Source organism: Astyanax mexicanus, chromosome 2 (genome assembly GCF_023375975.1).
Source record: "Astyanax mexicanus isolate ESR-SI-001 chromosome 2, AstMex3_surface, whole genome shotgun sequence".
In the NCBI taxonomy this organism is placed as follows: Eukaryota; Metazoa; Chordata; class Actinopteri; order Characiformes; family Acestrorhamphidae; genus Astyanax; species Astyanax mexicanus.
In genome coordinates this window covers 58016774-58159515 of record NC_064409.1, presented here as the reverse complement: position 1 = coordinate 58159515, position 142742 = coordinate 58016774, and the positions used below count along the sequence as shown (strand labels likewise).

The following is a 142742-nucleotide window of genomic DNA, read 5'->3' as shown; positions in this document are numbered from 1 at the left end:
ACAGTGTCTAAAAAACATATTTATATTCATTAGCTTCATCTAGCTATTCATTACGAAATTAGGCAAACATATAGAAGTCCACTTCATGCCTTTCAGATGAAACTTAATGCTATTAAAAGCTGTTACAGAGCATTCATCATCGGGTTTTATTATTTTATTATTTTTATGTGTAAAATGTCTAGTAGTGGTAAGAATTTTGGGATTTTATATTTGAGTAATGATTCTAGTCTTTATTTATATTTTGTACAAAGATTTACTTTATATGTAGGGCTTCTATACCGGCTATTTTGAAGCAATACTCCAGAGTTTATTTGGTTGAGGAACATATGGATACAGTTCTTTTTGAATATTCTGATTGGATAATTTTGGGAGGTGGACAATTCATTTTCCCAGGCAGCCATATGATACAATGAAACTGTTCTGGAGAGGCGGAGCAAACAGATTGATCTTGATTTGTCTCAATATTATTTTATCTCTTTAAAAATGCTATTATGTGGCTTTGAAGTTGTTACTGGTACAATGTTGCAATTAGGCAATGAAAATGTGAAACAGGCATGGGGAAAAAACATCAATATTATACCATTCACAAACAATTGTAAAGAAAATGTTTATTTCTAGTAAAAACACAATTAAATTAATTAAATACAAAGTACTGTTGCAATTATTCCATTTGCTGTTTTTCAGTACTATCTTGTTCATTAAGAGAAATGTAGTGTTTTGGGCTTACACAAGTGCAGTAAAATCTGGTTCAGTTTCTGAGGTGGATATGAGAAGGACCAGGTATGGAAGGGCAAAGGGCCATATTATGGTCTGTACAATGCCTGGTCTTGTCTGCAGCTAAGCTCCATACTTTAAATACTAACAGTAACTGGACAGATACTGTGTGGTTTGTGAAGCATTAAGCAATATATTTTTAAAAGAATGGGATACGTTCATTGTTTATACTCACAGGTATGATATGATTAAACGTGAAATTAAACATTTCTTTATTTAATGCAGCTCTCCTTTACAATAAACACTTACCCATGTCATTCTTGTCCCTGGCATGACGAGACAGGTTCCTGAGGAAGCCAGTGAGGGATCGCAGCTCTAGATCACTGTTTGTCCTGAGGTGATCTAGAACCACAGGCAGCATGCGCTCCTGTTCTAAGGCCACACGGCTCAGGATGGACGCCCACTGTGTGTGTGAGAAGGGTGCATGGGTTAACTATAAGCTGCCAGAAATGCTAAATACAAGACAATCTACATGCCCATAATGCCAGTCTATGTCATGTCTGCTTTTTTGAGTCTATGACACATGTCTGCATAGCAAACGCCCCCACAAGACACAATAAAGATAGGGAAGTGAACTTACCCGTTTGTCCCCAGCTGTAATGTTCTGCAGGGCTCCGGCAGCTGCCTCTCGGGTGATGGTGTTCACTTCACACCGCTGCAGGACTTTGTTATACAGCTCTACCACCTTCGGATGCCACAGCCACTCAATGCCCTTTGGTACTCGAGCCACCTCCGTAAACGTTGTCAGGTCCTTATCTTGTCTCTGAGGTTCAGGAAGGAAAGCAATTAATCAAGCAGCACATCATAGGCAAATCTAAAATAAGAAAAGTGAGTATTCCAGTGTAAGGGAAAAGAGTGAGGTGCTCCTTACGTCTTTGGCTTTCTTGCTCTGAGGAGTGAAGCAGCCGATAGCCTCTCCTTTGGATGAAGCCTGGGCTCGTGTGGGACCCTCCAAACGCATGAGTGCTGAGGGGGGAATCTCGCTGTACAGCTGATAAGACAGGTTTCGCAATACACACACACAATTCTCCACTCCCTGCCACAGGAACAGAGAGAGAAAGAGACGATTAATGTTTATTCATTCATACAGTGAATATCCTCTGGCAATTTTAAACATATTAATGATTTATTTGGAAATGGCCAATTTAAGAATTAAATACTTTTTTTATAATTTACTGTTCAAGTATTTAAGGATTCAAGGATATTGTATTGAATTCTTCAATCCTTGATAGGTAAATTTTAACAACAGTTAAATTATAAATTGGCCATTTCCAAATAAATAATTAATATCATTATTTGTTAACCTGATTGAATATTTTTTTTAGAGAAGGAGATATGATTTATTGCATTAAAATGAGAACATTTCAAAAAGCAGGCAGGTAATCATTATTTACCATTTTTGAAACTTGGAACAGTAACTCTTCTGCTCAACCCACACAGGATAAAATAGCCTTCTGCCCTTAAAACTGACTGAACATTTTGAAAAACAATTCTTACAGATTAGCTGTTAATAAAAAACTAGATAGTGTAGAGTGTCAGGCCTTTTACATATATTTTAGTATTTTTAGCAATACTAATACTAATATTTTTTTCTTCTACTTTTCCATTGATTTAATGATTATGTTTTAGAGATCAGTATTGTAAAACAAGGATTATGCAGAAAAAAATACATTTTCATTATTAAACTAATTTATTTGGTAGCACACAATAAAACATCACATTAACACAACATATATTAATATTATTATTTTGCCTCTTTTGGCAAGAACAGCATGGATTAATAATTAATCATTCTTATTCAAAGCACAGTTTCTCTTTTTTAGCTCAGTGTTATTACGTTCTACACAAAGTAATATGTAATGTTTTAAACTGCCTCCAGCTCCAGATAACAAATAAAAAAACAACACCTACATGCTGCACTGAAACCTTGGTGAGCTTGTGGGAATGTATTTGGTGAAGATAGGCAGGATATAGAGAGTTGGTTACATGTTTGTAGAACTGACCTTGTCCTCTACACTGCTTTCATCCAGAGACCTCTGAATGTATCCCACCAGAGCATCCACCAGACCATGAGTCTCTCTCATCTGCTGTCGGGTTTTCTCATTTATTGAGCTCAGATTCCTGTAAAAAAAAAAAAAGGTTAACACAACTCTACACATGTCCATTTTTATGCAATCCTGACTTTTATTGCTATAAGTATACTCATCGGTATAAATAGATGTTACAGAGAAGAACAAAATTATAAACATTGTAGGAAATGATACTATTTATTTAAATGTTAAAAAGCCTTAAAATGTTGCATTTGCCAAAGTAATTGCACATTTAATTATTATTTATTTTAATGTTACATACGTAAATTTAGAAAATATACAGGAATTGTGTCCAAAATGTACAGATTTACTTATTCCTTATTTAAATGAACAAAAGGTACTGTTTCTTTAAAAGAATGAGTCCATATTTGCACCTCTTGTCAGAGGGTGAGAATAACACCTTGGTAAATGTCACAAGGTTTCATGAACTTTTATTATCCGTTATTATCATTTTATAGCCAAGAATTTTTTTACATATGAGAATGTGGGAATGCACCTGAGGCATCCAGTGGTGTTGAAGAAGATATCTGCCTCTGAAGGAGTGTGTTCAATGATCTCTCTCTCTCCTGTGCCAGAGAGAGGAATGAGTACCTCCTCAGTCAGTTTAGGAAGGGTCTCCCTCGCCAACTTTTCCTTCAGGTTATCCTTAGAGGAGAGATTCCACAGAATTCCTATTGTAAAAAGAAACAAACAAAATATTTAATTAAACCAATTTGTTTACGTTTTTTCGTCCAAATTAAATACACATGTTGAAAGCATTTTTAAGAGAGTAATAGGAAACTGAAAAGTTTGAAAATAAATAAATCTACATTTCTAACAACAATTAGAGCTGGGCAACATAGCATAAGTATTGTTATAACTATTTTATACTACAAAAAAAACATATTTGTAAAATTACACATGCTACACAGATTTCCAAGTGTGCAATGTAGGAAGTAGCATAACACCTTTAATAACACAATCCAGTGCAGTTTACTACAATTCTACATAACTTAGATAGTCTTTCTGCTGTGATTTCTTCTGTACAAATATTTCTCACAAGCATATCAAGATAAGATGAGTTTTATTTGAATCATATCATCCTGCCAATGTGTAAATATCTTTAAACATCTTCAAAATCTTGTTTACAAACCTAACACCTGGAAGGACCACTACCTGCAATCTCTGTATACACTCACTAAAATCTGTTGTGTGAGATCATTCTTTATCACACACAACTGTCTATTCTGCTCACTCGCAGAGAAACTCAAGTCTATGGCCTGACTGACTCATTGCGTGCTGTGAGTTCAGCGCGCAAGTCAAGACAACTCAACAGTCAACACTCCTTTACTGAAAGAGCACAGCCAACGCCCCAGAGAACACACACACACACATACACACCTGCATCGATTTTTTTTACTATTTAACTAAAAAAGAAAAAAAAAAAACATCATACATCAAGTTCTGACTTGTGTGGGGAAGTAACAGTAGCAGTGTGTATGAACTACAGCCTGAAACCTCAAGCCTTCCAGTCATGCCACTTCAAGCCTAAAGTCACTCACACAAAATCATAACCAGCCATGGCTACACGGACTGGACTATGATATCTAATCATGTGCCACTCCCTTGTAGGCTACGCTAGATTACAAAGTGCTTTTGTGTTGAGAACAATTTTAAAGGTTTTATAGCTGTTATCACACTGTCTTGTTCACCACACCCACTGCAGAGGTCCAGCCTCTGCAAACGCTGCTCAGATAGTGGGCCAAGCTCAAGGCCGGTTGTGTAATAGCAGTGCTTTATGGGACAGGTTGACAAACAAGAGACAGTACTATTCACATGTTCACACAGCGGCTGACTGATTTCTGCCCAATTTGCAAGTCTAAAATGAGCCGTATTTATTTTAATAATTTTGTTTACATGTAAAGATTGGTATCAGACAGTGGTTAATTTTGTGTTGTGTTTATACCCAGCCCATCAGATAATAGTGTTGTACTCTGTCATAAGTGTGTTTTTATATTAGAAGAGTTTTCCTTTAAAAAAAAATTAAGCAATCCCAATATTTTACATTGCTTAAAGTATAGAAATATGTTACAAAATATTGAATCATAACCCCTGTATCATGATTTGTATCATATCGCCAAGCCCTTTCCAATACACAGCCCTAGTTATGATAGTGGTGCTCACCAGTGATGTTCTTGTGGAGCTCATCATCTGGTTCTTTCAGGGCAACCATGAGCTGAGGAATTCCTCCAGCCTCAATGAGAGCCACTTTGTTTTCCATGTTCTCATAGATGAGATTCCTGGCTGCTCCGGTGGCGTAGCGCTGCACTTCCTCGCTCTCGCTGGTAAACAAGTGAACCAGAGGAACTATACCTTTCAGCTGATTCACCTAAAAGACAGAAAGGAAAGGACGATTAGAAGGGATTCACTTCAAGTAAATGTGTGCCATTGTATTTTAAATTGACCCATAACAAAAAAAACATGTATTTAATCATTTATAATGTAGACCAAAAAAGGCTAGTGTTGAAGCTTCATCACACCAACATTAGATCTTACCAGCTTCTTAGAATCGTTGTTGTGGTAGCACTCATGCTGGATATAGGCAGCTCCCAGAACCTGCGTTTCTACATCAGGGGAATCCAGATAGGAAACAGCAGTTGGCATGTCCAGAGTATTGATTCTGTACAATACAGAAAAAGAGACAGCAAAGGTTTAAACACTCCACATACACCTGCCACATACCAAATATATACATATATATGTGTAATTGATCAAGTATGAACTAGCACATACTATGACAACTCTTTCAAGTAACAGTTTCTTCAGGTTTCATTTTTCAAAAATAAAAGGACCAATTCAGACCCTTCTCTTTTCTCTTTTTCATTGTTTTATTGTTTGATTGCTAAGCTTTGTGAGAAGTGCATGTTTCCCCCAGGGTGTGTCAACTGTGAATCGGCTGGACTGGTTTGGGTGTGTTTCTCTCTTCACTTTTCACACACAGATACACACCAAGCACAGGGTTGGGCAACATCAAATAACTCCCTTATACAGCAGCTAGTCAAGGGAAAGTGATTTTGTAAAATGTATGACAAATGCATAAATAACCTGTTCAACAGATTTAAAGGTCAGTCATCCACTCACTGTGTTCTCACTGTCTTTTTGACCACAGCCTTCTTGTCACTATGCTATTTTTATTTATATATTCTTTTGGTTTAAAAAAATGCTGTTTTGATCTGAGATTCTGCGTTTTCATTTCGTCCAGAGAAAGCTTTAGGCTATATAAAAGTAGGGTGGTGGCCCTCTTTGAAGCATGCAGGGAAATTATATTTAAGTAGTAGAGACTGTTCTTTTCATTTGCTTTCATTCATTCAGTCATTTAGCTGAATGGTTTGCACAACTACAGTAGGATTACTTAAATAAACAAAGGCAATTTCTTTTTGGGACATTGTTTACAAACAGGGTTAGACATTCAAAATGTTTGACTCACATATATTATATTATATTATATTATATTATATCAACAACAGTTTAATTATAGTTTTGAATATTACTATTCTAATTTCGTATTTTTATTAATGTAAAAACAGTATACCCATTTGAGAAATAGGATTAAAGCCTTTCATATTTCAGTGTGTTTACTGATTTTATGCTCTGGTAACATTATCTTTGTATGCCACAATACCTTGTTTTATTTTTGGTTTAGTTTAGGCTTTTTCTTTGTGCAATTTTCACGTGAGTACATTCTGCATGGAACATAAAATTAAATACTGCAATTTTAAATCTGCAGATTTAAAAATAACTGCTTTTTCTATATTGTGAACACCAATAAAATATGTTAAACATGTAATGTCCTGGGATTAAATCTTGCATACCATATTACATTACAAGTTGAACAGTAATAATAATATGTGTATTAGTAAATATTAGGTTTTTCATAGGCTTTATCAGGATCTTGATATTCACATTCTTAAAGTCTTCTTAATAATTTGCTTTCCACCCATTTCCCAACATATCAAACCACTGAATAAATGTATGCATTGAAGGTGTTTCTGTTCAGTGTGTTGGGTGTCTCACCCGCTCAGGTTGCCCATGCTACCAGCCATATCCATGCCATCGAAGACATCCTTGCCTTTTCCAACACTGACAACACTCCTCATGGAGGCGGCGCGGGACAGCCTGCCCTGCTGCATCATGGCCAGGTTACCCTGAGAACTTCCACCAATCATAAAGCCCCCTCCTCCACCTCCTCCTTGGACACTCCCTGCGGACATGGAGTTGCGAACCTGGCGCTGGGTGATTCTGTTGATGGTGCGCTGCGAGGGGCCTTTGAAGGACTGGCGGACGTAGGAATCCTCTTCCACTGCTGCTCCTCCACCTCCACTGCGGGCCAGAGTGCCACTCAGGGAGCGTCTCATGGGGGGCAGCGTCATGGAGGTCTGAACAGCCCCAGAGCTGAAGCCATTGCTGGCTGCTGAATACACGGCTGGCCTTGGGTACGTAGATGCGTAGCCATTGCTCATGCCGTAGGATGCCTCCTGACGCATGTAGGCGGCATCGTGATCAGACACCAGGCTTCCCTCACTGCCGTCTTGTGTCATCCACGTCGTCACAGACTGCTGCTGAGGCAAAGACTGAATGCGAAAGGAGCGCAGAGAGGCAACATCAGGCTCTGGGCCTGCAGATCGACTTACAGGGCGATTTATCGTGGTAATCTGTTGGTGTTGAGACTGTCCGCCCTGGCTTGCGCCCTGGAATCCACCTTGGTATCCACCCTGGTATCCACCCTGGTATCCAGCTTGGTATCCAGCCTGGTACCCGCCGGAGCCCATGCCCATCATCATGCCATCGTCATGGCTATACATCATTCCTGCACCAGCCCCTCTGCTCATCTGAGATCTGCCGCCAAAATCCACAGCTGAGCGAGACGAGTAGCCACTGCTGGAGTTTGCAGGCATACGCTGAGCCTGGCCAAAAGTAAGAGTGAGTCAGGTCAAGCATACTGAAGTGGTAATACTAAAAATGCATCAGAACTCATTACAAACTAAAAGAACTTGACAACCGTACAATTTTTAATTGATAAAGTGCCTTTATTCTTATTCATACTAGTACACTGCAATCAATGTCTTAGTCAGAGCACAGGCTCAGCTATGCTATGTGACCCTGGAGTTGACAAGCTAAGGGCCTTGGTCAATGGCCCAACAGTGGCAGCTTACTGGTCCTGGATATTCAACCCACAACTTGGCCTCTGATCACTAACCCTGTGCTCTAACAACTATGCCTACTTTTTATAGCTGACACAGAATACCACATAGTAATTAATCACTAATAGTTGTATAATGATATATTTTTAGCTAAGATAAGATTTTCAACTATAAAACCTTTATTAAAGTCAAGAGGTCTAATCATTATGATCTGTTAAACAGAACTTTTCCCAAAGCCCCTCCCATCATTTAAGGAAAGCTGTGTGTATCGCATAACAAAAGCCCCACCCCTCCCACTACATTGTGACACAATACAGCTAGATGTGTAGTTTCGATCACTGATTGTTTGATCATTGTCATTGCCACAACAGATGCCAAATCAGAAACTGAAGAATATGATGACAATACAGTTTAAAATTCAGATTCTGAACATTTTTACACTGTGCTCAATTTACAGTCTGTTACCAGGTTAATAAGCCTTAAAACTTATAACTGCATATGTATAAGCTAATAAGTCTGGGGTTAAAAGGGTGGAACATACTGAACATGACTAATTTTACAAACACAGACGTTGCACTCAATCAAGACATAATTACTGAATGACTTACTGAATGCTCAGCAGTATGCTGGTATGTCATTTTGCCTAGAGCTGTCAAGCACTTGTGAAATATCACACTTGAACCACACACTATCATTCCTCTCCCACTGCTAACCTGTCTAGCTCATGAAGAGTTACATTACGTTTCCTTCTGAGAAAACAACTGTTATTTCAGAATTTCAGGAGGGTTTATGAGTTTAATTTACATAAAGTCATGTTTCTATTAGGACAATATCTCAGGTACAAACTACAAAGGCAAAAAAGTTCATAAATATTATCATCACAGTTCTCACCATCATTGGTCTGCTGGAGGTGGAATACATGTAGGACGACTTTGAGCTGAAGCCTGGATTGTAGGTCTGGTACTTTGTCATTGTAGAAGAACCACCAAATTCTACAAGTTAAGGAAACATACAAAGACATTAGTTATTACCATAATCTGGCCAGTTAGCTTAAAACACTTTAAATAATGCTATTATCACTCATTATGACATTGTTGCTATTATATTGTTTTATACTTATATTCTATTGTTTTCCCCCCTATTTCAATCAAAGAACTGGTCTGATGGGATTAAAACCATTAAAAAGCTTCATACCACATGAAGTACCATTATTTTAGTCTGAAAAGAGAATATGTTTTACAGTGTAGAAATCACCACAAGATTTACTTAATTAATGCCAAGTAGTAATCAAATTCTCAGCACATACAACAATTACGGCATACTAAACATGATACAAGGAATCATCCTCTTAGACAAGCCTGTCTGATCCAATTTGAGCATCAATTTTTTTTTCCCGCTGACAGTCAAATAAGCTTGATGTGAAAGTGGCCCATGTTCTCTCATATTGGCCTCAGCAGGGTTCATCACTTTGGTGATTTTAATTATATACTGCCGTTGGCTGATCTCCCCGCTAAACCAGTCCTGTCCAAGCGTTCCCACAGAAGCTACTGCAGGTTTTCACATGCAAGCGTTAGATCTAGAATATCTCAAGAGAGCATTTGGACTGCCATGAAATGTGAAACTGCTGTAGAGCAAGACAAAGGACTGTGTAATGTTTAATGGCAAATGATTATAGAAAAATCAGGACTGAGTTTAGATAAGTTAGATGGGCTCCTTTTTGATTTGTAGAGTGAGCAAATTTACAGAACTGATAAAAAAGACTACCAGAACCAAACCTGAACAAATACTGTTCAAATATGGCTGTCTGTTTCTAATGTAGCTGCTAAAAACTAAAAAGTGTAGTTGCAGATATTACTAAATAGGGCTTTATATGAAGGAAAGTTTAGAATAAGCAGGCAATATCACACAGTTTTCACTATAATGAAACATTTTTAAATGTTGGACAGTTAGCATAGACAGTTTATAGCAGAGCCAAACCACTGCATGCTAGCACATGATAGCTGTCTTGCTAAGCTAACATGAGCCCAAAATAAGTTTAGAATTCAGAAAATACATGATATAAAGCTTCACCATTCATTTTATGTGCGTGTGTAAGTGAATGTGTGTTTTATGTAGGGTGAGGTACAGGCTGGGTTGCTAATAACAGAGTGACAGACAGCAGCCGAGGGGAGAGGGGCAGAAAACCGGTCTGGTAGCTGCGAGACACTCCTACTGTCCCTGCCCAAAACACGTAGAAACAACTACACCCAACACACAAAGTTCCACCCCTATACCGCGCCTTCCTTTTCCCATGTCTTTTAAACAGAAATATATGCTGCTATTAGGACAATGCTAGTAATATTTTAGCATGTAGCATGTATCACAGTCAATTTGCAAAATGCTGGATTTATTTTAATTATCTACTTCCATTTTCACCTGCACAACCCATCTAGCTAGCTAAATGGTTTTCACACAGACAGTTTTCCTTCATTTCAAACACACGCATGGTATTTCACCTATGCGAGGCTCTCAAAGCTTTAAAAAAAACAACCACAATTTCAACATGACATGAGCTATGGGTTTTTTTTTCTGATGCAGGCTTTAAGCCAAGAAATGCGAGGCTGTTCTGACTTGTCAAGCTGAGCTCAGGAAGCCTGCAGGTCACAGCCTCTGCTCACCTCCTGCGACGGCTGAGGCTAGAGGAGGTTTAACCCTAACCCTAACCTGGAGTAGTTGCAGCAGCCTTTCATAAAAGAAGGAATTCCAGAGGTAACCATGTATGCTATTCACACACCTTGAACCATATTGTGCCTGAGGAGAACTGAACATCGCTTAGTGACAGAGAATAGCAAACACCATAAACTCTTTAAAGAAACTTTTTGTGCCATAGTAGAAACACTTTTTGTTCCTTTAAGAACATCCTTTAAGGCCCTTACCAACTCTTCTTAAGAAGAAGATTTTTCTTAAACCCATCTTAGCAGTTTTCTGATGACATTTACCAATATTCAGTGTCCACTTTTTTATTTAGATCTTGTTTCTGTTGTTTAAAAACACATAATTAGGATCAAGAATAAATGAAAGAAAAAGTCTTATGTTGATACTGATGAATGATTCCCAGTCGTTGTAAAAGAGATAAGTGTGAAGAAAGTTTAATTGCTGTAACAGTTCTTTACCAACTTAAAGGTTCTTCACACTTTCTATTACAAGCATGATACTTTATGGGACTAGAATTATTTGAACTATGCATAGCTTAGAAAGGACCTTTTGGGTATTGTATATACATTTTGTGGGTGTGGCCTTTGTTGGTAATGTGGCTGGAGGCGAAAGGTGTTGTGGATTGACAAACAGAATTACACATCAATTGTATATTCTTATAGAACAAGTTTACCATCCCGTGTGTTCAATGTTACATACTATTGTTGTTACTGTATTATGTAGTGAAACACTCTAATTACTGTTTGTTTACCTTGCATAAAACAAATCAATGATTATTGGACCAACAGTTCAACATTACTTAGAAAAGAATCCTGCATCAAACGTTGTGAAGGTTTAGCCCTTATTTCTGTAGCACGCTTACTCTGACACTGATTTATTCCACCTTTATTACTTTACCACCCAAATTACAGAGATATTTGAATGTGAAAGGTATTCTAAAATGAGGTTTGATTATAGTGGGATGTATACATTACACTAAGCGAACCTACAGAAGAAAACCCTACTTTGCTTAAGAGGTGCCTCAGAAATTGTAAATGACAGAGTTCTTCTGTCTGCCCTTCTATTGTGCTTCGCTAAGCACTTTGTCCGGCTCTCTCTCACAGTAGTTTTGTGTGGGTTGGGTCCTTTGAGAGTTTACAAAGAAACGTAACCCAATCACATGCAGTCAGAGAGCTTTCACTCACTTCCCTGCTCTCTCACTCTCTCTTTCTATACTTAAAATCACTAGTTCTAAAGCACCTAAGGGTAGAGAAGAACTCTGCCTGTTGCAACCTGTTAAACATTAATGCAGTATGTTTATTGTGTGAATGTGTGTGTGTGCACATGGAACACTACAGACAGACGGGTGTTCTTTGTAATTAAAGGGAGTGTATCAGTGTGTTCTTTTCAGCAAGTGACTGAAAGTGAAAGAAAATGATTATATAAATTTTGTAAAAATAGATAAGCTACCAGTTTCAAATTACACCAACAGCTTTCCATTGCATTGCAGATTAGATCTGGCTTTTCGGGAATTTGGGAAATACCCTGTTCCAGTAAAATATTGTTCAATAATGATGTTTCAATAAAGATGTTTTAGACATAGTCAGACATTTCGATATACATTACATGTAAAATTTGTCACTTAATGTTGTCTGACTACAAATCTGAATTTTGTGGAGAGAAATAAGAAATATATTGTGATATAAATGTTGGCCAGCCCTACCTCTAGTTAAAAGACACATTAATTGGAGGTGTCAATCACAATTTCATAGCTGTGTAACACCACTGCAGGTCTTTTAGTCACTATAAGACTATAGGACAGTCATTGGTTCAAACCAGTGTAGCCCAGTTAAGACTGTATGTATCCTAGTCAAACACAAATCACATAGTACTGCACTTCTCAAAAATAAATACCAATACACATAGCAGCCAATATGTTCACTGTCACACAAAAACTTTGCATCTTCATTTTTGGTCTCTTGTGACTTTCTGACATAAAATGAATCTGCCTGGTGTTCTTTACATTAAAAAAAAATACAATTTTATGATGAATAGACCAATACAACTGCTCCAAAATTACTTGGATTACAGGAGTTCAGGAGTTCTTCTCCTGAACACTTGCCATTTTGGAGATGCAGAAGTTTTGCCTGACATCTATGATATTGTAATAACACGCTTTAGGACTACAGACAACAGATTAACACATAGAATGCCTACAGCAGACTTCACCATATATGCACTACAGAACTAGACTTTTTAAATTACTCAAACACTATAAAACAGCACAGCCTACACACAGTGAGTGACTCAGACGAGTCCCTGCCAGGACGGATCCCTCACACAAAGAGAAATCTGAGCTGCCAACTGGCTGATAAACTACAAAGCACCATTTAAACCATGTAAACTAACGTGGTCTTAATGGAAAGAAGCAGCAGCACTAACATTGTCTTACTGGAAAACACTGGATTTTACACACCTCAGACACACACTCACACACTCAAACACACACACACACCTGAGGCCGCGTACTGCTGCGTGCCGCCGTTCTGCCGCGAGATCGTGTTGGTTCTCTCCGCGAGCTTCAGGGCCACCTGCTGCTGCACGCGCTTGGCTCGAGCCGCCTCATCCGAGAAAACACCGCCGCCGCCGCCGCCGCCGCCGCCGTTCCCCAGCTGGCTCTCGGGCGGCAGGGCGTACGTGCTCACGGTGGAGTTGGGCTGAAGAGCCGTGAAGAAGAGGCCCTCGGAAGCCGAGCTCATGGCCTGCATGTACAGTCAACAGCGAAAGGGACGAAACTGGACGCGCGCGGTCCGGACGGGCACGCTCGAGCTGGGAGTGTGGGGAGGATAAGGCGACGCGCGCGATCAGATGAAAGTTTGAGCTGAAAGCCTTAAAGAATCCAGCCACGGGTTCCTCAGGTTGAGGCGGTGGGAATGGGCGGGGCCTGGGTGAGTCATCACCTGTTACCTGAGACAGGTGAGCTCAGCACAGAACCAGACGGATTTCTGCCTGTGACTTTACGAAATAAACAATGATAAGCTGGTATGAATAACTGCTGTATAACACTGATTACTGCTATAGTCTGTGGAGCCATGTCTGAGGCAGTACTTCAAGTAGAAGTGGCATAAAATGTGACTCAAGAACAGTGACATACTCAAGTACGTCTATATATGGGGCTTTAAATCTGACATACAGGTTTGGAAAAAATAAGAGACCACTTCCATTTCTGAATAAGTTTATCTGATTTTGAACATTTATGTTTTATACAATAAACTACGGACAACATTTTCCCCAAATTTCAAATAAAAATATTAACATTTAGAACATTTATTTGCAGAAAATGAGAAATGGTCAAATTAACAAAAAGATGCAGAGCTTTCAGACCTCAAATAATGCAAAGAAAACAAGTTCTCATGCATCTGGGCATGTTCTCCACCAGTCTTACACACTGCTTTTGGATAATTTTATGCCACTCTTGTTGCAAAAAAATCGAGCAGTTCAGCTTGGTTGGATGGATTGTGATCACCCATTTTCCTCTTGATTATATTTCAGAGGTTTTTAATTGGGTAAAACCGAAGAAACTCATCGTTTTCAAGTGTATATTTTAATTCAATTTACTTTAAATAAAAAAAAACTTGAAATATTTCATACATAAAAAATTGACAAGTTTTTTTTTGTTTTAATCATGTAAGGTGATGAAATTTACTGGCAAAATAACTTACAATTTTAATATTTTAAAAATTAATATCCATACATTTTCAGAAAAAAAAATCTGATTCATAAAGTCAAATCTATCTGATTCAAAACGTAGAAATACAAATTTGTGAGATGATGTCTCTCTTTGATAGATTATATGGTGTGTCAGAGGTTACTCTGTCAGAGGAAAGTCTGGGAAGTCATGTTTCACATGTGGATTTGTATTTATGAGTTTTGCATCAAATAGATTTGAATTAATTCCAATATGATATCATTTTGTTATCTTAAAAATCTTATGTAATTATTTTGAAATGTATTATTTTTTCAACAGCAGATTACACCACCTCAAAAGTCTGGTAAAGTTTATTAAAATATTTAAAAAATAGAGATTCAAAGACTAGTTAATTGTAGATCTACAAGATTTGCTTGTCTGTTTACATTAACTTTTTTAGCCAGATGCCACTGTGCGTAATAATTGAAACTGGCTTCAATCAGCTTTTTATTTTAACCTCTGACATAATATTATTCTGGCAGTATTTTTTATATAATGCTTCAAAATGAGGAATGGTCAGTAGAAATGGTTTACATTGTTTGAAATAAAATCTTTTGCCATTGACTTCTATGAAAAGTGAAGAAAAAACATTCTACTGTGAAATGACCATTTTGGAATTACAAGGTTTTTGCGAGACAATGAAAGTGACATTTCACAATTGAATCTTTAACTAAATATATATCGGTCAAGCCCAAGTAACTATTATATTTTCATGTGAATAGTGAGTGCAGGAAATACGAGTGGCACATTGTCTAAACCATAATCATTTTAAAATCTCTGTGATCTATCAGGAAAGATACAAGGAAGAAAGAGACAGAAAGAGAAAGGATAGAAGAGGTGCATCATTCTTTAGTCATGGTGGGTGTGGCAGAATGTCTTTTCTGTCTCAGTTTACAGTGGTTGTTGTAGCTCCTGTTCCTAGTAACGGAAGTGTATTTAAATGAAGGATTCACATCTGTTCCAAGCTTGTTGCCTAATCATGTGCATGCTTGCAGTAGACATGTTTTCTGTACCATGGTAACCCAGTGATACCTATGTAACTCTAATGTATTCAAATCAAATCTGTATGCTTAGATTTAAATGCAGAAGTAAATCTGTGTGATAAATTGAATTTACATGTTAAATTCAGTAAATTCTTAGAATATTAGATCCATAACCCTATTGCAACGTATTGATAGGTCTAGATATGTATAATAATTCTGTCAAATGAGGATGATCTGGGATACTTATTTGCTAATGCAAGAAGATGCACAACAGTGTTTTAGAATTCTTAGAGTGAATCTAACAAAAATAAAATCCAGCAAATAATAATAAAGAATATTTGATGTAGTCTTTGTTCTCACCATGAAGTTGCAGTATTGAATCCGATGAAAATTAAGATCCACTCTTTGTCTGTGTTACGAGAAGGTCCTCTTCTAAAAGTTAGTTGATCTGAGAAAGATCTCAGGAGTGACCAAGTTATAAGCTATATCCAGCCCAGGCAACGCCCTGCTGGAGACAAAATGTCTTCATTTTAATTGTGAGTTAGAGAGAGAGAGATAAAGTGAGAGAAAGAAAGAGAGGGAGTAAGAGACAAGAGAGTGATGAGTCAAATGGGTGTGAAGTGAAAGGAGTGACAGTTACTAGGAGTGGCTGAGTGGTACCACCTGTTAAAATCAGCATCAGACATCACCTCTTCTTTTCCCTGGCACCATTTTAATGACAGTATCAAATCAGGTCTAATCAAACAGGTGTTAAAGGTGTGGGTAGCCACCACCTGCTGAGGAGTCAGATAAAAAGATGATTGATAGTGAATTTACATTTAAAGTGAGTGAGGTTCTGTTGTGCTTATTTAGCTGATGTTTTTCTGTATGAATGAACCATGGGGAAAAAGATGTTTTAGACATTTTACAATGAAAAGAATGAGCAGGATCATAGATATCAGGGACCTGTGTGTCAGTCTAAACTATGCCTGCAGGGAAAGAAGGGCCCTGCCTGCAAGGGAGTAGCCTATTTCGTATGGAACAGTGCACCACCCTAATCCACCTTAAGTCTTAGTCACATAAATTGACATTTCAATGAATATAACAGAAGTCTTCTCAAAAAAAGCCTGCTGAAGATTTTCAGTCCTGAAATATAGATGTAGGTTTGTTTGTTTGTGCAGTACAGATATGATTCTCCAGTGTATATTATGATGGCATTAGTTACCACATTATATCTATTTTTTTATATTTTCAATTATATAGATGATATATGTTTTTCTACCTTAAAATATATGATGAGGATTGTATTAACTTGTGGTCTATCCACATATAGCACACTGAAGTTCATCACAGCTGGTTTTATCATCATAATGGCAAATCTAAGCAAAATATGTATGGTAAGATCTCAGGTTGTTATGGTTAGCATTGTCTCAGATTAGCAAAGTTAGCAGCAGCAGTTGACAATAAGGCATTCTAAGCAGTATTTTGCACATTCAAATATCATGAAAGCATGTCCATTGATAGAAGTTGTACAGTACTGTGTGTTTAAAACACACCATTAGTTGATGAGTAGACTTGACAAATTTGTGTATTTTTTTTGTTCATTTTTATTAATTATTACAAACACTCTTGATAAGTAATTCTCTTATGCTTTTGTCAGCAAATTGTTCAGAAGCTGCCGTGTAGTATGAGCCCTAAACATTGATTAGGGTCTTTTAGGACAAGTTTTTTTTCTGTCATTCCAAGAACTGTACTGTACTCGATGATGAATTGCGTGAATAGGGTAGGAACCAAACCAGTTAGAAGTGTTTTTACAGGTTCAATGGGTGTGGTTAAGTCCTGTGATAACAGTGACAACTCAACATACTGCTTTATAAGTGGTTTTATTTTTCACTCTGAAAGAAGAGGTTGGCTTTTACTTAATTTAACTTTATTTTTTTCATGGGAAAGTTGAGCCCACAACTGCTACTCTCTCATAAGGAATGCAGTGTGAGATGTCGTAGGTAGGAGCCAAAATGCATTTTGGGATGTGTCACTTGCACTTGTCAGAGTGAATCACTTCTCTAATAAATGAAAAGATAATGAGTCATATTATCTTTTTGTAGCAAAGCTTACACAGTGGAAAAGCTACAGTGGTTTACGTATATATCATGTAAGAAGACGTTTGAATAATAGAGAATAATAGTGAGATTAGGTGATGGGTGTAGAATAAAGCTGCAATAGCATTTTTCTCATTTGAGCCCAATCATAGCAATTGTGTGCAGTTGTGTAAACAAATTAGCCATTAAGAAGCCAGCTGAAAATAAGTGAAAAAAGGTAATCAAAAAAGTTGATAACCTCTATTTATAAAAATAAATCACTCACAGAATGGGGACTTATGGAGGCCCAGTTATAAATATGAACCAAGAAATTACTTCTTAATTTTTAAATGGCTTCTTTTTAGCCTCTCCTTACTAGAACTGAAATGCATTTTTTGTTACTGTGCCTTTAAGAAATGTATAGCTAAACAGTCTCTGCTTCTGATTGGCTGCCTTATTTTGTGCTTTATTCAAATGCAGGTTGGGCAGGAACACCTCTGACACCTTAAGGTGTAGAATATTATTATTTCAACCCAATTACTCTTGCTTTCAACCAATAAAGAATGTGTGGACCTCAAATTCTGGATCTATACAAAGGCCTTAGTTGCCATGGTGTCACAAAAACAATAATAATGCAAAATGTGATGTTTTTACAGTTTGAATTCTGTTTATGGACCACATGGTCATGTGTGAGCATTATGTATTGAAACTCCTACAAGTGTTTACATTCAACATTAACTTAAATGAGGGCACTTAAGAGCACAACCATAGAACCAGTGATCAGATAACCAGGGGAATTTAACCTTTGGTCTTAGTGACATGAATGCTACTAAGTTCAGGATGTTGGTTCATCCTAAATGTATTAGATGGATAACAATCATTCCAGAGAACACAGCTGAAGTGTCTGAGTAGTGTTGACACATCCTATTGGAAATGTGATTCTTCTGACATTTTTGAATTTACACTGGTGATATTACTAAATAAGGTCTGAACATTGTAACACTTATGAAATAAGTTAGGTGTGATTTTTTTTCATTGACTTCCCTTCAAAGTTACGAACATTGTTAAAATATTTTTGTATTCCATTTTCCATATGCAACACAGAACATCCAAGGACATTACATGAACATATAAGATAAGTAATGACACAAGAAAAAAGTATGAAAACACTTAATAACACACAAAGTAAATAAAAAGAGAGCAATACTAAATAAAAATGGCACAGAATATAATTTTATAGTAAATAACAGAACAAAAACAAGCTAGGCCAATTTGGGAATCCAGTGTATTAAGGAAGATGACAGCATAGAGTCTGTATGATGTTTGTAGGGGTTGGTATGGAGAATTAAAATAGATAAAAGTGAAATGTATTCATTAGGGATACACTCTGTAATAAGATTAAGCCATTGAACACCATATTTAATGCGAAGGATAAATGTTTTTACTGGCCTTTAAGGTCAACTAACTGAAAAGTCTCTTGTGGCAGAATATAAAGAAAAATGTGCATTCTCCCCCTCTGCCCTGCTAACCTTGAAAGTAAAAGGATGTTGAATCAACTTTAATGTTTACATTTCTAATGCATTGAAACAATGTAGTTCTCAGACATGAATTGATTTATTTGTGCACATCAATTTTATGTTGTTTAAATTTTATAATTGTATATATATATATATTGTTTGTATTAAACTTTACTTACATTAAATATGTTTATATTGCTTATATTGTGTGTAGAAAGGGATGTTAAAATAATAATTGACACTATTCATATTTATTTCAGGGGTGCAACTATGCCTATAAACTTTGTGAGGTGGAACAGCCCCAACCAATCAAAATCTTTCATTAGTGTTGATTCAGTGATGGAATTTTAAGACTAACTGATTCCTATGATGCAATGTCAAATAAGGGTTGGTTAATGGTTGCTTTTCCATCACCACCCATAAAAGATATGCTTCTGATTGATATTAACTCTATATGTTAGCTATCTATGTCTTTGTTGAGACTCCACCCTGTACTTTGGAGGCTGTTGATGCCACCGACTGTTCTTTGTTTTTTTTTTTCTTCTTCACAATGTTTCTGTCATCAACCTCTGATATTTTCCTTGGCTAACCTGTTTCATCTCTAATTACCTGCACACCAGAGGTTGTTCTTTTTCAGGACATTCCAAATCTGCACTGTCTTTGGCCAGCACATTGCTATTGCTATTGTTTGATCAATGTTTATTTTATTTTCAGCTTTATTATATGCTGTTTCTCATATTGGCAGCTGTCTGATCTTCATTTTGCTTATCCTGTTCTAAACAAATGCAGTCTGCAGTGAAGCTCCTGACTCAAACAAAGAGAAACATTCAGAGCAATTAAAACCAACAACAATGTAAAGGAGCACAAGTGTGAAAATACTTGCCCAAAGGGACTAAAGAAGCTGTCAGCAATGCATTCATTAGAAGGTTGTCCATCTGTGTCAATGTTTAAAACAACTATAGATACACATGCATTATATTGAAGTCTCTTAAGATGAGTAGAAAAGTTTAAAGCCCCTTAAGTTAAGTAGAAAAGTAATCTATGTGACCTAATTACCGTAATCACTCAAGTAAATAACTCATTCCCACATTTTAGAGTCTAGACTTTAGTTTAGCTGAGGTAACAATTTATTAAATCGAGGGAATGCTTAATTGAATTAAGAATTAATTATTCAATAAAAAATGAAGCAAATTATTTATTATATTTATTATTTATTAAGCCAAGAGAATAAATAAATAAATCAATTAAACTGAGGAATTTATTTATTAATTGATAGAATGATTTATTAAATCATGGAACACTGATTACTTAAATACAATGATGATTAAACTGAGGGAACAACACTGATTAATGAAATTCAATAATTTATTAAATTGAGGGAACATCACTGATTAAAGAAATTCAATGATTCATTAAATTGACAGACTGATTTGTTGAAAGTATAGATTTATTAAATTAAGGGAACAACACTGATTAATGAAATCCAATGTTTTTATTAAATTGAGGGAACAACACTGATTAATGTAATTAAATAATATATTAAATTTATATACGAGTATCGTATATAAATGTTTTGTTAAATGTTGTTAAGGTTTAACTGAGAGTACTGCAGGTGTTACTGTATTGGTTTTGTACATCAGGTGCTCTAATGGAAAGCACTAAAAACCCTACTACCTCACTGGACTCTATTGCACACTGTGTAATAGAGGTAATTACTACCTCACTGGTCTTTTTTGCACACTTTTTGCACACTGCATAATTTGCACACTGTCTTGTTATTTATTATTCTTTGTCTGTATTGTGTTGTATTGTCTGTCTGCACTTTTGTACTGTTGCACTATTGTTCTGTCTACACTGTGTTTATGTGCACCATGGTCCCTGGAGGAACGTTGTTTCGTTTCACTGTGTACTCTTTAAATAGCTGAAATGACAATAAAAAACACTTTGACTTTGACTTAATGTTATAAATGTCTGGTGTGTGGCGGTGTGTGGTGCCCTCTAGTGGCTTTATCTCAGGAAACAGTTGAACGGTTTCAGCTGGTTTGTGTATTAGACTGGTGAAACTCCCGCTTTAATGATTAATAGTTTATTGTACTGATGTAATAACACGGTCAGGACTCTGGGTGACCCGCTGTATCTCTGTGTTTCAGCTTCAGTCTCTCCGCTACAGCGGGAGCATCATTTACTGTGAGAATAATAAAACCCGGGAGCGAATGAATGGAGCTGCTGCGGGTCAGCTGACTGCTTTTCACCGCTGGGTCACATGACCTGTTTTCCGCTCTTCAGCATTTTTACTTTCCCCTAAACCTTACAGTCACAGTGTTCTCTCAGAGCGCTGAGCTGTGGGGGTTTGTAGGGAGTTTATAGGGGGTTTGTAACGCGGTTATTCTATATTAAAGCTGTATCATGTTTCAGACTGAGAGGAGGTTTCTCCGGCTGCTGTTCCTGCTCTGTATTCTCCACTATGAAGCAGGACAAGTGTTTGGAGTGTGGCCAATGCCCCAGCAGATCACCCAGTCTACAGACAGGTACCTCCTGAGTCCTCAGAGCTTCTCCTTCAGCTACTCCAAAGACTCAGCTGCTCAGAGCGGCTGCTCCGTCCTGGACTCTGCCTTCAAAAGATACTACAGCCTGATCTTCCCAGACGCTGCTGATGGAGCACGTAAGACTGAGTTTTCTATCAATACACTGTCATAAGTGGAGCATACACCTGTTAACCCACATAACATGTCCATGTGGGGTCTGTAGGGGCAGCCCAAACGAGGCAGGGTACCAGCAGATAGATCCTTAACCCATAAGAACCCCCCTATTTCTGAATATTGATGCTAAATTCAAAATTAAATCAGATAAACTGATGTTTACAGCTCATTCATGTTTTCCTTATTGTGGGAACTCGACTGTTAATGTTTTAAGGTTAAATGACAACAAAATGTACTATTTTATGATTTAGTTTACAAGGAACATGAAACATTTTATTAAATCGCTTACGTTGTTAAAACAGTTCGAACAGACATGTAGAAGCAGAAATACATGTTTAAAAGGAGCTAGTTTAATCTTCAGCACTAACCCAGCACTCCTACATCCTGTAAATAAGGTTAGATGAAGGAACACACATTCACACACTGTCCTGTGGTGATGCTCTCAGGATGTTCAGGATATGTCACTTAGAAAGAACAGTTTTAGTGCTGTAAGGAGCTTTCTAAATATTTTAAAGGGCCTGTGACGTCACCAAGCTCTTTTTGGTTAAAATGTCTTAAACATCTTAGGTTTTTCATATTCAAGATCTAAAATGTCTAAAATTGTAGGAGGGCGACACTAAAATCAATCTGGCACAGAATGAATATTAAGGCTTTGTTAAGTAAATAAGGTAAATGAAATTGTACACATTCTTGTGTCACTATTTAAGCACAGTAGTTCATATAAAGTGTATCAGATACTGTGCATTAACAAGATTTAAGCTTCTTTTTCATTGCCAAGATCTATTTTTGCAACATGTCACTACAAACATGAGCAGGAAGAAGAAAGAGAAACAACTGAACACTCTGTGGTTTAATAGTTACATTAATTCTAAAAATGTCACATAGATCTACAGTACCAATCAAATATTAGGGCACTCCTTGAATTCAGTAGTTTTTTTTGCATTGTAGATTAATATTACAGTCGGCCAAACTAAAGCATATGTAATTATTTAATAAATAAAAATGTGCTAAACAAACCAGAATATGTTTAATATTTTAGATTCTTCAAAGTGGCACCTCTTGTTTAGATGACAGCTTTGCAAATCATGTTATTTTATCTATCAGAGTCCAACAGCTGTGCTGAACTTGTCAAGAGTTAACTACTTGAATGTCTTTTCTCTTACTGTGTTTGAGAGCATCAGTTGTAAATACAGTGAATAGCCCTATTTGAGTAATATTCTAATCCATATAAAAAATTAAAGAAAAAAATATTTTAAGAAATGAAGGTCCATCAATCTGAAAAAATTCAAGAACTTTGAAAGTATCCTCAAGTGCAATTGCAACAACTATAAAAATATTATGATAAAATGTCCCTCATCAGGACAGCCCCAGGAAAGGAAGACGAAGAGTTACCACTCTTTCACAGGATAAGTTCATCAAAGTTACCACCCTAAGAAACCCGTTATGTACAAAAAATGTATTAAAGGGTTAAAAGTGTTTTAACAAGGGTTTACACATGAGTCCCATAAGAATTGTACACTGAAATGGGACACATGGGCTGTAAGGAGGACACTCTTTTGGGAAGCCCAACTCGGTTTCAGTAAAACTTCATGAACAAACCCACTTTAAAGCCCAAGAGAATGTTGGCTAGGAAGCTATAATGACCTTACTGCATATTTCTGCATATTGTGATTTAAAATATCCCACAAATGTCTCTTTAAACACTTCATTACAAGACGAGTTGATGATAATGTATTGCTATTCTATATACTAATACATTCATTGCCTAATAACATACAAATTTATTTATTAGATCTTTGTTCAATTTTTTTTTTTACTTTATCATTTCTCTTCATCAGGATTCAGCAACATTTGGATGGATCCAACGCCCTTTACAGTGTCAGTCAGTGTCAAAAGCGGAGAGTGTGATGGATATCCCGATGAAGGGTCAGATGAAAGCTGTGAGTATTTATTGTTTATATTTGCTTATTATAAATGAGCACATCTCACTATAGGCGACTGTTAATGACACATGGGTCTTTTCTGTCTACAGATAACCTGAGCGTGGCTGCAGGTGCAGCTGCATTGAAGGCACAGTCAGTATGGGGAGCACTGAGAGGTAGAGTCTACTCATTAATCTACAGTCTACACTGTATATATGTGTATACATAATTCCACTCGTATCAGTTATGTTGTAACATATAGAAATGTGTTTGATTCTTTGAGTTACAGTAAAGAAAACATAACAGATTTTGGGTGCGATTGTGTGATATTGACAAGATAATATCAGAAAATAAACAAAATGGTTGACTTGCAATGAATAAAATATAAATATCACTTTTCAGTTTATTCAATTCACAAAATCTTAAAAAAAATACAGGTCTGGAGTCCTTCAGTCAGCTGGTATACCAGGATAAATACAACATGGTAAGTGCAATAAATAATTATCTAAGAGTGAAATCAGTATTGGGCACTTTAGTAAAAGTGCCTTCTTTACAGTCAGGACTTTTAAAATGGACCAAAGCATCTGTTTTTTTACTTAACCTATACTTAACTCCGGTGATGCTTATTTTTCTCTTTCTCTAACTGTTACAGTATTTTGTTAATAAGACTGAAATTCAGGACTTCCCACGCTTCGAGTTTAGAGGGCTTTTGCTGGACACTTCAAGGCATTATTTACCTCTGAACGCCATTCTGAAAACTCTGGTAACCAATCATTTTAGTAAAGACTCTTACTAACCATGTAATAGAATATCAAATTACAGAAATGCTGTATACAGTATGTTTTCTTTTGGAAAAGCAGTATTCAGAATATTTTGGCTAAATAGTTTTAGAATAGTTTATGACTAAATGAAAAACTGTAATTTGTATATTGTTAACACAGAACTTTCTGCCATAGCAGTTCTGCTACTGTACTCTGTTTGTCCAACAAATTTAGCATCAGTGTCGTATGTGAATATTCAGTGCACTTTGTGGCATATAGCTACATGCCATTAAGAGATTACATACCAACCCATATCAGATTTTATAATTCCTGTATGGCCAAATGTTTGCTGCAAAGGTTTGATGAGACAATCAGCAGAGATTGTGGGGCAGAAGTCTGAAGCAGCCATGCAGCCACATTAAGATGTACTATAAAAGTGTTCTGGATGTGGTGGTTTTTAATGTACTGCTTTTTAAGGTATTCTGCATTTCATACTATTGTGTACTTTTCCCCCCCTTTAGGATGCCATGGCCTATAGTAAATTCAATGTGTTTCACTGGCACATTGTGGATGACCCTTCATTCCCATACCAGAGCTACAGTTATCCGGACCTTAGCAGCAAGGTAGCCAATACAACTCCTTAATCTTTAATATGATATAATATAATCTAATCACAGATTCTTGGGTTTACATTTTCATTTCTTCTTTCTTTATTTTTTACCAGGTAAATATTAAGCAACAGTTTGCATGCCTCATTCATTTCTGTGTTGTGGTCGTGTGTGTGTTGTTACAATATAAAAATAGGACCTTGTGTTTGCTTCAGGGAGCTTTTCACCCGATGACCCATATTTACACACAGTCAGATGTAAAGAGGGTAATTTCTCATGCCAGAATGAGAGGAATCAGGGTGATACCAGAGTTCGACACTCCAGGACACACCCAGTCATGGGGTAAAGGTATGGAAAAACACTCACACATGCTGTTGGTGGTAGCATTTCTGATAGCTGACAGAGCTTGTAACTGAGAACACATACACATGATTATCAATAAAAAATATCACCACCATGTGTATCAATCTGTGTATTGACACTGTGTGCAATACTAGTATTTATTTGCTGTTAATTGCAATATCCGTTGTTTGCAATATCTATTTACTTAGAAAGTTAGTTAGTTAGTATATTGACATTTTGTTCAATTTCTTTCCACAGTCATAATATTACAGATTTCCTCCCTGTGGAATTAGTAAAGGACTCAAAGAGTAACTTGACTCAAAGAGTTAATCATAGTCGTAGGCTATATTTTCCTTTTAATGTAAAATCTCTATTCGAAATACTGTGTAGTCCATGGCTAGGCTTAATCACTATCTAGAAACCTGTCCCATACTATTTAAAAGTGCATTTAAACCTTCAACTTGATGTTGCCTTACCCAATGTATTCTTTTCAGGGCAGCCAAACCTGCTAACTCCCTGCTATAAAGGAGACGTTCCGTCTGGAACATTTGGTCCCGTCAATCCAATTTTGGATTCGACCTACCAGTTCATGAGTGGCCTTTTTAAAGAGATGAAATCAGTCTTTCCCGATTCCTATGTGCATTTGGGTGGAGATGAGGTTAATTTTGCTTGCTGGTAAGTTACACTGATTTTATTTTACATGATTATTACATATTTGAGTGCTTGATTCTAGACTACTGGACACTATATTTCATTGTATATAATTGTACATTTTAATAGGAAGTCCAATCCTAACGTGCGGGCGTTCATGACAAAGATGGGCTTTGGACATGATTACACCAAACTGGAATCATACTACATAGAAAAGTAAGACAGGAATGTTGTGAATACAACCTTATCTTTGCCTTTTTTTCTCCATCTACTGATAAAACAGATTGTATGTAGCTAAGCTAGTTTTTCTAGCTATAAAATATTTACACTTATTGTCATATTTTATAGTTGCACACTGAAGGAAGTATTTGGATGTAAGATAAAGGTTACCAGGAAAAATAAAACAAAAAACAAAAGCAAGACTTGAAGATGAGCTGCTGCTATTCTGTGTCCCACACATGTCCACCAAGCCTTATACCTCTTGGTTGATTCTTTCTGGGTGCAACTTGTGTTTTAACCACGAGTGTTTGATTGACACCAGAGGATATAAACTAAAGAACCAGATTTATTTGTTTAACTTAAAGCTTCCATAAAATAGTGTTAACGCATGCTGTTAATTTGGAATCAGTAACACGTTACTATTTTTAACGCAAGTTAATTAAGGCACCAAGTTTGACCCCTACTTCCACCGTAATCTGCCCCACCCTCGCCCAACGCACTGATCTGTTGTCTGGCTGAACGATTGAATGGCACGCTCTGAACTTCGAGCTCAGACCCGGTCAGAGAGCATTGTTTTTCTCTCTCTCTCTCTCTTTCTCTCTCTGAGGATACCTTTTTATTCTCATCAAATTAAGTTCGAATTCAGAAATCCTCATAACCAAGCTGAGACATTTACAGTCAAATTAGTCATGCATTCTTTATTCCAGCACCCTACATTGATTTTATCTCCCCTCAAACATACAAGTATATACTTTTATTTTAATTGACACCACTAATATTAATATAATTTCATTTTACATTTCTTACATTCATTATTTCATTTACATTTAAATATCCATTTTAAAAGAAAGAAATAACAAATGCAGTTAATTGCAGTTACACATTCACAAAATTATGATTTGGCCATATTGTAATAAAACAGGCTGTTTTTCTTTTTTGGGGGCGGGTTTGATGAACTCTGAGCTGATTGTCTAGTTTACAGCAAAACATTGTATGTCTTTGCTAATAATTCCTATAGCACATATACCTCCTCAGTTTTACTTTTTACTTCCTTGTGTACTGTTCACCTTCCCTAACTAGTGTCATAAGTCAAAACCACAGTCACAAGGGCTTGTTTGTGTAGCAAAGGTCACACTGCATTATCTTTTACTGCAGGTAAAGACAATAACAATCCAGTATCTTGCATCAGCTTGGCGGTGGTATGATTGTATGTACCATTGTTGCTGATGCACCACCTGGGAATGATTGTTTCAGAAAACTGACTTCAAATTTAATTGTCAATTCTGATTTAAAATTTTGAGTGTTGATGATCATGGTATGTTGCCAGTTTCTTACATTCTAAATTCATGTCAGAATGTTTGTGGACTTCTTTTCTAATAGATGCATTCAGCTATTGTAAGTTGCATCCATTGGTGACACAGATGAACACACACACATACACTCAGCTGGTCTAGTTCCTGTAGAGAAGTATTGCCAATAGAATAGGTCTCTCTGGACCATGACATGCGCCTCCAGCATTAAGATCTGTTTTCTATGGAAAGATGCTGCTTCATCCAATACTGTTAGGATGAATTAGGGAGTTTCGGATGAGGTGGGAAGGTGAACTAAATTGTCACTAAATGCAATCAAAGTTTCAAAGCATTGCTCTAAAATATAGTGTAATGGCTTTCCCTGGACAGCAGCTTCTCCAACAAAGCAGGATAAACTCAGTTTAATACCATGGATTTCAGATCCATGTGAATGAGCAGTTGGAGCGGGAATCACAGAGAATTTACCGATACAATATTATCATGATATGTTTCCCATGATAACCATTATATAACAATACTGTGAATACGAGGTACTCAATATATTGCAGGACAATTGTCTCGATACTCAACAACAACTGTGCTACTGAAGAAGATAAAATACTCCTTAATAACCAAATAACAGGAATTATAGATTTATTGGTGTCAGTTTTACAAAATATAAAATATAATAATATCCTTTATATTCTATACCCTATTCATTTGATTAGCTCCACCGTGTGAAGTAATTAATCAGTAAAATTAGCAAGTCAAATGTTTAGGGAGTTTAGAGTGGCTAATACTGATATTTGATGCCACATATCAATACAATTAAAACAATTCGATACATCACAATATTAATATGATATGATATGATGTATGATATGATATTAAAAAAGCAGGTGTCCCAGTACTTTTGTCTTTACATAGTAAGTAGGATATTCAAGTAAAAATAAAAGGGTCCTTACTGTATTTTACTCCCAGTCTTAAGAGACCCACAGTATCCATGTTCAAATATAAATTGATTTCTGTCTTCTCAGTTAGTTCAATACATAAAGAAAGCACATAACATTTAACAAGCATGTTGACTTTGTACTGATCTATTCATTTATTCATCTATTTATATATCATCAATATCTTTTTTCTTTTTTAAGCATTGTAAACATCAGTTCTGCACTCAACAAGACCCCCATTGTTTGGCAGGATGTGTTTGACTACCGTGAAAGGGTAAGTGTAATTATAAGCTATTATCTGATTACTTCTTTAAAGCTTTTGCAATGTCTTTCCATTTCCTGCCTGCATACATACACTGCAAGCTCGCCCTCATGTTTAAGATGCTGTCTAACTGGAATAAGTGACGTGTGTTCTAGCACAGGCCTCAGTATGTGGTGGAGGTGTGGAAAGGGGGCTGTTACCTGTGTGAAGTGCGCAGGGTGACTAAAGCAGGGCTGAAAGTCATTCTGGCAGCGCCCTTCTACCTGGACTTGCCTGGACCTACACACAACTGGGCCCGGTACTACAACGTGCGGCCTCTCGCCTTTAAGGGTCAGACACTAACTGGGGAGTGATGTGATTGGTTGTAGTGGTGTGATGTGTTGTTGTGCAATGACTTGCAGTTCAGTGTCTTCTTTTTACATCAAGTATATGCTTTGCATACCGATATTTATGGCTGCAACTAATGATTATTTTGTTAGTCGACTAATCTGATGATTATTTTTTTCGATTAGTCGATTAGTTAACTTAGATTATTTCTTCCATGTTCTCCATCTATAAAAATGATAGAAACAGCTAAACATGAGATTTAAAAGGCATTTAAATGTCAGGATGTTGATTAAACGTGGAGAGTACTAATATTTAGTGTGTAAATATATAATCTGTTGTGTTTGAGCACTTCTGAAGACACACAATAAGTTAAGTGTAACCTGTGTGAGTGCACCATTTACACATCTCCCATTACGCTTCTGTCCCCAGCCTTTTGTGTAAGGTGGTACTTTTACAAATTAACGATTAGTCAACAAATTTAAATAATCAACATTGTCGATTATATTGATTAATCATTGCAGTCCTACCAGTATTTCAACCAGGTTATATTATCTGTCAGTTCTGTGTTAAAACTCAGTACTTTGTGAATGTAGGGCGTTGGCAATATGGCATGAAATGTATTATGGTATTTATTGTTTAGCTTTTTCTTTCAACAACTCGCAGTACATTGATTTTTATTTAATATATCAAATATTGCCCGGCACTAAATACAGTTTTAACGTATTTTCATTCATTTTAATGAAGTTTACGGTTAGAGAAGAGCAGAAGAGTGCAGAAGAGCTCAGAAGAGCATAGTGTTAGAACATGCATGCTGATAATGATAAAGGGAAAACCAACAGTTGAGATTCAAATCAGACCCATAAACTATTATGCACAGGTGACTGGTATGGCATTACTGGAATTCTTAACATGAGCAGATAAGAAGCTTTTTTTTTCATATTTTTATCAAATCTTCCGCCCACAGTTGCATTCCTCATTATCTAGTTTAATATAAATAACAAGATAATTCCAATTGTTCAGCTTTACAGAGACCAACGTGGATGGGGTGGCACTTGAGTGCCTCCAAAAAGGGATAGACATGCTGAGTCAGGTGCTGGTGTTGGATCATTTCTGGATCACACAGCTCATAAAATTTATAACAAACAAAAGGCATTAGATGAAACTCCATCAGCCAACAAAACCACAGTTCTGCTGCTCCACAGGCCACAATGCCTGTAAGAACCTTTGATGATTTTTTTGTTAGCAGTTCCGTCCTATTGAGGTTTTTAAAAACTGTATGCATATGATTGGTTTAGTCATCTTAACATAGCTTAGTATACTTACAAGAAGGAGTACCTCTGTACAGTCTCATTAAACTGGTAACTTTTCCTGGAATATTTTATATTAATGTCTAATACCACCAGATGTCAGCAAAGAGTCACTGTGTGTATTATCCTTCTATAAATTGATTTTACAATAGTCTCAACAATGGTCAAGCTGTCATCCTCAAGCTGATATCAGAGTTGCTGTATCAAGACTAGGAATTAGGATTAATCATTTGGTAATTAAAGGTAAATCATTTATAAACTAAGTCATAATCTCCTTAGTCTGTAGAGCTGGGGAGTCAGACTGCAGTCCTGGAGGACCACTGCACTCTATAGAGTTTTGGAGGAGGGTAAACACTAAACTCTGTAGCCCTCAAGTACCTGAGTGTGACACCCCTGCTGTAGAGATATGGTGGGGGATGATGGGGGGGAGAGAAGCATTACCCTTCTGTGTGTACTCTCTCAGATCCCTAAGGACACAGTGCTGGAGATCTGGAAAGGAGTTCCTGCAGATTACCGAACTGAGCTGGCCAAAATCACTCACGCTGGGTACAGGGTACTGCTTTCGGCCCCTTGGTACATCAACCATATCAGCTACGGGCAGGACTGGCGCAATTCCTACACTGTGCAGCCCCAGAACTTCTCCGGTGTGTGGAGCTGCATGTGGGGCATGGGGTTGGAGTTAAAGGAGAAATTCAGTGTGAAATGGGCGTGGGGTTTTAGTGAAACATGATAACAAGTACAAATTTTTGTTAAATAGCTCACCTCCGTTTGCCCCCAGCATTTAGAAATATAGCACTTATAGCCAATGCTCCCATTTAGGTTTACAATGCTAGCATTATGCTAGGGGCATAGCATTGATCATGCAATTCCATGGAAATGCATAAATGTTATAGATATATGTTCAGCAACACCTGGAATTCATGCATTTCCACAGAATTAATTTTACAATCTGTTCCTCTATCCCATCTATTTGTTTGTCTACTTTATGATGGTGCCATCCAGAGAACTACCATTTTAATACTGTGTGTATAGAAAAAAAAGTTTTTTTTAAACTACATGTGCACTTTTAAGGTTCATTAAACCAATGAAGTGTGGAACTACTGTGAGCTTGTTAAAGTTAAAAAAACAAAACAAAACAAAAAACGATTTCTTAGCGATTTCTATGCCCCTATCCCTAACATAACCTAAGTCTCTTGGTTGGTTATTTTACAAAAGTTAGCACTTATTATCATTTTTCACTACACCCCAAGTCCATTTCACCTAGGAGTTCTCCTTTAATGCCGTCACGGTGGAGTAGTTTCATATGGAGAATGTCATGAGCTAGATTTGTGTTTTATTATACTTTCTAGCATTAATCTTTTAATTAAATTCATTCTAAATTCACAGACAATTGTTATTCCTTGTGATCTCAAGTTATATGTAACTTTAGTCGTGGATGGCCACATAACTGTTAAATTGATCAGTTTGCCTATTGTAACCCACTAAGGCCTAAAACATACTTCACATAAGCACACAAATCCAAATTCAAATGCCGGGCCAATGCTCAAACTAATGCCCACACAAACTCAGCATGCATTTCTGGCAGCTAAAACACTCAAATTGTGGTGTTGTGGTGGCCTTTGCAGTGCTTGTGCTTTTGTTGCATTCTGAAATGCATTGTGACATTTTCAAATGCAACCTCACAAAAAGCTCAATCTACATAGCTTGAAGAGTCTTCTTTCTCATTCTAGTGTGAAGTATGTTTTAGGACTAATTATGAAGCTTTTAGAAGTCAGATGTAGTGACATTTCAATGTTTGTGAGTCTACTGTATCTTTATGTTTAAGCTAAATGCATGACTTGCTGTTGAGTGTTCCAGCTTGTAGTGTTTGATGTTTCACATGCAGTCACTGTCTGCTCATTCGGTGCTCGTCCGTTATGTTCAGGCACAGACCAGCAGAAGGCGCTGGTGATTGGTGGTGAGGTCTGCATGTGGGGAGAGTATGTGGATGCAACCAATCTCCATCCACGCCTATGGTGAGAAACAATATAATATAAAAGGCTTTCTTTTCTTGTCAGTATGATAAAAAAAATGGACATGATTAAAATGACTGTGTGTATATAGGCCCAGAGCATGTGCCGCTGCAGAAAGGCTGTGGAGTAATGAGGAGATGACCTCTAATGTGGATCAGGCTTTCCCTCGCCTAGAGAAATTTCGCTGTTCTCTGATCAGGTACTGAGAATTGATGTACATATCTATTATTTATATTCTGTTGTTGCCGGTTGTTGTATGTATTAAGCAAAAGTTAATTTAACTTTTTTTAATTCTCTCATAGGCGTGGTATCCAAGCAGAACCTCTGTTTGTAGGCTACTGCAAAGATGAGTATAGGGGTGTGTAAAGTATAGGAATGGACTGAGGCAGGAGTGAAATTTTATGTTGCACTTGGATTGCACTTGATTTTTAAATATTTTGTTAATAATATTAAATCAGAGTTGAAATTATCTAAAATGCTAAGTTAAGAAAGCAGCGTTTCTTACATTTAAGTACAATTTTATTTAATTTCAGACAGTAAAAACCCAAAATATTTTATCTGTTCATCTTCAGTTTCATTTGTTAATATGCACACACTTCAGGAATTTAAGCCTGAAACACATTTCAAATAAGTTGCAACAGTAAAGCATTTACCATACAAGCATTGTTATTTTATCTAATTTATCCTGCAAACATGTCTTGAGGTGTGTAATAGTATGAGCTTGTCATTTTTCATTTAAAATTTCTCTACACATTCTTTATTGGAGACAGGTCAGAACTGTAACCAGGACTTTCTAGTACACCTACCTCTTCTTTCCCAGCCAATGCATTGTTATTGCGTGCAACATGTGGTTTTGCACTGTCTTGTTGAAAAACTAATTGATGGAATAAAATGGTGTCTTAATTAATGCTGCATTATAAAAGTAACCTGACAAAATCCCATACCAAGACAAACCCCAGCTTTTGGACTTATCTATGCTGCATTTTTTTTAAATATGCCTTTATTGACGAGCTTTGTTCCCTAAAGATATTAACCTTTGTGCTTATGGTACTTTTTGTACCTGTTGACATCGCCTATTTAAATTCATATCTAAATGTAGTATCTCATAAGTAGCTTTAAATCTCCCTATTCCTATCCTTTTTGGAATGTGTTGCAGGAATGAATGTATAGTAACAAATGAAATGAAGCTAGCCAGAAGAAACACGAAATATTGTGGTTTCAAACAGTTTGCAATGAAATAAGCCTGAATGTTAGAATAGTGTTTTCCTCAATGGGCTGTATAATGTTTTTTGTATTTTCTATAATGATGTACATGATTTCTAAAATAATTAAACTGTGACTTTCAACTTTTAACGTCTGATGTGGTTTTGTCCATCATATGATTTAACATAATTTATTACTAAAATAAGAGATATCTGTTTCTCAGATTTGTCTGTGGTTCATTGAGTAAAAAAATGGATAGAATTATCTATGTTGTACATTCAAAATGTGTATATTCCAAGATCTTGATTTTATTTGGCCATTTTTTTTATTTGTATTTCAGGAACCATTTAATCAGACAAAACACTTTTAAAGTGTTAAAATAATTCTTTTGAGTTGTCATGCTCTATAGAAACTTACTTTATTAAATAACCCCTAATACTTTTTTAAGAACGCAGACATGGGTCAGTGGTGTCAGCATTTCCTAAACAATTGAGGTAAAACACACAAACACACATATACACACACACACGCACGCATAATAAATAAATAATTAAATCGCCTCATTCTGTTGCTAAACCTCCTCATCTCACTAGCTGTGCAGTAGTCTAAAGGAATTTACACCCAAAGCAACGTAGGACTGCAAGGTGTAAGACAGGGCTGTGCTTTATGATTCGTATAACTATACAGGGTTGCAAAGCTTTTAGCTATTTTATACTCTTTTTTTTTTTTACATCACATTTAAAGAAAACAATTGCATAATAAAAATTGTACTACTACATAATTGCATAATACAGTATTGCATAATACTAATTGTACTACAAAAAATTGAGAAACATATAAAAGAACATTTTTTAATGATGAGAGCAGTAGAATTTGAAGACACGATTGCTATCTAGCAGTCTGGGTTTAAACCCAATACATCCTGTCTTTACATTAAGACTATTGATTAAACATTTGTACAGTATTTTAGGAATCAATACAGCATTGCAAAACAATGTTGTGACATGTTGTGCAAAGTTGATCAATATTTATTAACACCCCTAATGTGAAAGCACTGAAAACAAAGTATTTAGAAACAGTATTTAGACAAATGATATGATATTAAAACTAAATCTACACCCTGCACTATTTTATTATTTTATTCCTCTTCATTCCCGCTTTGTTTATGCTGTAAGCTGTGATGCTGATCCTTTTTGTGACAATTCAGCAACAAGTGTGGTTACTCATAATAAGCTTGCCTAGCCCTTGTTCAGCAGTAACATGGTCTTTTAACGTAAGTCCCCCTAATGTTTAATTTACTTGCCAAATGAGCTTACATGTCTTTGATATTTACTTAGACGATTGATTTTCTCATTGCTTGGATTATGCTGCTGACAGCAGATGGCAGGGACTGGCTAATCCTGCAAGGCTGTGGTGTAAGGCCTAACGCTCCCTGGACCACTGTCAGACCCCCAACCCCCAATACCTCCTTTCAGCTTCCGCTCGAGGGGCACCGCACACTCCATACAGTGTACACAAGAGCAGAGCTACAGCTAGCTCTACCAAGCAGTCAGAATGAACCTGTGCAGGGAACTGACCTCTGTATGAACTCTGTTCTGTTTATATTTCTATATATGTGCTTTTTGGGAGGGGCTTAAAGTGGGAACACATTGCACAGGCAATAATGAAGGGAATGCCTGAAATTATATGTGAACCTATTTTCATTTAGATGTATGACAATACAAATAAGTTGATCAGGAGTGTCCAAACTTTTGCAGAGAATGTTTTCACATAATTTTTTAAGTATAACAATATTTTCTACATGTAGCAAGTGCTTTTATTTGTGTTTCTTATGTTCGTTCACTAATCCTAAATCTGAAAATGCTCCGAGTCATCGATTTCACATTAATCACGTATCCCCTACCAAATTTCTCCGTTGATCAACTGGAAAGGTGCAATCTATTTCATGATCTAATTAGTGTCTAAGCCTGCAGTGTTGTTTTTGCCAAGTAGAGTTTTTTCAGTATCCCCATTCATGCAAGCTGAGGATAAAGTAAGACAGCATATGGCAGCTTGAGTGCTTTAATGTGTTTAATCCTAAACTGATATATGAATCACAATGAGTCATACAGAGCTATAAAGCTGTGGGCTCCCGCTTTTTCTGTTAAATTTCATGAATGGGTTTAATTAGACACTAGAGCTTAACTTTATGATGAAATCCACACAGAATACAACTCATGTCTTGTTAGATGTTCATATCAATTGTTCTGAAAGAACAAGGAGAAACCGTTACTTTCATCTGGCCTGCCATCCAAACTTAAAATATTACAGATTAAATGATAGTGTTTAAAGAAGGGAAAATATAATACATAGATAGACATCATATGCTGATTTTAATCTGTTATAATTTTAATTAGTATAAAAAAGGTCAGAGTCACCTGTGTGTAAATATTCATAGAGTTCTTTGGGTGTGTGATTATTCAGAATGAATTTAAATGATAACTTTTACATGAAAATTTTATCATCAAACCAGCAACTTAATAGAAGAAAAACACTTTAAATTACTTTAAATGGAAGTCATTGTAAAAAGATTTTATTCCAAGACATTTGGGGACATATTTATTGGCCTATACATCAGGAATTTGTCAGGTACCAGACAGTATGGCAAAAAGCGAAAAATGTCAAAAATTAAGAATTAGACACTTAAAAAGACTTCCTTGCCATTTCAACCATACTCAGGTACATAGTGCAGTAAAATAACAGTCCACCATGACTGTATGTTTGGTAACACTAAAAAAAATGCACACAACACACTTAATATTACATTAAGAGCAAATGTGCAATCAAAAAGCAAAATATATAATAAACACTCAACACAGTGTGTGTAAAATCATATAATATTAATTTTTTATATATTATATTAATATATAAACATTTCCTCATTTATCAAGATTAATAAATAGCCTAAAAGTTTATATCGCAAAATCAGCTACTTTCATTTGAACTTGTCTGTATTAGAATATTTGCTCCACTTGGTTTCACCAAACCAAAACCAAAGAATTTACTTCTCCATCTCTTTCAGGTGTATTTGATCAATTCTGGAAAGAAGTATGTTTTAGAACCCGAAAAGAGAATTCTGGGAAATTTCAACTCTGGTGAATTTAATGCTTAAGAGTTAGAGAATGCTAGCTAATAATGAAGGATACATAAAATATTGGCAATTTTTGGTCCCAATTAAAGCTCACGTGTTGCCACCTATTTAGACATTAATTGCTGTGTGTTTAGTTATTTTTGAAAGACAGTAAATCTACACTATTATACAGACTTTACACAGACTAATCTAAGATCTTTCCATTTTTTATTTCTACAGTGTTGTCCTATTAAAAGATATTAAAAGATCAAATAATCACAGAAATGTGACGGGTATGCCCACTGCTGTCAGATACTGTATGGTTATCCTTCCAGTAGAAATCTATAGCAATCAATACTAATCACATTTACAAAAAAAAACATTTTTAACCATTTTAATTTACACCGCATGAATAAAACACATTAATATTCAGTGATTGAATTAGTACGACAGCTGACGAGAACGGTTTAGTTCTTTCAATGGTAGAACTAATAAGTTAAATCAAGCTGAAGCTATTGGGTGTATTTCTTAAAGTTACCTGTTTATTTGTTTACATAAGCTAAGACTCATACACACTAAAAAGTTAATCTCACTCTTTGACAAGAGCTGACATTCAAACAGCTTATACACAAAGCTGCTTAGAGTGATGCACGGAGATGTGAACTTATGGCAATGTGCTTTCAAGGACACCTTGTTCACCTGACACGTCTGTCACAACAAAGAGCCATTTGCTTTGAGAAATTTTCATTTTTCTTTACTAATTCCAAAACAATATAGTGAATTTATTGAAAAAATTTTATTATATTGTATTATATCTAAAATTTTAGGTGTGCCTTAAAGGGATGCTCATTAAAATCGAGGAGATTAAGAGAAATGGTGGCTCACTGACAGATAATCACACATTGTGTGGCCCCCAGGCAGCACGTGGCTGGTGTGCGGCAAGTCAGCTGCCACGGAAAATATTTGTCCAGTGTGTAGCGGTTAGCAGTGCTAATCACGCAGGCTGGCGGCTTGGGCCGGCTGCTCTGTTTAAGTGCCTCTGGATCTCCTAAACAGTCTGAGGGCCGCTGAGCCCCATCAGGAGGCTCAGGAGAGGAGCAATCTGACACTGATCCGCTCTCAGGCCGGGCCCCTGCGCACCATTCTGCTGATGGCAGCAGCACCTCGGGCCGGGCAGCAGCTGTTTACTGTCAGAGATCTAGGTCAGGCCATGCTTGGGGAAGGGTTGCGGCTGCGCACACGATGCAGGCGGACCTGGGCCTCTCTTGTTTGGGAGACGGGCTTCTCTAGAATGTTCTGCAAGCTGCGTTTTTATAAAAAAATCCTGACAAAGGCACTTTTAGTGATGTTAACTTCTTACACTAGTTCTTAAATCTAGCCATTCAAAAACTACTACTATTTAATTGATAATGGTTATTTAATATGTAAGTTCTGCAGTTTTGAGAAACACAACTTAAATATTAGACTCATATGTGGATCCTTTAAAGTCATGTAAAGAGGGTCTCTCAAAAATCAAGCACTCTGATACCTCAGTTTTCAGTGCATGACTGCATGATACAGCTACCATCTGATGATGGGAAAACGACCACCTCATGCGCATACTTTACATAGCTTAAAAATTCCCTCATTCAACTCCAATGTAATAAAAAATATATAAAAACAATTTTATGTAAATGCATTCCAATCATTTAAGATCTTTTATCTCTTCTTTAAAAGTGACTGACATCAACAGCTTTCTCCTGACGTGTTGGGAGTGAGTGTAAGAGGCTAATCTCCAGAGCTCATGGCCCTGCCGCAGACAGACTGAGGTACAAGGCTTTAACACATGGTTATGTAACACAGGCTACAGAGTTACACTGTCAGCACTGCACAGATCAGATCCTTAACACCTTACCTGACCCATGTGTGCTTGGAAAGAGTTTATCGAAAATGAAATTGAAATGGCGTTTGGCTTCTATTAACAGTAAAACTGAGGCTAAATGGCAATCCATTAAGATTTTCCTTGGTATAATTTGTTGGTTGAGGGATTTTAAGATAAAGTTATGCTTCTTCTCTAAAATGATTATGTTAAAAGAAAAGTATATGCAATAAATAAAATCCATACACAGAATATGTTGCAGCTTTATAGGTCTGGGTGTTTTTATGCTTTTCAGAAATTCCTGTTAGATGTTTTTAGGTGTTTTAATTCAATTCAATTCAATTCAATTTTATTTATATAGCGCTTTTTACAACAAAGATTGTCACAAAGCCGCTTTACAGGAAAAACAGGTCCACGCCTATTATGAGCAGCACCACAGAGATGCCAATTTTATGGTGACACAGTGGCAAGGAAAAACTCCCTTTAAGAGGAAGAAACCTTGGAAGGAACCAAGACTCAGTCCGAGGAACCCATCCTACTCGGGTTGACCCGCTCAGTACAAACAAACAACAAACAAATAACAGAACAAAAACAGTACAGAGAATTTATGTGAACTATGGCTAATATAACAGGTACTAATTTATGAATATAAGAATGTGATGGGCACAAACTATAGAGCTATGGCTAATACAGAAACAGATACTGAGTGTGTTAATGTAAATCAGTGCAGGGTTGCAGAGCCGGAGAACAACACAGCGGGCAGTGGAGAGCCAGGCTGGGAACATCAGGAACAGGGCATCTCCATACATGTAAAAGAGATAGATAGAGAAAACAGAAAGGAAAGGAAGAGAGAAAAAAAGCAGGAGTTAGAAGGGTTGTGAAATAATTCTGATGAGTAGAAGGACAGGGCTGATTCCTGAAAGCTGGAACCACAGACGGACACATCCAGGAAGACCGGCCGGCCAGGCGTCTCAGCACATGTGAGAAAGATAGAGGGAGAGAACAGAGAGGGGAGGGAAGAAAAAGGGGTTAGAATGGTTTTATAAAACTCTGCTGGAGTGGGATGGGCACTGGTAGCAGCAGCTCAGGACATGGGGAGAGAAAGAGAAAGCAGATGATTAGGACAGGGTTTATATTTGCTGGATAAACTGTAAGAGGAAGAAAATTGTAATGAGACATTACTCAAAAGCTTGAGCAAATAGAAATGTTTTGAGTCTAGATTTAAAGATTGAGAGTGTGTCCGAGTCCCGTATATTAATAGGGAGGCTATTCCAAAGTTGGGGAGCTTTATAAAAGAACGCTCTTCCTCCTGCATAGTTTTTTCTAATACGCGGGACTAATAACAGTAGTTTTAGTAGTTTTAGATCACCAAAATCAATGTATATTCTAGGAACCCTACCCTAGGAATAATCTCATAGATTGTACTGATACCCACCAATTCTAATATAGCTTCTCTTATTAATAATCAATACAGTAAATACTGCACATATACCAGGTCCCTGACCCATGTATGCTGGAAAGAAAAAATAAACTGCATTGTGGCTTATTTTAATAGTAAAATTCAACTAAAATACATTCAATATATCAATATTTGTGGGTATTTGTCGTTGTTGATGTGAAAAGGGAAAAAAAAGAGAAAGACATATCTGGGAGAAAGAGAATGTATGGAATCATACTTTTGGCGATACTGATACCCATCAATACCTATGTAGCATCTCTTATAAATAATAAAAAATAAATACTGCACATGTAGCAGATCCCTGACACATGATCTGACCCACGTATGCTTAAAACATTAAATTGCATCTGGGCTTCTGTTCACAGTAAAGATTTGATATATTAAGGTATATGTTGGTGGTTGGGGGGTTTCAAGGTGAAGGCATGCTTCAAGATATTTTAAGATTATGTTAAAAGAAAAATAAATAAAATATGAAATTATAAATTAAATCCACCTTCAGAAGCCTGAGCTTTATTTGTGCATTTTAGAAATCCTTGAAAACAAGACATATCAGAGAAAAAGAGAATGTAAAACCCCCCTACACTACGAATTAACTTTTTGCTCATACTTACATTTACATTAAATCCCATATGGCATCTCTTATTAACAATCAGTCCCAGCAAAATGATAGTTTGACAGTAAATACCACACATGTACCAGATCCAAAACACCATATCTAACACGTGTGCTGGAAAGAATTCATTGGTTAATATAAAATGACATGAAATATGGCTTCTATTCACAGTAAAATTGTAATATATCAAATTTGTTGGTATTTGTTAATGGTTAAGGAGTTTAAAGTAAAGGTGTACAAATTATGAGTATGTAAAAATCTAAAAATATAAATAAAGCAATAAATACAATCCATAGACAGAATGTGTGGCACATTTTTGTGCATTTTAGAAATTCCACATGCATTTTTAACATCCTAATGAGAAGACATATGTTCACCCTAACCTAGGAATCATCTTTTTGGTGATACTGATACTCATAATTACCAATGAGGGGTCTAATTAATAATCAATGTCAACAAAAAATGACAGTCAGTGAAAATAAACTGCATTTAGTCTGTAGTTCACAGTAAAACTTCCACTAAATAACATTTAATAAACGTATTTGTTTGGATTTGTTGTCGGTTGAGAAGTTTTAGAGTGAATGTATGCATCTTCACGATTCTGTTATGATAATGTTAAAAGAAAAATGCCATTATAAAATGTGCTTCGGATCAAACAGGTTAATATATACAATATAATACATAACAATATATATATAATAAAATACAACAGAGCTAAAACAATACATAATAATTTTAGTCATACCACTTCATAGTAGTGCAAAATAGAACCATATAAAAATGCAGTATAGTATATTTTAGATGAATGCACAAAAAGTCCAGGATAGATTTGACTCCATATCAGCAAATATGGAGTCAAATCTATCCTGGACTTTTTGTGCATATTATCACTGTCCAATGAAAAATCTCTAAAACAGCAACTTTACAGGTGAGAGAAAAAAAACCTTCTAAATTTGTAATAAAATAAATGTAAAAGTGTTTTTATAGATATTTTCAGGTCATTTTGAAGTATTTCTATTGGTCAGTTCATTAAGAAGTTTTGGCACAGTGTAAAAGTTATGTAGTTTAATTAATTATGTAGTAATCTAAAAATGAACAAAAATATAAATACTTGTTTTATTGGAAATACGACAGTATTGATTAATGCCAGGTTTTTTTTTAGATCCCAAAAAAGGAAAAATATTGAAAAAAGACCATGTGTGGTCACTCTACACTAGGAATAATCTTTATAAAATAACAGTATGTTAGTCATATCACTTCAATTTAGTGCAAAATATAGCCCACATAAAGTACTGTATAGTGTATCTTTACAGTAAAAAATAAATATTCAAATAATATCTGGCCTTCAGTTGAAAGAGTGTCGGAATTCACAAAGGACACCTCTCGCCTATCAATCATCATACTTTAATAGTTGGGCTATTTTGAGCCACACAGTTTCTAATCTCTTCCTTTTCTCATAATCTCTGCTCTGCCCATCTAAGCAAGTCTTGTCCTGAAAAGGCACTGGAGAACATTATGCATGATGACAGCCACCTGTCTGTTACATAAACGCATCTAATACCAGACTGCTGTGACCGCCACTGGCCCCCACCTGCACACGCAGCGGAGCGATCAGCGCACCCAGGTGTGTAACCCTCACATGACATCAACAGAAACGCGAGCTGCAGCCGCTCTTTGTTATGGCTGCTCACATGTTCTCATGCTTGTGTTTTCAGCTCCCACCCTTTCATGTTGGCCCCCTTGCCAGAAAAAGCACGAGCCAAAGTAAACACCTTTTGATTACTGGTTACTATGACAATATAATGATACTTTTTAAGAGAGTGATGTGCTTTCTAAAGCCCTTCTTTATTGTATATGACATTATTATGATAAAATTTTAAGTATTTCCATATAATAATACATTATTTAACAAATTCAATTATTTAATTTGAGGGAAATGCAGTTTACTTTTTCTATTAGAAGAACATATTTACATTTTAACACATGCAAGCCTTTAGATTATCTAAACACTGTATGATGAATAAACCAACAAGACGTTTAAAAAGCAAATAAACTGCTGTTATTTTTCTTATTTTCTCATATTCGTTTCTGACAATACATAACATTTTTAATCTACATTTGTATTTTTTTTATCAACTTAAACATCTTTTCTTTTACAATCTCACACAATATAAAGGTGCTTGTACTGATGCTTGTAATAGAGGCGTCAGTGTGTAAAGAACCTTCTAAAAGTTCACTCACAATCTGAAGGTCCTTCACATTTCTGTTAAATTCATTTTACACTAACGTATTTTTTTTTTTTGGGGGGGGGTGTGTAATATGTACAGCCTGTAGTTTTGCATTGTCTTGTTGAAAAATGTATTGACATCCCTTAAAAAGATGTTGTCTTAGAAGCAGCATATATTGGGGTGTCCTTTTAGCATTAATGCACTACAGAGGCTTCCTGGCACAACCCTATGTAATGAAGAATCCTAGCTTTTGGACATTTTTCTTTGTGTTTGTGTGGAAAGATTTTTATTAGATTCATTTTAGGTCTACTGTAATTAATTTTAATTATAGTTGTGGTTGATTTTTGGTTTTATTGTTCATGTCTGCACTGTTTTAAAAATCATATGGTCATGAAAATGTATTGGTTAAATAAAAAAAAATGTGGAAGGTGCTGCAGGCCTGAAATACAGAAATGGATGTATATTAACAAATTATATTCAATGAAATACAAAGCATAACATATCTTTGGTTTAAACTCTGTGCAATAATATACAAATATTGTAAAAACATATATTTTAATGTAAATTTCTGATTTGAAGTTGTATGAGGAATGTTTAGGATTTTTTGACCTTAACGAATAGGGAAGAGCTCATGAAATAACAATCAGTTCAGAGTTCAGGTAACTCCGTCTGCTCTGCTAGACAAGCCCCTTGTCTTAATCGGGATTTCTAATCTTTTTACACACCAGTTTAGGCCAACAGAGAGGGGTCTGTCACAGAAACAAAGACACCAGCCTTCGATGCATTAAGCATTAAGTGGGATTTTTGCTTACAGAGATCATCTCCTGTCCTGACTGTGTTCTGCCTCTAAGCTATTTGTCTTTTGAACTGGAAACTTGACGAGTTTTGCTTGTATTGGTTATTGGGTTTAAAACGAGATTCCTGGCTTTATTTATTGGTAGTAGACATATTCCTGAAGGATTTCATTGACTCCACTAGATGTTAACTTCTAAAAGGAGCACACACTGTCATCTGCAGTTTTCCCAATACTATAATTTTTACCTCTTGTGAACCAGCTTAAGACCCTCTGTCCTCACAGCAAAACGGGGAGATGCTGTGAAGAACAGAGATGGCATGTGCGGCCGTCTGGCTTTTGTACGTGACCTAGCTGGCACTGCCTAAGTCTTTAACAAGGCAAATCAAAGAAAAAAAGCAAATCGCTGACTTCAGCCCTCTAATTACCAGTAAATCATGCAGGGGTCACTAATTAGGCAGACCAGGATCCAGAGAGCAGTCACCATATGGCACTGGGCTGGACTTGTGGTTGGGGCCCTCACTGCTCTTTCAGTCTCATAGGCAGCTAATTGCCCACCACCCCCCACCTCCCCTCCTTCTGGGGTCTTTGTTAACTTGGGAGAACACGTTTTGTGGTAAGCTAAGCTGCTTAGCTGAGTTGAGATGGGTGCTTTTTCCCCCCCGGTGTCCCCTTGCTAGGTAATTCCTTTAAAAGTTGAATAGTTGAAAAATCAGTATTAAAGGACAGACCTGAATCTGTAAACATGCCAAACAGACCAACATGTACAGTGGCTAATCATAACAGGCTGTGTTAAGGGTCATATTTGGCAGAGAAAGCTGGACTAGCGTCGGTATTGTGTCGTTTTTTGGACTGGGTCCAGTCAACATGACTCATTATTAGTGGAGGGCAAAATTGTGGATTAAAAATGATGAAATACTCTGAAACTCAGAGAAGGGAATAACATGAATAACGGACAGCAGAACTACTGTATAATCCCTCATCCCCCATTAGCAGGTGCATTCTGACCAACAATTTCCATTTTGTGCTTTTTTACTCCTGGCAAAAACAGCCAAAACCCTGCCAAACTTTTAGCTCTGTGCAAACAAAAGCAGGTGCTGACCTGCGCTGAAGGTATTGATTGAATGAAAACATAATTAGAAATGCACCCCTCCTCCTGCCCACCTGAGACATCTCTGAAGGCTAACGGTGAAAGCTCAAATTTAGATGCTCACCACTTGTTGAACAAAAGGCCAACAACAGGGCAGAAAAACTGAGACAGTGTGTCCAAACTAAAGCCAAAGCCCCTTCTTTATTCTTTTATTCTCCACTTGTTGGATGGGGTTAATGCCGAACAGTGTGACTGATTGATCCACCCCTAGATGGACAGTAAAGATTAAGAGGATGACAAATAGGCATTTGCTTACACAGCGCTTGCTGCTAATCCCCTTGTCTTCCTTTAGGGAGCCCAGACTGGACAGGGACTCACACACACTTCAGCATCACCAGACGCAAGATGAGGAGGTGACAGACTTCACTGGACTTTACTTCAACAGCAACAACAACAACAACAGCTTCTACACAACAAAACAGAGTGCAGTGGAAGAAGACCTTGACCAGCACTGAAATACAAGAGGAGGAGAAGAAAAAAAAACATCGGAAAAACGATTTGAACTCAGCTCAACTAAAAAGAACATTTGTGTTTGGGAGTTTTTGGGGCAGCAGAATCCCTCAGGATTTCAGAGAGACGCGACTCAGAAGTTGACTTCTATCACAGACTGAATTTAATGGAGGATACCATCTTAAACATTTCCATGGTGCCATCCTCATCACCCACAGACTCCCCGAGGAGCAACTCCACAGAGGACAGCCAAGGAGGTGAGTTTAAAAACTCTAAACTTACTGCTACAGCAACAGGTTCTTTCACAGTCTTACTTTATTCTATATCACTTTATACAAAAGAGCCGGCACATATATTGATGTACAGATAAATTTACTATATTTTTTCACCTGATTGCAGTTTTTGCTCGTACAATTTTTACAATTGTAATGAGATTCAATCAGTTTTTTTCTGTGTTGCTAAGTATTGCAGGATCATTAAAATAAATGCATTCTACAAGGGTGAATAAATTCTGTTTAAAAATTTGAATAACGGAAATAATTCCTCATTAATTTGCATTCTTCGTAAAGCTAAAGTGTGTCCTATGTGTGTTTTCTATGTCCAGGTAAAAGTCCGGCTCCTGGGAAGACCCTGAGCACAGGCATGCTGTGTAAGGTGTGTGCAGACACAAGCAGTGGGAAACACTATGGTATCTATGCCTGCAATGGCTGCAGTGGTTTCTTCAAGCGCAGCGTGAGACGCAGACTTATCTACAGGTAAGGAGAGAGACAACAACGTACCCATCACTGCTGACCAATAAAAAAACATGTATCTCCATTTTTTGTTGATTTTTAGTTTAGTAGATAATTGGAATACAGGGGCTATACTTCAAATTATGTAGCAAAATTCACGATGAATAGATAGAAATGCTCTGAAATGTGTCCTTTAAAAATTTAAGAATGTTGTTTTTGTTCTCCTGTACTTACTAATTTTTAAGATACATGTTTATCATTGGACACTAAGCATTGTACCATTCATGCAAAGACAGGCCTGCTATAATATAATATATAATATATATAAAATATTACAATCTCTTGCAGGTGCCAAGCTGGAACAGGCATGTGTCCAGTCGACAAAGCCCACCGGAACCAGTGCCAGGCTTGCCGCTTAAAGAAATGCCTTCAAGCTGGAATGAACAAAGATGGTGAGTCTAAATATTCCTTCTTTTCCCCCCTAAAGCTTTCCTTAGCTCTGACCCCTCCAGTGTTTATCACTGCCTCTCAGCTGATCCCTCGCTCACTAACTGACCACCTCCATCTCCCTACAGCTGTCCAGAACGAGCGTCAACCTCGCAGCACAGCTCAGGTCAGGCTGGATTCGCTGGACGTGGACACAGAGAAGGAGCACCTGGCCACCACCCGGGAGCCCACGTCCTCCTCTTCTGCGTGCTCTGTGATCAGCAGGCCTCTCCTGGCCTCCACCATCAGCTCCAGCATCACCTCCTCTGGCCAAATCCAGCGCTGCAGCAGCCCCAAGAACGGCCATCGCTTCATGGCCAGTCTGATGACTGCAGAGACCTGTGCCAAGCTGGAGCCTGAGGATGGTGAGAACATGGACTGAAAAAGCATTTAAATGAGCAATGCTAGATAGATAAAAGAAACAAAAGATACATTTTTTTGTGAATAGAATGTGAGTGCTTGTGAAAAAACATTTAAAATGTTAAGGAAGTAAGCTAAGATTATTGCATTTATGTTTTAGATGGTAATATTTTGTTTACCTCTTATTTATAGCATTTATAGTTCTCAATAATCTCCTAATTACAAATGACTAGACCTCATTTAAACCTCTCATAATCTTTATCTCTCTTTTCGCAGTGGATGAGAATATTGACGTAACCAGCAACGAGCCTGAGGGGAGCTCTCCAGAGTGCAACACATCACTCTACTCGTATTCTGGTCCTGAGAGTGTTTACGAGACCTCAGCTCGCCTGCTCTTCATGTCCGTCAAATGGGCAAAAAACCTGCCAGTGTTCTCCCACCTGCCCTTCAGAGACCAGGTACAAACTGTTCATTATATGTTCTCAAAGAGCTGTAGGGGTGCACAACACTGGTGTCATATGAAAACACTGTAACTCTAATTTTGCCAGCTCTCTTTTAAATGATTTTAACAATTTGAGCCATTCCAATGAACAACCACACATTGACCATTTTGTCTTTTTAGCAGAAATTGGTTATTCTTTCCTTTCTTTATTTTTTACCTTATTAAACTAAAATTTGCTTTATTTAGACTTACATTTCTTCATTAATTAAAGCAATAAATGAATTAAATACCATACAATAGTAACAAAAATAACTGATTCTCCCAAATTGGAGAAATGGTTGAGTTGCAGTTAATTATAAGGAACAAACTGTTCATCATATGTTCTCAAAGAAATGTATAGGTTTACAACACTGGTGTCATAAGAAATCAATGTAACTATTTTGGACAATTTTGCTAAATTGCTCTCTTTTAGGTTTTTTTAAACAAATGAGCCATACCAATTCTTTTTAGAAAAACAAAACAAAAAACAATTCTTCTTTCTTTTCTTTACTTTTTACCTTGATAAACTTCACTAACTAAAGCCCTTTAAATAAAACACCTTATAATAGTAAAGAAAATAACTGATTCTGCCAAATAGAAGAAATGATTAATTTTCAGTGATTCATAAGGAACATTTCTCCCACAAATAGAATAATAGAAATGGCCCAAATTGCTCAATAAAGATTAAAAAGCAATATTTTCTGCCACCAAAAATGTATCATTTAGGAAATATATGGTTTTATAATAACACCATAATATAATTAGCACGCCTGCGCCAATCACGCATTCTCTGGCTGAAACAATGTTCAGATTATACACAGTGTAAAATCTGCACAGCCTTCAGAAATGTATGGATTGTTTATGGGCCTAAAAAAGTGCTGATGTTGTTCTAAAATGAAAGGAAATAAGTCAGATTTACCTAATTCTGTTCTTTCTGTTCTTCTGTCTAGGTGATTCTACTAGAGGAGGCCTGGAGTGAACTTTTCCTCCTCTGTGCCATCCAGTGGTCCCTGCCGCTGGACAGCTGCCCCCTGCTCTCCCTGCCAGACCTTTCTCCACCCTCTCAAAGCAAGAGCAGCCCCTCCGCGTCTGATCTCCGCCTCCTGCAGGAGGTCTTCAGCCGCTTCAAAGCCCTGCAGGTGGACCCAACTGAGTTTGCCTGCTTGAAAGCCATTGTTCTTTTCAAGCCAGGTCAGTTCTCTTTCATGAGACACACAGTAATGTAATGTTTGCAATTGTATCTGGTATTTATTCTTCTTTTCTCTCTCTCTAAAACAGAGGCACGTGGCTTGAAAGACCCTGAACAGGTTGAGAATCTGCAGGACCAGTCTCAAGTAATGCTCGCTCAGCATATCCACACACTCTACGCAAGCCAGGCAGCAAGGTGAGCATGTGCACAGTGCATGCACACACACACACACACACACACACACACACACACAAGATGTTATGCACGTAACTATGATTATGTAATAATGATTTTCCACATACAAACATAAAACCTAATCAGATTTTCTGTGTTTCTCAGGTTTGGAAGACTACTGCTGCTCCTCCCCTCCCTCCACTTTGTGAGCTCAGAGAGGATCGAGCTGCTCTTTTTTCACAGAACCATCGGGAACACCCCCATGGAGAAGCTACTCTGTGACATGTTCAAGAACTAAAACACAAGAACTGATTTGTTTGTAGAGAGAGTGCTATCCACACTGATTAATACAAGCATTCATCATGTAGGTGCTTCCTTCCCTCACTGCTTTACTAGTGAAAAGCTGCAATGCCTATCAGTTCAATTGAATCCTAAAAAGAACACCATTCTTCACCATTCATGACTTATTTGTATTTTTAATTTGTTTTCTTAACTGCTAACAATCTTATGCATCTTTATTATATGAATTATCTTATTTAGGTAGAGCGCTTTCTATCCTGGGACAATGAAAGTAAATGCTTAACTGCCTTCTGTGCTTTTTATAACACAACTTTATTTTTAAAAAAAGCTTTTAACTGTAGGGCAATTCTTGTTTTTGTACCCAAAGACAGTATTTTTACTAAGCTCACAGACATGCCTCTTTGTAATAATTCAAATAAAATTTATGATCTTGTCTGAAAAAAAAAACTGTACTTATTCTTTCCATAACAATGTATGATATTGTTTCATACAATTTTATGATGACAACTCTTTCCCAATTCAATTGAACTTGAATTTAAAAATGGATCCCCAGCAGCATGGTTCCATAAACTGTCTAATAAAAAAATGTTTATTGGTAGTAAAACGTTTTAACCCATTAATAAAATGCATTTTGTAAATTTAGTATGCTTTCATAATCATAAACCTTCTATTTAGAGTCTGTGCAGTCTTTCTGCATCCCAAACCCCAGCTGCCTTGCCAACCAACACATCTTACAGCATAAAATATGACGTCTACTAGAACATTTTTAAGCAGCTAGCACAACATCCAGCTACTTCTAAAACAGTTGGCACATGCACCAAACGGCACAACTTACAGCTGTTGGCACATTCACCAGCTCATTTTAAAGCAGCTGGCACACCAACACCATTTACTAAAGCAGTTGGTACACCACCTGACACTTCCTGAACAAGTGGGTACACCACCCGGAACATCCTAAACAAGTTTACATGTCAACTGAAACATTTTTATTCAACTGGTCCACAACTTACTTCCTTCTAAAACAGTTGGCATATGCAAAAACTGGCACAATTTGAAGCAGTTGGCACATTGACCGGCTCACTTTAAAGCAGTTGGAACACCAACCAGCACATCGTACAGCACCTGGAACAGCTAACCAGAACACCTTACAGCACCGGACACAGCAACTGGCAAATCTTAAAGCAACCAACACATCAATATGAAGCATTAGGCACTAAAACCTGCACAAGCAATATGATTATTAGGGCAAAATTCTGTTTGAAGTAGATTGTTGAATAGAGAGAGATGAGTCTGTGATACTTATTTTCAGTTTAAAGTGATATAGTTGTGACTATCTCAGGTTACCTGTACTTTTTAATGAGACAAAAACTTGATCTTTTGACCAATAGCAAATTGATGTTCAAAAGGTTTATCTTGCTGAACCTCTCAAAACCAAAAATTGTTCCAATTTGTAAATATGACACTTTAGACATATAATAGATATTAGTTTTGTATGGTAACTAAAACAGGGTAAATCTCATTTATTTATTTTCACTTTGTTATAGAAATTTAGAAATATAGAAAGTTAGGTATTTCAAATTGTTTTGTGAGCTTTGTTTTTCTTACAATACTTGTGGAGCCTGTAATACAATCTGACCAGCAAACTGCACATTGTGAAACTGAAAAAAGAAAAGAGAGAGAACAAAAAGCAATGTTGTTATTTAGCTGATTAGTTGGATAAGCTGTGCTAGAAGCAGAAGAAACACTAAAAACTCATGACTGCGCCTTTAGGCAGGGTTGAGAAATACAGCAATAACGCTGTTAACTATATCCGTCGACTCAAACACGTACTCAGTGCTTCTTTCTATCTACTTCACTAATCGGCCACAACGACCAGGTTGCTTTTATACTTATTCTATATATACCTATTCTACTCACCTCCAAAAACAAACAAAACTTTACTTTACTGATAATCCACAGCTGGTACTGTTCGCGCGAGGGGTCATGTGATTATTCCAGATGAAACGCAAATTGTGATTGACGGTCAAGAGCCGATACTTAATTGGTTGATGCAAAACATTGTAACACTCCCGCCCCCAGTTCCCTATCTCTTTAGGACGACAGCATTCCCTTTTCTCGTCTAAATTGGAGTACACCGCATTTTGAAAGGAAAGTAATAATCATCAGTTGAAACGCAAATTTAAGCCGGAGTCGGGCATGAGGAGCTCAGGCTCGGCATGGGGCACTTGGCCTGGGTGTGATCCAAGCCAGAATCTGACTTGGATTTAAACCAAAATTAGGTAATTATCTATGCTCTAAATCTGAAACCGACATTTAATGTAGTAACAAGCAAATCAATGTGTTTTTTTAAACATTATTTGATTGAAGTGTTCGTTTAGGTTTAATACATTCAGCTACGCGCCGTGCTGCGCGCGCGCCGTGCACCATATGCGTAAAAACACACCACATGCGTAAACACGCGCGCCGTGCGTAAAATGTGCGCCGTGCGTAAAACACAACAGATGCGTAAAAGCGTGCGCCATGCGTAAAAACGCACCAGATGTGTAAAAGCGCACGCCGTGCGTAAAAACGCAACAGATGCGTAAAAGCGCGCGCCGTGCACTATATGCGTAAACATACCTGTCAAGTCTCCCGTTTTGGCCGGGAAACTACCGTATTTTACTCCTTTTTCCCGCCGTCCTCCCGTATTATTATTTTCCCGTAAATGTCCCGTATTATATTAAAATAAAAAAACATATATTATTGAGGAGACAGGGCACTGACCGCTCTGTGTCTCTTAACCAATCGTGGAGCCGGTTCAAGGAGAAAGTCCCGCCTTTCAGGAGAAACAGCCAATCAGCTTGCAAAGGAGGGTCAGTGTAGGTGTAGTGTAGTGTAGTGTAAAAACGCACCAAATGCGTAAAAACGCGCTCTTAGCATAAAAGGTATTCTTATAAGACAGCTTGATTGCTTAATTCGCTCCATGATGAGGAGCTTCATCAAACCACAGTGTAGAGCATCTATATGTATTTGGGTTTGTAACATTTTTTTTTATTGTAACGAGTAACGATACACCACATAAAAATGCACAAGAGTAAATGTATTAAACTGTTTGAAAATATTTAGTGAAGTAAAAGTGGAAGTAGGAGAAAAATAATTTGCCAGTACAGTACATATACATTATTTTAGTATTTAAGTGCAGTCATGAAGTAGTTCTATTTCTTTACTCTACATCTCTGCAGAGTATGCTGCCACTCTAACGTTTCAGACACAGATATACAGCTCTGGAGATCACTTCAGTTTCTGAATCAGTTTCTCTGATTTTGCTATTTATAGGTATATGTTTGAGTAAAATTAACATTGTTGTTTTATTCTATAAACTACAGACAACATTTCTCCCACATTTCAAATAATAATATTGTAATTTAGAGCATTTATTTGCAGAAAATGAGAAATGGCTTAAATAACAAAAAAATATGTAGAACTTCCAGACCTCAAATAATGCAAAGAAAACAGGTTCATAATCATAAAGTTTTAAGAGTTCAGAAATCAATATTTGGTGTAATAACCCTGGTTTTAAATCACAGTTTTAATGCATTTGGCATGTTCTTCTCCACCAGTCTTACACGGTGCTTTTGAATAACGTTATGCCACTCCTGGTGCAAAAATTCAAGCCGTTCAGCTTGGTTTGATGATCCATCTTCCTCTTAAATATTCCAGATGTTTTTAATTTGGTAAAATAAAAAAACTCATCATTTTTAAGTGATCTCATTTTATCTCAGAGCTGTATTTCCTAGTTTCTTTGTCTGTATGTTATGTGATGGGTATACAGCAGATGGCAGTGTGAGTCTATGTCACAGTGGTCGTGCCTGTGTTTCTCTTCCTGTTCTGTAGATGACGCTGTTGGAGCTGTGGGATCTCCGTTATAGAACACGGAAGCGAGTGTTTGTTTGTGTCTGAGATGGAAGTGGATTAGCTGTATTGGTTTTATATGAGTTTATTAACACTGATGTAAACAGCTGTTAGTGAGAATGTTCAGGAAATCTCCAGGTTTCCACTATGAAGCTGTTCCTGCGGGTGATCCGGGCAGCACTCCTGGTTTGTACTCGTCCCCGATAACATACGGACAGTCTCAGTTCAGCAGCGGACACTCCTTCGACTACGTGCCCAGAATTAAAGACAACGACTTCACTGATAAAACCCAGGGATTACTGTCGTGGATTTGCAATCTGATCGTCATATTCTTGGTTTTTGTTTGCACACTCATTACATTCCCCATCTCTGCGTGGTTCGCATTAAAAGTAAGTCATTTCTGCTGCTCCACCAGACTTTGTATTTATGTCTGATTCGTTTAATACACACCAGTCAATGAACATTGTGTCTTTAGACAGTTCCCAACTATCAGAGGATCGTTATTTTCCGACTGGGGCGCATTAGACCTCCTAAGGGTCCAGGAGTGGTGCTGGTGCTTCCATTGATTGATCAGTGGCAGAGAGTGGACCTCAGAACCAGGGCCTTCAACATCCCACCATGCAAGGTATTGAATATATGTCACCCATATAAAATACAGTACCAATCTAAAGAAACAAACACACCTTCAATGTTTTTCTTTATTTTCTGCATTGTATATTAATGATATTGATATAAAAACCATTAAGGGACACATATGGATATGGCAGTAAATAATAATAAAAAAAGTTTATCTTCCACAATCCCCTGACCTAAACCCAGCTGAGATGGTGATTTGGGATAAGCTGGAGCTTCACAGTGTGAAGGAAAAGTAGCAAGTAATGTTCAGTACCTCCAGAAACTTCTTCAAGATGCTGAAAAAAATTATTTCAGGTGACTCTACCTCATGAAGACACTGAGAAAATACCAAGAGTGTTCAGATCTCGCCTGAAAGCTACATTTAGCTACTTAGAAGAATAAAAACTATTCTGTTTTGTTTAACAATTAGGCTAGGTACAATATCCTTCTTTAGTTTGTCATTCAATGTCATTCAAAGCATACTTACCTCATCCATAACAATGTGGTATAGAAATTTGGATAACTATTCACACAAAAAACTACAAAGTATTATAGACAAATCATCAAAAATCGCAGGCCACACCCTCACTCACATTCACTGGCACGTTGTATTACAGACGTATTACATAAAGAGTAGTAAAAAAAAACTTTTGGGTCCCTCTCACTCTTGAATATCATCGCTCATTTACATTCATATTTTCTGGAAAACAATACAGGTCACTGCCAACAGTATCACTCAGACTGAAAAATAGTTTCTTCCCAACTCCTGTGTGTTAACTAAACCAGATTATAAACTGAATTTTCTGTATGTTTTTGTCTATTTATTGTCCATTTTGTCGTTGTTCGCTTTCACACGGAGATGTGAGCAGGTTTTATTATTCTGTGCCGGACGAAAATTCCACCAACTTGTTGTTGACACCAACTGGTCATTAACAAACAAATAAATGAATGAATGAAAGAATGAATGATTGAAAGAAAAAAAGAAAGAAAGAAAATGCATTGAATGAGAAAAGGTGTGTCCAAACGTCTGACTACTGTACACTAAATGTTATTCCTAAACTTGTCATGACCTATAACAAACTGTGACCTTGTTGCAAAGGTTTTGTGAATGAGCATTTCCAGCAGTGATGTACAGCTCATTTAAATGATTCTAGTATTCTAATAGAGGTTTACTCTTCTTTTTCTGATCTGCTCTGATAGGTGACCACTAAAGATGGTGGGCTGGTGTCCATAGGAGCTGACATCCAGTTCCGAATCTGGAATCCAGTGATGTCCGTGGTGGCTGTGCAGGACCTGAATGCGTCCACACGCCTCACAGCACAGAACGCCATGACCCAGAGTCTGGGCAAAAAGACTGTGAGGGAGATTCAGACAGAGAGAGTCAAACTAGGTGAACATCTTGGGGTGAGTGAAAATACTTATATACTTATAATATATTGTATATTTTCTGTATGTATATTATTTTTAAATATAATATCTAAACCTGTTCTGGGTTCTAAAGTAAAGTAGAATAAAGTAACACATTTAGACATTAGGTTAATGCTTAAGATAATTTAAGATCATGTTTCCCACTTTGTGTTATTAGTAAATTCGGCATCAGTTAATTAATGTGTTTTGAGACCTTAGATAACTGCTTCAATAACTGTGACTCCATACACACAGTGTGGACTGTAGTAGATGAAGAAAAATCTATATTTCCCCAAACTATGGTTACTTAAAATGTAGTTATCTTTAAAAGGGTGTAATTGATTTGATATTATTGTTTTCTATGTGGCATTTAGTTTTTTTTTTAAAATGACAATAACATAATTTATCTCAAATTTCTTTGACGATATATTTAATTGTATATTGTGACAGGCCTGTGATCAATATTAAGTTGGTTAAAGGTTATGAATGTTGGTTTTGATACATTTTCAATTGACTGTCCAGCCATAATGTAGAGTTTACATTTCTAAATAGCATATTAATATTAAACAGAAATTATAGGAGTACACTGATACTTTAATTTTGGGGTATATCTGATTTAATTTGTATATGTCTCTGCCGGTGCTGGATATAAACGTTTGTAAAATGTAGGAATTGGATTATAATCTATATGGATTAGCTTTATGTAGAAATATAATTTTATGTCTACAGGCCTATCAATGCATTTACTTTAATAATACAAAGGAGAAATTTTAGCACAGTGATCCAACACCTAAATCAATTTTTGATTTAAAATATTAGTCAAAAATGAAAACTTCTTCAAATCAAGGTTTCACCCGAAACAAAAGTGTAACTAATTCTTCTTTGTTCTTCAACGATGTGCAGATGGACATAAATGAGCTGACAAAGCCATGGGGACTGGAGGTAGATAGAGTGGAGCTGACCCTGGAGAGTGTGCTCCAGGCTCCAGAGGAGCCTAACTCAGGGTCCTTCATCATGCCCCCCTCGGTCCCTGGCCTGGAAGGCCTTGCAGGACCAATCCAACAGCTTGCCATGCATTTTCTCGGGCAAAATACACCAGGCCCCCAACCTGTTAAAGGTACTTTTTACTGGTCATTCATTTTCTCTGTCTGTCATTTTCTTACTGACTGTACAGTTAGGTCAGGTTTTACTTCAGCCTGTTATAAAAAAAAAGCCTGTGTATTTTTTTTGGATACAGATACGGTGAACTTCACTGATGAGATGAACACGGGGGCTCCAGTATCCACAGGGAGCAGCAAGGCAGAGGAGCTGCTGGCGGCAGTCAGTCTGGTGCTGTCTGAAGATTTGGTCAGGCAGGTAGGAGCCTGCTTTCAGTTCCACATCAGCAACAGTAGTGGCCAGACCAGCAGCTACTACTATGTGGATCTTACTCAAAGTAAGTGATTATGTATTTTAGAGCACTCTGTTTTTTATCCTTTAAATATTGCATTTAGAATGTGCGGCCTTGTTTTCAACTGGTGTTAACGTTTAAATATGATCTTGCCTTTTTTACATGACAGTCAAAGGCAGTAGTTTTAGTTCAGTTCAATTTAGATAAAAAAAAATGTAGTTTAGGTCAATTCAGGTCTGAGGTCTTGGCAGAGTCAAACAAAAAGCCCCAAAAAAATTACTGGAATTGGGACCACCCGAAAGAACAGTAAGACATCTGTTCATATATAGCTTGTATAAAACTAGTTACTAGGTAAAGGAGAGTGAGTGCAGGACACTGCAAAATGTGATTACACTGGTTTAAGATCCATTCAGGCTAAGCAGACCCGTGCATGTGCACATGCTCATTTGAGAGCTTGGTTAGAAAAGCACTAGGTGCATAAAAACAGGACCTCAGCATTTTGATACATGGAAAACAGGCAGGAAGTAGGAAATGAGAGACAAAGGACAAACATAGCGGTTAGTTGGGTCATGGCAAACTTCAACCAGCAGGAAGTCCAGTCCAAGGTGGATGAATTGATGGATGCATGGATGGATGGAATTGGTAACACTCTACAATAAGTGTACATCAATTAATAGTACTTACAGTACTTAACAAAAGTATTAGTGTCTGTTAGTAAGTAGTTGAGATATTCTGAAATAAGTACTAGAGATGGACCGATCAGTGTTTTTGGGGCCGATTCCGATCGTCTTTCATCTTGATCGGCCGATCGCCGATACCGATCTTGGGCGGGGCCAAATGCCACATTGATGCCACACAGGTGCCAGGCAAACCTGGTACAGATTCCCCTTACATATTACATCCACACCTAAGCAAACACTGGTAATTTACACTGATAGTAAATAAACAAAAAAGTTTTACTGACCAAAATAAATGCTTTTCAGGATAGATATAAGTTATGTGTAAATAGTTATAAGACACCAGAAGTTTTATATTTATATGCTAATACCACAGGAATGTATCCCAACATCAGCCACCTACAGCCTGTTTTAAAATAGGTCATATTTACTGTTAATATATAACTAATAATATATTATTTTATTAAGAACAACAGTAATCTAGAGCTGTTGATCTTCCAGCTAGAGCTTAGATTGGGCTAAAAATCCTTCATGACTGATGCGGCTGTTTGCTGCTGAGCTTGTGAACTAACCCAGCTCTGCAACCGCTCCTGAGGTTAGCTGTAGCTTTTTCTTTTCACTGTGAGGCGCATTAGTCTTACACATGAACTGCAGAAACAGTAAAAATGCTCCAGACTCCAGACGCTCTTTGCCTGTAGCCCGTGGCTGGGTTGTAGCTCTGTGACTGAGTGAAGAGAGAGCGGGGCTTGTGCTGCTGCTGCAGCTCCGGCTAGTGGTTGGATGAGGAACTGCAGCTTCTTGTGAGCGAGCAGTTTCTCCAGCCATCCACACACAGCTCTGATTAACTGCTTAACCCGAAACTCCTGAATCAGATCGGCTAAAATCAAAGGAATATCGGCCGTTCGCTGATACCGTATTTTGGCTAAAAATCTGCTGATACCGATACACTGCCGATCTATCGTACCATCTCTAATATGTACAGTTAATTCATGTATCCTTATTGTAGAGTGTTACCAAAAATCTATAATAAAAGTAGTACAGAACAGGGTTGATAAAATGGTGTAATAGAAACATAAAACATTTCCTACAATTGTGGTAGTTATTGGAGACTCATTCAACACACAGGAAAATACTAGGTCTAAATTGCTATACAGAACGTCAAAGAAAATGTACATCTTTTTCAGCTTTGACTGTTTTTGTGTATTTGTTACATTTGAAATATTTTAGATACTTTAGATCATTTAATGTAAAAGGAAGACAACAAGAGTAAATGCACAATGCAGCTCTTAAAATATAATACCATTCATAATTGATTTAAACTCTGTAATCAGTGCTGCGATGTACAAAGATAGCAAATATTAACATGACATGGGTTCTAGTTTGGGCAAAACTAGCATACTAAGAATGGAAACCAATATAAATAATATGTTTTTGTATATTTATTGTCTTTCTCTTCACATGTAGATGGTGGAGCATGTGGTGTGGGTGAAGCAAGACAGCCTGACGTCTCTCTAAGCATGAGTGAGCAGGACTTGATGGCCTTGTTCCAGGGCAGCCTGCAGCCGTTTTCTGCGTACAGCAGTGGCCGACTGAGAGTACAGGGAGACCTGAACACTGCCATGAAGCTAGAGACACTTATTAAACTCCTCAAGCCTCTGTGAGGCATGCTTTAAATACGTGTGCCTTAAATTTGCTGCTTTTCCACCTTATTTCAAAAGTACATACAGCAGTTTCTCTATTATAGTGAAGAAACGTGACCATATGAAGAATGATTTAAGCTTTTATCAACACTCTATAAAACATGTAGTTCTACATGTAACCTTTGCCTTTATAGAGATCTTTTAAAGAAATTATCTACTGATGCTGGCTTGATGTTCTGTTGTAAAAACTGAAATTAACTTTTTTAGATATCAAAAATAGAATATTTATGTTGTATTTTTGCAACTTAATGTAAAGTTAAGCATAAATGCAGAGTAAATTGTACAGTTTATTTATAACTGATGTTTTTGACTTTTGAGATTAAACTTCACTGTTATTTAAAGACTTAATTTGAAGGTGCTCAGTATATTTAGTTATTGTTCCATTTCTACTGTCACTCACAATTTTCAAAAGATCAGAATCAGGTGGAAAAGATCTGGATCGCTGATGTATCAAATTTCTATGAGCGAGTGTACCATTCAGACAGCATGAGTGGCTGTGAGATGGGAAAGCGAGTCTTATTTACGCTTCATTTTCCTCCAAATTGAAACCATGTTGACTCTCAGGCACTTTCTCACTCTCTTTCTCTCTCCCTTTTTTTCACACACATGCACACATCTGATTTTTCCCATTAAAGCTCTCAGTGAAACTCAGTAACTCAGCACATTAAAATATTCTCATTTAAAAAAAGCTGTACTATTATTTTCGCCCCTCTCCAAACAATACTGAGAAATACCAACATTAAAAAAATAATAATTATTTAATTTTGTGGTGATTAATACAACAATACAATTCTTAATTAAATATTTAATTTTGCCAATCTAACATTGATTTTTTCATTTACATTTAAATACCCATTAAAAGCTTAAGAAAATCTGGTAGGAAACATGGTTTACACATGCGTGCACTAGTTGATATTTGTGTTGATGATTTTTGTTTGTCTCAAGTAAACCAACAATTGCCTTAAATATGTTGTTTCTATTAATACTATTTCTACGAATACTACTATTATCAATTGTTTCTATTAATAACTACTTCTAACCTCATCTAACTACTTCTTACATCATTTCCTGCTCCTCATCCTTTCCTCCTCTATCCTGCTATTCCCCCTTAGCCTCTTGTAGACCCTGTTGAAAAATGTCCTGTATTTCTTATTTACAACATTATCGCTTTCGATAAAAGTGTCCGATAAATGCTATGTAATGTAATGTGATATAATTAGTATATAATTATCCTTTAAGAAGTGTAGGTTTTATGATAAAATTAAAAAAAAATTCATTGTTTTATTAATAATGAAAAAATAATCTAAAAATCCTTAACAGACAACTTGTTTTCTTTCTCTTTATTATTTATTTATTTATTTATTTTTTTTACTGCATTGCCAAAGTATCTAATTGCGACCCTTAATCAAATGACTCAGAATGAGGCAAAAAAAGTGATTGGAACATCCCAAATTTATACCTATGTACACGTATGCAGATGACCCGCTCCCTGATGTTTTTATAGTCTCTTTAATGTGTTTTGCCATCCCATCTCTCTTATCTAATGCTGTCCTTGAGTTCTTGTGTGCGCGCTTTAGTACGTCTGCAGTCATCGAGCACCCATACAAGGCTGAGTGCCTCTCTGCAGCTCACTCTGACCCTCACTCCTGTGGCCTCTTCTGCCTACACACAGCTGCTTACAGAGAAAACTCCCACAAGGCCACTCTTCTAGTATTCATATGTGCCATCTAATCCACTTTTTTCATGAAAAAAAAGCAATGTATGCAGTGTATGTGGTGATTATATAGAAGTCAGAGCTGTTGTTATTCTATTTATGTACTCAAACTTTCTTAAACTATTTGCTCACTGCTTCAAGAATCTTGTGTCTGTCCTTATCTACCTGATCAACATTTCAGTACACCAACATCAACACAGTAAAGCTTGAAGACAACAACAGTTAGTCCCATTCCTTAAAGATAGATCCTACTTTATTATTTTAGTGTAGTGTGAAAACGGTAAGCTTGGCTTTTAAGTGTCTCTGACATACATCACCATGGGTTCTTTTGGGTTGACATAATCTCTCTTTCACACATGGGCATTGCTACAGTCAACTTCGGCCTATTTGAAATCCCCAGCAGAACATCTTAATCATGTGGACACCCATGTTTTCTGTCTACTTTTCTGAAAACCACAAAAAAGGTAATTGATGTTTATTACCTCTATGTTTATAGAGGTAATGGAGAATGTCCTGGAAAAGGTTTCTCCAAAAGACTGTGAATCTTTTTTTTGACAGTTTAGATATCTGGGGATGAGATTAACCAAATTTATAAATAAAAAAAAAACATTCTTAAGGAGACTAAAAATGTTGATAAGTGTGTCACTGATTACTACATACACATATACAGCTCTGAAAAAAAATAAGAGACCACTTAAAAATGATGAGTTTCTTTGTTTTTACCAAATTTAAAACCTCTGCAATATAATCAAGAGGAAGATGGATGATCACAAGCCATCAAAAACCAAGCTGAACTGCTTGAATTCTTTTTTGCACCAGTAGTGGCATAAAGTTATCCAAAAGCAGTGTGTAAGACTGGTGGAGGAGAACATGCCAAGGTGCATGAAAACTGTGATTAAATACCAGGGTTATTTTACCAAATATTGATTTCTAAACTCTTAAAACTTTATGAATATGAACTTGTTTTCTTTGCATTATTTAAAGGTCTGAAAGCTCTGCATCTTTTTATTTCAGCCATTTCTCATTTTCTGAAAATAAATGCTCTAAATGACAATATTTTATTTGGAATTTGGGAGAAACGTTGTTCGTAGTTTATAGAATGAAACAACAATGTTCAAATGTAGCAAAATCAGAGAAACTGATTCAGAAACTGAAGTGGTCTCTTTATTTTTTCCAGAGCTGTATATGTATACGTATATATGTTGGTAGATAAACTTACATTTTAGCCTTGAGTTTAAGCAGTTAGAGGAGGTGCATATAAAACCCTGACACCCTGAGTGGGAGAGCTGTCCCTGAGAGTGACAGAGAGACAGAGAAGCAGAGAGGGGGATAGAACAGAGGAGTGTGAGTGATGGCAGTGAAGTGGAGAGTGTGGTGCAGCCCTGTTGCTCAGTCCCTGGCCATGCTGGAGGTACCAGGCCAGGTGAGAGCATGCCACAGTGGGAGTTTATCCACATCAAGAGAGCAGCTGTTCTCAGAAAACAGTTCCACTGTAAAGCCTTTCAGTGAAATCCCGGGCCTGTGGAAGAACAGCCTCGGAAATCTCTACACCTTCTGGAAACTGGACGGCTTCAAAAACATCCATCACATTATGGTGCACAACTTCAACACTTTTGGGCCAATTTACAGGTAATTTTTTTTTTGCATTTTAATATAAATCTTTAATCATTCATTAAAGAAAAGGATGCGCATGGTCTATTTAAAATACGATTTATTATGATTCTTTTTTAAAACTGTACATTTTGAACTTTTTAAAATGCCTTTTAAAAGGTTTGCTATTGTACAATATATATATAAAAAGGCCATCTTATCCAAATAATTCTCTAATTAAATAAAATAAATAATCTTACACTGACAAATCCGGGGTTTGTGCTTTTAGGCTCATAGCTTTACTTACATTTACATTTCCCATAGACATACTGACATGTCAAAAGTCATGGGACAGCGCTTTGTAACCTCATAAATTGATAATCATAAATAGTTACCAGGGAGGGCTTGGAAATGCCCATACCTGTACAAGTTGGTGGTGTTACCTGTTAAGTGAGGCTGAACACTGGCCAGCATGCTCATGGCAAGGTGAAATGAATTATTAGTTTGAGTTAAAGTGAGATCTGATAGTTGGTGCCAGATTAATGGGACAGATATTATAATTCTGAAGTCATGTGGGCATTTAACATTTCTTAATGTAAACATGGAACATGTCATAGGTGGCATTACCACCCACAGTGTACAGCACAGTGTACGTACTAGTTATGATTGTGACTGGTGGCATCTGGCTAAAACTCTCCATGCTTGCAGAAATCACATCTACATTCAATGCAGGGGGCCACATATACATATGCTGCAGGATAGTGCAGCGTTCTTTTAATACTATGGGTCAGGGCAAAAGAAAAAAAGTTCCATGTCAGTGTAAATGGCATGTAACCACTTTTCCTACTCATCAGCAGGAATGACATTCTAAGTATTAACTGTAACTTATAATAATAAATTATATTTACCAGGGAAAAAATTGGATACTATGAAAGTGTGAACATCATCAACCCTGAGGATGCTGCTATCTTATTCAAAGCTGAGGGTCACTATCCCAAGAGACTTCGAGTGGAGCCGTGGACCTCCTACAGGGATTACAGGAACCGTAAATATGGCGTTCTTCTCAAGTACGTCTTCTCTTATTATGTTTCTGGTCATGATGTTTCTTCTTCAAATCTGAGCATGAAGTTCACTACAGCTGTTTGTCTCTTCAGGGATGGAGAGGACTGGAGATCTAACAGAGTGATTCTGAACCGGGAGGTGATCTCACCGAAGGTACAGGGAAACTTCGTACCACTTTTGGATGAAGTGGGTCAGGACTTTGTGGCACGAGTCTATAAAAAGATTGAAAGAAGTGGACAGAATAAGTGGACCACAGATCTCTCCCATGAGCTCTTCAAGTATGCCCTGGAATGTAAGGCTTGATATGCTACATGACTATTCTTTAGACTACAAAAAAAAGGTGAAAAAAAACCCTAAAATGAAGTCTTTGTGGCTTTGAACAATTAACTTGATCAAAAAGGTGAAGTGAAATTTAAAATTGCATTTTTTATGATGTACTAATGGGTTTAGGTAGTTGTGATTACTAGTTCTGATGTACTGCCATTTAAAGTTTATTCTTTGTTCTGATCAAATATGTTAAAGCCCAGTTTCTACTTTATATGGTCACTAGTCTGTGTTCAGCTTTTTCAGATACTGAATCAACTTTTGAGGGTTCATATTATACCTCCAGGGTGTAACTGCACACTGACATGCACAAAAAAAATCACAGTATACCATTATGTAACACGAGCATGAAGTTTTAAATCATGGGGTGGCTGGGAAATGCCCACACCTGTATACATTGTGAGGTGTTATCTTGTGAGTGAGGTTGAAAACTGGTCAGTGTGCAGTTCTGGTGAGGCCTTTTTAGCTTCACATGACTTGACTAGCCCACTCAGCTGCACTCCCCCTACCACTAGTAATGCTCCGATAAATATAAAGTCAGTACCTGAGTAGCTAGTGCGCTCGGAGGAAAGCGCAGCGACTTGGCTCCAATCACATCAGCTAACAGAGGCCTGTGCTGACCAACAACACCTTAGTAGTGATGTTATTAGAGAGCACCCTCTACCCACCCAGAGAGATCAAGGCCACTTGTGCTCTCAGACTCTGCCTGCTGATAGCGAACATACGATCCTCAGATCATAGTGGCAGCGCCTTGTGTTATTCCATTTCTTACCCTTTGCAGGCATTTAAAATAACTTTATCTACAGGGAAAAAGTCGTATTCCTATCTTACTACGTTTGGCACATCTATGTACTATGGAAAGAAACTGTATGAAATAGAACTGGAGAGAAAATTAAGAGCATGACCTGGATTTCAGGGAAGCTTCTGACTTAAAAGCTAAAAAGCTGGAACTTAACAGAGAAAGTAAGGATTGAGAGATTGGACTGGGTTATGGAGAGGAGACAGAGTTGGTGGTGGGGTTGAAAACCTTGAAATATGGCACAGAAAGTTAGGAGGGAAATTTATAGGTTGTTAGATTGGAGTAGCAGAATCTTCAGGCCCCACTTAAACGTATGTGACTTGCTTTCTCAGTAAATTATTATTTGAACTGTGAATAGTTACTCAAGCACTGTCTTTTCCTCAGCTGTGAGTACAGTGCTGTATGGAGAACGTCTGGGTCTGCTGTTGGACTACATTGATCCGGAAGCCCAGCACTTTATCGAATGCATCACTAAAATGTTTAAGTCCACCTGCCCCATGCTGTACATTCCACCAGCCCTGCTACGCCGAGTTGGAGCCAAAGTGTGGAAGGACCATGTGGACTCCTGGGATGGCATCTTCAACCATGGTATGCAATATGTTTATGTTTTTTTTTAATAGGTTTCACTCATAAGGAATCCACTAACAGAAATAAAACTGCCAGACCGTCATGTCATCTTCAGTCACGCTTTGGTCTTGATGGAGATGATCAGTAAATTCCCATGTGTGGAGATATCATGGTCAGTGCCAAGATAACAGTTCAGGCAGAAGGCCTGGAGTCATGGTTTGGGATACAATTTTTATGATAGCAGATCACATTTTGTTCTTCATTCCCTTAGAAAGCTCCATGTTATGTTAATGAGGTCCAATAAGCAGTGGCCCTACATTTTCTAAAGCATACTCCAGTGTACTAAGTATTAAGAAATTATCCTCCTTGATTTATCCCTGATTGAAAATGTGTGGTATGCTGTTGGACACACTGTCAACACACCATGCCTTCTGCAAAATCTGAAGAAACTGTGTATATATTCAAATGACATGGGATGGATTATTGAAGGACACCATTAGGAACCTCTACAACGCCATGCTAAGATTACACATGCGGTACACACTACCCCTGTTTGTGTACCTCTGTTTCAATAAATAAGACCAAGAATTGCCTATAGTAGTTTTTTAAATTATTGTCCCTGGTAACCTTCATCTTCCTTGATAATAGGAATAATTGACATTTCCTTTTGGTGCAACTATTTTTGACATTATTTACTTTATACAATGTGTATATACCGTATTTTTCGGACTATAAGGCGCACCGTATTATAAGACGCACTATCAAAGAACGCCTATTTTCTGCTATTTTTCCATACATAGGGCGCATCGCATTATAAGGCGCGTTAAGTGACACTAGAAAGGGTGCCTATATCAAAGTGAACAGGGGTGGCGCCATGTTTCCCTTCCCCCACCGGGGGTGGTCGCTTGCCGGTGGAGCGTCTCAGTATACAAATCTAGCTATTTCAAAGTCAAAGGAGTGCTGGATATTAATCTACACAGATTCCTCTCCTTATTTGGGTGAGTAACGTGCTTCAGTTTATTTACAGTAAGCTTAGATTTCCAGATGTCCACTAAGGCTTGCTGCACCAGCGTTAGCATAGCTATCCGCTAGCACGCTAGCTAGTCACCTAAACTAGTAAAGTTAACCCAAACTTAAACGACAGCGTTACACTGAGTAATCCTGCGTGTTCTGGTAAGACAGTGAGATATTAGCTAGCGATTCGTCCCCCGTAGCTTGTTTTAACACGGTAAACAAGCAGATTACAGGCTGATAAAACTCACCTCTGAGAGAGTTAGCGCTTAGCATCTAGCTAATGCTAGCCAGGCAAAGCAGCACAGACTTACAGGCCGATAACTCACCTCTGAACGGTGAACGCTTAGCGATTAGCATCTAACTCTAATAATACTGCTCCAGCAGTATTAAAAGTGCTAAATTTAGAAAATACTGATCTCTGAACAGTAGGGGTGGGAATCGTTTACTATCTCACGATTCGATTCGATTCCGATTTTGGGGGCCACGATTCGATTCAAAATCGATTTTTGATTCAAAACGATTTGATTTATAAAAATTTCTGCTTCTGGCTTATGAATCTTATTGAAAAAAGCCTCCAAAATATACACTGGTCCTGAAGCAGGTAATGTGTTACAAAAACAATAAAATGTGCAGGAATGTGGGTCCTCAGTGACAGAGGAATCACTGGGATATCACAATGACGTTAATGAACAATAAATAAATAATAAATAACACTGATTTATTACCAGGCTACTAGCGGTGGTGTGTAGGTGACGCTGCTGGGCTGATGTGATGATAGCACTGGAGCGCTAAAGTTCAGGAGCAGCTGCTGATTAACTAGTTAATTTAAGGTCGTTGTATTTCTTCAGAAAGGGAGCAGGAGGTGGAGAAATTAATTCATATTGTCCATTCCTTAATTCCTCTGTGATGAGGAGCTGAAATTAGCTCTGATTAGCTTATTGTTATTTTTCCGTTCCGCCTTAAATGCTGCAGCCCGCTGCCACCTGTAGCGTTATTTAAGGTGGAACTGGAAAGTTAGCTAGTTAGCTAGCTAACAGTTACTGAAACTAACTACTAGCGATCTTTTTTATGCTTGTTATGAAGCATTCTGCCATAAAACATTAAAACTACACGTTAATCTAAGGTAATATAATGCTTGTTCTGCCATCTTACCGGTGATTCTCAAACACCTACGCTCTGTGTGTGTCTGGAAGATCTCCGTTTGAAGGGACAAGCGCTATCCCCAGGGTTGCCAGGTCCAACAAAAATACCCAGCCCAAAATCAGTCTAAAACCCGCCCCTCAGAATCGATTTTGGGACATTTTAAATCGATTCTGAATCGTAGTAAATGAGAATCAAGATTCTTATGTGAATCGATTTTTTGGCACACCTCTACTGAACAGTGAAAAAGCTAGCTAGCTAAGCGGTTAGCATCTAGCTAATGCTATTGCTGCTCCAGCCTCGGAGCGGCACGGCTCTGCACGGAGTGTGTGTTTACTGCTCCTTACACCTGACGGGTAAAATTTAGATAATACTGATCTCTGAACAGTGAATAAGCTAGCTAATGCTATTTGCTGCTCCAGCCTCGGAGCTGCACGGCTCTGGACTCTGTATAGCACTGAAACTCTGTATAACGCTGCACGGAGTGTGTGTTTACTGCTCCTTACAACCTGACGAGTAAAATTTAGATAATACTGATCTCAGTGAATAAGCTAGCTAGCTTAGCGGTTAGCATCTAGCTAATGCTATTGCTGCTCAGCCTCGGAGCTGCACGGCTCTGGACTCTGTATAGCACTGAAACTCTCTATAACGCTGCACGGAGTGTGTGTTTACTGCTCCTTACAACCTGACGAGTAAAATCCATACAAAAGGCGCACCGTATTATAAGACGCACTGTCAATTTTTGTGAAAATTAAAAGTTTTTAAGTGCGCCTTATAGTCCGAAAAATACGGTAAGTAAAGAACATGCTCTAACTCAATAAATGCGATAGGGATCTTGGATGATTTTACATAGTTCAATTATTACGAACTATTTGTGCTGGTGATTTCAAAAGTTGCAAAAGTTAAAATCAGTGTAATAATCTAATTTTACAGGATATGACAATATGACAATAAATTAGAACAGACCAGAAAAAGACATGTACCTTTACACTTATCTTGTGAGTGCATTAAATCTTTTGCACTCTCGACTTTCAAAGCGGACCGCTGTATCCAGAACATCTACAGGCAGCTGAGGAAGGAGTCTGGAGCCCAGGGCAAATACCCCGGAGTGCTGGCCAGTCTACTGATGCTTGATCGTCTGTCTATTGAGGAAATCAAGGCCAGTGTTACTGAGCTGATGGCTGGAGGAGTTGACACAGTAAGACTCATAAATCGAGTTGACAGTCTTCATCAGTGACATACATAAACATACAGTCATTTCTCAGTGCAGTTTTACTGCATAATGATACTGATGCTCTGTGTGCATATATTAGACATCCATCACCCTGCTGTGGACACTTTATGAGCTGGCTCGGCACCCTGACCTTCAGGAGGAGCTGAGGGCAGAGATCACGGCTGCTCGTGCTGCTTCAGAGGGAGACACAGTGCAGATGCTGAAAATGGTGCCGCTGGTTAAAGGAGCTTTAAAAGAAACACTTAGGTATGTATAAAGACACATTGGGGCCAATATAAATGCTATTCTTTCCCTCAAGGTTAAGCAAGTACAATAATACATGTTTAAATGACACTGAACAACCTTGTAATTGTGCCTCGAACAGAATAGAGATGCCAATGTTAATCTTCCTTTTAAATAGGGCCTATGGAAGCCACATATTTCTGTATTAGTTTTAACACTGCAACAAAAACACCATAATTATTAGATTAGATTAGATTTACAGGATAATGTTGCTGTCATCTTGGGACAATGTTCTGTTAGCAAGCAGACACGATAAGCTTGTAGCCTTGCCCCTAGTCTGACCATCTCAAGCCTTTTTTCCTCTTCTGATGTTTGTACAAGCAAGCATCAGCTAGTGGTAGCTTTTAGCCTTCAATAGATAACTGATTGCCTATTTGGCATTCGGTTCATTGTATGCTGAATTTAGCTCTTCTGTTCTAAATGATGATGTGCTAAAAGATGGCCTAAAAGGTGATGTGCTGCTCTCTAGTATCAACAACACTATATACAGTACTTCCAAAGTCACATCTGTCCGTATTGACAGATTTCAAAGCTTTTTACTAGTGGACTGGGTTCATGTAAATTTTACTAAGACTGTTTTATAGCCCTGTTTTGGTTATACTGTAATTTACTGTAAAACTGTGTTTAAGCATCATGATTTGCCAGTTTCATGAATTAAACTCTCTTTATTCTGTAAAATAATTTGACATTAGAGGGTACCTTTAATATATATGTGTCCCATTCCATGGTCTGTTGCATACATTATATTTACAGTATCTACTATCAGTATTTACAGTATCTACTATCTATTCTGTAATATACAACAGATGTATTAAAAAAACACAATACAATGTTTTTTCTTTCTTTTCACATCTGTCTGGAGTTTGTGAATTTACTGGTCTTATCCATAGTAGATTTGGTACTTAACAGTAAGCAAGTATCCTGTTAGAGTGTGCAAATCTGTAGTTTTGGACTAAGATAATTTTTCAGTGGAATATTACCCCACAGTGCAGCTCAATGAGAAATACAATGAATCTATTCTTAGTATTTCTTCTGTAAGATTATACTGTATACCTCAGGCTACATTTAATTAGTGCAAAACCTTTTTTTCTATCTCCATAAAGGCTACATCCTGTTGCTGTAAGCCTACAAAGATACACCTCTGAGGACATTGTGATCCAAAATTACCATATTCCTTCTGGGGTAAGCCACACTTTTATAACTTTTCTCTCTTCTGTAAAGCTGTGAAACTCTGTGTCTGATCTGGGTCTGTCTGTGTTTGTGTTTGTCAGACGTTAGTGCAGCTGGGGCTGTACGCAATGGGCAGAGACCACCGTATCTTCCCTCGACCAGAGCAGTATCTGCCCTCTCGCTGGCTGAGGAATGAGAGTCATTATTTCAGGAGTTTGGGTTTCGGCTTTGGGCCTCGCCAGTGTCTCGGCCGCAGGATCGCAGAGACAGAGATGCAGCTCTTCCTCATTCATGTCAGTTCGGGTATTCATTATATATACTGTACACAATATACAAGTTTGGAATTATATGCTATATTAATATATGCTGTTTTTACACAAATATAGCTAATGGAGTGTACAATTAAATACTGCACACAGATAGACACAAACTAGATAAAAAGTGAAAGTGAAACTTTAAAACAACTCAGTTATTAAATTATAAAAAATAGCATTTATTATTACTTCATTCTCAGTACTAATAATCAACAGTTCTTTGATTCTTTTTGATTTATTATTTGAGACATATCAAGTTAAAATCAGTCTTATCAGGCACTCTAACACTGACCAATAATGTCTCATGTAATTGTGTGTAATCCTATGTCCACTACATGCCTGTTTCTGTCTTCACAGATGCTGGAGAACTTCAGGATTGAGAAAGAGAGGAAGATGGAAGCTAGAAGTAAATTTGAGCTCATTCTGATCCCTGACAAACCCATCATGTTAACCATAAAGCCTCTACACAGCTCCAGATAGCAGGACACTAAAAGTCAGTGACTTGGAGATCAGAGATTTTGTGATGGACCTTTTTTTTTAAAGAGGAATTAAAGGCAACCACTTTCAAACTTCCAGGAGGTACTGATGTAATGTTTTATTGTATCTGTGTTTTACTAAGCCATATATAATTTGTTAAATTACTACAGTTCATCTATGATACACTGTAAATGTATCTGAAAAAAAAAACAGGTGTGTGTTTCATTTCACTGTATTAAAAAGCATGAAGGTTTCATCACTTTTTGGGATCCAGTTGTCTGTGCTGGGCATTTTTTAGAACAGTGTCTGCAATGTTTTTCTTTAAAAAAAAAAAAAGAAAAATTTTACTGTCTGCCATATCAATACTTTCATAAAACATCAAAAGCACACATTTTGGATTTTGATTAAAAACATGTTGATTTAAACAGTTACATCTATGTTTTTTTATCTTTACATCAACAGATATCCATTCATACAGTCTATCATTTCTATTCCACAAAAATCTGTATCTCCCAAACAACAGCTTTACAAAAAAGAAAAAACCTCCATATTTTTTTTTACTCAAAGCAATTTTCGAGCATTTTTAATGGTGCATTCATCAGTATATTTTGATACATTTGATGTATAGAACTTCTAGATTCAAATGATCACTAGTCACTTGTGTGTTTGCCATTACCACTCACTGCACTGTCCACTGTGGTGGTAATGCCTTCTATGAGATATTACCCATACATACATTACACTGAGGATCAAGGGATGCTAATATCCCCATCCATGAGGCACCCACAACCAGGCCTTACTAACAAGATAACACCTTACAACCTATACACATGTGAGGTAATGCTTAAAGATCAATGTACATAAAGATATCCCATGACTTTTGGCATGCTTACAATCACATACTAACCTGTGGCAGATCATGCAGACCCATTGTAGAAGTAAGTGTGAATCCATGCTCATATTCACTGAGCCTGATCAGCATCTCTTGCTTTTCTCTCCCCCACAGTCTGGCGTTCTCCTCCAGCTACAAAACAACACTGACTCAGCTCTCAGATGCACATGTGAACTTAATGTAAGATATAGCACCTAACTTCACATGTAGCCTTAGGGTGCTTTCACACCTTCCTTGTTTGGTTCAGACTGTTCAGTTTGGGTCCAAACCAAAGTTGTAGGTGTGAAAGGGCTGAAAACTGCAGTCCTGGATCTACTGAATCACGGTCTGGTTTATCTGCAGTGTGAAACACTTTACTAGATACTTGGGACTTTTGGAACAACTACAGGAAGCTAAGATTGGTGCTGAGCCGAAATCTGACACCCCTTGGGGTACAGACATGTCTCTCAGCAGTATGAACATAAACGCTTAGACTAGGAATTAATTTATTTACTGTAACAGTATATTAACCCTTTTTTTATAAACAGAAATAAAGGGAATCTGAGGATGGGTAGATCTTTTACACTTATTCTGCTGGGGGCGTGCATGCTCAGATTGAGACATGGAGCTAGAATTCATCAAAGCAACTCAAAGCCGAACTCAAAACTCACATTCTACAAGCCAGTTAATAAAAAGTGTAAAGAATCTCCGCCCATGTAGCTGATGATGACAGGAGGTATTAAAGTTCTTTAGTGTGCTCAATAACTGCAGTGTGAAACCAAAACTAACCAGACCAATATATACAGCTCTGGAAAAATTAAGAGAGCACATCAGTTTCTGAATCAGTTTCTCCGATTTTGTTATTTAAAGGTATATGTTTGAGTAAAATTAACAATGTGGTTTTATTCTATAAATTACGGACAAAATTTCTCCCAAGTTCCTAATAGAAATTTTGTTATTTAGAGCATTTATTTACAGAAAATGAGAAATGGTTGAAATATCAAAAAAGATGCAGAGCTTTCAGACCTCAAATAATGCAAAGAAAACAAGTTCATATCCATACATTAGAGTTCAGAAATCAATATTTGGTGCAATATTCCTGTTTTGTAATCACAGTTTTCATGCATCTTGGCATGTTCTCCTCCACCATTCTTGCACACTGCTTTTGGATAACTTTATGCCACTTCTAGTGCAAGAATTCAAGCAGTTCAGCTTGGTCTGATAGCTTGTGATCATTCATCCTTCTCTTGATTATATTCCAGAGGATTTTAACTTGGTAAAATAAAAAAAATAAAAAACAAACAAACAAAAAAAACTCATTATAAGTGGTCTCTTTTTTTTTTCCACAGCTGTACAATGAAACAAACACACAAACCTTGGTGCAGGCACTGGTCTGGACTTTCAGGTGTGAAAACACCCTACAAGTTTGTATTATAGTAAAGCACTTCTTGAGAAACACACCTGTTTTTCCAGTGTGTGGATGTAGGCCTCTGCTCTCTCTAGCTGCCCCAACAGTCTCAGCTTCTCACTGTCTGAAAAAGGCTGCTCTGTCTGTGCAGAAAACCACATGCAGCGAGTTCCATCAATCAACAGACTGAAGGTGTTGTTTTATGAGCTATACTTTTATGACAGGATAAGGTATGGAGAAATTACACAGTCTGAAAGTATGAATTATATGACCATCACCTGGTTTCTACAATCATTGTCTATTTTTGAGCTCCACTGACCATAGAAGTAAAGCTCTTAGTTATAAATAAAAATACAAAAAGTAGTCCTTTCTAGTCTGTTTCTCTGCATACTTTATTATACTTCTTTCCCTCCTTGTCATTAATAGTCAGGACCTCACAGGACCACCACACAACGATTTTTTGGGTGGTGGATCATTCTCAGCACTGTAGTGACACTGATATTGTGGTGGTGTGTTGTTGAGTGTGTATTGGGCTGCAACAAGTGGATCAGACAGCAGTGCTGCTGGAGTTCTTTAACACTGTGTGCACTCACTGTCCACTCTATAAGGGTGTTTTCAAACCAGCACTATTTGGTTTGGTTATAACAGATTCTTTAATTTGAAAAAAAAAACTGCTGTTCAGGTGCAGTTTAACCTGATTAATAACAAAGATTATTACTACAGCTATATACAAAAGCTCTCTCTGCTGCTGCTTCATGCTCCAAGATATTTACACAATGAACATGGTATGTGCAGCATTCACTGCTCGCAGCCGTATGACTCTTTTACTATGGAGAAATGTGGCGGTCCTTCGGGGTCTTGACTATTGAAAAACAGGGTGAAATGACGATAATAAAGTATGCAGAGAAACAGAAGGACTACCGTCTGTCAGTGGAGCTTTAATCTATTATTATACCTGTACATATGGATAAACATGTGTTTGAGTATCTGGCAACTTAGAAATTGTGTGTTTATGTGTAGCAAAGTCCACCTGGACAGGTTGTTGTATAATAACAGCTGGTGGCTGATGGCGCAGCCTTTCCAGTTCCTCTCTGAGGCGGGAATTCTCTGCCGACAGCACAGACTCAATCTCTCTCCTCTTGCTTGCATCCTCCTCTGTACACACACACACACACACAAACACACACACACACACTAAATGACTACTTCATCAGCTTTTTTCCCAACATATTCTTAATCAGAACACTACAGGAAGTATATGCCATCAGGATGTGCCATTAAAGGTCCAAAAACACTCATTACAAATGTATATATAGATATATTGTATCAAATCAATCCCAAATCAATCACCATTACTCCATTTAAAGAGCCACATATGAGTGCCAGGCCATGTTGAAGCTCAATTAAATGTAAGTGCATTTCTATATTAGTGAGTTAATAGCAGACCAGAGTCATTTATTCTGCTAACTGGGATCATTACAGAACAGGAATCTTCACTCTGTGGTGGACACACCTTTCCGTTTATAGACTGCCTTCTTCCTCTCTGTGTTCTCTTTATTCCTTTCTCTTAGCTTTGTATCCAGCAACTTCTCCATCCGTTCAATAATCTAAGACATGAACAGAGAGAAAGATTAGGGAGAGGGACATTTGTGGCACATGAAATCAACTAAGAGCTCTGCATTTATAACATTTGTGAATAAATAAAATCATCTCTGTAATGCTACTCCAAATAATGTAGTAAAATATTTAAAAGTAATTATATAAATTTTCCTTTGAAACATGTGAAAGCAGACACGTACAAGACAAATATCAGATATCAGATGTTGTTTGATAACAATTCTGACTGTATTTCTCTGTATTCCTAACAGAAGACATTATATTAGAACTGAGATTTGAAAAGATGTCCGATAGTACCTTCTCCTGTTGGCGTACTGTATTCTCCAGCACTGCACATTTCTTGATGCGTCCCTGATAGCGCTGAAGCACAGCCTGCTGCTGTTGATGGGCCTGCTTTAACAACACCAACTCCTTCTCACTGTCATTCTTCTACAAAAGAGGAAAAGAAAGAAAGAGCTTTAGGTAACAGCAATTAACCCTCCTGCATAATCCTGAAACACCTTTTATAACACTGTTTAAACACAAATTCAGCTCAGAAACTTGACTAGATTTGAATTTGATGAAAACTTTGTCTCACACTTTTAGTTTTTGAGTATCCACTATACAGCTCTGGAAAGAAATAAGAGAACACTTAAAATGATGAGTTTCTTTGATTCTACCAAATCGAAAATCTCTGAAATATAAACAAGAGGAACTTGGTGAACATAAGCCATCAAACCAAGCTGAACCGCTTACTTTTGGGCACCAGGAGTGGCAAAATTATCCAAAAGCAGTGTGTAAGATTGGTGGAGGAGAACATGCCAATATGCATGAAAACTTTGGTTAAAAACCAGGGTTATTCCACCATTTATTAATTTCTGAACTTTTAAAACTTACTATGAATATGAAATTGTTTACTATGCATTATTTAACGTCTGAAAGCTTGGCATATTTTTTGTTATTTCAGCCATTTCTTATTTTCTGCAAATAAATGTTCTAAATCACAATATTTTTATTTGGAATTTGGGAGAAATATTGTCCATACTTTATAGAATCAAACAACAATGGTAATTTTACTCAAACATATACCTATAAATAGCAAAATCAGAAAAACTGATTCAGAAAATAAAGTGGTCTCTTATATTTTTCCAGAGCTGTATGTAAAACTGTCACTAATTGAGACCTTCAAAAAACATCTGTTATTTTCTTTATTGGTAAGTTATTATTTTTAAAAGCCTTTATGAAAATTAAGAAATATTTGTCTGAATAAATACAATTTTAATTTTTTAATGCAAAAAAAAGTTTATTTTACAATTAAAAAAGAAGACATTGTTGATACACAGTTTTCCAATGAAAGGGCTCAATTGTGTAGTTTCTTATTGGAAATATGTAATTACGTAATTAATGAAATAACCCTACAATTGCAAGTAAAGGTTAATGGAATGACTTGAATGTGAAAGTGCTGTCCAATACGCTATGAAAACATAATGAACCGAATGACCTTATTCAATCAATAGCTTTGGGCAGAGACCATTGATGTATTATTCAGTACAGCATTTCCTTCATTTCAGCCAATATAACAGAGGCGTGGCAGGCAGTCAATGGATAGTCTCTTTAAGGCTGCAGAAAACCACCCATGGAAATGGCTACAGCCCACTGGTACCCTAATACAGCACTGATACAGCCAGTATGAGAAATTGGTCTTTAATGCTGCAACCCACCCTGATGAGCTCGTTCTGAAGACGCTGGATCTTTTCCCTCTGTTCCGCTGTTTTACTGCTCTCACTGGCCAATTTAGCCTTTAGAGAAACTGACAAAACAACACAACTTTAAAGTGTTTAATAAAGAGAGAACCTACAACAGGAAAAATGCAAAATAGCATAAAACAACTTAATACATAATGGTAATAATAGAATTAAAGACATCCGCTACATCTTTTACACAGCAAATCTGTCAGTGTTACACTATGTTCAGATTATAGGCAAACTGGACTGTTTCTCAAATCAGATCTGTTGAGATGACAGTCTGAACTGCAAGTGATCTGATTGGATTTGTATGTCCACACATTACAAAAGGTATCTGCATGGGTTGTTGTGGTCATGGCATCAGTAAATAACCTTTTTTTCTGCTCTTCCTGGACCCCTGATCTCCTGTCACTTTGGATTTAATGAGGTTGTTTTTTTGATGCAGTGAACAATGCAAAAGATACGTTGAAATTTGATGTCAAGTATCAATACTCGGCACATTTGTACAAATTTAATTATAATCGCATTCCAAACCACTTCCAAATGTGTTTTTACCCAATCAACAAAGGCACTGCCACTATGATCTATTGCACTAGGATCATGCTGCTTGCTATCAGCAGCCGGAGTCCGAGAGAGCACAAATGGCACCGCTCTCTCTGGGTGGGTAGATTGTGCTTTCTCCCACATCCATCCCAAGGTAATGTTGGTCAGCTCAGACGTCTGTTAACTTGTGTATCAGTGCTGGGTCACTGTGCTTTGCTCAGAGTGCATCACTGGCTACTGGAATGCTGCATTAGTGGCAGCTTGAAAAGAGGAGGTGGCTGTCTTCACATGTGTCTAAGTGTACTAGTCTTTAATAGAGGAGTCGTAATGAGTGATCTTGGAAATTGGCCTTCCAAATTAAGGTGAAAATGGGAAAAAATCAGAAGTAAACTATTCTAAAAAAAATGTATCTGGATTCAATCTAGATATACCAGAAATTGTAATTTTTGTGCTGGCATTCTTAGTGTCTCACACTCTGGTGTTTTAATATTAACATCAGATGTAATACATCTTCCATTGGAAAATATTGAAATATTGCTCTGTGTTAATTCTTCAAATGATCTATTTCAAACTCTCTACAACAAGGGAGTGGAACTCAGGTCTAAAGTTCAATGAACTGGTCTTTAGCCTTCATTCTCCATTCTTTATTCTATGAGTCAAGGAACTATGTAGTGTAGCCTTGCTTCACAACTTTCTACCGACATTTGTTCTAGCCCTACAAAGTGCTAATAACATGTAAATTTGTTTGTCGTTCAGGAATATTTACTAGTCACAGTCACAGGCATTTTAAATGTGGATAAATAGCAATGATAGCAGCGATATTTACAACTGCAAACTTCGCTACTGAAGCCTTTTAGACTATCCTAAGCTCTGAAAAGACACTGATTAATTTTCCACACTGCTTTGCTTTGATGGCCTTAGAGAACTCTCTGAAGCTCCCGTCAAGCAAAGGCCTTGTGAGCTGCTGTGTGTGTGTGTGTGTGTGTGTGGCACACTGTCCTTCAGGAGATAAGGCCCTGACTACTTATCAGACTCTGTGCTAAATGAGCAGTCTTATCAAACCACAGCACAAAATCCACTGAGGGAAAGACAGCCACACAGATTAGCAAAGAGCACCTTCAACTTCCTTCTGAAATATTATACCTGCATTTAGAAGCACTTTGTGCCCCTACTGTGGGGAAAAGTTTCAGAAATGAGGGGCTTTTACAGCATGGATATTTGACTAGGCTGAAGTAACTGCAGGTATCTGTTCCAACAGTGCTTGATAAAACTTGATAGTACTAGTCGAGTTCCCTTATTGGTTGAGGAGGAACCATGTGGTGTTTTGTAGGGCTGGAACTAATGTCTGTAAAAAGTTGTGCAGCAAGGCTCTGCATCGGTCTTTAGCTCAGAGGTGGAGAATGAAGGCTAAAGACCAAAGGTTCACACCCTTGTTGTAGAGAGTCTGAAAAAGATCACTTGAAGATGATGTTGTTATCTAATTGACGGTCTAATTTAGAGTTAATACTTAGCTAATTCATACTTCATACAACATTTTCCAATGGAAATTCCAATGGAAAAAATAATATAGACATTTACTATAGAATAAAGCACACTTGTGGAGTTATATACTGGATAATGATGCTGCATATATAAAGCTATTATTATTAGCTATTATTAGATTTCTGCAGCTCCTTTAGAATGACCATAGGCCTCTTGACTGTTTCTCTGACCTTGCTTAATCTGTCACTTTGGGTGGACGGCCATATCTTGGTAGGTTTGCAGTTGTAGAATACATTTTCCATTTTGGATGATGGACTGAACTGCACCTGACTGAATCTAATCACAGTAAAAAAACATTATGTTTACACTTGTATTAATCTCTGACCACATTTGAATGTGGTTTAAGTGACCCTATTGTAATCTGATCACAATGTGCCTTAGGAGTGTGTAAACTGGGCATTTCATACAGACAAGTGAAATCTGAACATGATCTGATCATAATGATTTCATATTAACACAGAGTGTAAACAGACCCAGGGAACAACTATGAACTTAGAAGAGCTTAGATTACCACTGATTAACAGATATTAACAGGAGGATCAAAAAGAAAAAGAAAATGTTCTACCAATTCTGTCTGTGATCTCAGTCTTGGTCATGATGTCAATGTCAGTGTCATCCAATAGGGTCCAACCAAGGTCCTGGTGCTGGGACAGCTCACTGCGTAGCTGACTATTCTCCGCCTCTAGGCTGGTCACCTGAGAGCGCAGAGCGAGGATGTCTTCAGCCATCTTACACATCGCAGTGCGGTAGTTCTCCAGCTCCTGATGGAGAAAACAACAAAAAATGTGTTGCCTTTATTATTCATGATTCAGTGCAAATTCAATAATAAGCACCATGTCACTGTGACAATACAATGCCTTACACTACATGGACAAAAGTATTGGGGCACCTGTTAATCCACTGCTCTGAATTCAAGGATATTTAAAAAGAGTTCATGCTTCTTTGTTGGAGTATCTGTCTCTACTGTCCAGGAAAGGCTTTTTACCGTGTGGATTGTGGTGCATTGCTGTGGGGATTTAATAGCATTCCGAGAAGATGCATTAGTAAGAACAAGACATTGATTACCAGCAAACTTCATTCACAAATATTCAAATCATTCCAAATGTATTGTATAAAGCACCATCATTTCCAAGAATATCTCTCTATCCCAAACATGGCATTAGGCATGGTGCTAATATCTTCATGTTTGTCTGCTTTAGAGAGTCCTGTGCTGTTAGCATTACTTCTGTACAAGGGCTAGACTCTTAAATGTTTCAGATCATCAAACAAATTGAAATATTACTCAACTAAAAGATACTCAAAAGCTAGACATCATGCAGAGATCCAAAGAAATTCAGGAACAAATGAGAAAGAAAGAAAGAAATTGAGATCTGTTAGTCTGGAAAATGTTATAAAGTCATTGCTAAAGTTTTGGGACTTTAACAAACCACAGTGAGAGCCATTATCTACAAATGGGAAAAACGTGTAGCTTTGATGAACCTTTCCAGGAACATTTTGACTCAATTTAGTCAAAAAGTGTTTCCCATTACACCTAGTGCAAAAGTAAACAATGAAGGAACCATGAATTTTGTTATCTACAAAAAATCCGGCCTTGTGACCTCAAGCTGAAACAAACTCAGGTTCTGTAGCAGGATAATGATCCAAAAAACACCAGCAAGTCCACCTCTGAAAGGCTGAAGAAAAACAAAGTGAAGGCTTTGGAGGGGCCTAGACAAAGTTCTGACCTGAATACTATTGAGATTCTACTATTGAGATTTTGTGCCATTACCTTAAAAATGCAGTTCATGCTCGAAAAAACTAAAATGTGGCAGAATTACAACTTTTCTGTAAAGATGAGTGGAGGAAAAAAAACATCCACAGCGCCGTGAAAGTCGCATTGCAGGTTACCATAAACCACAAGCTTGATTGTAATTGTTGCTGCTAAGGGTGGCCCAACCAGTTATTAGATTTAAGGGTCAAGCACTTTTTCACACAAGGACATGTATGTCTGAATTTATTCTCCCTTCAAAATAATAATAACCTGATGATCTAAAACATTTAAGAGTAAAAAACATGAAAATGTCAGCAATGGGTGCACAATCATTTGGACATATTTGGACATACAGCTCTGGAAAAAATAAGAGACCACTCAAAAAGGATGAGTTTATTTGATTTGACCAAATTTAAAACCTCTGGAATATAATCAAGAGGAAGATGGATGATCAAAAGCCATCAAACCAAGCTGAACTGCTTAGATTTTTGCACTAGGAATGGCATAAAGTTAACAAACATATACCTATAAATGGCAAAATCAGAGAAACTGATTCAGAAACTGAAGTGGTCTCTTACTTTTTGGGGATGACTGTGTTTATTCTATGAAAAGGACAGAATTCAGGATACACAAGGTTATGCTCAGGTGACGGTAGTTGCAGCATCTTTTCACTAGGTGTCCTCACAGTGTCAGAATCTGACATGCTAGGATAATAGCAGAACGTGCTTCACACTGCCAAAACAGGATTAACACACACATCTCTTTAAGCTTTGTTTGTCTGAGCCGGATTCAGTGTCTGCTCAATTAACATTCACTCATTACACCACTTTAGATTCGTGTTCATTAGAATATAAGTGAGCTCTGAAACTAAAACTGAGCTCTGAGATTAATCTGTTCTTTATCACTGTAGCATATTCAGTCTGCTGTGGGCTTTTACATGACAAGTGGCTAGAAGTTGCATCTTGCAGAGTAAAATCCATTTTTATAGAACAACATGGCTCAGTGTAATATGCTGCCATGCACACAGCCTCACCTTGAAACAAAGCTGACAAGGTTATGCAGCTAGAGAAGGTTTAAAAAGATTTTTTTATCAGAATCCTTTGGGTTAATTTCATGTATGGTTACCATCTTTATAATCTTCATAATGTAAAGGATATTCCTAAAGGTTCTGTCTTTTTCTGTAATTAATGCAAAAATGATGGCAGTACTAAGACTAAAAAATAACACTAAGGGTCCTTTTACATTAAAATTAAATTGATTGTGTATGACTTGGCATAATCCCTATCTGGAAAACTGACTAAATATTTACAATATTGGTAAAATTGTAAACGTGGATCCTCCTTAAGCAACTTTTTAGATTATTATTTGCTTTCTTATTTGAACTACCCATTCAGAAAGCAGATACACTAGTCAACCAGCAGGTTGACTTGCTCAGATAATGGTCAACTTGCCCAGTTAATTCTCGGCTTAAACTAATCAGCAGTGGTGTCAATCAATCAATCAAAAAAAAAAATCAGATTAATCACACCTTTTTCTTTGTAGGTGTTACGAATAAGAGGGTTGGACGTAAGTGCAGAAATACATATTTAATAAAACTAATAAAACAAACTAATAAACTAACAAACAAACATGATAAACAAAAGTATTACTGAAAACAAACTGAAAGCAAACATGTGTAGGGAAACGTAAAACAAAATTAAACAATACAAAGACAACTAAACTATGAAAACTAGACAATACAAAACTCAAAAAGACTAAACTAGAAAACAGGAACATAACAACAAGCAGCATGAGACAAAACAAACCTGACAAGACTACAGACAGCAAACAAACCAACAAAAGACTAGACAAGGAAGACTTGCAACAAAGGGGCTATAGGAGGAGGGAACAGGAAACTGGAAACACCTGAGGATCAATCAAGAAGGGGCGGGGTTACAAGTAAGTGATGACAGGGTGGGGCTAGGGCGGAGACAGGACCAAAACACAACAGAAGCACATGGCTGGGAAACACATGACAGGTAAAAAGAGGGCAGGAGCACAAGAGACCAAATGAGAGAGAAACACAAGACAGACATGGGCTAAGCTGCGACAGTAGGACTTTAGCGTTAAATATTACATTTATAAATGTTAGTAAAATAATGAATGTAGGACTGGCAAAATATTTATATTCATTGCATCAGTCACTATATAAAAATATAATATTTCAATGCTGGCACTTTCATTTGGTACAGTTATTTTTGGGAGGGGGGCATAGATGTGTAGTTTGGTATGCTGTCTGTCAGTGAGAGTGTGTTGAACTCTTTACATTGCTGAATAAACTGCTACTATCCTATGTCAACAGGCTCTATAAAATATGTGAATTGCAGACGAAACTGGTACAAGAAAGAATTTGCATAAAACATTAATAACACATTAGGTATTCTTAAGAACTAGTCTATATTTAAAATATTAAATTAAAACTTGCAATATAATCGTGAAAAGGGTGATTTGCAGTTAAAATGCATGTTTACTAGTAGCTCAAATTATGATTATAATTGTTGTTTGTTCAAAGCTACAAACATTTATGCTGTTCATTATCTCTTTACTCGAGGCGGGGGGTGCTTTTAGTATGAAAACACTGGAATAATGAATGTTGAACAGTTTCTATCAAAGTTAAGTAGGCCTTTCACTACAATTACAAATTTGACTTATCATACAATAAATGGACATGGCCTTAATAATATTTCATAATGGTGATATCATCTATTGTGTTTATTTGTATGGTTGTTGACATATATACCAGTGAACAGTATTTTAGCCAGCCATGCATAGGCCAATATTTCAATACACACCATGTGGACTGCACTAGGTAAAAAAAAAAGTATAGTATATTTCCCAAACTATACTTACTTAATTTTTTTGTTGTCTTTAAAATACTTGCTTTGGTATGCTATTCTATTATCGTTAGATCAGTGGCATTTAATGGTATTTAAATGAGATTATCATTTATACCAACAATTTCTGAGACAATATAAATCGTCCACAAAAAAAATCATTATGAGAGAAACCCCATTTGGCTTTCACATGACTATCCTCACCTCCATTGCTTTATTATAACCTACTAAACAATAGCACCAGTGCTCCAGCCTTACACTGAATGAATAAAAGGACGAGTAGGAGCGTTATATGGCCTGGCCTGCCTTTGTGTTATTGTGTGAACTGTATTCATGTATTTGCACACAGATGTGAAATCTTTGCTCTTACACACCTTCTGTCCATCATTCACAAGCACAAGCATGATAAAGAACAGGGGGTGGACAGTGGTGGACAGTGATGGGGGGGCAGGAATGGGAGGAGAAAACACTCCCGATTAGGAGATTCCAATCTGGGGCAGTGTGGCACCGGTTCCCTTGGGTCCTCTGGATGAAATTGAGCGCCTAATTGAAAGGGCGCACACGCAAGGTGAGAATCATGACTTGGTGATGAGACCGGAGACTAGGGACTAGCTGTGGGGGAGGGACAAAAGGAGTAGAGGGGAGGGGCCTAATAATAAATCATTTTGTCAAATAAAAGGGTGAATAGTGGGCGAGAGGACAGAGAAAGACAGAGAGAGGGGCCACCATTGGGTATTCAGTGTTCAGTGGCAAGAATAGCACGGCCCCCACTTGGCTTGTTAATCCAGGAAAAAAACTCACATTGATCCTTTACTCTCACAAGGGCCAAAGTGATGACTACATGCTGATGAAGGAAAAAAATTAAATACACTGAACAAAAATATATATTTATCAATTTTGGTTTTGTTCCCATTTTTAATGAGCTGAACTAAAAGATCTAAGCCTTTTCCTATGTCCTTTGCTGAGATAAACCATCCACCAAAACTTGCAACATCTGTGGCAGGTTTAAGGTTAGTGTGTCATATACTTTATTATATGTCATTACATTTAAGTTTTTTTTTTTTTCGCATTATAAGGCACACCAGATCATAAGGCGCACTATCAAGGAACATCTATTTTCTGTTCTAGTATGGAAGCTAAGTTCAGTAAACAAAAACTGTAATTCTTAAAAGAAAAACATTTTAAATGAGTCAGACATGTCAAACGAGCGCCGGATGTTAATCTATACAGACTTCTCTCATGAAAAATGTTTATTTGGGTGAGTAAAGTGCTTCTGTTTATTTACAGTAAGCTTAGATTTACAGATTTCCTCCAAAGCTGAAGCTGAAGCATTAGCGACAGTGCTAGCCGGGGTCAGTAGCAGGCTACAGACCAATAATATTCCCCTCTGAATGGCTAAAGAGCTAGCGCTTAGCACGGCTAACGGCTAATGTTAATACTGCTGGAGAACTAAACTGAAACTCCAGTATAATGTTGTAATTCATTGGAGTGGCTTTACTGCTCCTTATAACCTGACTGGTTGTTTTTTTCTAAAAATGTAAAGATTTTAAATGCACCTTATAGTGCGAAAAATACAGTATGTTATAGAATGTAATACACACTAACATGCCAAAAATCAATTCTGGCAACTTCTGATATGTCCAATGGAAACTAAAGAACACTGCACTGACCTGTGGGATCTGGTGTTGGTACCCTTGCATTGAATGTGAATGTAATTTCTGCCAGAGTGTGTTTACCTGGACAATAGTTGCAGTTTCCACCAGTTATTACCACACACTGCTCTGTCCACTGTGGGTAGTAATGCCTTCTATGACAAATTCCTGGCACTCGCAGAACATTGTGGATTGAGGAATGTTAAAAGTCCACACCACTTAGAAAAGAGAAAGTCCCCATAAGGTGACACTTTCCATCAAAGTACATGATCAATTTATACACTGTAACTCTTGGAATGTCAGTGTAATGTGTACATTAAAGCTGAAAAATAAATCTCAAAAATATACAAATGGCAATAAAATGCACTGTGTCTCGTGCACTTAGGGGGTTTTGGATGTAAATCTGATCAATATCCTCATTCATGCATTTAAAAAATGTCACTCAAAACGACGTCTGTAAATGTTAATCTATTCATGTGGTGCTTGTGCTCCCCGTTGACAGAGGAGAAGGTAAAGAGGACAGAAATGTCCCATATGAGAGGAAAAAACTCTTCTGGGTAAAAAAAATGTGCACATCTGACTAGTATTAGAAGTCACAGGGAATAACAAATTGTTGTGTAATGTCATATTGCTCACTAGTTCACTAGGACTATTTGCTCACTCTCCACTACCAGTTACAAGTTTATATGAAATCTAGAAATTAATTTTCTAACTGCTTTCACTGCTGGTGTGTGGTATTCACCTGAATGTATAAAGAGACATATGTGAATGAATAATGACTTTAAAACAGTAATTTAGAAGTTGTCTGACCAAAGGAGGATGGGTCCCCAGTTATATTTTAGCCTTAATAGTACATGTGATAATACATGTGATAGTACAACGAACATGTGAGCCTTGGTTCCTCACAAGGGTTCTACCTTGCTTTTGTTGTTCAGTGGGTTCTATGTTGTATGTTCAATATTTTGTTTGCTTCTTTATCCTGCTACGACATTTCTGTAAAGCTGCTTAGCAACATCAGTTGTAAAAAGCACTATAGAAATAAATGTAAATTGATTTGATTTGCTATTAGCTGTCAATCATAAACCCATGAATGCATATGACTTACATTGCCAAAAAATGTCAAACATTTAGAATCTTAACTCTTACAACAATTACATGAAAATAAAATCTATACATGTAGAGAATGTCCTTCTAACATGGAAATACTCAGCTAAAATGTATACCTATGTCAGCAGAGGACTATTAAGCTGCAACGGAACTATAGACTTACTTTAGTTTGGTGTTCATTAATTTCAGCAACATGTGGGTCATCAGACTGATCTGCCACTGGGAGCCTGAAATATTTACAAAACAATCAAGATGATAATGTTACAACAAAAAAGAACAACTAATCAGACTTCAGAAATGATTATTAATCATGTTCATATACAGGCAGCTCACCCTCTAGCTGAGGAGACGACTTCAAATGTTTGATTGAGCTCTGACGACCTCTGGCTCTTTTTCTGTTCTCCTGGTTCGCCTTTGCTCTGTCGAGGAGCTTTTGGTATTTTGAGTAGGTGCTGGTATTCCGGGAGGATCTGGGCAAGAGCATCATAGGCTGGCAGATCATAACCATCCCTCTGGAGCTGAAAAAAAAAACATTAAAAACATTTTAAAAAATACCTTGCAACCAGTTTGGATGTTTTAACAGTAGTATTGTTTAAAAAAAAAAACTTGATGGGAGACAGGGGGTATTTATGGTACCATATCTGCATAGTTTACTTCTTTATGGTAGGTCCACCAAAATGACAAAATATACCAAAATACCAAACTATTCACAATAATTTCTTAATTACAACATAAACTAACACAGAAATACCCGCTTAACAAAACTATGACTAAAAGTCCTTTCAATTTGAGTAAAAAATGAATCAATGGCAATCCAAGGCATCCTGGGGGCAGTCCCACTCAATGACATCATCATCATGTGACCTTAGACAGATAAAGACAATTCAGACTTTTATTTGACAAATTCACCATGTTCCCCATTTCCCAGATGACCCTATAGTGTTCCCAGATTAACATTCTATGCTGGGAGACGGGGTTTTTATGGTACCATATCTGCATGGTTTACTTCTTTATGGTAGGTCCACCAAAATTAAAAAAATATACCACAAATACCAAACTATCCACAATAATTCCTTAATTACAACATAAACTAACACAGAAATACTTAACTTAACAAAACTTTGACTAAAGGTCCTTTCAATTTGACAACAAATGAATCAATGGCACCCCAAGGCATCCTGGGGGCAGTCCCATTCAATGACATCATCATCATGTGACTGTGGGGGCCATATTTAGGATTTGCTTAAAGCTGTTAAGAAATAAAAATAGTCTTTGCTCTATATGCAGCTGGCAGTTGGTAAGTTTTAGTTGTTGGTAGCAGCTTCTAGTGATATTACGTCAGCACGGCAGGTGCCAATAGATTTAAAAAAAAAATGTATAGTATATAAAAATGCAAAAATAAATTAATCCCTATTAGACATAATTTAGACAATTGAGACATTTTGTTTGACAAATTCCCTAATTTCCTAATTCCCAGATGCCCCTGTATCTTTCACTTATTCACATTTGTTTGCTGGGAGAAGGTGATTATTTGAGGCACAATCCTAGCAGAGTTCACATCATTATGGTAGGTCCTCAAAATTCCAAAACATACCTAAAATACCAAATCATCCACAATCATTCAGTTCAACTACAGTTCTTTTGAATGGCCTGCAAACATAATCCTTCTGAAAGCTCAGAGCAAAGTGTACCTCCACGGCAATTCAGATATAACAGTCTTATTTATCTTTCATTGTCAGCAGGTTTCATATAACCCAATCCTGCCAAACACACTCAGCCCTGGTTTTAGAGATGACACTTAATCACATGTATTTTAGGACAGAAAAGAAGAGTAGTTCAGTATAACCAAACACCTCTCTAACCAAACCCAGCACATCCCATTTATAAACATGACCAGGCCGTAAAATGTTCTAAAGGTTTGTAAAAATTAATCACAGAACACTTAAAGAAGATTACTCTTTATTAACAGCATACCTGTCTAGTGGTGGTGGAGAGCACCGGTGGTTCCTCAGAGGTTTGCATTGGCCTTTGAGATTCTGAACTTTATGACGGAAACTAATTTAATATCACAGTGAGAAAGACAGACAGAGCTAAAGAGAATGGCAGTACAGAGGCTGAAGCCACTCTGTTTCCACAACACGAGCCCTGCTTAGCAACTGCAGTAAATGCAGTAAAACCAGTCAGCTCTCATCTTTCATGTTTTTTTTTTTAAATAAAGCTAACACATCAAAGCTGTCAGACAAAAACTCAGTTTCTCCAAAATGCAACTTAACAAGGGACGTAAAAAAAAAGGTTCAAATTACATCAGATAGCCAACACAGCTTTTTTTTTATGAGCAAAAATATACTGGACAAAATATATATTACTATGTAAAAATGTATTTTGGGAAAATAATTAATTGTTAAATCCTACTTAATTTGGCTGTAAAAAACGATCAAATTAACTATTACAATAACTATACAAAAAAACTATACAAATAACTATATAAATAAATGCATAATGATTAAATGTGTGAGACTTCTCTTTGAGAGATCCTAGTATGTGTAGTTGCCATTCAATCCATGGAATATCTCTCACATTCTTTATTAGAGCTGCTGTTGTCTAAAGTCTGACTCTCTGCCTCTTCTAAGTAACATAGTGCAGACAGCAGCACAGTAGTACATCAGCAAAGTAGTATCAAAATAGAGCATCACAATAATTAAAAAAAATTGGAATTTATAGAAAAGATTATGCACAATTTTGCTTTAATTAATAATTTGATATTACAATATAAATATATATCAATATCAGTCGACAGCTAAATGTCTGTGTTCTAAACTTCACAACTGAAGACCTGAGTAATATACAGACATGATATATTAAACAACAAAACTCCTTCTAATAGTTAGCATGACATCTAACACACTATTATATGCTTCACGAGGAATGATCACCCAGCTTAGAATCAAACAATTAAAGGGACATTTTATGTTCTTTACTAAGTAAACCTTTAATGAAAGTATGGTCAAATATCTAAATTATGTTACATTTTTATTTCAAATTAATACATTTGAGTAATCTAAGAATCTGGCATGTCTTTTTGAAATTCCTTTTAACTGTATAAATATTGATAATATTAAAACATCCTACAAAACTTGGCCTACGGTTATTAGAGAGCAGCATCGGTTACTGACTGGTGTTTAATAGAGGACACTACCAGAAACAGCAGAACACAATAAGATACTGTAGCCTGCCAAAGTCAGTGCGTGATTATTTGCACCACATGTGCAGATTTTATATTGTTTATATCGATATCAGAACTAAACTGCATCAAATAAAATGAAGCAATATACTATGATATAAACTGTGGGCATATTGTCCATCCCTAGCTTTAATAAAACTTTATCAGGCTTATCAGGCTTACAGTTAATTTACAGCACCAAAGAAACACTAGATTTTCCAGCTAATGCTGCACCTTTTGAGGGCCAAATGAATTTTTAAAAACATTTGTTTTGTAATGAGGGACCAGGTAAAATCAGTAATGTCCAATCAAAGGTCCTGCCCCCCGGCGCTACTGTGCAGACGACTGGTCCGTGTGTGCAACAGTGGATTGATGAGGGGTGATTGTTGGTGTGCAGTGATCATGCTGTGAGGGCTTGTTCCTCATTCTGAGCGCGGCTGGCAGCACCCCAAGATACCTGTTAGCTTCTGAATACAAGATGTTCTGCTCCCCATGACACAGAGCGACACAAATCAATATTCAGCCTGTTCAGCTGACATTTATGCATGTATTCGGCAATGAAATAAAACAAGGTATATGTAGTGAATTTCAGATTTGATTGTGAGGTTCAATCTACAGTGTATAATGTCCAATATATTTATTTGACTTGCAAATAAAACAAGTCGGACCAACATATTGGCCGTTAGGTCATCCTCAGCGTGCTCACAGTATGTCAGAAATCCCTGCTATATAGACTAAACATGTTATACTACCTCCTTAGTGATGTTTCAACAGATTTTATTTAGCACACAAAAATATCGAAAAATAATAATAAGAAATCTAATTGTAATTAAAAAAAATCATCAAATCTAAAATACCAATTTTTTAAGATTTTTTTTATTTATTTCATGTTTTTGTCACTACAATTAGATGCTGTTATGCTATTTTGGAGGATGATGAATTAAATATGTGGCTTATTGATGATATCTGATAAAACGTGCAATGAAAAGTTAAATTTCCCTCCCTGTTAAATAGTTTGTTATGGATTCAGCATATCTAAATCATTTAGAAAGGCAACCTTTTCTTTTTCTTTTTGGTTAAAATGAATAAATAGTCAAGTTTAAAACATTTCCTTTTATGTTTTGATAAAAAAAAGTTTAATATCAAACATATTTGATCCTAGCTGACTAAGATTTCTGACTAAGAGATAGATAATGTAAATTTCATTCAGCTTCTTCAACACTCTTTTTGTTTTTATTTGATTTCAGACCTAATATGCTGGAATACACAAACAAAAACAACTGTAATTCTGAAATTGGTCATCATGAATCATAACAACAGAAAATCTGCTGTTATAATGTCACTCCCTAAAATGTGTTCTTAACTAATTTCCATCTCCACACTCTTCCCTTCTGTTCAGTTATAATTAATATCCAGTACTGCAGTAGAGTTCTCTCAGTGTAAACAGCCACACCAACACAGTCAGCTCCTCCAGTGTGAGTGAAAGCACATGACCGCAGAGTTAGCCCGATGGCTGCTAGGTCGCATAGCGACAGTGAAGAAAGAGACCCTGCAGTCCTTCTCTTCCAATCAGAACACGGCCAATAGCAACAGCCGACGTGCCTAGTCACAAACTACACATCTCTCATATACGCAAATGCTTACCAACACAGTTCCACAAACACACACAACCATGAGTGTAAAGAACTACTAACGAAACCACACTACAATAATCATACAGCAGTAAACACACTGTCTGTGCCTAAAATATATATACCGGTACATATAAAACTCTTTTTAATATAACATTTTAGATACATGTTTTGAAATTCTCTGAACGTGTTTCACAGATAATGGAGTTTCATTTGATGCCTAAAATGATATGGATTTATCCAAGTAATTTTAAAAAGATTAACATTACTTTTATAATTGAGTGCTTTAATCCATTATTAATAATTCACTCAGTGCTCACAGCTATGTACTCTGCCAGATAGATAGAGAGAGAGAGCGAGAGAGACAGCAAGAACCCACAGAGAAAGAAGCAGAGAAATAAAGAGGGAGAAAGACAAAGACATGAACATAAAGAAAAATACATAGATAGAGAGATGGAACAGGGAAAGAGGGAGAGAGAGACAGAGAGAGATACAGAGAAGAGGGAGAGAGAACGATACAGAAAGAGAGAGTGAAATAATCCTGCAGAGACAATATATATAAAAGAGAAACACAGAGGGATACACAGAAAATCCTCAGACATCGAAAGAAAAATGGGGCAATGGGGGAATACAGAAAGAGAGACACAGCAAAAGAAAAGAGGGAAGGAGATAAGTAGAGAAAGAGATACAGAGAGAGAGAGAGAGAGACAGACAGACAGACAGACAGAGACAGGATAAGAGTGCTATGACTCCAGACAGTCCACTGATTGCTCAGTGAGCTCATTGCTCGGAGGCTTGGCTCTCATCCCTGCATCAGTATTCAGGACACAGGCTGCTAAATGCAGCAAATGGGCCTTCAGAAGAGTGACAGGCTCGAGTCAGCCGCCACATGGAGCTCAATTAGCCTGTCAGAACAGGGCTGTGTCCCCAGAGCCCCCAGAGCCCCCTCTACTCTGTTCTCCTCTATCTGCAGCTCCCTCCATCCGTTCCCTCCTCAACATGCCCTTCATTCTTATCTTCCCATCTCATATCAAATTCTCTGATTCCACTCTGAAACACTGACTCACCTTTTTGGCTCTTTATTAGTTTTTTTAAATTGTATTTTTCAAACATCTTTATCATACATTTTGTTATCACTTATGTGCAAAAGCCCTATGGGTAAGATGAAAAAAAAAATCCACACAAATTTTTTTTCTGAATGTGTAACATGCCAAAACAGCTGAAAAATATCTCTGGAATTACTTAGACATTTCTTACAACATTTTTTCCCCTCCAACAGAAAAAAAAAACAAACAAAAAAAAAACACTTAGCATGGTACACCATTCTTAACCAGCAGAGGCAGCAGATTTTTTTTCTTGTCTTACCTTTTCAGGCACCTAGCAAATAAAACAAAAACAATTCAGGGAAGCCAAATGCTAAGAGTAGCTTTCTGTGCCAGCACTGAACACGTATTTTTTTGCTAGGTGCCTTTCAGGGAAAGAAACTTGACATCCCTTGTGGTCAACCCTGGTACAGCAAGCTAATTCTTGGCATTTAGCCTGATTTTATTTTGTCAGGTGCCTGGAAGGTTTAGACAAAAAAGTATATCTGCAGCCCCTTCTGGTCAAGGCTGGTGTACTATGTTTAGTGTTAATTAATTAAAGTAATTCCAGAAACAGCCATTTCACTGTTTTTGGGTGTGTTATATATGCAGAAAAAGTGTGAAGACAAGAATACACATTAACACTTACCCTTCAGGGCTTATGTATTTACATGTATTGTCTTAAAAAGAAAACATGACAATACTGAGATAAGAAGTAAATAAGGAAAGAGTAGAGAATTTGTGAATAATAGTTTTTTTACAATACAGTAAAGGAGGTGTTTTATTAAAAATATCCTTCAAAATATAAAATTATTTTAAAAAGGTTCAAAATTAAATTACTTCTCAACTATAAAGCTTTTAGCATATTTACAAATTCAAACATGCATACAATCTGTATTTTACATAAAATAAAAAAACATTTGTTATTAATCAAATAGCAAATTAATAATAAATGTAGTCGTAGCTAAGGTCAGTTTTGGTGATAACAAGTGCATTTTGGGACAGAACTAGCTCCGCTGTAATACATATTATAACCTACCAGGTAAATGTTAAGGTTACATGTTAAGGCATACTAAATCTCAAGGTTTAAGACTGAGAAAAAAATGGAGGCGATGCTGTGTTTATCTGGCTACAGAGGTTGTTTTAATACATCTAAACATTACACTTAATGGCATTTACTTGGTGCTTTTATCCAGGGAAACTTACAAGTTTACTCATTTTACAGAACTGGGCCAATGTAGATTTAAGAGTCTTGGCCAAGGACGCATAATCACCCAGAGCAGGAATTGAACCCCAGTCTCCCACAAGGCATGGTAGCTCACTGGATATACATGCCCAGGGTCTAAATGCGTTTGGCTAATACTTTATTATTTTACAAGTCTGACAAAAAAATAACATATATAGAGTATAAAAAACATATCTAACATATTTTTCACAATGTTACAAAGCCATATAAACACTGTACTGTACGACTGACACTGTAAAACTATTTAAAGGCCAAATGTATTTTTGACAGCTTTGACCCAGAACATCCTCTTCCTTCAACAGGATGCAGAATCACCTTGAAATCTGCACTCATCAGCTTTCCCTGTGATCCTACACCAATAACAACTTGTGATCTTTGAACTGATGTCCTGAAATCTGCCCTTTTTTGAAGGCCTCACAAACTACACTGATAACAGGGTTGGCAGAAATGTCTTAGATTAGCCAAAAATACATAAATCTAGATGAATAGCAATATCCAGCAAGCATTAATCTAAAATAAATGATCTTTCATGTTTCATGAGAGAGCTTCTTTAATTTAATTCATTAAAATGAAATGACCTGACTGAACTGTGATCATGAACATGGGAGGTCCATTGACTGATCCTAATTCATATCTAATAACCTGAAACGATATTAGTAGGGCTTAAATCAATCTACACCCTATTGTTTGGCTTAGATTGCTTATGCTGCAGCTCATAAATTAAATCACGACATTCCCATGTGGGACACGGAGCCAAGGCACAATCTTAATAACGCAGTGTCAGCAAAGGAAAACACATCAGTGGAATTTGTGTGTGTGTGTGTGTGGCTGTTTGGGTGGAAGTGCGCAATAAGAGTGTGTATGGCATGTGAGTGTCAAGGACAGCAGCCTGGGTGAAGGACATGTGATTGAATAGCTTGCAATCGGTCTGCAGTTAAAAAAACTGAGGCTCGTATTTATAGAATGAAAATGACTGTGCCATTATTCAACTGTGTTAGCATGCAACTAAAAACATCATTGTGTAGAAAAAAAGAAAATAATATGATGAAATAAATATTTAACAGCATCACCTTTAACTCTTATTATTCACTTCTCTCTAATGGATCATCTGTTTGGTACTACCAGGCTTTAAAATCATTGAAGCTTGTGCTGTGCTTCATGCTGGAAAATGCATGATCCATATCACTTCATAATCCTATTATAAATGGATTTCTGCAGTTGTTGGATTTTTCAAGACGTAACATAAACAGTTACTTTATTTTTTCTTAGATTGGAGTAAGCTATATAAATCTAATAAGGAAATATAATAGAGAGAATTGTATTTTATCTTAGTAATTGTATTTTTAGTCTGTGCATGCATGAAAACAGAACACAATAATTACAAACTGCATGTAAATTCAGCATGTAAATACTGTTATTAGACTGCATAACATTCGCTGGCAGCAAAGTGTACCACAGCAAAGCAGACGCTTTATTTTTCTGCTAGTGTAGCACTATTTGAAGGCTGAATTCATTTTAAAAGGAGTCATATAATAAGCCAGAACATCCCCTTCCTTAAACAGGATGCAGCAATCCCCCAGAGATATGTACTCATCAGCATGCCCTGTGAACTACACTAACAACACACTCATGAACTTTCATCATAGAGGTTCATCTCAGTTCATATGAATTCATCATAATCTTAGCATAAATGTCCTAAAATACACTTATTCATACCTTTTGTTGCATGTGCACATTATTTTCTCTGCAAAATACCAATCCAGACTAATTCTAATCATGTATCAGGCTCCTATAATAACTCCTAGGCTCCTCTAATAGCTTAATTGTGAAGCGCACTTCAAAATCATGCTTTGAGCTCACGTTGAAGGGCATGCCTTACACATGTTTTTCTGGACAAGCTGGACAAGAGAGATACAGAACCAGCAGTTAAAGTAAAATAATTGTGTGGACTGACATGGTAAAATAATATTACAGGATTTTAAACAGACAAAGAAAAAAAACTCTTGTTATGCAGATTTCCCAGATCTTGGAAGTCTCGTGCATGCTTCACTAAAGTTACATAGTGCAGAAGCCCTGACAAAGACGCCATTGTTCCTATTGTTAGTCAGTGAAGCATAAAAATATTTTAAATCTGCTATTTTATAGTAAGAAATTATGCATGATTTATTCAATATAAAGCCATATTAAGTGTTTTTTTTTCATACAACAAAAGGCTAGGCTAACAGCTATTTCACTGAGTATAACAGACAGAAAAGCAAATGTGGCTTTAGGCAATTGCATCCACCCAAGTCACACCACAGAAGGTGAAATATATCAGAATTTCTACTTTCTCCTGCTGGTACACACTCAACTGTTGCACCCAGCTTTTCCCACAGGGCTTCTGTGACCTTTACAAAGTACAAAACAAGCATAGCCTAATGGCTTACACAGAGTGTGACATTTACGCATTCCAACCTGCTGCTGAAAAAAAAGCTCTTCATGCCCAACAGGCATAGAGCTCCTGTATCAACATACACTTGGAAATGTAGATTTGTGTTTTCCAGTCCAAACAATGTAATGCAATCTGTTTTTTTTCTCTAAAATGAAGTATTTTGGGGATTTTAACCAATATTAAAATGAAGATGTCTAGAGAATTTTGGCAGCACGCTCGTCCTTGCACATTCACGCTAATGCAAACACACTCACACATGGCCATGATGCAGACTCCAGCATGTCTGAGAGATTAATAGTGGTTGGGGGTTGGTTGGGAGTGGATGATGACTGATACTTGTGTGGTTTCGCAGGGCCGTGAGTGAGATTGGATTCAGATCAGAGGCCTTTTTATAACACAGGAAATAATTTATTGCTGCCTCTTTTAAAAAGGAAGCACTTTAGCTTAGATATGCAGAGTGTGGTGGGCTCTATAAAGCATTACATGACACATCACTGTGTACCACAGCCATTCACAGATAATAGATGGAGGCCATATTAGTTATAAGAGACTGTATACAAGATGCAACTTTGTCTACGAATATGGCTGTGAAGAAATTCAATCAGTTGTGGAGGGAATCCCAAAAGACACACAGTCAATGGAGCAAACTGTTGCCTAATAAATGCTTTGTGTACTTTGTGTTTGTGCATATCATCAGAAAGCAAAAAGAGCTTTTCAATGCTTAAAATGGATTGTGTTCTTATCATAAAAAACAAGGGTTAAAAGCAATAGCTGTAAATGCAACTGACTTCTATTAAATGGAAAAACAACACATTTTAGACTTTGAATATGAAAAACAAGAATAAATGCAGTTGCTTCTGTGGATGCTGGGATAACAGTCATTTCAAACTTCAATATGAACTAAGGGGTTTTATTGTTTAGTTCACAACAATAGCTTACATTTTATACACATACTCAAAAAGAAGTTCATTATTGCAATATTTTTGGTGAACATCTACAACCTCAATTACAAAACCTTGATGGCTGCAATGTATCTCAAAAAAGTTATAATAACAGGAACAGGTCTAATAACAGAGGTGCTCATAAAACAATGTGTACAATAGAAGTAATATACTAATAATTCTGGCAACAACTGTCTGGGCATAAAAAGCACATTTAAAAAAATGTTGGACAAAATGTTCCTCAATGTAAAATTACAAAGATGTTGGATATTGTACCATCTACAGTATATAATTATATCCAAAGATTCAGAGAAGGTACAAGGCTGGGAGTCAGTTTTTGGAGGCTGGTGATCTTTGATTCCTAAGGCGGCACTAAATTTAAAAAAGGCTGTACTGAGCATGAGCATGAACATGTCCTCGTCTGTAAATGTTCAACAGGACAATGGTGCAGTTCACAATGCCTGCATGACAAAGTACTTCCTACAGGAAAATAACATTAGTCTTTTGGACCATCCTCTTAGTTCCCCTGATCTAAATCTCATTGAAAACATTTGGGGATGAATTGTAAAGGAAAGTTAACAACTTGGACGCCCTTCTTGAAGCCACTAGCCACCTGAAAACACTTCAGGCATCAGGCAGGCCTAAATGCCTGTTTGAAATTAATCTTTAGGTTCTGTTATGAGGGGGTACTTGTTTTTTTAGCAATGGTCTTAAATTTTTAAATAGCTGAAGAGCTGCTTATTTCAGTTAAATTATTGTTTTCAATAAATTGGCTGTTCTTTTCCTCTCATTACTTTTTTGCATTGTGTTGCTTTGCCTAGGACCTTCTTAAAGGAGAAAGTAAAACATGATAAAAAAGCACTTACCTTTGATGAATAGCACACCTCCGTTCTTCCATTTCCAATCTCAGAAAGCTGTGGGAGTGTCACGTTCTTGCCCTGTTTCCCTGTGTTTTCCTTCTCTGCTCATGTTCTGTGTCTGTTTACCTGTCAATCTCCCACGTGTTCCTGTGAGTGTGTTCCCCACGTGACCCGTGCTCCTCTATGTCTAGTGCCTTCACCTGTGTTTTTTTTGTTTTGTGGCTCCTCCCCCTAGCTCCAGGTGTTTCCTGTTTCCTGTCTTTGTCCGTCTGTATTTATAGTCCGTGTGTTCCATTCTCAATGTTGGTTCTTTTGTTTGTTAATGTCTGTGTAGGTTGCGTGTTTTTTGGTCTCCGTTCCTTTATCTTTAAGCTCATATGTTCAGTTTTGTTTATTTTTTTTTCTTTTGTTGGTTTGTTCTTAGTTTGTTTGTTCTTTTATTGTTTAATAATAAACAATTATTAATTATTATTAACTTTTTTTATATCATGTTTTACTACACCAAAATCCATTTTACACGGGAGTTCTTCTTTAAGATCCAATAATACAAAATTGATTAACTGGTCTTAATAATTTAATCAGGAATTGATTCATTCAATTTAAGATATACACATGATGATGAGGTAAACAAAATTCTGTTTTTTTTTTAACATAAAAATTGGATCCGTCTACGTCATGTGGATAACTGTGCATATATACTGTGTATATTTCATATAGAAATGTAATTGCAGAAATGCAATTAAACTGCTGCATATTCTTTATCAGTGGCTGTGTGTGCACAAATACATAGAATCAATTTTCTCAGAATGATAGTCATAAAACCTTCTCCTGCAGCAGAATGAATGTACCACTGCTAAATGCAGATTAAAAGAGGATCAGTATGGGGAGGGCTGGATAACCTTTGACCCCTCCTTTATTCTGCTGATGTCTTCCTCCTGATTTACAATCCAGTGGCCCTGCTCTGAGTCTGTTAAGATGAGCAGATAGTAGAGGAGAAGAGCCCATTAGACCAGGTTGAACTCACAGGACAGAGTGGACAATGCAGGTGAATGGCAGGACGGCCTGATTGTGAAGCAGTTAATGCGTGTGCAAGGGGTGAAGAACAAGGCATTCACGCAGCGGATAGGAGGGGCTACTGTTAAATGTCTCAATATCCATCCCCCCTAACATATCTCTCTCTCCCTCTCTCACTTTCACAGCTCTCACTCTCTCACAGCTGCTGTAAATGGATACAGCTCCATCCCTGGTGCTTCAAAGCAGCCTGAAAAATCCAAATCTGTCCCTCCCTCCCTCCTCTCCTCTGTGAGTCACTGGAGACTGTTATCAGAGCAGCACAGGAGCCGGGCTGAACTGCTGCTGTTCCAAACAGCAGTAAATAAGCCAGATAACACAGGTGCTAATGATGCTGTCTGAGAAACAGCAGGCAAGGAGACTGTCAGCCACTTTAAATTCCCTATTCATTCACACAGGGCAAGGACAAAACAACTATTTGAAGTACTGCTGGGTAGTAAACTGGTTTGTATACACCCTTGCAAAGAGGTTCTTCATAGGTTATTTAGAAAAGGTGGCAAAGTGAATTAAATAGAACCATAAGGAGCACCTGTTTCTTTCTATAAAAATTGTAGTGGTTTTAATGGTTCAATGAGAACTTTTGAAAGTGGTTTTGTATAACATCAAAAAAATAAAAAAATAAAAGAACTATTTTTAGTATTATATTTGATCTAAGTATAACATGGGTGGTGAGGGCAGAGTAAAGAATCAGTGATTTCTTTTCCCTCAACACTCTGCTGAGTTGCCCTTCAGCAAGGAGCCCAACCCAACCCCTAGGTGGAGAGGGAGGTGGCTGTCCACTGTTCCAAGTGTGTTCTTGCTAGTTCCAACAATATTTACTTGAGCGAGAAAGCAATGACTGTAAAATATGTTTCCATTATTTTTTACACCTCAAACTATGGTTGATGTCCGAACCTGGGCAAACACATCATGCTACTGTAAAATATTAGCAGCTTCAACTCAAAAATGTCCAAAAGGTTCAAAAGCTGCCTTATAGTTTTAAGTTAAATCAAATTGTATTTACTCTTTGCTTTAAGTCATAACTTTGTGTTTGATATGGCTTCGGACTCCTCCCTGTAAGCTGATTTAACCATATAATACAGGTTTTACCAATTTAGCAATTCAAGTTCACAATACAGATAACTGCTTTACATGAGTTATAGTCACTTCCAGTAATTTAGTCATTTTTCCAGTAATTTAGTTCATGGGGGGACAGATTCCTGCACAGTTTTGTGACTGAAATGTTGAGTACACACCCACTATGCAAATAAATAGTTGCAGGAGCCAATGGGAAAGTTAATTAAACAAACATAAAAATCTGAGCTGAAAGGCTGAAAACTCTAGTTGGAAGTCTAGCTGAAATGACGAACCTTAATTTGTTAAGATAGTTAAGATAAAAAAAGTATGTTATCAGAAATTATTGCTCAAATATATTTTTTAGTGTACAAGTAAAGGCTAATTTACGCTCAACATTAAATGTGGATACAAACACGGACACAAGCAGAACTTTCTTTCTGCATTAATGTGGTCTGCATATTTCTGCTAATCATACGGATAAGTGTGGAATAGAGCAGTACCACTAGTGGTATATGGTGGTACAACGATAATGTACATTTGTTCATTATCATGTTATCAGAATCCCTTTAGAATCTCTACTTAACATCCACGACAAAGTAAATTTCACAACATCAAGTCAAGAGGCTTTTATTGTCATTCCTTCTGAATACAATATAAAACAATACAATATAGACAACATAAAGTGCAAGCATGCAAAAAGAATTGTGCGACAAAGAACTTTACACTAGACTACAGTAAATACAGTAAATAAAGCAGATATAAGACAATTTAACAGACAGGACAGTGCAGTACTTAGTGGAATATAGAATTAGCAGCAAATATTACTGATAAGGACAGAGACAGCTTCATGTCTCTGTGTGTTGAGGAGTCTGACTGCCTGGTGGAAGAAGCTGTTCCAGAGTCTAGTAGTGGAGGCCCGGATGCTCCGGTATCTTCTGCCGAACGGCAACAGTCTGTGTGAGGAATGGGTGGGGTCGTCCACAATGCTGATGGCTTTGCGGATGCAGGGTGTGGTGTAGATGTCGGTGATGGAGGGGAGAGAGGCCCTGTTGATCTTCTCAGCTGTTCTCTCTATCTGCTGTAGGGTCTTATGCCCTGATAAACTGCATTTTTCATAACAATATTATATGTTATATTATCTACCTCTATATTTACTTATGTCAAAATGCAACCAGTTTTTGTTATATATCAATATTAGTAATACTAAATATTATGTTGTTATCTTGATGCAAGCACCAATACCCCAGTACAAGCAATATATCGTCCAACACTGATTGAAGCCAAAGCCCAAGATTACCATTCAGATAGGAGAGGGTGTCATAAAAGCAAACACAGACTTCTCCAGAGACACTTCACATCAGTATTCAATACACAGACTGGCGATAGACAAACATGCTGTTGAGCTGTGATGCTGCTCTGGCTGCTGAAAGCACTTATATAGATCAGCCTTGAGCGTCTGAATGTGTTCTCTAAATGCAAACATATCCATAGCTTCAGCTTCGCTGTCTGCTGCCAGCATCCAACCATGCTACACCTCCACACATACACACGCCTACACACTCTCCCGCTCGCATGCACACACCCTGCAGCTTGACTCCGCCATTGTCTCACAAGGCCAGCAGTCTGTTGGCTTTTCTTACACAGAAAATCCGGTGTTTTTTTATGCTGGTATGCCCTGGACACTCATGTAATTATGGAACCCCTGGCTGAAGTTCCAAGTTTGTATTGTAATCAGAACTGAAAAGGAAATATATCTAAAATCTTATATTTTAGCATTAGCAAGCATCTTAAAAGTTAAGCAATACATAGAAAATACTGTGTAACACTTTTCATGAATGTCGTGTATATACAAGACCTTGTAATGCATGCATAAGCCATTGTAAACATGGCTATACATACATGTTTATTTATAATAAAAAAAGGATATAGAACATACATTACATATGACTATACCATAATATTTAAAAGAATTATAATGAATTATGAAGTGGATAAAAGTAATTATACAGTAGCATGGGTTAGTGTGACATATAACACATTGTATACACAGCTTATTGTGCATTATGATCATTTACCTTTTCTAAACCACAAAAATGGCTATAATGGCTATAATGTATTATGCACATTTAATAATTAAATAATTATAGCCATTTGGTGTCATTTATAATGCTGTGTGAATGCATTATAATGTGCTATGATTGGATTGAGTCTTATAGATTTGACTGTTAAAGAAAGTGCTATTAAATACTGTACCTATTATCAGACAGCAATAGAAAGGCAAATATCATGACTTGGCCAATCTGATGTTTTTTTTTTTTTTCCTTCACACTTTACAGTCATGCTTTACAAACAACCACACACTGGCGAGAAGTGGCAGCCAATAGTGCACAGCATATTCTTAACTGGAAACAACCACACACATACTAAAGAAAGTGAAAGTATCTACTGAATATGGGAGGCAAGGTGGTATAGTGGTTAACACGGTCTTCCAGCGCTGGCGTCTTGGGTCAAGTCTCTAACAGGATGGATTTAGCATCTTCTGCTTGTTTCTGTTTGAGTTTCCTCCAGGGACATCGGTTTTCTTACACACTCTTAAGACATGGGGATCAGATAAATTGAATATTCTAAATTGCCCAGTAAAAAAAAAAAAAATTAACCACTTATACTCAGCACTCATCAACACACACACCGGTGAGAAGTGGCAGCCAACAGTGCACAGCGTACTCTCAACTGGAAACAACCACACACATACAGATACACATTAGGACCCTTTAAATTTTTTTTTTTTCTGGGTAATTTTGAATATTTAATTTTACCTGATCTCCATGTTTTTGGACTGTGGGAGGAAACTCACACAAAAACAGACAGAACATGCAAAATCCATCCTGATAAGGACTTGACCCAAGACCCCAAGCACTGGAAGACGAACGTGTTAACCACTATGCCACCTTGCCTCCCATATTGAGTAGATAATTTCACTTTCTTCAGGAATTATTATTGAAAACAATTTAAAATTGTCTGCCAATGCTGGCAGACTCTTATGAAAATGATACATATTAGATTAGATTATTTGCCTATCTAATAGTTTTTCCTATCTAATGGTACTGACTGAGGTGTGGCAGTAAGAACTGGAGAGAGCTAGCCAGAATCATTGAGCATTGAAAGCACAGCCTTCTACAATTTTCTGTAATCCACTAGATGTCACTGTGTGCACATACAGCTCCTTTTCCCCCTATTTAACCCTGTGGCAGCGGGCTGGTTCCAGAGGGCAGTCTGCTGGAGACGCTCATACTACTGCACCGTCCCGGTGAATGCACCATATGAATAGGGCACGGGCGCCTCCATTAGTATTATTATTATTATTATTATTATTCATAATGTGTCTACGTCTACCCGGGGCATGGGTATGTATGTGTTGTGTGCATGTGTGTGTGTGTGTGTGTTGTGTGTGGGGGTTCTGTGGATTGTGTGTGTGTGTGAGTGTTTATGTGTGTCTCGAAATTACAGTACATTCCTGTGCTGGTGGGGCCAAAACAGCATACATTATTCCACATCTGAACCCTGGGCTGGTCCTGCTGGGAATAGCACATGCCTGCCAATAAAAAATACATAAAGGATTTATTCGGAAGCAAAGCTGAGCTCCAGCTCAAGAGCAGGGTTAATATTAAGGAGGTTGGGTAACTAATAGTGTTTGAGTAATTCTGTGTTACTCAAACCTCAGAGAATGCTCTAATCTTCTGAAGCATTTTATTTTAAGCAACTGGTCTGAAAAGTGCCACTGTTTTTCTTTCTTTTTGAGCAACACAGGTAATCCACTTAACTACACACAGCATAGAGTTAGAGAAATGCTGCCATATAGGGTCAGAAAAGCTCCTTTGCTCTCTTTCTCACTGTCCTCTATACCAGAGGGGCGGACAAAGCTATACTTGGTCTACGAAGGTGCCATTGTTTTAGATTTCTGAGGGAAAAGGGTAATCAGATTCTTTTCAAGGCATTCAATCTGAAGAAAATCAATAGAACATAAGGAGGCTTGATGAATTAGAAATTTGTACTCAGTGTGAATATTGACCAGTCTCAACCGTGCAGCTTTTGACAGCCAGCATGTTCAATCAATCAATACAGAGTTAATGCCAAATTCAACCTTCTGAAAAATAGGGTATTGTAAAAGAAATATACATGTACAGTTCTGGAAAAAATAAGAGACCACTTAAAAATCATGAGTTTCTTGGAGTTTTCCAAGGTGAAAACCTCTGGAATGTATTTAAGAGAAAGATGTATGATCACAAGGCATCAAACCAAGATGAACTGCTTGAATTTTTGCATCAGGAGTGCAGGCAAAACGTTATCCAAAAGCAGTGTGTAAAACTGGTGGAGGAGAACATGTCAAGATGCATGAAAACTGTGATTAAAAAAACAGGGTTATTCCACCAAGACTCTTAAAACTTTATAAATAAAAACTTGCATTATTTGAGGTCTGAAAGCTCTGCATCTTTTTATTGTATTTTTTTTTGTTATTTCAGCCATTTCTCATTATCTGCAAATAAATGCTCTAAATCAAATGTTGTCCGTAGTTTATAGAATAAAACAACAATGTACATTCACTCAAACATATACCTATAAATAGCAATTTTTTTTTTCCAGAGCTCTTCCAGAGATGTGTGTGTGTGCAATTTTGTCCCACTAAAATTATCCACTTTTTTACTCAAAAGATGCAGATTAAAGATGGGTAGAGTCAGAAAAGGGGGGAGGAGTCTTACAGTAGGGTGTGGTGGTTTCTTATAGATAAATAAAAGGAGGGGGGAGGAGGAGGATGGTACTACAGGATGATACACTTAAGGAGAGATTGAGTTGACTCACAGTGGTGTGCTGTAGGGTGTGGTGTTCTGTGAGGGGGAGGGGGGGGGTATCTGTGGTCACCGTTAGCCTCTCCAGCTGTAGCTTCAGTTCTAACACTGAATAAGGAGCCACAATCCCTCCTTCTGCAACAGCAGCTGAGAACGTCTGACCTTGAAGCTGTGCTTCTATAGACATCGGGTGACTGCGGTAAATTTGACTCAACATTAAATCAGGACTTTAAGAGAAAAAATATAAAAAAATATGAATATTGAATCAATACTGAACAATTGGCGAAAAGAGAACACACTGATTATACTGACATGCCGAATGTCATGGAATAGCAGTACGTAAACTGATCATGAAGTGTTACCTCAGGGGACGAGGCTTGGGAACACCTAAACATGTATAAGTTGTGAGGTGCTATCTTGTGAGAAATTGAACAAGGCCTAATAGTGGGTGCCAGATACTGTAGATGGGACAACACATTTTAAAAAACATATGTAGGCATTTAATATTACTCGAGCCAGGAATACATCATTGCTATGTTTGTGTGTATCTGCTGTGTCAGCAATAGATGCAATTTAATGTAGATGTTTGTGTGTCTGCAAACATTTCAATATATACTGTCCATGCCAATACACCAATACATATTTTACAGTACCAGTCAGTACGGACATGCCTTCTCAAAGTTTTATTTATTTTCTACATTGTAAATTAATACTGAACTCATTCAAACTATGAAGGAACACATAAGGAATCATGTAGTAACTTAAAAGTGTCAAACAAACCAAAACACTCACTGAAGCATTTAGGTGCGTTTAACTTGTGGCTTCTGAGGCTGGTGACTCTGATGAACTTATCCTGTGTAAGAGAGGTAGCTCTTGGTCTTCCTTTACTGGGGAAGTCCTGATGAGAGCCAGTTTCATCATAACATTTTGATGCTCTTTGCAACAGCACTTGAGGATACTTTCAAAGTTCTTGAAATGATTTACATTTCCAAAGTTTTTTTTCTTTACTTGGTTGAGTAGTTCTTGCCATAAAATTAATTTGAAAGTTACATAAATAGGACTATTCACTGTATACCACCAACTCTACCTCTTCATAACTTTACAACTGATGCTCTCAAACACATTAAGAGGCAAGAAATTCAAGTAATTAACTCTAGATGAAGTTCAGCACAGCTGTTAACTGAAATCTATTCCAGGTGACTCTACCTCATGAAGTTGACTGAGAAAATAGCAGGACGTGCAAAGCTGTCATCTAAGAAAGTAGTGTTCCTTTAAGAACCTAAAATATAAAACATATTCTGGTTTGTTTAACACTTTTTAGTTTACTAATTTTTTTCTTTAGTATTAATCTGCAATGCAGAACATTTTAAAATAATAAAAACACTGAATTAATTTTTTTTGACTGGTACTTTATATGATTTTCATCTTAAATGAACATGTGGCCCTAAGAAAAGTCTCATCAGGAAAAAGAAAAGAGGTTAATTGAGTAACGGTTAGTGTTATTCCTACAGCAGACAGATAAAAAAGGAGCTAAAGAAGCACAGTCCCGCCTTTCTGGTTCAAGCACACAGCAGCATAAAGTCATTTTAATCTGCACTGTTGACTATTAATGGCTGAGCTACAGAGAAGGAAACGGCAAGGGGAGAAAGCGCTCGCAGCAGAGCGCACCCTCGATAACCTTGAAATAAAAGCCTTTCAGAAGCCAGGTCACGCTGCTTTAATTGACACTGAGGGCTGAGAGAAGAATTACTGCGCGGGAGAGCAGAGGCCGTCCGGTCCTGCCCAGCAAGACTAGCGCCCGCGTTCCATCAACCACCACTTTCCCCTCCTCGCCTCTAAATGGAGGCAGTGTGCTGGAAATGCATCTCCAGACTCCGAACTAATGTCATTATCAGCGGATGCCCATCAGTAGGACTAATCCAGCTGTTCTGCACAATTACATTACACTGCATCTCCAGCTCTTACTTCAGTCCTGCACAGGTCTACTCTTTTCCTTCTTCCGGGAAGGAAGTAAACACAGAGAGACAGAGATAACATAATCCTCAATAATTGATAATGACTTTTTCTTGTTCTAAAAAGAGAGAAGAAAGTTTTTCCTTGCATATTTCCCACTGCTCTCAAGACAGAAACATCTGTATTTACACTACTATAATATTTTTCTGATCACATGATAAACGAAGAAATTAACACTTTGTTGCAAATGATTGCTATTTGTTTGCAAATGTTAGTTTGTGTTTAATTAAATAAAAAACAAAAAATTAACTGTAATTGTGACTACAGCTATACAGTAACATCCTATTTGTCCAATTGTTTTTTGTAGCCAGATAGGGGTATATTTTAATGTCTTAATATATAATATATTTACTCTGCTTTTGCAGAATGCTTCAAGATTTGTGATGCATGCACAGTGAAATGAGGAACGTGTTTTGGAACATTGTCTTGTTGGTGAAGTCAATTTCTTTTAGTTTCTTGTTTGACATTTGCTAATATTTAGTAAAATTCATTACTCATTCCACTCTCCCAATTTGCTTTCGCACAAACCTAAAGCATAATTCACCCACCCCCATGCTTAACAGTTTTTCTTTTCATTAAATGCTGCTTCACGTTTTTGTTCCAAAATGTCTCTGGCACATCTAGATGTTATTTTGCAGATTGCAATTTGTACTCTTCCACAGCGATCATGTTTGTCTTGTTACTATTTCATTCAGACTGTGTCTGAATCTGTGTAATGACTCTTCTTTGCAGATCATGCTTGAGCAAGCATTACTGCACAGTAGAATGGTGCACCACTACTCCTGTGTCAGCTATGCACACTTCCCTGGGTATTTCATATAGGTATATACAGTATGGTTTGTTTAGCCTTTCTTGCCAGTTGTCAATCAGTTTCTTTTTTCTGAGCTGAAAGCATCTATATATATATATATATATATATATATATATATATATATATATATATATATATATATATATATATATATCTTCTTACAGATACATACACAAAAACCTGCATAAACAAAAATATACATATGAAATATATATGTAAAAATCCATAAATTTGAACATATAAAATCATCACAACATAAAGCCACAGGAATTAATGCAGCTTAATTGGCTGGGTAAGGGGTGCAGAGACTGGAATGGGCTCTGGCAATTCAAGCGCCTACTGATGTGACTTTCGGTCACTGGGGTAATGAGGCAGTCAAGACATGGAGTTTAAGCTATGCGCAGTCACACACACACACACACACACACACACACACACACACAACACATGTCCTGTTTAACATTCTGTCAGTCCTTCCCACCTGAGTGCTCCTCCCCAAACACACAGGCTTGACCTTCTGCACCAGCTGTGTCAAAAACAAATGGCCACAGTGCAGAATCATTTATCTCTGCCTCATTGTCCTGCTGCTCATCTTCATTCTTCACATTTCTCCAAGACAGTGGAGTAGAGCAACCTTTGTACATGCAGATTATTATTCCCTTCATGTACATATTCTGTATCCGTAACACGCTCACATGCAAACACATGCAAACACACATGTAAAGTCCTTATCAACAGCTCTCGGCACACTCGCACCCAGAGCCCCCGAGCCTCTCCACTCCAGCAGCACGCAACCGGTTGCAGCTGAGCGTCTCAGGGTGCTGTCCGCGGTGCTGAGCCAAACAAAAGCATCAAAGCCCGGCTCTGGCTTCTTCTGAAGCTCTGGGCTGGGGAGGCACCATGTGTACTTGATTCAATTAGCGGGTTTCAGAGGCGTCCCCCGGGACTGTGGAGCGCAGTGTGGGGGGACGGCGCTGTCTGCAGCCCTACAAAGACATGCCTCAACCCCCTGTGCCCCGGCTCAGGTCCACCTCATTAGTCAAGCAAACGACTGTGCCTTGGAAACACATGCACATGCACACGCATGAAGGAAGCAAGCCCCTGCATCTACTTTGTGTGGGTTTTTTTGTTCTATTTAATGCTTGGACCCCTATAAATTGCAGATACTCAATGGGTGTGTACTTGTTTTTTTGTTTTTGTTTTAAAAACAATATTCCAGCATTTTATGTCTAATCTCTGTATGCCATGTGTGTATTGTGTTTTATTGCCATAGAAAATAATGAGATATTTATGTAAGTATAGATACTGCTACTATTCATTATTTGGGCAGTTGTTCTATCACTTTTAGGTTCATATTAATGACTCTAGATCCATCATGTAGTGAAATTTGCACTAGATTACATGCGGTACAGATCAGAGGTGGAGCCAGACCCACCCACCCATTTAAAAGACCTGCCCCCTTTTCTCAGAACAATCAATTTCATTAAAAAAAAGATGTGCAGAACAAAAAGGATTTTTTTTCATTGGACACTTAGTTTGTACTGTAGGTGTAATGTTTCAACAGTAAAAGTGGTGTTCATTAATTTTATTATGAAATTTTTACTTTTACTAATAACAGTACCAGGAATGTAAACACACCCGGTAGAAGATTCAAATCATAAAATAAATTATATTTTAATTAGTATTAGCTGATGAGATGCAAAATGGATTGTCTTGTCATTGAAACTTAGAGACGGGCGGAGCTACATGCCATACTGCTACAAACCAGTAGGGGTGCAAGGCCTGTGGTGGCGTCACTTTAAGAGATGTTGCACTGTCCATGCTTTCTAAAGTCTATTTTAAATGGGTTTAATAAGAAATTGTTTTTCATGATAATCTAGTTCACCTTTTTAAAATTAAAGGTAGTACAAATGGTTCTTTGAATGAGACTATAGAAAAAGAGACACTTTGGGTTCCATAAAGAACTATATTAGTAAAAGACATGTCAAATAGTGTAAAGAACCCTAAATGGGTAAAGAACCTTCTATATCAAGTGATGGTTCTTTAGACTTATAAAGAGGTTTCATACACTCACTCCCTACACTGACATGTCAAAGGTCATAGGATAGCTGCATGTATATTGATCATAAAGTGTTACCACTATGAATGGCTTGGAAATGACCACACTTGTGTAAGTTGTGAGGTGTTACCTTGTAAGTCTGAACACTAACTGGTGTGCTCATGGTAAGGTGACATTAGTTTTCAGAGTTTGGGTGAATGGATGGAATGGGTGTTGAATGGTTAATGATAGCCTGCCTCAACTTTCTGGTCGAAAAGAGAAAAAACATCTAGGAAAGTCCATTCACACTGCAAATGAACAGGAAAATGGTTCAGTTCACCCAGAATGAGTGCACCTCTTTTGTTTGAATCAAATTTTGGTCCTTTTAGTCCAGACCATGGTTCATGGCACCATACGCCTGCTATTGTAATTCAGACCAAGCTCAAAAATCAAAGTTCCTGGACCAATAAAGGGTGTGAAAGCACCCCAAATTATTCCATAGTAAATCGAAGGCATTTCTTCCCCCATTTAAAAAGTTTCTGACACAGCAATTCTGCCTTACTCTGAGTCTATCAGTGGAAGAGCCTGGGCAGCATCAGAAGTCTGACATATCTCACAACCAGCATCTGTTCCCAGTCTATACAGCCTCAGTCACTGAGCCCTCTTCTCTCTTACTCAGCTTCATGCCTGAGCTTCTGCTGTCAGATAACCTGAACACTCAGACCTTTTCCTATCTCACTTTCAAACCCACCAATGGTATTTCCGTTTCTTTATACAGAAGAAATGCAGCATTTATTGGTGTGTAAATCTAGGCAGGGGATGGGGACCACAGGCTGGATGGCATTTGTATTCAGGCTGAGTGCTGCCAGCAGTGCTTTCAGACACAGCAGATGTCTGCATTTCTGCATTTGTTGGGTTGTCGGAATCACTTTGGAAGCGATTGTGGAATTTGACAGCGTACAGAATTGGAACACCTGTTCAGCTGGAATGGTGTAACACTGGCCAGCCAGTTTTAATGTCAGCTTGGGTTTGTGATGTGGAAATAGAGATTAGATTATGACCAATCAAAGGAATAAGAAATTATTAAGGGTGCACTGGAATGAACTTTTTTGGCCAAAACTGTAACAGAGCAAAATCAAACATTTGGCAAAAGACTGAATACTGAACAGATTTTCATTAATAATGCATTTTTCCCAGCACTAAATAAATTCACAAGCAGTTTGGATTATTCTCTTTTGAAGGAAGAAGCTGCCAGTGTCTACAAAAAGGTGCTAGATTTTTTATTAGTTAACTTAGTAGAAGGGTCTAAAAATTGTTAGGTAAATTTGCAGCACTGTGGCTCATAGCTAGTTTAGCTATGTTCCAAGCCCCCATATCTTTCAGCTGGAAAACAGATATTTTTTCTGAAGCAGTAGTAAAAAGATACAGAGTGTGACAAGTTATTCAACACTTATTTAATTAATTTAATTAAATTTAATTAATGTTAGTACAGAGTAAAAATGAACCTAAACCTGATGTTTGAAGTATATAGAGCAGAGCTCTGATATACAAGGTGGGCATTTTTAAAGGAATGTTAAAGGGAAATACTGCAATATTACTTTAAATAAAAAAAATTGTTTGCTATATATTATTTAGGCTTAATATTCAGCACATCCCTAGAAATTAATAATATTAGTGCAGTGCAGTGTGTTACTATGGTATGAATGGTAAATCAGAAAGTAAGTAAATCATTATGCCAGCAGCAGAAATGGTCTGTAGATGCAGGACAGATGTGCATTTAACAGTGGATGGATGAAGTGAATGAATGAACAGGGTGATGTATGATGTCTGATCCCATAGATGGCTCCATAACTAAATTACACATCAGGCGATGAATCAATCTCAGCCATTTCTGTTTTAATGAAATGCGGATCCACATTTGTGTGAAGTCTACAAGAGTAAGAATTAATCTGCAAGGCTGTGCATGAGCGCACGCACACACACAGACACACACAAACACACACACACACACACACACACACACATTCTTTCTCTCTTACATGCGAACACCTGCCCCTGCCCCTCCCTGGTCTTTCGTTTTTCAGCTGCAATCATAACCATGGCGGTAGCCAGAGAGATAATTACATACAGGCTGAACAGCAGCAGCAGCAGCAGCCAGTTGCTCACTCAGAGCACAGAGCAGGGAGCAGGGAGCAGGGGGAGGAGGGTGGGGGGCCAAGGCCATTATTGCTTCAGTGCTACAATAACACTCATCCCAGTGATTTCCCCTGCACTTTACAGCACGAATGGGACCACTCGTCTATTTCTGCGGCCAGCTGGAAAAAGAGGGTCGTAAAAAAAGATAAACAATTAATTTTCGTACTTTAGCTGATCTCTCCTGTATTAACCTGACGGCTTTCCCTCAGACGTTTACTTCAATTCGTGGTTTGGCTCCTTTCAACCTGTTACACTTGTTTAAATTGCTCTAAAATCTATCCGGATCTATAAATAAAACACTCCCTCACAACTTAAAGGAGAATTTCGGTGTAAAATGGGCTTTTGGTGTAGTAAAACATGATGAAAAGTACTTACCTTTGATGAATAGCGCACCTCCGTTCTCCCACAGCGTTCCGAGATCCAGAAATTTTGGCGCCAGGAGGCAGGCTATGCGGAATCTATGTATCTATATGTCTAAGACATTATCAGTACATAGATGGCGGTGCACGGAGCTGAAGCTAGCGTTATGGGATGTAAATAATGGTTTTTAATAAGCTTTTTTGTGCAAGTTTTTAAAGCGTCATTTTAAATGTCAGGGCTTTCCGGAATCTAGCCGGGAGGGATTATGGGGCAATTTATGCCCCGTGTCACCCAGGGGTGTTTGGAGAAACTGTTAAAGTTTCTGGATCTCGGAACGCTGTGGGAGAACGAAGGTGTGCTATTCATCAAAGGTAAGTACTTTTCATCATGTTTTACTACAACAAAAGTCTATTTTACACCAGAGTTCTCCTTTAACGGATTAGAAAAAAAAAAACTTACATACTCAATAACAACAGTGTTATAATATTAACAAGAGATTGGTCAGTGTGTGGTGGAAGACAAATAAACAAAAAGGCAAACTGACAGACGGACTAACTGATAACTAGACAGACATGCAAATATAGCATAAATTAACCAACAAATATGTGTGTAAAGCCACTGTGGTCAATGCATAGATAAATGTTTGTTCATCACATGTCGTGAAGGCTTTATGGTGTGCGTCCAGTGGCACTTAAGCCCTGACGCATCCTATTAATTTCAATGGAGAGAGTCACCGCATGCCATGGTGCATGCTGGGTTGCGTTGTGTTGAGCGCAGCCCCGCCTTCCCACAAAAAAAGTTTAGCAGAGCTTAACTTTCAAATGAACCCGGCCACCGCACTGCGTCCAGCCAATCAGGGAACAGCAGATTGCTTTTAGAGTGTATTCTTATCTATCTGTACGTTTTTAATGGAATATTAATGTAAAGAGCAGCTGGTATTTTCTATATTGAACAGTGATCAATATGCTTTTTTTTTTTTTAAGTATCAAGTTTGAAATTTAGTTAGCTTCATTTGGATCCTAATGTGACGGATTCACTCATCAATTTTCCACCATGTCAGCTGTAAAACAAGCCTTAAGCCTATCTCTCCATGATGAAGCCCCCAGACTTGTCAAAATGCACATATTCTCTTGTGTATTGTCTTTCATCTGAGTGCTCTTCCTGCTTTAATGATGAAACAGGGAGGTGCAGATTCTCACTCTCTGGCTCTCAGAGAACTCTGGCCCCTCTCTCCACCACCCCCCCCTCTACACAAACTCCTCAGGCTCTCCCCTCGTCTGCTCTCCACAATCTCTTTGTTCACTTCACATCATCACGTCTGCATGAGCTCAGATCCTCCACTCACATGCAATTAACACTCCAGCACCCAACCTTCACAGTAGCCCACCCCCACCCTCCTCAGGGGCTGCCAGACACAGCTACGGCTGTACTCTTAACACGCGTGGGTGTCTGGTACAGTTATGCAAATGACAACAATAAAACATGGAAAAAGGGGTGGGGGGGGGTGGGGGTTCTATGATAGCTGGCACTAATTATTAGATACTGTGGTAAACATCTTTGCGTTGAGAACAGAATAACAAGCTTCTATTTTGACAAAAAAGCATTGACAGATCAATCAAATGACAGGTGCACATATGCTTCTCTATTTTCAAATTGCTCTGTATTTATTATGTTTTATTTTAACTTTATCAGTCCACAAGACTTGTTTCCTAAAGGCATCAGCCTTGTTTAGATGTTCCTCCGGTGATCATTCTTGTTGGGAAAGTTTTCTTTTTTAGATGAATCTTTCATGAAGGTCATAAAGGCAGGTGTTGCTGCATAGTAGAACAGTGCACCACTCCAGAGTTTGCCTAATTATCAAGCGATTGATTTGTTTGGTCTTCTTATAGTCTTCTGTTTTGTGGGCAGGTGTAATTCTAGGATCAGAATTTTTGGGATGTTGAGCACCCAATGAACCCAACCACACTGCTTCCCCTTAAAAACATTAAAGTCGCACATTAAACTGAGGAGAGTTTCTAATAGGGTTGTGTGTCTCATGTCTCATTTCAGAAGAAATACAATAATTTAAATTCACATCAGACACACAGACTATTTTAAGAAAAGGAGAAATTTTTTTTAAGAAAAAATTAACTCACAAGCACAGAAGAATGGAGGACAATGAGATGCCATATATATTATTATATTACATGTTAGTACTATTGACTATTAAAAGTAATAAAAATAGGCTTTCAAATTAGTCACCAAAGTATCCAAAGCTAACCAGCTTAGCAAAGGCTACCCCAGGAAGGTATACAAGCCTCATGACAAACATAACCCATTACGGTTTGTATCAATTTAACTAAGATTTTTTTAATTTACTGCCCATTTTTTTCCATTTTACAACCATTATTAATATTACGTGAAATATGTTTTTCATTATTGAAATACACCTTGATTTGGAGTTGGACAATAATGTTGGGTAGGAACACAAGAATAGATATTGAGAAACGTCCAAGGATTAAAAAAGTAAGAGTATTTATAAAGCTTTGAATTTTATAAACAATGGTTTGGAATGGAATTTTTGCTTATAGCATGAGTGCAATGTTCTTTCTAAAATTAAAAATCTTTTTTAACAATAACTAGTGTCATAAATTAAGCTGAAGCCGTGGCAGTATGTAGTGGAAACACTGTGAATATAGGTACACACACAGAATCAAACACTAAGGCAACCCTGGTAAAATCTCTCTTTTTGGGCAGTTGATTTTGTGAATGAAAAGAAGTACACTTCAGAATAAGAGAGAGATTAAGAGAGAAAATACAGCAGAGCAAGGACAATTCTCTCACCTCCACCAAACGAGTTTAATTGAGCCATTAAAAACTATTAATAACAACAATTAAATCTGAGTTCTCAGACACTTAGCGGATGTGTGCGAGAAAGTGTGAAATAAGAGGCCCTGCCAATCCACCAATACAATCCACGTCACCAGCACAGCCCAATATCGTTATGAAGCTGCTCTTCAAGAGGAACGAGGGATGAGGAGAGGGAGGGATAGACAGATGGAGATGGATTCAGTGGCTGAGAGTGCTCCAGAGAGAGCCAGTAAACTGCTCCCTGTACCCTGAAGCCTATAAAAATGGCTGCATTAAGATAATAATGCTATATAGCAATTATTAAAGGGCAATAAAGCAGCTTTAGTACCCTCTTCAGGCTACAGGCTGTGTGTGTGTGTGTGTGTGTGTGTGAGAGAGAGAGAAGCAGAGAGAGAAAGAAAGAGACAGAGAGAGTGAAAGAGGGTCTTCTCAGTGAGCTAGGCATAGATATAGATGGATTTGTGAGCACGCCAGGTCAGTCTGTAATCACATAATGTAGCTCAGAGATCTGGTTATACAGTAAATGGAGATGATGCTCTTGCAAATAAGCTTAGTAGAAAAATGCCTTCTGTCTGTAACGTATTACTCAAATCATACAAATTAAAGGTACTGTTTAAATTAGCTGCAGTGTCAAATATGACCTTGATAATGATATTTAGGGCTAGACCCAAATTGTGGAAGTTCAAGGGATGTTTGTGCGTTTTTAAATCATTCTAATTCACTTAAAATAATCAAATATCAGTTAGATTTTATTGTTTTTATTGAAACATTGATTTTTTTTCATATAGTTTCGTATAGTTTTGCGATCATTTGTGATAGTCACTGGCATCACAGCAAATCACTGTTTACATGAATTGGTAAAAATGAGGATTCTTTAAAATGCTGCTCCACTGCCGGTCCGAGGATCTCATGCAAATTCTTAAAATCAGTGACATTAATAATCATTAAACTACAACTACGTGACATCAAGTAGTTTTGTGCCACTTGATAAACATAATTAGAAACACATTTATCATATAAAACAAACTAGTGAGGACTTGTCTTTACATGCCCTGAGATGCTTCTTCATTGATGTAAGCAGTTTAACAAAGTAAAATACTACAATAAAATCTGATACAAAATCACTTTCTTTAACTAGATTTTTCTGTCAGCTGAACATAAAAATATTGAATTTCACCGTAAACTATAGCAAACTACTTGCTTCAACTAATATTTTAAATTTTCTTGTTAAAAGTTGGTCTAACTAAATAATGTTTTGGCCAAATTTACAGATTTTATTTAAACCGTAATTGAAGTCAACTATTTTGCACATGCTCAGTTTGACTCGTCAGTTGGACAGGGTCTGCAGGGGGTTTCACCTGATGTTGGTCACACTATTTGCATGTTGGGTGTGTCCTCCTACCTCTCACCCACCATCAGGGTGTAATCATTCTCCACAGGCTGCAGCCTTCTCTTAGGATTTCTATACTGTATAAGTTAAATAATAGTTAACTCCCTGCTCTCAGTGTTAAAGGCTGTAAGAGCAAGGAGTAAGTTAGTTTGTGCTGCTGAGTGTGACTATATGCTAACATAAATATGTAATACTCATATTCAAAGTTCCCAGCTGTTAACCTAAATTTACAAAAAACAAATGTTGAGTTTGTAAAAATGTGTAATTGATGCAACTTAATATTTTTACTTTATCTTAAATGACAGTCAGCAGAACTTACAATAAACATTTTATAGAACTTAAATTAGGCAAACTAATAACAAAGTGAAATATTAAGTTGGAGAGAGTTTTTATCCATATAAAAATGAATTATCTGAAGTCTAGTTGGCAAAACTGATGGTATTTTGCTTTAAAAGTTTGAGTTGGCCTCAAAACTCAATAAATCAAGTGCTTGAAATTTTGTGTTTTCTCAACTTTTCCATTTTTACAGTGTAACAACACCAGTGACATAATTCTGATATAAAAAAAAAAATATATGTAAAAAAAATTGTGGTATCGTGGTGAGACGTTTATAATGAATACAGTAAACCTGGATGCAATTCATATATATTTTTTTTATACAAAACTTCTTTTTATGTTAAAAATTAATCCTTTATGCTAAAATGTTTACTCAAATGTAAAAACTAGTAAAGTAATGTGTTATTCTCTTTGTCAAATTTGGCTTTGAAACATTAAATATAAGAAAAATAAAAAAAAATATATATATTTTTTTATCTTAGGTCAACTGTGTAAATATGTATACTCACTCTTGGAGCTGTACATAATATTTTAAGCATAATTTAAAGCCCTGCAATCTTTGTGACATGGTTCCCACTCTAAAAGAAAATTACCCTTAAAGAGAAGAAAAAAACTATTGTTTTATATAGCTCATTATACTCTTTGATCTCGCTCGTCGAGACCTTTTCTTTGTCTGCTAACAAAAGAAATGTGTGAGAACACGTGTGAGGATCTGTCACATGTACCAGAAAATCACTGCAAAAACCAAGTATAAGACAACTGATGTCTGATTGGTGGAGACTGCACTTGGTCACTCACCTCTGAGCCAATAAGACGCAGCACTTATCAGGCTGACGGAGTCTGCAGTGTGTGAGGTGGTCTGACTGTGAGCAGCCGTAAGCACCCCAGCAACATGTTAATATGCCATCAACACTCGTCACCTACTGCTCTAGACTGCAGAATCAACAGCAGAGCAAAATCTGAAAAAGACCATTTTTTAAAAGAAGAGGATGTGAGCATTAGTCAAGCACTAATCGCTGTTCACCTGTAGCCGTAGGCCCTGCAGCCTCAGGCCGTCCTGACTCCTCTCAGATATCAGGCAGCTGTAGAGTTTCTAGTCTAGACTCAGGGCTGAGACTGAGAAAGCTACAGGGCTCTGCATATGCAGCTCAAGATGTTCATCTCTGTGAAGGAAACAGACAAAACAAAATGATTTTGTCACAGATGACTGTCAGAAAAGTTACAATAAAACTTGCTTAAATTAAAAAAAGGAAGAAGAAGAAGAAGAAGAAACAGAAGAAGAAGAAGAAGCAGAAGAAGAAGCAGAAGCAGAAGAACAAGAAACAGAAGAAGAAGCAGAAGAAGAAGAAGAAGAAGAAGCAGAAGAAGAAGAAGCAGAAGAAGAAGCAGAAGAAACAGAAGAAGAAGAAACAGAAGAAGAAGAAGCAGAAGAAACAGAAGAAGAAGAAGCAGAAGAAACAGAAGAAGAAGAAGCAGAAGAAGAAGCAGACGAAGCAGAAGAAGAAGAAGAAACAGAAGAAGAAGCAGAAGAAGAAGCAGAAGCAGAAGAAGAAGCAGAAGCAGAAGAACAAGAAACAGAAGAAGAAGCAGAAGAAGAAGAAGAAGAAGCAGAAGAAGAAGAAGAAGCAGAAGAAGAAGCAGAAGAAGAAGCAGAAGAAACAGAAGAAGAAGAAGAAGAAGCAGAAGAAACAGAAGCAGAAGAAGAAGCAGAAGAAGAAGCAGAAGAAGCAGCAGAAGCAGAAGAAGAAGCAGAAGAAACAGAAGAAGAAGAAGAAGCAGAAGAAACAGAAGCAGAAGAAGAAGCAGAAGAAGCAGAAGAAGAAGCAAAAGAAGCAGAAGAAGAAGAAGAAGCAGAAGAAGCAAAAGAAAAAGAAGCAGAAGAAGAAGAAGAAGCAGCAGAAGAAGAAGAACCCAATCCAGATGATTTGGGGTGAGCTGGACCGCAGAGTGAAGGCAAAGGGGCCAACAAAACACCTCTGGGAACTTCTTCAAGACTGGTTGAAAACCATTTCAGAGTGTGATCAGAGCAAAGGGTGGCTATTTTGAAGCAACTATAATATATATATATATATTTTTTTGTTGTTTCAACTTTTTTTGTTAAGTACAAAACTCCACATGTGTTCATTCATAGTTTTGATGCTTTCAGTGAGAATCTACAATGTAAATAGTCATGAAAATAAAGACAGCATTGAAAAAGAGAAGGTGTGTCCAAACTTTTAGCCTGTACTGTATGTACAGTAAGCAGTGAGGGTAAGCAGGGCCCTTGTTAGTTTAAGGGGTTAAATGTACAATAAGTGGAACTATCCAAACAAAACAGTAAACTGCATCCTGTTACGCCTTCAAATATCAAATTATTTCTGCAAATAGATGACTGCCCATTTCATTTCAGCATTACAGACCATTTGCATCACACCCATTGAAATCTCATTAAAACGCTGTTTACCCATAATTGACTTCCAAAACAGTCACATCCTCCCGGGCGTATAGCTGAATTCAGGAGAAGGCAGAAATCTGGTTTTATGTCTAAATTAAAGCCAGTAATCCCTGGCACTGTGGGTGCAGTGGCTGTGGACATGGCAGGCTGGCGTGGTGCTTGTTGGGCCCCGGGGGCAGTGCTGTTGTGCAGGGCCAAGGTGTGAGGACGTCTGGATTCTGCCTGCTTCTGCGTGGGTGGGGCCGCCAGCAGGGCTGGTATGGAGAACAGATGGCCCATACCCTGAGGGCACTGGCTTAGTCCTGCTGCTTGGCACAGTGCCCTGAGGCTGGGTGACACAGGTAGAAAGAGAGAGAGAAAAAAGGGGCAGAGAGAGCTGGAGGAAGAGCTGCGTGGAACAGGTCATAGAGAGAGAGGTTGGACTGGAGGGGCAGCTGGGTTCAAAGAGTGTGGGGTGACAGTGGTCAGGCAAGCTGAGAGCAGACAGATGTTGGCAGTCATGATGATCACAAAATAATGAATATATACAGAATTTGTGAAGCCAATAATGAGGGATTCACTCAATCTGACAATTATACAAATATACCCAACCTATAGTAAACAGTAAATCATGTTTATATACTTACAGCTTTGGAAATAATTAAGAGACCACTTCAGTTTCTGAATCAGTTTCTCTGATTTTGCTATTTATAGGTATATGTTTAAGCAAAATTGCAAATAAGTAACTTTGTTGTTTTATTCTATAAACTACAGGCAACATTTCACTCAAATTCCAAATAAAAATATTGTCATTTAAAGCATTTATTTGCAGAAAATGAGAAATGGCTGAAATAACAAAAAAGATGCAGAGCTTACAGACCTCAAATAATGCAAAGAAAACAAGTTCATAAATCAATATTTGGTGAAATAACCCTGCTTTTTAATCACAGTTTTCATACATCTTGGCATGTTCTTCTCCACCAGTCTTACACACTGCTTTTAGATAACTGTATGCCACTCCTGGTGAAAATTTCAAGCAGTTCAGCTTGGTTTGATGGCTTGTGATCACTGGAAAAATCAAAGAAACTCATCATTTTTAAGTGGTCTTTTACTTTTTTCAGAGCTGTATATTTATATATGCTATATATATATATCATGATATATACTTATTGAGTTAAATATTTCATAACATAAGGAATGATTGTATACATACACATTCATATTAAAGTATTAGTAATGGTGTCAGATGAAACTAATTTAAAATAAAAACCTGATTAGAATCAAAAACAGTGCCAAAATCCTTATAATCGGCATTAATTTGCATGATTAGAATGTCAGTGTTCTGTGTAATTGCCCCGCGTGATTATGCTGAAGAGGAAATCGATGCAGACCGCAGGAGTCACTGTCACTATTGACCTTCATGTGTGCTCAGTGCTGCCAGTGCCACTGACATTTCAGCAGCACCACCACTCTCAGGGGAGTGTCGCTCATCTGTAACAGCCCAAATTACACTCCTGCCATCTACCAGCGTCACCTGCACCCAGTCTCTATGCAATAACTAATCAGTACAACTAATCAGCAGTGCAACACCAACAAATCAAATTCACACAGTTTTACCCTTTAACTTGACTGTAGTCAATCAGCCTCAATGTTTTTTCTGTATCAAGAGGTTTGCTTCTTGAGGTTTTTCTGGCATTCACAAGATTCTGGGTCTGATTTTGGTCTATGTTGATATGATTGCTTTGCCATTTCCTGCATATTATTTAGAAGACTTTCATACTTCTTACCCACTGTACATACTTCCATATTAGTTTAATAGTACAGTTGGGATACAGTGTAAAATGTACACATTTGTGCATCAAACAGAATTAAATGATCGATAAAACTCATATCACATCAGAACATAGAACATATATCAAATATTAAAAAATTTCAATTTCAAGAAAATAAACAAAAATAAGTTTTTTTTATTTATATCTTAATGGCAACAACATAAAAGATTAGAAATATAAGTGATCCTATTAAAAACAGCTGCAATAGGAGCAAGTTGCGACTAACTCTAATCAAAGGGTTTAAAATAAAAATGGTAAGCAGTGGTTTACCAATCTGCAAAGCATCAGATACATACATTCCTCAGCAAAAGAAACTGGAGCAATCGCTAGTCAAGGCTGGGGTCAATATTGGATGCAAGTGATCTTCAGGCCTTCAGGGGGTACTGCATTAAAACTGACATGGTTCTGTACTAGAAATCACTGCACAGGCTCAAAAACACTTCCAGAAATTACTGTCTGTGAACATTGTTCTCTCTGCAATCCACAAATGCAAGTTAAAACTTCATCATGCTAATATAGCCATATATCAACACTATCCAGTATCTCTGCTGTCTTCTCAGGATGCCCCTAGAGGCAAGAAGTGTAATTTGCACTTTGAACAAACTCTAAAGGACACACTTTACACATGCATTTCTAGACAAGCAGTGAGTTACAGAACAGTAAGTGAAAGTAAAAGAAGCATGTGAATTGATGTGGAAGAGTCAGTGTCGGATTCACTAAAGTTATATAGTGCAGTTTCTGACATGCAGTGCGCAGCAACAATACTTTCTCTGTTCTTTATATTACAACTTTGTGAATCAACATGATTTTAAATCAGTTATTCTAAGGTAAAATTGTTGCATATTGCGATGGAAATTTATTTATTTAAGGTGTTTCATAATCAGTAAGGAGGGTAAATTATTGTATGTAGTTGTGACTGGAGATAAGTGAGAAGCTGCAGAGATTAGAATGTGCGTACGTGGCTCACATGGGTGTGCGGGACTGGTGACCACACGAACACGTCCCTCAGGCATCAGCCACAAAACATACGTGGCACAAGTTACTAACCAGTGCACTGGAAGGTTCTGGAAGCTACGTGTCACTAAAGTGTAAGCTTCACCCTCACCCCAGGCTGTAGGAATGCACCGGATCGGACTGGTCGAGACCGGCCAGGTGATGTGCAAGGAAACGTGGACTTTTTACCATATAAGGCAATGGCCTGAGACCTAAAAAAGGTTAAAAAAAAAAAACGCTGAGATGTTGGCTATAGGAGGGGAGAGACTTGAACGCATGCTATGTAATGTATTCTGTCTTTTCTCCAATTAAATAATTGCTACTCACTTGATCCAGACTCAGATTTTCGTGTTTGTTCTGTCACTAAATCTTTTTTTTCCACCACAATATTGTTCATTTAAGTAGACTTATTACAATGGAAAACTGAATTTCTGCAGTTAAATTGCAGTTTTATCTAACACTCAAGCATTAGATAAGCGTCCGGTACGATAGGACGGTGCTATATGAGTGGCTATAGAAAGTCCTGCTAATGGAGAGATGCCACAGCACTGGCTGGGCACAGATGGTGCAGGACCAGCATGTTAGACCTTTCCTCCTGCCTAAAAACACGCACACACACACACGCTAACATGCCAGGATGCACATTCCAAGGCAGGTGGTGGGTACCTGCTATTTATGTAATACATGAGGATAAGCTCAGACATGAGCTCTTCACACATAAAGCCTCTGTAACTTAATAATGCTGCAGGACTGCATTACGCCAAATTGAAAATCTCAGCACGTTTACACAGAAGATCAAATGCCTGAACGTGCGCAAAAAATTGAGCTTGTCGTTCTGATAAAAGGACAGAGATGGATAGTCGTGCAGGTACGGTTAGAGGAATGGATGTGCAGAAAGGCAGAAAGGAAGACGGATGGACGCTGGATGAATGAAGGCGAACAGTTCAACAGATAGATCAATATTGCTGAGTCTCTGTGGGATTCACTTTAGCCTCAAGTGGGGGCAGGAGATGACACGTCACCCAGCGAGGCCAGTCAGAGAGCTGATACACACGTGTGTGTGTGTGTGTGTGCGCACGCACATGCAGAGCATGATAGAGGAGGGCGTTGGCACTAGAGTATAGGAAGTGACAGCAGTAGCCTCTCCCTAGCAACAGAAAGCAGCAGGAAATTACACACACACATACACACACATATAAATACACACATACACACTTTACTCAACAAGACCTGCCAAACCAGCACCATTCTGCCAGCCCATGTTCTCTCTATAACTCAATCCAAGATCCTTTTGCTCTGAGATACCGTCCTCTGGCACTCACTATTAAGGACAGACATTAGTAAGAAGCTTCATCTCTGAGTCAGTGTCATGTCTGCAGATGACTCAGAGCAAAATGTAGAAAGTATAGTGAGATCCTGGAAGTGATGATGATGTCAGGATGAGTCAAACGCAAAGCTCAGCAGATGCAAGAGTGAAGGAGAGTTTACAGGAAGTTTGCTTGACCTGGGGCTGAAGGATGGGACAGTGAAGGCAGATGCAGGAGGCCGGGGGTACGGGACCGATATCTCATGCACAGCTTAAAAAATCTCTCAAACAACAGCATGCTGTCCCTGCAATCACAGACACACACAGAAGAAAATATGAAACATACAAACAAATAAATAAATGAATAAATGTACAAGAGAGCACACCACAAGTGAATACATTTTGGTAAATAATTTAACTATTGGAGTTTTGCCTGGTAAGTTCTCACTGAAACACATTTACATTTTTCACATTTTTGTCACATTACAAAAAGTTTTAATAAAATAAAAATCTGAAAAGTGTAATGTGCAAAACTATTCAGCCCCCTATATCAATACTTAGTAGAGCCACCTTTCGGTACAGTTACAGCTGCAAGTGTTTTGGGGCATGTCTATGAAAGCGCAGCGAAAGTTCTACTAAAGACTCCAATGCTACGTCACCTAATTACCTATCCAATCAGCTGTTCCCTCTGCCTTTAAATAAGATCACTCATTCAGTACCTTTGCTGCCTTTCAGACGCTGATGGTCGTTCTTACCCTCCTCCTTCCCCACCGCCTCCAGGTTGGTCCCGTTTGGTTGCCCGGGGGTTGGCTCCGCCCCTGTCTCCAATGTACGACAGGATCTGCAGAGCCCAGATGTATCAAGTCCTGGGCCGATGACGGGGCCTACGCCAAAGACTCTACTAGAAGACTGTTTCATTATAACCTCTTCATATATGTATCTTTGTTTTGCTAAATATGTTAAAACATTAAATCGTGCAACTGACAACATTTCTTCCGGAGTCGTAATAGTAGAACTACCAGCTTTGCACATCAAGGACCAGCAGACTGAGGTACAGCTCCATCCACCAGGCTGTGAGGATGCTGAACTCTCTCCCTGCTTTACCCTTCTCACCCTTCTGCTCCCAGCATCTTGCCTCCCCCCCCCCTTCACTCCTAGAACTGTGACATTCAAAGAACTGTATGCACTTGTTCAGTTTTACCAATCTTAAGCTTCTATACCTCTATATTTGCACTAATGTTTATATGGGTTCTTTTCATACTTCACTGTATAAATGAAACGCCTGGAGTCTGTTCGGCCTATAATTATTTTAAATGTTAAGGTTTAAAATTACAAATTTTCTAGGTTTCCTTTAATTGTTTTGTTTCTATTCAGTAGCAGTCAAAAGTTTGGACACACCCCATCTCATTTAATGTTTTCCTTCTTTATTATTTTCTTCACTATGCTTTTTTTTTTTTAAATGAAGACATATAACCTATAAACCTATAACCTATAAAATAATGAGTTCCTCCAGGTGCTGAGCTCTTGTTAACTGCTTTTTCTTCACTCTGTGCTCAAACTTGTCCCAAACCACCTGTGATGGGTTTTTATATCAGGTGTTTGGTTTTTGTCTGTTACCTAATTGTACTGGTGTTTCTTCATATTTTTGAATTCCTTCATATAAATCTACAATGTAGTAAATGATAGAAATGAAAAACAAATATTAACGATAATGTGTGTTCAAACCTGTGACTTGTACTGTATATATATAAAAACAAAAGACAGCACAGAAGAGAAAAGCGGTAATCTTGTAACAGTTTTACTGTGATTGACAGAGACACAGCCTCCACGAGAGCAGTAGTTTGCTCAGGAGATTGCCTGAATGATGAGACCCCCACACACACACATACTATTCCAGAACACACAGCCAGGAAATAAAAACGTGAGTGTGACAGCCAAGTAGCCGTTCTGGGATTACAGTTATAAGGCTGGCATGGGAAAGTCATTTGGGAATGGAAAAGAAAAATAAATAAAACATGGATTCACACTTCCTATAGCACGGCCTGGCAACAGCTTCACTATTATTAGCAGCACAGTGTGTGTGTCAGGGCCTGCTGGAGGGATGGAAAAAGACAGTCCACCTGTACACACACTCACACACACAGAGATACACACACAGACACACACATTGCAGCATAATATCCACTTCCTCCAGGCTCTAACAGACTCTAACACTGACCTGCACTCAGTCTGACCCAATCCACAACATCTGCTGAGTATGTTAACCCATAAAAACTGAACTTAAAGCAAGTCTATTTTCTCCTTTCATGGGGTTGCGGAAGATACCATCATTATAGCATTTTCTGTAGTTCATGCTGAACACCATTATTTTAATGTTAATGCTCAACAACAGTAAATGTTTTTACCATTTGGTCTAACTATTACAAATAACCCAGACCATTACTGTATAAAGAACATGAGGAAACATACAGTAAATGTTGAAATATAGTCATAAAGGGAAATTTAGCAAAGACAACCCAGTTGAAATCTGAGAAGAAAGATCTGTGTGGGTTAATAAAACCTTGTCACTTTGTTACACACAGTACCCTGCATTCATTTTTTGTACAGCACCCAATACTGCTGTACAATTCTGCTGAGGACCATAAAAGTCACATACTGTATAGACTGTATACATTATGAAGAAATAATTTTATCTCCATTTTTGCTGTTTTTTAACATTATGTGATCTGGGTTGTTCTTATACTGTGTTAAAATATAATATTTAATGGACCAATAGAAATGCTGCAAAATGACTTTGAATAAAATCTTTTTAAAGGTTAACTAAACTCTAATAAACGTTGTTTTCATTAATCGCTTAGATGTGTGCATTTACAATAATAAAACATACAAATCCTGATAAAATGGTGAATAAACAATTGATTTATTGTGGTCAGTCTTGCATCTAAATTTGCCTAAATTTGTGTGTGTGTGTGTCTGTCTGTCTGTCTGTCTATCTGTCTGCATTGTCTCAACCGTGCTATAGGTTGGAGTTCGCTAAAATCTGTAAACCTTTGAGGCTCATTTATAATCGCTTTATATATGAAATAAAAACATTATTTTTTAAATTTGTAACAATTAACAGTCCACATGCTTCTGTGTCCTTTATGTTGGCGTGCATGTTAAGCTGTACACCCACTGCAGACCAGTTCAAAAGCAAAAGATTCTGACAACAAAAAACATGGTGACAGTGGATAAGGTCAAGATACTGTTCTTATGCTGCATTCAAGTGCTCATCAAAAAGCTGTATATACCTGATGTTTAACTAGTAAAACTCAGTTGGGGTGCTTCTCAAAAGTTCTGCCCACTTAGAATGGATTCCAAAAAAATACCACTGATTTGTCCCCAGACCATATGAAATATCAAATTAAATTATTAGTCAGTTAACTGATTAATTTATTAATTTAAATTAATTAAGTGCAATAACATAAAACATACTTAAATATTATAAAAAAAAAATATATATATATATATTTAAAAAAAGCCCCATGGCAGATCAAATACAACTTCACTGGCTGTTCGATTGCAATTTAAAAGTAGTACCAATTAGCAACTGTATAAATGGCTGTAAGTTATATAAAATCTTACTTACTGCTATCTATTTGCATTGTATATCGAGTGGTACTGCTCCATTCTGTCTGTATCCACATTGAACACTGACTTTTATTGAAAATGTATTCAGGTTTTTGTATGGCAGCAACAATTTATAGCCTTTAATGTTAGAAAACTGTAGCAGGATGACCTGAGTAACTCCTAATGTTTACTTATTGCACCTTTTATTCCATTACACTGGATCCAGACATCCTTGGAAAGGCCCAGACTGCTACAATCAAAACTGTAAACCAAGCCAGACTGGGAGTTGGAAATAGCAGAACTCATAAAAATTGATTTAATGACTATGTGTAATTCGATCAGAACAAATGTAATAAATCTGATCATTTTTCTGAATAAAAAGACATTGAACTCGACTCGGATAATGAGACTGACAGCGGACATTAGCTGTAATTAAGGCTGTAATCAATACCTAAACAAGATACATAAAGCGATTTGTGAAGCATGTGAGAGACAGAGCACCAAAAGCTCTATAGTCGAGAGTGAGTGTCAGAAGTGTGCACTTAAAGGTCAGAGGAAGTCCAGCCCTAAGCCCAGGGAGGGCTCAGGAAATGCTCTTGTCTGTGCTTATAGATCCCTTCCAAAAGCCTTTATCAGTTTGGAGCTTTTAGAGAGGTAATTTAAGCATGTGGAGCAGTGGATCACTCTATACTGTCTCTGTTAATTGATGTCATGGACCCTAAGTGCATTAGCATGAAGTGCTGCAAGATGCTGTTAATGCAGCTCCGCCTCTCAGCCCTTAGAGAGCAGCAAATCCGCCTACAGCATAAAACAGCAAATCATACAGGAGAGTCTGTGATTGTGTGTGTGTGTGTGTGTGTGTGTGTGTGTATGTGTCTATGTGTGTGTGTTTCATTAAACCACTTCATGCAGAGAGCAGCTATATACCTGTAGGAGTCATAATCCACAACACGAGCAACAGCTAATAAAGACCCCAGTGCTTCTTTTAGAGGGTGGTCCACAGACTGCAGCAGCACCTGATAGACAGAGAAAAGGAGGGAGGGAATGTGAGTAATCCCAGAGAGAGAGAGAGAGAGAGAGAGAGAGAAGGGAGTGAAGCAAGTGAAGTGAGGCAGTCGAAAGCAAGTGAGAAAAGGGTAGGAGGAAAATAGAGGAATGGAAAAATATGAAATTAGTGACTAAAAAAAAGGAGAGACAGAAAAAGAGTGTGGAAATGATGGGGGGGGGGGTTAGAACAGAGAAAACAGAAAAATAGAGAAACTGTATTGGTGTCTTGGAAAAAGCCAGCAAGAGAAAAATGACAGAGGAGAAAAAAGACGAAGAACTAGAGAAGGGAGCGAAAGAGAGAGAGAGAGGGAAACGGGAGAGGGAGCTATAGAGTGAGAAGTGAGAGGAGAGAGAGAGATAAATGAGAGAAAAATGAAAGAGGTACACAAGGGAAAGAAGACAAGAGGGAAAGTGGAGAGAAAGAAACAATGATAGATTAAACAGAAAGAGAAAAAAGAAATGATAGAAGAGAGAAATAAATAAGCAAGAACAGAGCAGAGAAAGAAGAAAAATAAAAAAGAAGATGGGGAGAGAGTGAGAGTAAGGAGAGAGAGGGGAACAGAATGAGATTCATGAAGAAAATGTAAAAAAAAGGAGAGAAAGGAAAAGTGAGTGAGAAAGATAAGAAAAGAGAGATTATGAGAATGAAAGCAAGCGAGAGAATAGTGAGTGAGAAAACAAGACAGAGGAGAGAGAAAGAGAGAGAAATAGACAGAGAAAAAGAGACAGAGAGAGAGACAGACAGAGAGAGAGAAAGAGAGAGAGAAAGAGAGAGAGAGAGAGAGAGAGAGAGAAAGAGAGAGAGAGAGAAAGAGAGAGAGAAAGAGAGACAGAGAGAGAGACAGAGAGAGAGACAGAGAGAGAGAGAGAGAGACAGAGAGAGAGAGAGAGAGAGAGAGAGAGAGAGAGAGAGACAGAGAGAGAGACAGAGAGAGAGAGAGAGAGAGAGAGTAAGAGAGGTAGGACTATGAGTAATATACTGATTGGCAGATCAAAGACAAAGGTAACTGCACTCATTTTGGTGCTAATCCTCTCCACTTCATGCATGCACACACACACACACACACACCTCTTAGAGAATGCAGCTGCACGTACTGGCATTTTACACTCATCTGATATTTAATACCTCCTGCAGGCAGCAGATCAGTAGAGAGAGAGAGAGAGATAGAGTGAGAGGATGTGATTAAGTTATCTTTTTTTCATCACAATAACGAGAGCATCCCAGAAATGAGGAAACAGAGATCAGGTATCTTACTTATTTATATAAGACTCAATTAGTGTAAAATATTCCTGTATACAAATAGGTAAAAATAGATACGAAGATCATTTATTTAAAACAGCTCAAACCTTCTCTTCATATATCAGATCAGTTTAACATGCAGAATGATGATTTTATAAACTCCAGTGCAGTAACACTACACGGCCAGAGCTAACCCAATTAGCTGCTAATGTAGCAACGCACCATAAGCATGGCTAAGCTCTTTATGTAATCATACAAGTGTGCTAATCTCAGGCACTGCATGGAGCAGCCAGGTGATGGAGTGACTGGTAACAGGCTATATAAAAACCTGGAGGCCTGTGAAGGAGAAGCAGAGGAGTCTGGGGAGGAGGCTGAGTTTACGCACCACGGAAACACAGAGTCGCACCCCGGAGGCTCTGCCCTGTGGGGCTGAAGAACACAGACAAGGAGCAGGATTAGTGTTAGCAGACATCAGCAAGCCAAACACATGAATGTGCATAAAGCCTGTCATAGCAATTATGCTTATATTAAGTATAGGTAAAGATATATGAAAATAAAGTTGTTTAAATGAACAAAATATACATTTAATGTATACCTTAATTTTATAATAAAGAAAGATTAAGTAGCAAGGTTTAGAATACCATAGTTCCATAATTTGATGTAAACTGTGCACCTTATGTTAATATCCTTACAAACTACAATAATACTATAAAATACTATATATCATGGAAAAAACAGTACATTTTTGTCTTTTTGGTTTTCTTATTTTTTTTTTTTTAATCTTCTAATCCATTCACCCCCAGTATTCTGAAATACAGCACATTTAGCTGATGTTCCCAACAGGGTTACAATGCTAGAGATAGGGGCATAGCACTGCCCATGCAAAAAAAAAAAAATCACTATTTTTACACCAAACTCCAAGTAGATCCACACTTTATTGATTGAATTCTGAGGCACTGAGAACTTTGAAAGTACCCTGGAAGTCGACTGTCTAGCACAAACAAATAGGTAGGATAGGGGAACAGTTTGCAAAATGAAATGCATGAATTCCAGCTGTTGCTGAAAATAAAATGTCTATAATACAGCTCTGGAAGATAATTAAAAGACCACTTTAGTTTCTGAATAAGTATCTCTGATTTTGCTATTTATAGGTATATGTTTGAGTAAAATGTACATTGTTGTTTTATTCTATAAACTACAGACAACATTTCTCCCAAATTCCAAATAAAAATATTTTCATTTAGAGCATTTATTTGCAGAAAATGAGAAATGGCTGAAATAACTAAAAAGATGTAGAGCTTTCAGACCTCAATTTAAAATAATGCAAAGAAATAAATTCATAAAAAACTTCATATTCATAAGCTTTTAAGAGTTCAGAAATCAATATTTAGTGGAATAACCCTGGTTTTCAATCACAGTTTTCATGCATCTTGGCAAGTTCTCCTCCACCATTCTTACACACTGCTTTTGGATAACTTTATGCCACTCCTGGTGCAAAAAAAAAAAAGGGTACAACACTACTGAGTCCTGCTACTCCGCATAATGAACAGCAAGGTCCTACAGACAGACTATTGGAGCCAAGGCTGTCAATCACTTTATTTCTGGGTGTAACACCGCCTTCTTATGATGTAAAACATGCACAGAAAAAAAACGACTACTGGCATTACAAACTGCAGATGAAAAAGATGACTTAGAGGAGTAAAATGAGATGGATAATGGTCAGTTTTGTCAGTGAAACTCACTGTATGGGGAAGGGCGGAACTGAACGTCATACTGCAACCAACCAGCAGAGGTGCTAGAACTGTGCTTTTCTCCAGTCATTGTTATTCTCTGTAATGTTAAACTGCAAAGAAATGTGGCCATTTAGTTTGTTTTTCATTGTAAGACAAATGAGTACATTCAAAACATGCACTATCATTCAAACTGAAGACTCTTCTTTGCCAATTTCTAAAGAATTAACACCTATTAGGTAGACTGCATTATTTTAATATTTAATATCAAGTAATCGTAGCAGCCACACACAAGACCAGGCGTGTAGAATTGTTCAGAAGAAAATTAAAAGATCTTCTCTTTCTCTCCTTCAGATTTAACAGACTAGCGGGAGCCATTTTCTCCACCGCGAGGGAGCAGAACATAAAGTATGTGAAAATATGACCCCTCCTCACGATAGAGATGGGTGGTGTTTAAATGCGGTGATCTATCTGCGTGTGGTTGTGGGGGAGTGGCAGGGGGTGCACAAGGCCACACTGCACCTTTGATTACAGCTCAGCGCTCTCCAGAGTGTGCTTCAATAAAACAACACTGAAGAGATCAATGTTTATGGGGGCCATAAAGCAAATGCAGCTAGGGTCCCGGCGACCTCTGAGCACGGCTTCATCAGAACAGAGCACGCCGCTTATTATGGGCTTGATGAATAACTAGCTGTAGTCGTTCTGCTTTTGCTCCATTAATCAATGTCTTTTATTTAATTCTTATTGACAAATGCAGCTTACTTGCGTAATTAATCTTTTAAGAGTTTTTTTTTTCAGTTATAAAGCATACAGGAAAAAAAAAATCTCTTTAGGGTAGAAAAAAAATATTTTCGTAATTATGGATGTGCCATATTGTATCATACACAAAATCAGCATCAATTTTGAAAATCAAAAACATAAAAATCCATATTGTGATAATTGTGGTATTCCATCCATTTGTTTTACTATTATTTACTGTGGCGCTTTAAGGGTATTCTTATATAACTGTTTACGTTTTTGGTGACATAACATTATTTTTAGGTTACATTTATCCTGTTACTACAATTACATTATCGCCTTATCATACAATACATGGGAATAGATAACCTCAATATTCATATTCTGACCTCAATAATACCCATTACATTTTACTTAAAAAGGAGAACCCATTAATGTGAACAAGCCAGTATGTTGACTTTAATGTTTAAATGTTTATATTCATATTTCAGTGTCTGAATATATTTTCTTAATTAAAATGAATTGTTTAATTGCATTATTATTACATTTTATCATTATTTTAGTAGCACAAAAATAACAATAACATTTATCTTATTGTTTTCTGAGAAAAAAAAAAAATATATATATATAGTCGGATTGATTATTCTATTATACTATTATTATATCAGTAAAGACATAAAGTGGTATTAAAATGACAATAATATTGTTCAGTGCAATTATTTCTAAGACAAAATATCAACCAAACAAAAATAGGTATTGTGACTGATTTATGTAACATTATTTATTTTCTTATATTCTTATTTTTTTATATAAAATCAGAGTATTGGTACTGGTACAGTTGTTCATACAATAATAACAGATTGTTTTATTTCTACTGAATGTTAAAAACTTTAATTCTTAGAGTCAACAAAATTTTAACATTTATTATGTTGCACTAGAATTTTCTCAAAACTAATAAAGTATTTTCAGTGTTTTTTTTTGTCATATCTCCAAGAATAACATTATTGCAAACGTACCCTGAAATATAGTGATTGTGGTATTTATTTTAGACCAATATCGTCCACCTTTATTGCTAATTATGTCCATTTTTTTCAGTATTGGTAATAGTACTGTTGATTATAAACTAATTCCAGATTGTTGGTTTTTCTCGTTTTTTTTAAACTTAAACTCATTCTTACAGTGAACAAAACTTAACATTTATTATGCTGCAGTATTATTTTCTCAAAATTAATAAAGTGTTTTTAGTAGTGTTTTTTTTCATATCACCAAAGAATAACATTATTGCAAATGTACCCTGAATTATAGTGATTGTAATGGTTATTTAAGCTGATATCGCCCACCTTTATTGCTAATTATGTCCATTTTAATACACCTCAGCCGAATAACAGAGAGTGAAATTACAGTGCCTACAGTGCTGCGGCCGCAGTGCGAGTGATGAATAATTTATCTCGGTTAGTCTGCTGGCCGCGGAGCGGAGAGCTCTCTAAGAGTGGGAGAGGGGTAGAAGCGCAATCATGTGTGAACTCACATCCTCTCTGCTCGGTGGGCTTCGGCTAGATGCTGACAGCTAAAGGGCAAAACAGGGTAAAGCTGAGGAACGGAAATAACATCTCTCTCTTTCTTTCTATTTCCTCCGTCTACTGTTTATACAGCAGATCCTTGTTTTGCTCTTGAAATGTCCTCCAGCCAGAGTCACCCATCTGCCCATCTTCCCATCTTCCACCACTCTCCCTCTACACACACACTCCACCCAACTCCTCTCACGGGCAGCAGCAGCAGCAGCAGCAGATGCAGCCGCTCGGCACTTCAGGCACAAGCTGTGCTGGATTTGAATAACTGTCATTGATCTCATCGCCTCTCTGCTGATTATATGTAGATGACAGTGAATCACAGTCCCGGCTGAGGCAGGAATATCCTGCACAGAATTCACCATCAACCGCCCGTGTGTCTACCCCGGATCTGCCAACAATCAATACTCAACCTACACATGCTGGAGGGGTGGGGGGGGGGGAGGAGGACCAGCACTCTTCAGAGACATCAAAGAGTTGTAAACACTACGCTACTATAAAAATAAATAAAGGAGCGATAAAGATAGTACCAGTCAATGGATGCCTCTTAAAAAGAAGCATTTTCAGGAAAACGAGTGTGAAGAAGCTGTTTAAGGGTTATAGAGCTCTAGTGTTTTCCAGTCTTTTCCACACAGTGCTGGTTTAGATGCAGGTCTTCATTCCTTTTTTTCCACTGAATCTGAACGTTTAATCAGCTTGTTCTACAGCCACAGCAATCCTTTCCAGATATACAACCCTAAACAACAACTGGACAACCCTGTTCTATAATAGGTCTAATAAAAAAATGTATACTTTATAAAAAGTTTTTTTTAGGAAATTAATGGCAATTTACAAACATATTCAGGTATTTAAACTGGTAAATTACACTGCCCTTTTACATTACATTACACACATGGGACATGCCAAATATCACGGGACACAATACATTTCTTGGAACAGGAAATATAAAAGAGCATTTTAGTGTAAATTACCAGTGTAAAAACCTGAATATATTTGTAAATTACACTGAAATACCATTAAAATACCATTACATTACATACATGGGACATGCCAAATATCACGGGACGCAATATATTTAATTGGACAGAAAATGGAAAAGGGCATTTTAGTGTAATTTACCAGTGTAAAAAACTGAATATTTTTGTAAATTACACTAAAATTCCCTTTTACATTACATTACACACATGGGACATGCCAAATATCATAGGACACAATACATTTCATGGGAAAGAATAGTATTGTGTCCTGTGATACTTGGCATGTCCCATGTGTGTTCATATGTGTGTGGAACTCTGCATTGAACCTGGATGACCTCCCTTTGACCGACACCGCATTGCCATGTGTTCAGTCTCACTAACAAGGTAAAACCGCAGAAACTTATAGGTGTGAGTATTTCCAAGCTATTCCATAGACTATCCCATGACTTTTGGCATTTTAGTATTCTCTTGTTGATAATACTCAGCACTCTATTACAGTAATTTTTACCTCAGCTGTGTTCATACAGCAATCCCATCCTTTTAATGATACATTTAACAGACATTCATCTGAACAACGTTCATGCTCTCTAACTGAGAACAACGGTGCAATGCTTCACCCACTTGTTCAGAAGAAAACAATCAAAACTGAGTGAAAAGTAGAAAAAGCCACTATTGTATTGGTGTTAATATTACTGTGCGATGGAGGATGGTTTAAAATTCTGAAGCAAATTATCATCAGAGCGAGGAGACAAGAGAGGACAAAGGCTTTATTGACGGATCTCTAAGGGGTCATGGCAGCTACTCAGCAGGATAGGAATATGTGGATGTGACTGACATAAAAAATAAAAAAAAGTCAAACTGCCAATATCGGATAATTTAATACCACACATGAAAGTATGAAAGTTACTTGGAAATGTCAGATTTATCTGCTGTGTGAATATGGCCAGTTTAACATAATGTTTATCTGGCAACAGAGATGCCCAATATGACTTAAAATAAAATGTTTCTTAAAAAAGAAGGACATTCTCTGAGGAAACACAGAATATTTAGCAACTAATGACAAAAACGTCAATAATGCACTTCAGTGCTTGGTTCAATACGTGAAAAGAGCGAATAGTTTAAACAGAACAGTTGCTAGCATTTAAATAATTTACTTTATATTTTGCTGTTTTGGAGATTTTGGAGATGTGCAACTGAGTAAAAGGGTCTCCTATCTTTCCTACTGGGTCCTCTATACACTGTTTTCTTTGTGTTTTTTCTCCAGGACTTTATGTGTGGACCACCTTGTCTTGGCACGTTGTCAGTTCTGTAAGTCACATTTCCAGGTCTTGGGCTGTGTTCCGCTTCCCTGCCAGAATCAGACTTCTTTGGGTGCAAATGCATACGATCCACGGACATGCGACATAAATGTGAACGTTCAAATCGGAATCGATGCGTCTTTTTGCTTTTACGTATGCACTACATGCTTGGTGCAGCTGTGCAGCGATAGCTGCAAAAACAGCAAAAGCAAGCCGCCTGCCCTTTTTTTCACCTTCTCGACCTGAACATGTACTTCAGACCAGCTGTGTACTCTCCACTCCGGCAAAAGATGCTCCACATATGAGCTGCTAACAAACACATCCATTTCCCTTTGTAAAGCCACGAGTCGTCTCTAAAATATGACCTTTTTTGTTGTTGGTGAAGAAGGGGACGTTGATGTACGTATCAATGTGTGCATGCGAGGCGTTTCAGGGACATTTTAAAGTAAATGTATTATTCCAGTGCAGATTAGGACCTAACAAAAGAAAATAATTGAATGGTAAAATGCTAACACAAACTGTCTACTGTGATGTATAGGACTCAAAAGCCTTTTCTAGTTGATAAGACTTCAGTAACCGTCTAAAACATACATTCTTTTTTATTTTTATTGAAGAATAAAATAAGCTCAAAGGGCATTCTGACAACTAGGCACATTCTGCAAGCTTCCTGTCTAAAAAAGAAAAATGACTGTAGTTGCTCTTACAGATAGATCACCATTGTTCAGAATGCCATTAAACTACAGCCCGTGTAATAACAGACATCTACTCCCGCTCTAGGAGGGTTCTAGGGAGCATGGTTTATTCATTGCACTCTGTAAAGCCCACACAGGTCCCGTTTGATGGATTGTGCCTGAGGCTGCTCCTCTCGCTCAATCCGCCAGTAGTGTGTGTCAGGTACCCAGCCCCCCTCCGACAGGGACCCTCAGTGCAGATGATGAGGCCTGCTTAAATCACACACCGGCTCTGGTAGTCTGTCTGTCCCCTTAAAACCACAGCTATATTAGGCCTGTCTGACCAGTATAACAGTTCAGACTCAAAGCTGATGTCAAGTACTACAGGAGCTGAACTGTAAAACACACTGAGCGCTACTGCTGACTGCAAAGAGGACCAGTCTAGGCAAAAAAAAAAAAAAAAAAAAAAAAAAAAAAAAAAAAAAGATTAATTTTAGTATTATGTTAGAGCACAATTAAATACTATTATGAAACAAATTATATAAGCTAACGGTGGGAATCTCTAGGCACCTTATGATTTGATTATAGTGCAAAAGTCTGCGATTTGATTATAAAAATATTTTTCTTCTATACAGGATTTCTTTTTCCTCATTGCATGACTACTTGGCACTTTTAAATTAAAGTATCTGTAACGATCCGTAATGAACCCTGCTATTTAATAGGCTCTTTGACAATATTTATATTTACTTGGGAAAAAAACATAGTTATTTAAATAAACCAAATGATTAATACAAAAATTTAGGATTAATGTTGTTAGGTTAATATAAAAACCAGCTAGCAGAAACAGGAAGGTGATCATCATGTTTTGGCTGACCAGGGTAATGTCAAACATTACATTACATTACAGGGTAAAACAGAGCTGGTTTTAATGTTGTTGTTTTAAGCTTGTTGTTGTTTGATTTGTGTATGAATAAAGTATTATGCAAACACTGTATATAGAAAAGTCACACATTTTACTCGGCTTCGTAATACTTTATATACACACAGGAACGGGTATCCAGAGTGGTTTACCTAATATTTAAGTGCAAGTAAATTTGAATAATTTATCTTAATAAAATAGTAATAATTATAATAATAATAATAATAATAATAATAATAATAATACCACAAGAACAACAATAATAATCACGATTAACATCTATTAAAACTACATTTATACATTTACAATAAAGGAAAAAAGTGAAACAGCAGTTAATGTAGTGTTATTAAAAGCAGTTAAAGTATAAAATAAATGGCTTTAGCTACCTTTTAGTTAAGTTGGCAAGGACTTGTTTTTTATGGTTTTATCAAATTTGAGTGCAATGGACAATTCTAACTTGACACAGCCAGTGGGTAGAAAATGCTTTCTATGATGTATTCCAGCTTGAGATGTGACACTGTGTGGATATTTAACATTCCATATTTTAGAAATTAAATATCCCATTTATCTGGGACCATAACCAGGCTTAACCATGGCAATCACCTTGCCATGAGCACACTGGTCAGGGTTCAACCTCACTTACCAGATAACACCTCACAACATACAGAGGTGTGGACATTTCCAATTTATCCCATGAGGTAAGATTCCTAGAAGTCCTCTAAGGGTGCTTTCACACCTGAAAGTCCGGACCGTGCTCTGAACCAAGGTTCATGTGTTTGCTACATTGTATTTATTTGGTCCGCTTATTTTTGTTTTCACACTGCAGTTTAGGGAGCGCACCAAAGACCTTTGTGTGAGACTCCTACATCCTTTCATCATTACTTACATATCGATGCGTTTTCCTTAACTTGACGCTGATTGGTTTTAGAAGGACATGCGTCTGATGTTGGCATGTTGACAATTCAGCGGGTGGTTCATTCGGTGGAAAGCCGAAATCCATAGATCCATAGTAGTGCTGCTATTGTGGTTTTTATACCAGCAGCAGCAACTTAAGTTCACTGTATCCACGGCTCATTTTTCCTGCTTTTCCGGTTATTTTAAGAGGGTACTGACTGCAGCCTGCAGGAAGGCGGAGTTAGACGACCAGTGCGTCCAGTAAATATAATGTGCCGCTTCGTCCGGCTTAAATACTGTGTATACACTACAAGCTTGCGAGACTGACAAGGCGTGGCGTGGACAAAGTGGGTGGGACTGGACGTGCTGGACGTCTAATTCCGCCTTCCCGCAGGCTGCAGTCAGTAGTAGTTGGTTATTTTTCTTCTTCTGCTGCCGTTGTTGAGGAACGCCTGCTCAGCTTCCTGTAATTGGTCTGAAAGTTCTAACCATCCAGAAAAGCGCTTTCACACTGCAGGCGAACCAGACCATGGTTCAGAAGATCCGGACCGAGACCACCTCTTTTGGTTGGACCAAAATCTGGTCCTTTGGTCCGGACCGTGGTTTCGCGGCCCCTTTCACACCTCCTACTTTGGTTCGGACAAAACGAGGCAGGTGTGAAAGCACCCTCAGTGGACAGATCAAGATCTTAAAGAAACCTCACAAATAAGGTGTGTGTGAAGCTCTAGATCTATACCTTAAAACTAGATTTATCCAAGTCAAGAGGCATTTAGTTTAAAAGTATGATGAGGGATTAACAGTAGACTAGTACCAGCTCCAGGTGGTAGTGCTGAAAGGGTATCAGATATGCTGAAGGCAGTCGGTAACAAGCTAGCAATTCTACTTCATCTGTGAAGTAGAATTCAACAGACACAGAGACTTTAACAAGCACCTTAAACAGAGACCTTAACAAGAGAGGAAGCTTAAAATAGGTTTATAGGAGTTATAGAGTACTTCTATCATCACAGATACATAATTGGTTGTGACAAGAAGAAGTTAATACTACAGCACTTTCTATGCCAATTTCTATACTTAGGCTGTGCAAAGGTAATAGCCTATCAAAGAGAATAAAATATGAGGCAGAAAGGAGAGGCTCCTCTTAACTGCTGCTTTCAGCACTGTGTTTCTCACAATGTGTCAAATACATTTTGTGTTTACAAGTGTACTGAACTGAGAATGAACCTTTGGCTTTTTTTTGCGTTCTAAATCCAGCCCTACACTGAAAAAAAGGTTTAGAGTGGCTGCTGGTTTTATATATAGAAAATATGCTGGTATGACACAAATTAATGTTTTGATTAATCTAAACGTTCTTTCAACCCAAATAAATGAGCTTGTGTGTTATTTTATCATTTCTTATATACACAGTCTAATTCATTTATGTTCAAACTTCTGCACACAAAGTAGCACCACTATGTACTAGTTTTCACTCTAGGCTTCTCTTTCCTTTTTGGTTACATTTTTTATTTACAGTAAGTTGGGCTGGTCTGGACTCTGTGTTTAAGGCTGTAAGAACAAGCTACACCTTCCTTTTGTGGCTACTGAGTGTGGCGTTATGTTGGCCGAATACTATAGTGACCACTCATGCACTAATTAAGCAATAGAACATGAGAGGGAGTGTGTTATCACAAATAACATCACGGCTGTGATCCGGTCGCAGGCACGAGCCGAAGGCGAATTAGCTTGAAAGCAAACTTGGGAATAAGCGAAGATGGTAACATTAGGAGTGTGAAATAACGTCTTCAGGTGAACGCTGCACATTTTTTGACCATTTCTGTTTGTTTTGCTGGGTGGTGTTGGTTAGCTAGCCAGTGTGGCTGGACTGTGGGTAGGTGACCGGAGTCAAGCTATCCGCTTTGGAAATTCCCAGTCAGCGTAGCTTGATTTAGCTCAGCATTAACATAGTTTAGCCTAGCCTGGCTGGTTAAGTTATCGTTCTGGCTGTCAGACGGCATTAGCCGAGCGATTTTCCTTCCCTTTTTTCCACGAGTCAGAGCTGCGGGCTGCGGGCGAGCGTGCCGTGGCTGAGCGCTAGCCTGTGCTAAGCTAATGCTGCCGTTGTATAATACAGGGTTATGCCATCGTTGTTTGTGTTGATGGTTCTTGTTAAAATAAAATGCAAACACTACTACATCATCAACTGAAAAAAATATATATATTTCAGTGTAGTTAGATAAACAAAACTAAGTTGGCATGGTCAATATGTTCAAAATATGTTCAGAGAGCCTAATTTATACTTAATGTTAATGTTGATAGAATTTAATTAGTTTAGGTGAACATTGAGTTGGCTGACTTTGAGTTGGGTTGGAAAATTTTATTGTGTTTTGGTCACACAAGCCTTTGGTGTATTTCCAAAGTGATATTTCCAGAAAGGAAAACGCTTGTTCGATTAACATTCAGTAAAGGGCAGTCATGTGCAACCATAGCTCAGAAATATCCACCAGTTTTATTTTATTATATATATTTTATTATATATTTATTTTATGTCTTTTCCCCGTGAGTAGAAAAAAAAAAAAACAGACACACTGTGAATGCTAATATTGAATATCTTGAATATCTATATGTCCTTGTTCACTGCACAGAGGGCATTATAGAAGTTGAAAAGTTTGGTGCTGTAATCCAGCAGGGATCTTATATAACTGCTCGAGAAGCCATTGGTGTATTTCCAAAAAGATATATCCAGGTTAAGAAAACACAAAAAACGTGTTTTGTGTTTACGTGGAAACACTGTCCATGATTAAGTCAAATTCATTTAAAGAAGGGTCTCTTAGCCTGGGGGTCCTCACCTCCAAATAGGGTCCTGATATAGTCTCTGGGGGATAAATAAGGCTGTTTTCTCTGCAAAATGTATAAATTAGATTAACTCATTTGCCACTCTAATTGACTCCTTGACTCAACTTGATTCAGATTCATCTGTGCATATCGTGGGTCTCCTCATACAGGTTTGCTTAAACTGACACTGGAAGCGGGAAATGCTAAAGTTTTTGGACTGATTCCAAAAACACCTGACACAAACATTTCTCTGTGAATTAGTCTTTTATTTTATTTCCATGTCTGAGAAGCAAATACAGAGCCTGTCTCACCATAGATGATGCTTTACAACTTTATAACTGTAAAGTGTCTCAGTGGTGCAGAACAAACCATTACATTAACCGAGTAAACTCATACAATTATTATTGTAATATTTTTTTTAAATGCAGTGTGTTTTGAGCCCTAAAAAGGTGTCACACAGTAGAAAAGTTACAGAACCTCTGATATAAAGCATTAATTTTCTTAAATGTACGAATGCTAAGTCCAAACTGTTCTGGGTAGAGCCTCTTCTCACAGAAAGAGGAAAAAGACAGATTTTTTGGAGAGTTCTGTCTAAAGAACAATGTGACAAAACTGCCCTGTCAGCAAATCTTCAAGCTGCTGATGGCCTGGAGGGAACTGGCACAGACAGCATCCACAGATTCCAGACTTCTGTCACTTCATAAGATTCTCCATGCCATCTTTCTCCCACAGGTCAACTGGACAAGGTGGCCGTCCCCAGTCCTGCTCACGTATGTATGTTCAGAAGCCTGTTCCCAGAACTGCTGCTCAGAAAGACATCTGACGTCTTCATGCCAGACTTCAAGGACAACCCCTTGACTTTACCACCAGCCAATGAGTTTGTTTCCCAGCCGGGGGAAGCACATAAAGCCTCGGAAAGAGGCCAAGCAGACGGACGGAGGATTCAGACTGTTCGAGATGCTCCAGCGATCTTTTCTCCCATCTCCATCAGCATTCCCAACACATCCAGAGCAATCATTCCCTCCGCTCACTTTGGGAGAGCCATTACGGCCCAGTGTGTAATTATTCTGTCACTTAACAGGCAGAAAGCATGCGGCGGGAATAATCAGACCCACGCTCTGCAATTATCATCAACACAGAAAACTCTTTCACAGCGCGGACTCACAGATCAAGGCAAAGCAATTTCACATGGATAGATTTTCCTGTCACAATCTCTCTCTCTCTCTCTCTCTCTCTCTCTCTTTTTCTCTGTCTCTCGCAGCTCACAGCAGAAAGGAAAACGCTTGTTCGATTAACATTCAGTAAAGGGCAGTCATGTGCAACCATAGCTCAGAAATATCCATCAGTTTTATTTATTTTTTTCACTTGATGTCTTTTCCCCAGTGAGGAAAAAAAAAAACAGACACACTGTGAATGCTAATATTGAATATCTTGAATATCTATATGTCCTTGTTCACTGCACACAGGGCATTATAGAAGCTGAAAAGTTTGGTGCTGTAATCCAGCAGGGATCTTATATAACTGCTCGAGAGGAATCTGCTGCAAGAACAGAAGAGAACATCTGAGATGCTTCTGTACAAAACCAACACATGACAGTAACCATACAGATACCACTACAGGTATTTTTATACAGAAGGTAGGTCACTACTTCAAAATGAGCTTGGAATCTGATCAAAAGTCAACACGCACTAAATAAAGTACATTTACCCACATTTATCTGTGTGAAATTTCTTTACTTGAGCGGTCGGTGTTGCAGAGTGGGTATGTGTGTGTAGTATGAAGTGTGCTAAATGTCTAGGTATGCAGTTGTAGAGGTTAATAATCCTAGTAATCCATACCATGCAGCTTGAATATTTATACAGTTCTTACAGATTGCGTAATAGGGGTGAAGTTTTGATAGCCCATCCAATAGCATTCCACATACAGTATTTTTAACTGGTGATGTGTCTGGCCATGACATAGCATCTATGCGTTTTGGCAAAGCTCTAGAGATGGCATTAATATGCAGAGGAGCGTTGTCCTCTTTAAAAGCAACACACACCACTATACAAATGTCATGGTATCATGGTCCTATGAGTCCTTTTCTACCAAGGAACTAAGTTGTCCAACCTTTTGTCTTGCAGCAAAGTAAGAGCCACAAAGAAAATCCCACCTACAGCTCTGAAAAAATTAGGAGACCAAATTCTAAATAAAAATATTGTCATTTAGAGCATTTATTTGTAGAAAATGACAAATGGCTGAAACAACAAAAAGATGCAGAGCTTTAAGATCCCAAATAATGCAAAGAAAACAAGTTTATATTCATAAAGTTTTTAAGAGTTCAGAAATCAATATTTGTTGGAATAACCCTGGTTTTTAATCACAGTTTTTATGTATCTTAGGCATGTTCTCCTCCACCAGTCTTACACACTGCTTTTAGATAACTTTATGCCTTTACTCCTGGTGCAAAATTTCAATCAGTTCAGTTTGGTTTGTTGGCTTGTGCTCATCCATCTTCCTCTTGAATTAATTCCACAGTTTTTTTAATTTGGTAAAATCAAAGAAACTCATCATTTTTAAGTGGTCTCTTATTTTTTTCAAAGCTGTATGTGGCATTATTATTAGTTAAAATGACCGAAGAGTGTAGGTGCAATGCAGTTCATTATCACCACTTTAAATATACCAAACAACAGCCACCATAATTAGAGCTTAGATTCTCTGCCCGAACCCGAGTCGGGTCGGGCTCCAGAAAATAGTCTTAGATGTAGGCATCTTTTTTTTAATTATATTTTTATTTTTAAATAAAATAACGAAAATAACGAAAACTGGAAGTGAAACTAAACTAATTTATTTAGAAGCGCTGTTTTCACTACCGCAGTTCTACAGCGGGGGGTGTTGTGCCGATTCTGTCCGCGAAGCGGGAGTCGGATTCAGC

General features: G+C 37.5%; 6 protein-coding genes across 8 annotated transcripts in view; 4 read left to right on the top strand and 2 right to left on the bottom strand.

Moving 5' to 3' along the window:
• Window positions 1-15918, bottom strand: part of pkp3a (plakophilin 3a) — a 20868-nt gene extending 4950 nt beyond the window's left edge. Inside the window, exons 1-10 of one of the 2 annotated variants that reach the window (XM_007228238.4) lie at window positions 15809-15918; window positions 8936-9036; window positions 6918-7807; window positions 5400-5523; window positions 5028-5232; window positions 3361-3535; window positions 2778-2895; window positions 1646-1810; window positions 1355-1537; window positions 1024-1177 (exon numbers count right to left, since the gene is read on the bottom strand). In XM_007228238.4, the coding sequence (XP_007228300.3) occupies window positions 1024-1177; window positions 1355-1537; window positions 1646-1810; window positions 2778-2895; window positions 3361-3535; window positions 5028-5232; window positions 5400-5523; window positions 6918-7807; window positions 8936-9016 (2095 nt within the window). In that variant the 5' untranslated portion in view covers window positions 9017-9036; window positions 15809-15918. Of the gene's footprint in view, window positions 1-1023; window positions 1178-1354; window positions 1538-1645; window positions 1811-2777; window positions 2896-3360; window positions 3536-5027; window positions 5233-5399; window positions 5524-6917; window positions 7808-8935; window positions 9037-13232; window positions 13625-15808 lie in introns of those variants that run through there. The other variant, XM_007228237.4, reaches the window with a different exon arrangement.
• Window positions 15919-21261: 5343 nt separating this feature from the next.
• hexa (hexosaminidase A (alpha polypeptide)) lies at window positions 21262-33724 on the top strand. Of its 2 annotated transcripts, XM_007228239.4 has the most exons (14): window positions 21274-21684; window positions 23560-23661; window positions 23754-23819; window positions 24081-24127; window positions 24296-24406; window positions 24926-25027; window positions 25228-25360; window positions 25849-26029; window positions 26135-26221; window positions 28665-28737; window positions 30823-31003; window positions 32284-32374; window positions 32463-32570; window positions 32674-33724. In XM_007228239.4, exons 1-14 carry the CDS (start codon window positions 21429-21431, stop codon window positions 32735-32737), a joined length of 1602 nt encoding a protein of 533 aa, XP_007228301.1. In that variant the 5' UTR covers window positions 21274-21428; the 3' UTR covers window positions 32738-33724. The 2 variants fall into 2 exon arrangements, with proteins under 2 accessions (XP_007228303.1, XP_007228301.1); XM_007228241.4 differs by lacking the exons at window positions 32284-32374; window positions 32463-32570; window positions 32674-33724 and adding an exon at window positions 28881-29055 and having other exon boundaries at window positions 21262-21684; window positions 30823-30939.
• Window positions 33725-45074: 11350 nt separating this feature from the next.
• Window positions 45075-49402, top strand: nr2e3 (nuclear receptor subfamily 2, group E, member 3). Its single transcript, XM_007228242.4, has 8 exons — window positions 45075-45491; window positions 45839-45989; window positions 46314-46417; window positions 46541-46816; window positions 47088-47269; window positions 48243-48483; window positions 48571-48676; window positions 48821-49402. Exons 1-8 carry the CDS (start codon window positions 45401-45403, stop codon window positions 48951-48953), a joined length of 1284 nt encoding a protein of 427 aa, XP_007228304.1. The 5' UTR covers window positions 45075-45400; the 3' UTR covers window positions 48954-49402.
• A 3430-nt stretch (window positions 49403-52832) lies between these two features.
• Window positions 52833-58983, top strand: stoml1 (stomatin (EPB72)-like 1). The gene is made up of 6 exons (XM_007228243.4): window positions 52833-53235; window positions 53322-53471; window positions 54662-54865; window positions 55772-55985; window positions 56106-56303; window positions 58400-58983. Exons 1-6 carry the CDS (start codon window positions 52966-52968, stop codon window positions 58594-58596), a joined length of 1233 nt encoding a protein of 410 aa, XP_007228305.3. The 5' UTR covers window positions 52833-52965; the 3' UTR covers window positions 58597-58983.
• A 121-nt stretch (window positions 58984-59104) lies between these two features.
• On the top strand, window positions 59105-70581 carry LOC103021835 (cholesterol side-chain cleavage enzyme, mitochondrial). Its single transcript, XM_022672194.2, has 9 exons — window positions 59105-61978; window positions 62851-63006; window positions 63094-63293; window positions 64509-64712; window positions 67883-68043; window positions 68159-68325; window positions 69465-69543; window positions 69633-69824; window positions 70203-70581. Exons 1-9 carry the CDS (start codon window positions 61701-61703, stop codon window positions 70323-70325), a joined length of 1560 nt encoding a protein of 519 aa, XP_022527915.1. The 5' UTR covers window positions 59105-61700; the 3' UTR covers window positions 70326-70581.
• Window positions 70421-87516, bottom strand: ccdc33 (coiled-coil domain containing 33). Its single transcript, XM_007228244.4, has 11 exons — window positions 87384-87516; window positions 85743-85927; window positions 85573-85636; window positions 78593-78788; window positions 75919-76007; window positions 74516-74647; window positions 74115-74208; window positions 73632-73756; window positions 72655-72744; window positions 71230-71346; window positions 70421-70641 (listed from the first exon to the last, which is right to left on the bottom strand). Exons 1-11 carry the CDS (start codon window positions 87429-87431, stop codon window positions 70579-70581), a joined length of 1203 nt encoding a protein of 400 aa, XP_007228306.3. The 5' UTR covers window positions 87432-87516; the 3' UTR covers window positions 70421-70578.
• Between the last annotated feature and the right edge of the window lie 55226 nt (window positions 87517-142742).

Excerpts from the sequence above, each read along its gene's own strand:
- hexa (XM_007228239.4), top strand. The coding sequence starts at position 21,429 with ATGTTTCAGACTGAGAGGAGGTTTCTCCGGCTGCTGTTCCTGCTCTGT. Across the intron at positions 21,685-23,559 it reads AGACGCTGCTGATGGAGCAC|GATTCAGCAACATTTGGATG; the intron begins GTAAGACTGAGT and ends TCTCTTCATCAG. Across the intron at positions 24,407-24,925 it reads ACGCCATTCTGAAAACTCTG|GATGCCATGGCCTATAGTAA; the intron begins GTAACCAATCAT and ends CCCCCCCTTTAG.
- nr2e3 (XM_007228242.4), top strand. The coding sequence starts at position 45,401 with ATGGAGGATACCATCTTAAACATTTCCATGGTGCCATCCTCATCACCC. Across the intron at positions 46,418-46,540 it reads AGCTGGAATGAACAAAGATG|CTGTCCAGAACGAGCGTCAA; the intron begins GTGAGTCTAAAT and ends ATCTCCCTACAG. Across the intron at positions 48,677-48,820 it reads TACGCAAGCCAGGCAGCAAG|GTTTGGAAGACTACTGCTGC; the intron begins GTGAGCATGTGC and ends TGTGTTTCTCAG.
- stoml1 (XM_007228243.4), top strand. The coding sequence starts at position 52,966 with ATGTTCAGGAAATCTCCAGGTTTCCACTATGAAGCTGTTCCTGCGGGT. Across the intron at positions 55,986-56,105 it reads AGGCCCCCAACCTGTTAAAG|ATACGGTGAACTTCACTGAT; the intron begins GTACTTTTTACT and ends TTTTGGATACAG. Across the intron at positions 56,304-58,399 it reads CTATGTGGATCTTACTCAAA|ATGGTGGAGCATGTGGTGTG; the intron begins GTAAGTGATTAT and ends CTTCACATGTAG.
- LOC103021835 (XM_022672194.2), top strand. The coding sequence starts at position 61,701 with ATGGCAGTGAAGTGGAGAGTGTGGTGCAGCCCTGTTGCTCAGTCCCTG. Across the intron at positions 64,713-67,882 it reads GGATGGCATCTTCAACCATG|CGGACCGCTGTATCCAGAAC; the intron begins GTATGCAATATG and ends CGACTTTCAAAG. Across the intron at positions 68,326-69,464 it reads GCTTTAAAAGAAACACTTAG|GCTACATCCTGTTGCTGTAA; the intron begins GTATGTATAAAG and ends ATCTCCATAAAG.
- ccdc33 (XM_007228244.4), bottom strand. The coding sequence starts at position 87,431 with ATGCAAACCTCTGAGGAACCACCGGTGCTCTCCACCACCACTAGACAG. Across the intron at positions 76,008-78,592 it reads TGAGATCACAGACAGAATTG|TTTCTCTAAAGGCTAAATTG; the intron begins GTAGAACATTTT and ends TTGTTTTGTCAG. Across the intron at positions 72,745-73,631 it reads TTATACAACAACCTGTCCAG|ACAGAGCAGCCTTTTTCAGA; the intron begins GTGGACTTTGCT and ends TTTTCTGCACAG.